At 56.8% G+C, this 107135-nt stretch overlaps 4 protein-coding genes across 4 annotated transcripts; 2 read left to right on the top strand and 2 right to left on the bottom strand.

Annotated features, from left to right (window-relative positions):
• Positions 1-17411: 17411 nt before the first annotated feature.
• On the bottom strand, positions 17412-25233 carry TMEM230 (transmembrane protein 230). The gene is made up of 4 exons (XM_054175357.1): positions 25146-25233; positions 22151-22278; positions 21028-21150; positions 17412-18405 (listed from the first exon to the last, which is right to left on the bottom strand). Exons 2-4 carry the CDS (start codon positions 22247-22249, stop codon positions 18265-18267), a joined length of 363 nt encoding a protein of 120 aa, XP_054031332.1. The 5' UTR covers positions 22250-22278; positions 25146-25233; the 3' UTR covers positions 17412-18264.
• Positions 25234-28488: 3255 nt separating this feature from the next.
• PCNA (proliferating cell nuclear antigen) lies at positions 28489-32959 on the bottom strand. The gene is made up of 6 exons (XM_009897804.2): positions 32686-32959; positions 32057-32154; positions 31115-31182; positions 30244-30438; positions 29159-29282; positions 28489-29044 (listed from the first exon to the last, which is right to left on the bottom strand). Exons 1-6 carry the CDS (start codon positions 32904-32906, stop codon positions 28962-28964), a joined length of 789 nt encoding a protein of 262 aa, XP_009896106.1. The 5' UTR covers positions 32907-32959; the 3' UTR covers positions 28489-28961.
• Positions 32960-34745: 1786 nt separating this feature from the next.
• On the top strand, positions 34746-63074 carry CDS2 (CDP-diacylglycerol synthase 2). The gene is made up of 13 exons (XM_054174984.1): positions 34746-34866; positions 51811-51953; positions 52821-52917; positions 53323-53420; positions 54690-54829; positions 55713-55771; positions 56927-57009; positions 57456-57543; positions 57918-57986; positions 58894-59046; positions 59963-60082; positions 60721-60824; positions 62666-63074. Exons 1-13 carry the CDS (start codon positions 34804-34806, stop codon positions 62793-62795), a joined length of 1347 nt encoding a protein of 448 aa, XP_054030959.1. The 5' UTR covers positions 34746-34803; the 3' UTR covers positions 62796-63074.
• Positions 63075-64615: 1541 nt separating this feature from the next.
• Positions 64616-100763, top strand: ARHGAP25 (Rho GTPase activating protein 25). The gene is made up of 11 exons (XM_054174898.1): positions 64616-64679; positions 78999-79198; positions 84068-84155; positions 85268-85387; positions 89148-89355; positions 93058-93190; positions 94522-94595; positions 95531-95652; positions 97066-97265; positions 98659-99206; positions 100361-100763. The coding sequence occupies exons 1-11, from the start codon at positions 64616-64618 to the stop codon at positions 100569-100571; spliced, it is 1968 nt and encodes a 655-aa protein (XP_054030873.1). The 3' UTR covers positions 100572-100763.
• Positions 100764-107135: the final 6372 nt, after the last annotated feature.

Here is a 107135-nt window from a genome sequence, read left to right as displayed (position 1 = left end):
TCTGGGGAGGAGGCAGGCACAGCCTCCCTGGGCAGCCTGTGCCAGGCTCTCCCCACCCTCAGTGTAAAGAGTTTCCTCCTCATCTCCAGTCTCAGTCTCCCCTCTCTCAGCTCAAAGCCATCACCCCTCAACCTGTCTCTCCCAGATCTTGAACAGAAGTCCCTCCCCAGCTCTCCTGGAGCCCCTTCAGTTACTGGAGGGTTGCTCTAAGTTTTTCTTGGAGCCTTTCCAGGCTGAACAGCCCCAACTCTCCCACCCTGTCCCCACACAGGAGGTTCTCCAGCCTTCTGATCATCTTCATGGGACATCCCCAACCTCCCTGGGCAACCTGTTCCAGTGTCTGCCCAGTCTCACTACAAAGAATTTCTTTGCCACCTCCACCACACATGCCTCCCTTTTCCTAAAATCTCCCTTTTCTGGAGATTTTGCACAGTTTACTGGCTGAGGATGGTGCAAATCTGACACAAAGCCCTCCCAGTGCATGGGGTTGGGTGTTTTGAGACATACCACAGACATCAGCCCCTTCAATACCCTGTAGCAAAGGTGGACACTGCTTTGCTCACGTCCCTCTCAGCAAAACCTGAGATTCCTAATTGGTTTTGATAACATTAATTCACTTTAATTTGGCTTCTGCTCTTCCCAGTACGTGCAGCTCTCAGACATGCCCAGATCCTTTATTTCATTTATTGCCATTATTTCCAGCACAACTCTGCATTCACTCGGGTTCCATTTGGCCATTTTGAAGCTCAGCTCGTGTTAGAGGTCAAGATACTCCTGTACCTTACCTACAAGAGCAGGAAAGAGTGGGCATTGACCCACTCACCTGATTACATGTTTAAATCATGCTTAAACAACTTTCTGACACAGGTCAAGAAGAAATCTGTTAATCACAGAATGCTAGAGGTTGGAAGTGACCTCCAGAGATCATAGAATCGTAGAATTGTTAGGGCTGGAAGGGGCCTCAGGGCTCAGCCAGTTCCAACCCCCCTGCCATGGGCAGGGACACCTCACACTACAGCAGGTTGCTCACAGCCACCTCCAGCCTGGCCTTCAAAACCTCCAGGGATGAGGCTTCCACCACCTCCCTGGGCAACCTGTGCCAGTCTCTCACCACCCTCCTGGGGAACAACTTCTTCCTCACATCCAATCTGAATCTCCCCGCTTCTAGTTTTGCTCCATCCCCCCCAGTCCTATCACTACCTGACACCCTAAAAAGTCCATCATCAAGTCCAAGCCCCCTGCAAAGCAGGACCACTTAGGGCAGGTCACACAGGAACACATCCAGGCAGGTTTTGAAGATCACTAGAGAAGGAGACTCCCCAACCTCTCTGGGCAGCCTGCTCCAGGCCTCCAGCACCCTCACATCAAAGAAGTTTTGTCTCATGTTGAGATGGAATTTCCTGTGGTTGAGTTTATGTCCATTGCTCCTCGTCCTATCACTGCCTCTATCCTCCTGACCCCCACCCCTCAGATATTGAGACACATCGATCAAATTCACTCTCAGCCTTCTCTTCTCCAGACTAAACAGCCCCAGGTCTCTCAGTCTTTCTCCACAGCAGAGATATTCCAGTCCCTTCACCATCCTCAGTGCCTCCTCTGGACTCTCTCCAGCAGATCCCTGCGTCTCTTGAACTGGGGAGCCCCAAACCGCACACAGTATTGCAGCTACTCATAAGAGAGATGCTCCAGCCCCTTAACCATCCTCACAGCAACTCAGAGGTTAGAGAGTACCCTGGGCAAATTCAAAACAGCTTCAGAAACCAGGGATGTTCATCTCAAAACATACTTTTCTGCCATTCCTCCTCAGAAACCTGGATCCTGCCAATGCCTCACAAAACCTTTTGCCACTCAGTGCCGGGCAGCCAGGGCCAAGCTGCTGCAGCCACCTCTGGTCATTTTTGCCTTTTCTCCTTGCAGCAAAACCATGCCACAAACATCAGGCTGCTAATTTACAGTAGGTGTCCTTGACATAATATTGACTGATGCTGAGCTTTCTCCCCCTCCAGCAGCCCCCTTCCTTATTTGATTAAGGTGCCTCATAGGTGTAAGTCGATAGGAAAGCCTTCGCTTCCCAGCCCCCTGACACTAATTGTTATCCATTGCATCATTTCACCCAGGCCTGCAATTCTTTGTTGATCTTTCAGGTCTTTGCCTCAATAGTTGCTGTGTGCACAGAGTTTGCTGCCAGGCATGTTTGCTGAGTATCTGTTCACCAGCTGTCTGCCCCTTCCATCCCACTGTCCCTGCTGCAAAGAGGGTTTCATCAGATCCCATTAAAACCCAGGGGCTTATTTTAAGACTGCAGACCCTAGGAGGCCTCTGGAGCATTTGTGCTTCTTATCCTCCTGCATCATTTTTTCCACACATTCACTGCCATACCCTCCTTGTTAAGCTCCTAAAAGGCTTTCAAATCAGCCATATGGAGGAACTATACAGGAGATGGAGAAGTCACAACACACCTCTGCTGCTGCTCTAGATGATGAATATTGATTCCTCAGCATTATTCAATAGCTGGCCTTATCCCAAACATATAGGCAGAGTTAGTGGAGCTTTTAAATGTTAATAGCCTTTGGTTGTTAGGGTAGGGGAGCATAGAGCTGTGATGCAAGGGGCACTTCAGTAATGCAAGATTGATTGGGACTGCAGCGTTTGGCTGTTGGCAGGAGCTCTGCAGGAGGATGGATTGGATGTGCTCAGTGATGCAGCCTCCCTACAGAGGACTTCCTGTGTTCAGGAAGCATTGGCAGAGACACAGATCTAGATTATGCATTTTTTTTTTAAGAGTTTTCTAACCTGCCCTCCCTGGGTGGAAGATGGCAGAGTGAAATGCAGGCAGTACAGCCAGAGCGAAGGTCAGATGTGTGCAACAGATTGGAATGGAACAGATGAAGAGATCTCAGGGTCATGGTAATCATAGCATCATAGAGTTGTCAGGGTTGGAAGGGACCTCAAGGCTCAGCCAGTTCCAACTCCCCTGCCATGGCCAGGGACACCTCACACTACAGCAGGTTGCTCACAGCCACCTCCAGCCTGGCCTTAAGAACCTCCAGGGGTGAGGCTTCCACCACCTCCCTGGGCAACCTGTGCCAGTCTCTCACCACCCTCATGGGGAACAACTTCTTCCTCACATCCAATCTGAATCTCCCCACTTCTAGTTTTTTTCCACACCCCACACCCCCCAGTCCTATGACTCCCTGACATCCTAAAAGTCCCTCCCTGGCTTTCTTGTAGCCCCCTTCAGATACTGGAAGGCCACAATTAGGTCTCTATTAGGTCTCTCTTCTCCAGACTAAACAACCCCAACTCTCTCAATCTGTCTTCACAATCCAAAAGACAAGTAGAGGAACAATGATGAAGGTGGATTTAGTGCTCCAAGAATTGAATTTAGTTGAAGAAGACAGAATTAACCAGGTTGGAAAAGACCTTCAAGATCATCAAGTCCAACCCATCACCCAACACCATCTGATCAACTAAACCATGGCACCATGTACCTAAATTTAGAATAGAATAGAATAGAATAGAATAGAATAGAATAGAATAGAATAGAATAGACCAGGTTGGAAGAGACCTTCAAGATCATCACATCCAACCTATCAACCAATCCAACCCACCTAAACAACTAACCCATGGCACCAAGCACCCCATCAAGTCTCCTCCTGAACACCTCCAGTGATGGTGACTCCACCACCTCCCCAGGCAGCCCAATCCAATGGCCAATCACTCTCTCTGTGTAGAACTTCTTCCTAACCTCCAGCCTAAACCTCCCCTGGCACAGCCTGAGACTGTGTCCTCTTGTTCTGGTGCTGGCTGCCTGGAAGAAGACACCAACCCCCAGCTGGCTACAACCTCCCTTCAGGGAGTTGGAGAGAGCAAGAAGGTCTCCCCTGAGCCTCCTCTTCTGCAGGCTAAGCAACCCCAGCTCCCTCAGCCTCTCCTCACAGGGCTGTGTTCCAAGCCCCTCACCAACTTCGTTGCCCTTCTCTGGACACGCTCCAGCAAGTCAACCTCCTTCCTAAACTGAGAAGCCCAGAACTGGACACAGGACTCAAGGTACAGCTAAACCTCCTGGAACCACAAACCCAAACCCAGAAAGGCATTTTTCAGGCCTTTGTTGCTTTTAAGTAGATAAATCACCTTCCAGTTAGCCTTCTGTGATGTAAACTGCCAGCAAATACCCCAGTGCTTGACTCACTTGGGGAGCCAGAGCCCATTTTGCTGCTGTCACAGTGCCCTTGCTGTAGCTGTAAAACTCATTTTCCTGGCATTATTGGCAGGCAGAATTCCTGTTATTAAAAGGTAGTGAAGAACCATGAGGTACCTCTAAAAAGAAAAATAATCAGTTGCTTTCATCCTGAATGATTCACAGAACCATTAAAAAAAGGGGGGAGAGGGGAAAAAGAGTTGGAAGAGTCAAGAGGCACAGGATGTGCATCTACATGTCCTTCAGAATGATGTCAGCAAATTAGCAGCCACTAATCATTTAGGGTGCAGGTCTTTGTGATTCTAAAGCAGACACATTCCCTTTGTTGTCTTCTTTTACTCTGCTGCATCTAACCTGGAAGATTTGAGCTCCTCAAAGCTCACTCAGGGACTTAGCAGACCAGGTAAGGTGTTGCTGCCTCTAGGCAGTCACAGTTTGTGCCAGTTTGTGCCAGCTTGGCCAGTGGATAATAGTTGTCCATCAGAAATAGTTAGCCTGGATTGCTCCTGTAAGTGCAGTGTAACTTCAGGTAACCTCATGGACTGAAACAAGGCCAAGTGCAAGACTCCTGCAGCTGGGTCGGGTCAATCCTGAGTGCAAATCCAGGCTGGGTGAGGAGTGGTTCCAGAACAGTCTTGACAAGGACTTGAGGGTGTCAATTGGTGACAAATGCCCAAGGAGCCAGCAATAGCTGAGGGGAGATTGAGACAGGAGATTAGGAGGAAATTGCTGACAGTGAGGGTGGGGAGGCACTGGAACTCTGCAGATGGTTGCAGATGTCCCCTCCCTGCAGGTGATCAAGGCTAGGCTGGATGAGGCCTTGAGCAGCCTGGGCTGGTGGGAGGTGTCCCTGTCCATGGCAGGGGGTTGGAAGAGGATGATCTTGAAGGTCTCTTCCAACCCAAACCAGTCCATGAATCTCTGACAATCAGCCCCCTGCCTGCACACTGGTGTGGAGATGCTGCAGTGGTTGAGGCTGGCAGGTATCACAAGCTCTGTTTGCTCAGGCACTCTCTAACCCTTACTGCTCCGATTAGATTCATGCTATGGTACTTACCCTGCACGCTGAAAGCAAGCACAGAGAGTGATCAGTACCAAGAACAGAGTGGGATTCCAGGACTGTAGCCTTAGCTAGAAGAAGTCAGAGTTCCTATAATTCGTGAAATGGGTTGGGTTGGAAGGGACCTTAAAGCTCATCCAGTTCCAACCCCCTGCCATGGGCAGGGACACCTCCCTCCAGCCCAGCTTGCTCAAGGCCTCATCCAACCTGGCCTTGAACACCTCCAGGGAGGGGACATCCACAGCCTTCCTACAGTGTCTCCCCACACTCACTGCAAAGAATTTCTTCCTCATCTCCAGTCTCAGTCTCCCCTCTCCCAGCTGTAAGCAATTGTTCCTCATCCTGGCACTCCCAGCCCTTGTCAAAGTCCCTCCCCAGCTCTCCTGCAGCCCCTTCAGGTACCGGAAGGCTGCTCTAAAGTCCTGCTGGAGCCTTCTCTTCTCCAGGCTCAACAGCCCCAACTCTCTCAGCCTGTCCCCACACAGGAGCTTCTGCAGCCCTCTGATCATCTTGGTGGCCTCCTCTGGAGCCTCTCCAGCAGCTCCAGGTCCTTCTTGTGCTGGGAGCCCCAGAACTGGAGGCAGTGTTGCAGGTGGGGTCTGAGCAGAGCAGAGCAGAGGGGCAGAATCCCCTCCCTGTGCTGCTGCTCTCCTTGCTCTGGATTCAGCTCCGCACACAGCTGCCTGCTGGGCTGCCAGGGACCAGTGCTGGCTCCTGGGGAGTTTGTCACCAACCAACACCCCCAAGGCCTTCTCCTTGAGACTGCTCTGGAGCCACTCCTCATCCATTTTGTGGTGAGGTTGTGCCCATGTGGAGCAGAAGTCTCTGTAAGGAGATACTCTTGTGGGACAGTCAAGCTGTAGCCTGGGCTGCATCTTCTGCAGCCAGAGAAGGCAAAGCTGTTGTGATAATCTGAGGTAACCTTCCTTAAGGCTGCTCCCCAGCCACGTAGGCTTTGTTTGGCTTGGTTCTTCGTGGCTCTGTGCAAATCAAATGGTAAGGGCAGGGCTGCAGAAGGTCAGGGCTTGGACATAATTGGCATCAGTTTAAAGGTCGAGATGTTTTTGGCTGGTACCTCTTCTGTTGACTCAAAATTTCCAGTTTAAACCAAAGTGTTGCCTCAACTGGGATGTGAATCATTGGTCTGAGGACAGGCTCTCCAAAAAGAGCCAAGCAAACCTTCACATCCAATTAGGAGAAGGGATGGTTGGTTTGGGTCTGGGATCCACAGCTCATTTCCAGTTCCCCATCTCCTCTTCTTGCTGTGGTATTTTTGGGGTTTGGGTTGCCTTTTCTTTCTTTAACCACATAAAAAGCCAAGGAAAGAACAGCCTGCCTGACATGAGATCAACAGCAGTTTGTTTGGAGCCCACAGCTGGAGTCCAGGAGTTCAGAAGAACCCAATGCATGGCCAGCAGTGATATCTTTCACCGGATTACCCCCAGATAAAAATGAACCCCCCCAGGTACTGCCTGGGAGGGGAGGGGAAGGGAAGCACCACAAGAAGGGGCAAAAATAGTTAACAGCTCACCAGCAGTGAGGTTTTTTTGCTGCTTCCTCTTCTTGAACATGGAGTAGCAACTGAAAGGGGAAGAGAATACAGAGCTGGGCAGCCCCTGGGTTCTACTTCTGCTCCATGGAGTAAAGAAAACGAGAGTGAGGTCACCCTCGGTAAGAGACACTGTCTACCACCACCTAGTGGAAACCACCACCTCAGGGGCCTTCACCTACACACATGGAGAGTTGATCTTGGGGACAGTTGTGACTGGATGGCTCTTTCCCCCCTCCCAACCTTATGTGGGAATGGAATTAGCAAAAAAAAAAAAAAAAAGTAATATTATTTCTAAGAACTATTTGTAAACCTGAATGGCAAGGCCAAGGGTAAGGCTCTTGCAGCTGGGTCAGGGCAATGCCAAACATAAATCCAGGCTGGGTGAGGAGTGTCTCCAGAGCAGCCTTCAGGAGAAGGCCTTGGGGGTGTCAGGTGGTGACAAAGTCCCCAGGAGCCAGCACTGGTCCCTGGCAGCCCAGAGCCAGCTGAGTGCTGAGCTGCAGCCAGAGCAGGGAGAGCAGCAGCACAGGGAGGGGATTCTGCCCCTCTGCTCTGCTCTGCTCAGAGCCCACCTGCAGCACTGCCTCCAGCTCTGGGGCCCCCAGCTCTGGGGCCCCCAGCACAAGAAGGACCTGGAGCTGCTGGGGAGGGTCCAGAGGAGATCACCAAGATGATCAGAGGGCTGGAGAACCTCCTGGGTGGGGACAGGCTGAGAGAGTTGGGGCTCTTCAGCCTGGAGAAGAGAAGGCTCCAGGGAGACCTTAGAGCAACCCTCTAGTACTTGAAGGGGCTCCAGGAGAGCTGGGGAGGGACTTTGGACAAGGGCTGGGAGTGCCAGGATGAGGAACAATGGCTTTGAGCTGGGAGAGGGGAGACAGAGACTGGAGATGAGGAAGAAATTGTTGAGAATGAGGGTGGGGAGACACTGAACAGTTTGCCCAGGGAGGCTGTGGCTGCCTCCTCCCTGGAGGTGTTGAAGGCCAGGCTGGATGAGGCCTTGAGCAGCCTGGGCTGGTGGGAGGTGACCCTGCCCATGGCATGAGGGTGGAACTGGATGAGCTTTGAGGTCCCTTCCAACCCAACCCATCCCATGGTTCTGTGACTTCCTGGTCTGTCATCTGAGCTCAGTCCTGGTTTGTCACTTGCAAAATGTAGGTAGGGAGACCCAGGAAGAATTTGATGATGTTTAATCAATGCAAAGTGCTCCTAATAGCAAGAAGAGCTTTTGGTCCAAGGATGTCAGACTCCTTTGGTCCAAGTACTCAAATTACTGAGGCTTCAGCCAGCGATCCAAGAGGCAGGGGCAGTGCTGTGCTTGCTGTATGCAGACAAATAGCAGAGGCTGCAAAGTTACAGCTGCCTCAGTTCACATCATAAATCAATAGGGGAGCAGGGGGAAGAAAATCTGCATAGCTGCAGAACTGTTGGATCCCTGCTGCTGGGATCAAGGTGCTTTCAGCTCTGGGAGCCCTTTGGAGAGAGGACACCTTCCTTCACATTTGCATATGCAAACCAGTTTGTAACTAGAGCCCAGATTCTGGCAGTCAGCACAGCACAGACGACCCAGAGCAGCCCTTGCTGTAGTAGGGCTGCTCAACCCACCGCGGCCACAGGGTGTTCAGCCAGACGTTGTCAGCGGAGAGAGGGAAGGAGGAGCACTGAAGAACACTCAGAGGAACATTAACTCGGCTGGACAGCCCGGGCCGGGCAGGGGCAGCTCATTTTCTTGATGCTATTCTGTCTGGTACCTCGGGGGCCGTCCCAAATACACGGGATTTAACTTGCTGAGTGAGGAGGAAGGCCTGGATTGAGCAGAGGAGGCAGGAGATGAGCTTCATCACCTCTCCCAGCTCATTCCCCAGCCTCTCTTCAAAAGCACAGCCCCTGAGCATAGCCAGGAGAGAGTCCTTGCACCGTGGGAAGAGTGGGAGCAGGAAGGTGGCAACTTTGTCATCCTCCTCCTTCTGTCTGCCAGCTTCTGCTTGCCACTGTTGCTGGAGTCATATCTGGGGTTGGACTCAATGATCTCTGGAGGTCCCTTCCAACCCCTAACATCCTGTGATCTGTGATCCTGCACCTGAGATGTGGCAGCAGCAGAGGTACTGCAGGAGCCTGTGGCTGACAGCTCCTGACAGTTTTGCTTTGCCAGAGCACATCACAGTGGAGCTCTGCTTGCAGCCAGCCATCAGATGAAGCCTGTGGCACTTGGAGAGGTGGTGCCCAAGAATGGATTTGCCACCTTGCATCAAGTTCCTGCCTGGCCATTGTTCAAGGCTGTGGCAATGAATGTCAGCTTCTGCTGACAGATGTGTCCAGGCTGGACCAGAGTGACTTGTTTCCACTTAATCTGCTTCCAAAAGAGCAAAATCATTTTAAAGTCACAGAGTCCTACAATGGCTCAGGTTGGAAGGAACCTCGGAGATCATCTCCTCCTCCAACCACCCCTGCCATGGGCAGGGACACCTCCCACTAGATCAGGCTGCTCAAGGTCTTGAACACCCCCAGGCAGAAGGCAGCCACAGCCTCCCTGGGCAGCCTGGGCCAGGCTCTCACCACCCTCACACTGAAGAGCTTCTTCCTCAGCTCCACTCTAACCCTGCTCTGCCTCAGCTTCAAACCATTCCCCCTTGGCCTGGCTCTAGACCCCCTCAGCAAAATTCTCTCTGCAGCCTTCCTGCAGGATCCCTTCAGGTCCTGGCAGGCAGCTCTGAGGTCCCCCTGGAGCCTTCTCCTCTCCAGGCTGAACATCCCCAGCTCCCTCAGCCTGTGCTCACAGCAGAGCTGTTCCAGCCCTTGGAGCATCTTCATGGCCTCCTCTGGCCTCACTCCAGCAGCTCCTTCCTCTGCTGGGGACACCAGAAGTGGATGGAGACATGAGAACTGGAACTAGAGAGGAATTCTGTAGCACAGACCAAACCAGGTGCTCCTAAGCCACTTCTACTGGGAGTCCAAGTGCAGGTCCTTCCCTCGCAGAGCACAGGCAGCAGCGGCCTTGGGGCTGCTTACTCACATCTCAGCAGAGAAGTGAGAGCAGAGAGAGAATCCCTCCAGTTTCCTTTTGCTTGGACCCTCTTGCAAGCCCATCTGAAAGAACATCCACAGTCTGCTCAGAGAGGAGGGCCTGGGGCTTTGTCATCACTTTGATCCCCATGACTCATTTCATCCCTCATGTGAGCACGCAGCAGCAGAGCCAGTGACAGAAGCAGTGACGTGTGGCATGGTGAGAGGGTGACTGCTGCGGAAGCAACCTCCTCTGGCAGGAGGCAGAAGGCAAAAGAGATGACCATGAGCCATGAGATAGAGATCACAACAGGCAGCACCAGGAGCTCTCTGCAGAGCTGCTGCTTCTCATCAGGGTGTCAGGACCGGCTGAGGGAGCTGGGGGTGTTCAGCCTGGAGAGGAGCAGGCTCCAGGGGGACCTCAGAGCTGCCTGCCAGGAGCTGAAGGGATCCTGCAGGAAGGCTGCAGAGAGACTTTTGCTGAGGGGGTCTAGAGCCAGGCCAAGGGGGAATGGTTTGAAGGTGAGGCAGAGCAGGGTTAGAGCGGAGCTGAGGAAGAAGTTCTTCAGTGTGAGGGTGGTGAGAGCCTGGCACAGGCTGCCCAGGGAGGCTGTGGCTGCCTCCTTCCTAGGGGTGTTCAAGGCCAGGCTGGATGAGTCCTTGAGCAGCTGAGTCTAGTTGAGAGATGTCCCTGCCTATTGTAAGGGGGTGGAGTAGATGATTTCTGAGGTCCCTTCCAACCTGAGCCATTCTGGGATTCCATGATTCTGCAACTGAAGAGTGCAGATCACTCTGGGCAGCTGCTGGGAGTCATCAGCATGCAGCTAGACAAAAAGAAGAACTCCTTGAGGCAGGAGAGAGAACTGAGCCCAAACCAGAGCTAAGTGGCCAACTCCAGAGCTGGAAACTGTCCGTGGCAATGGTTTTCAGTTCCCTCTTTCCCTGACAGCTGAGCTAACACTTGTCACAGGAGCACAAACCAGGCAATTATAGCAAGTGCAGATGCCAGAGGGCTGGCCAGGGTCACTATTTATAGATCCCTACCAACAGCTCACTCCCACCATGCTGCTGCACACAGGTTAAGGCAGGGCCATGCCTTGGAGGGCTCAGAGTCCAAAGACAAATGGAAAGAGAAAGGCCTAGCAACCCTTTTTATGATGAGAGCCAAGACTCACAGGTGAAAGGATAAAAAGGAAATCCACAGCAGCTCCTGGAACAATGAGCTCCAACTTCTCCTCCACAAATTGCCCTTTATTTCCTTAACTCCTTCCCTGCCTCTCTGCCACTCCTAATCAGTGCCAGGGACGCTGCAGTGCTCTTGCACTGTCTTGCCCCTGTTCAATCATTTCCTCTGCCCACAGCAGAGGTGGGAGAAGGGCTGAGTGTGTGCCCTCAGCTCCCTGCTGAGACCTGGGCCTGTGCCCCACTGCCAGGGTGGGAGGAGCAGGGCAGGACCCTGCTGAAGGGCTGATAAAGTGCTAGGGTGCAGCTGAGTGCCAGCCTGCAGCACCCAGGGCCCAGCCCGGCACGGATGCAAGGCACAGATAGGTTCCTTTGTTCCAGGGGCAGGAGGGAAACACAGGCTGCTGGGGAGCTGAACTCTGCCACATCACAGCAAAGAGAAACCTTCAGAAGTGCTTTTGTTGTATTTGAAGTTGGAGACCATCCACTGCTGGCCTAATTTTAGCCATACATTTGAGCTGGCCTCACCATCCTGCCTCAGGCAATGAAAGGCAGAGAGGATTCACCTGACCTGCAGTATGGAATACAGGCAAAGTAACAATCAGAGAGTCACAGAATCACCCAGGTTGGAAAAGACCTGAGAGATCATCAAGTCCAACCCATTACCTATTCCCTAACACCTCCTGACAGCTAAACCATGGCTCCAAGGGCCACATCCAAGCCTTGTTTGAACACCTCCAGGGACAGGGACTCCACCACCTCCCTGGGCAGCACATCCCAGTGGCCAATTCCTCTTGCTGGGAAGAAATTTCTCCTCACCTCCAACCTAAACTTCCCCTGGCACAGCTTGAGACTGTGTCCTCTTGTTCTGGTGCTGGCTGCCTGGGAGAAAAGACCAACCCCCACCTGGCTACAACCTCTTTTGTAGTTGTAGAGAGCAATAAGGTCTCCCCTGAGCCTTCTCTTCTCTAGGGTGAACACCCCCAGCCCCCTCAGCCTCTCCTCCCAGGGCTTGTAAGAGCCACCCAGACTCATGGAGAGAAGCAGTCATGCTCTGGCATAGAGGCAGAGGTTTGTTTCAGTTGGAAAAGCTCTCTGAGATCCTCCAGTCCAAGCAGCAACCCAGCACCACCATGGCCATTAAGCCATGTCCCCAAGTGCCATGTCCACAGGTTTATGGAACACCTCCAGGTGACTCCACCACCTCCCTGGGTAACCAATTCCATGAACTCTGTTGAGGGACAAGACAAATGAGCATGGGAGGAGCAGGCAGAGCTTTTCTGAGAGCACAGGATAAAAACAACTGCTAGAAAATTGTCTGGTGATGACAGTGAACATTTCTAGCTTTAAGGATCTGAGATCCTTCCCTTTTAGAGTAATCATAGAATCCTAGAATGGCTCAGGTGGGAAGGGACCTCAGAGATCATATCCTCCAACCTCCCTGCCATGGGCAGGGACACCTCACAGCTAGATTTGGTTCCTCAAGGCCTCATCCAACCTGGCCTTGAACACCTCCAGGCAGGAGGCAGCTACAGCCTCCCTGGGCAGCCTGGGCCAGGCTCTCACCACCCTCACACTGAGGAGCTTCTTCCTCAGCTCCACTCTAACCCTGCTCTGCCTCACCTTCAAACCATTCCCCCTTGGCCTGGTTCTAGACACCCTCAGCAAAAGTCTCTCTGCAGCCTTCCTGCAGGATCCCTTCAGCTCCTGGCAGGCAGCTCTGAGGGCCCCCTGGAGCCTTCTCCTCTCCAGGCTGAACACCCCCAGCTCCCTCAGCCTGTGCTCAGAGCAGAGCTGCTCCAGCCCTTGGAGCATCTTTGTGGCTTCCTCTGGACTTGCTCCAGCAGTTCCATATCCCCCTGATGATGGGGTGACAATCAGTAAGATTGTGTAAGAATAAGAACTAAGAACTAATGGTTTAAGAATAAGCAACAATCCCTGCTGGCATGAGTTCTCAGCTTCCTTTCAGGATTCTCTCTGGATCCACCTGACCTTTCCTTTGCTGAACTGTGTCCTTTGTTCAGGAGCTGATGCTCTTGCATGAGCAAACCCTGCCCTGGCAGCTGGGCCACCACAGTTAAACCCAGTGGCAACACAGCTTGACCAATGCCAGCCAGCTTGGGGATGGGGTGTGGGGGGAAAATGCTGCATCCTGACAGCTCAGCAGGAGGCAGAGGAATTATTTGCCCTGGTAACAGCACAGGGAGCAGCTCAGAGGCAGGGGCTGGGCTGTATTTGCAAACCTCTCATGTTCCATCAACTTCTCACAGCCCCTCCTTAAGGCTTGCAGCCTCCTGGCGCTGCCAGTTATGACCCCATTCATTTTCTGTCTTTCCTCCCCTTCAAGAAGCTGAGCAAAGACCCCAGCAGAGCTGCCTGGGGAGGGATTCCCATCGGCAGGGCCATGTGCACCAGGCCAAGGGAGGGTGAAAGCCTCTCCTGACAGGTTAGCAGCAGGATTTGCCAGCCACAGCTTAAAGGAATGGTTGCAGGCAGGGGAGAGCAGCAGGCAGATAATCCTCTACAGACTTAAGAGCAGCTCCCACTTCAGCCCAAGGAAGCATTTCAAAATCAAATGAATTAGAGGATGTTTTTTGCTCCTTTAACAGCCCAGGCTGAATCAGTGATTCCTCCACAGAACCTACACTTCCAGCACCCAAACTGCTGTCTCACAGGAGCAGGAAGAGTCCTCTCCAAGAAGATTCAGGACAGTTCTGTTCCTTTCTGTAGCTGCAGTAGAAGTGGAAAAGCTCTGGATGGATCTCATTGGGTTGGCTTCCTGGCAGAGACACAACCTGCAAGGGGCAGCCCTTTGGCTGCTCCAGGGATGGAGGTCAGCAGGATGGCTCAGCATCCAGCATCAGGGCAGTGCAGAGGAAGGAAATGTTTGCTTCCTGAGCTCTGTCTGTGCAGGCCAGGAAAGAGACCTCCTAAACACTGCCTTAGGGCTGACTCACAGAAGTTTCTTAACACCTTCCTAGACATGGGTGAGAGGACAGGAGGAAAGGCCTTGAGGGGTCAGTAAGGGCCTTGGTAGCAATCCAGGCTGGGGGTGATGAGATTGAGAGCAGCCCTGCAGAGGAGGACTTGGAGGTGCTGGTGGGGGAGAAGCTGATAGGAGCCAGCAATGGGCACTGGCAGCACAGGAGGCCAAGGATCAGCCTGGGCTGCATCCAAAGCAGCGTGGCCAGAGCTGGACAGAGAGGATCCTGCCCCTCTGCTCTGCTCTGGGGAGACCTCACCTGCAGGTTGTCCAGCTGTGGGACCCCAAACACAAGAGAGACCTGGAGCTGCTAGAGAGGGTCCAGAGACCACCAAGATGATCAGAGGCTGGAGAACCTCTGCTGTGGGGACAAGCTGGGAGAGTTGTGGCTGTTCAGCCTGGAGAAGGCTCCAGGGAGACCTCAGAGCTGCATTTTAATAGTTGAAGGTGTCCTAGAGGCAGGCTGGGGAGGGACTGTTCAGAAGGGCCTGTAGGGATAGGATGAGAGGCAAGGGTTTGGAACTGGAGCAGGGGAGGTTTAGCTTGGCCATCAGGAGGAAGTTCTGCACAGTGAGGCTGGGGAGACACTGGGACAGGCTGCCCAGGGAGGTGGTGGAGGCTCCATCTCTGCAGACATTCAAGATCAGATCTGATGTGTCCCTGGGCAGCCTGCTCCAGTTGAAGGTGTCCCTGCTGAGTGCAGGGGGGTTGGACAAGGTGCCCTTGGAGGGTCCCTTTCAACCTGATGCCTTCTGTGAATCTGTGAGAAGTACCTACCCAGCACAAAGCTCTGTCTGCCTGAGCCTGGAGGAGCAGAGAGTCAGCAAACTCATTTGGAGACAATCATTTCTAATCCACAATGGAGCTGTTTTTTCCCAAGGAGTTTTGTGTTTTCCCAGGAAGTTTTGTGTCCTCCTTGACCCTTGGCTCCACTTCAGAACAAAGCCAATTCTCCTAGGAGGGAGGAATCTGTCGTGGCCCTACTGAACTGTCTGGTCTATTTTAAGTTAAATCCAACATTCCTGAAAGCCTTCAGCTGCTGGTGAGAGGAGGAAGGAGAGAGGAAACCCTGTGGATGTGCCCAGGGAGCGCAGCACACAGCCTGGCAGCTGCCCCGAGCACCACGTCCTGGCTGGGCTGGATGCAGGGCTCCAGGAAAAGGCAAAGAGCATTCCACCAGGTAGAGAAGGCAGCAAATGCAGGCAGGAGTGCTGACCTCCCTGAGCTGGCAGAGGCAAACCAAAGCTCTCTGAGATGCAGCCTGGAGAAAAGAAGCCTCCAGGGAGACCTTAGAGCAGCCTTCCAATACCTGAAAAGGGCCTACAAGAAAGCCAGGAAGGGACTTTAGACAAGGGCTGGGAGTGACAGGGCGAGAGGGAATGGATTGAAGCTTGAGAAGGGCAGATTTAGACTGGAGATGAGGAAGAAATTCTTCCCAGTGAGGGTGAGGAGACACTGGCACAGGCTGCCCAGGGAGGCTGTGGGAGCCCAGAAGTGTCCAATTTTTCCACATTAAATGTGAGCCAATCCCTGCAGAGAGGTTTCCCTGTGGCCATCCCTGACACAGCCCTGCGAGCCCTGGGGCAGGGACTGTCACTTGTGCCCTCTGCTGCCTGAGGACTCTGCTTCTCTCTAGCCAAGAGCAAGCACTTTCTCCCCTTTGCTCCATGGCCTTCTCCTGCCCCCTTTATTTACCCTTCCCAGTCAGCTCAGGCTCCCCAGCCTTCTGCATCTCACCAGCCCCACTTGAAAGCATCTTCTGCCTCCCTCTTTTCCTTCTCCATCTAAACTTCCCTCCCCTTTCCCTCAAACCAAACAAATCCCTGTTCTTATCCCCTGATAGAGGCTGATTCATGGTTCTGCGTCAGCAGCCTCGCTCCTGGCCAGGCCCAGCTCTAATTGACACATCCCAGCCGCTGCCAAGGGCAGAACCTGACAGCATCTGGGGAGCAGAGCTGCTGTGGGGCCAGCAGGGACGTGAGGGCTGGGGTGACACAGCAGAGCAGGAGACAATGTGCATCACTGTCACCTTCAGAGATGGGAAGGGAGATCCTGAATTCACTCAGCTGCTGCTCAGAGTGCAGCACCAGGGCACTCACAAACCAATTAAGTCAAATGAGGGAAGAGAAGGAGGTTAAAAACAGATCTTGGCTCAGGCTTTGGGTTTGAGCAAGAACATTGGAGGAGGAAAAAAGGCAATTTTAGGAGTACTGGCAGAGCAAGGCCTGCATCCAGCACTGTGCTCACCTCAGCAGCTCCATGGACCTGCTCTGCACTCACAGCAGTGGCTGCAACAGCTGCAGGGCTGCATCCAAGCAGCAAGAGCAGCCCAGGACCCCACCTGCAGCACTGCCTCCAGTTCTGGGGCTCCCAGCACAAGAAGGACCTGGAGCTGCTGGAGAGGCTCCAGAGGAGGCCACCAAGATGATCAGAGGGCTGCAGAACCTCCCCTGTGGGGCCAGGCTGAGAGAGTTGGGGCTGTGCAGCCTGGAGAAGACTCCAGAGACACCTTAGAGCAGCCTAAAGGGGCTCCAGGAGACCTAGGAGTGCCAGGAAGAGGGGCAATGGCTTTGAGCTGAGAGAGGGGAGACTGAGAACGGATATGAGCAAGAAATTCTTTGCAGTGAGGGTGGGGAAACACTGGAGCATGTTGCCCAGGGAGGCTGTGGCTGCCTCCTCCCTGGAGGTGTTCAAGGCCAGGCTGGATGAGGCCTTGAACAGCCTGGGCTGGTGGGAGGTGTCCCTGCCCATGGCAGGGGGTTGGAACTGGATGAGCTTTAAGATCCCTTCCAAACCAAACCATTCCATGAGTCTGAAGGATCAGTAGCACAGCACCAGCCTGAGAGCCATAATCAGACAGACACTGCTCCTGTCAGCATCACACAACAGAAGGACTTTTGGAGCCTGAACCAGAGCCATCAGCAGGCTGAGGTCTCTGTACATTTAATAAAGACCTTGTCTGAGGTTCTAAAAGCAAATCCTGACCTGCCTCAGGGGCACCCAGGGCACTGGGGAGAGTAATCCCAGCTCCCCAGCCCTGCCCCAAAGCCAGCCAGGGGTCCTGAAGAGCAGATGGAGCTGTGCAAAGCTGCTGGCTCGGCAAAGCTTGATGCTGATTGGGGTCTACATCAGTGACTGGAAGCAGCAGGTTCAGCTAAAGCCTTCATCTGTGTGCCCTGAGGACTTTTTCAGTGCACACCAAGATCTGGGAGTGTGTGAAGGACAAAGCTCAGCTCTGTACATAGAATAGAGTGAAGTTTATTTGTATTAAATACAGCTGCTTGCATCACTGCTTATCACATCCTTGTTCTCCAGGACACTGAGTTCATTCCTGCTTCAGGAGAGGGACAGACCTTACTTCACATGAGGCAGAGGCACCAATCTGTCTTTCCTGGCTGAAGTCAGCTAGACAACAACAGCAACAACGGGATTTGTTCAGGACCAGCCACACAGAGAGCTCCTCTCTGCTGGGCTGGGGAGTTCTGCACAGGCAGGGACAAAAGGACAGCTGGAATTCAAGGGCCTCCACACTGGCCAAAGCCAAGAGATTTGGGATTTGGACACTCAAGTCCTGGTCCAGATTCCAATTTTTCTCCCTATTTCCACTTGGTTCCTTTACATCAAGAAGCCAAAATCCAACACCAGCCCTTTAGAAGCATCAGTAGATGTTGCCCAGAGTTAGTGGCATGGGAGGAGGCCTCCAGGGGCTGTTTGCTGAGGGAATGTCTTGGTCAGCCTGGCCTGAGGAGCTGTGCCAATGCACGAGGTGGAAATCTCATGCAAGTGCAGTTTTCCCCTTCCTCTTGCAGGCATCTGACTTGTGTTGGTCCAGAGAAGCAGAGGACAAGGAGCTCAGAAGCATTTGTGACATGGAGCAGAAGGAGAGCTGAGCTGTGGCATCGGTCTGCAAAGGTGAAGCCAACAATAACAACCACCTCACCGAGACCGAACCTCAGCTCCACAAACAGGTAGGGAAGAGGTCTCTGTGCTGCTTTGCTTCAGCTTATTGGGGGATAACTGCTTACAATTGTCTTGCCCAAGAAGAACTTCATACAAGCATTATGGAACCACAAGAGGAAAACCACAACCAACCCCCAACTCCTTCCCCGTCCACGCTGCCCTTTGCCCGGTGCCAGATTCAAGCCCCCAAGCGAAAAGCCTGCAACACCTCAAACCTGGTCCTGTGACTGAGAAACTTCACCTACAATGGTACAGGTCCCCTCTGGCCTAGGCAGGGTGACTAACAGCTCTTACCACCCAGCCAATTACACCACTAATGCCAGGGTTCAGTCATCAAAGTCGGGGATGTCGTCGTAGGAGTAGCCGCGGTAGCCCTTGGAGGCGTAGTAGGCAATGCGCAGGTGGTAGAAGCCTGGCAGGAACACCAGGATGCCAATGATGAGCACGGGGATGGCACGGTCTGAGCCCTGTGGAGGAGAGACAGGAGGCTGCAGTGAGAGACATGGCTCTGGGGAGCTCTCTCCTTGAAGCCCTGCCTCAGCTCTTCAGCATCGGTTGGAACAGGTTGCCCAGGGAGGTGGCCGAGGCTCTGTCCCTGGAGAGATTCAAGGTGAGGCTCAGCAGGCTCTGGGCAGCCTGATCTGGTGGAGATGTCTGGAAGAGCTTTGGAGGTCCCTTCCAACCCACTCTGTGATTCTATGGTGAGACACTGACACTAGGGGAAAGCATCTGGGAGTGCTGGTTGACAGCAGCTTTGGGCTCCAGTTCTGGGCTCCCCAGGTCAAGAGAGACAGAGACCTGCTGGAGAGAGTCCAACAGAGAGCCACGAGGGTGCTTAGGGGGCTTGAGCATCTCCCCTGTGGAGAGAGACTGAGAGCCCTGGGGCTGTTTGGTCTGCAGAAGAGAAGGCTGAGAGGGATCTGATCAATGTCTACCAATATCTAAGGGGTATCTACCAATATCAAGTGGAGGGGGGCAATCTCTTTCGGATGGTGCACAGGAATAATAGGACAAGGACCAATGGATACAAACTTGAACAGAGAAGGTTGCAGTTCAGCCTGAGGAGAAACTTCTTTGGTGTGAGGGTGACAGAGCCCTGGAGCAGGCTGCCCAGAGAGGTTGTGGAGTCCCCTTCTCTAGAGAGACTTTCACCTGGACGCATTCCTGTGCAGACTCCCCTGGGTGCTGCTGCTCTGGCAGGGGGGTTGGACTGGATGATGTCTGGAGGTCCCTTCCAACCTCTAATGTTCTGTGATGCTGTGATGAGCCTGCAGTGTGCTCAGGTGGCCATGAAGGCCAATAGCAGCCTGGCCTGGATCAAGAACACTGTGAGCAGCAGGAGCAGGGCAGTGATGGCACCCCTGGACTCAGCACTGGTGAGGCCACAGTTTGAGTGCTGGAGCCAGTTCTGGGCACCACAGGATAGGAAAGACATGGAGGGGCTGGAGGGTGTCCAAAGAAGAGCAAAGAGGCTAGGGAGAGGTTTGGAGGGTGTCAAACAAGGAACAGCTGAGGGTGCTGGGGCTGTCTAGAGAAGAGGAGGCTGAAGGAAGACCTCACTGCTCTCTACAGCTACATGGAAGAAGGCTGGAGTGAGGTGGGGTCAGTGACAGGACAAGAGGAAATGAGCTGAGCTGTGCCAGGGGAGGTTTAGGTTGGGCATGAGGAAAAATTTCTTTACTGAGCAAGTGGTGAGGAGTTGAAACAGGCTGCCCAGGGAGGTGGTGGAGTCCCCATCCCTGGAGGTGTTTGACAAGCTGCACTGTGGTGCTTCAGGGTATGGTTCAGTGGTCATGGGATGTGGGTTACAGATGGAGTCAATGTCTTAAAAGCTGCTTTCCAACCTTCAGCATTCTGTGACTCTGTGAATAGATTGCCCAGGGATGCCTCCTCCCAACCCATTCTGTGAATCCATGAATCCCTAAGAGCCAGCTGACAACACACAGGAATTCATCTGGGATCAGAAATGTCTCCAGGCTGAGCTTTAAGTCCTCTCCCCAGCACCTCCTCGTGGCTACAGGAAACCCTCAACAGAACTTCTCCTTTGGACAGGAGAGGCTGCTCCTTACACTCAGCACAGAATAACACTGGCAGCCCCAGGCTGGGCACTGCCTGCTTGGCTGGGGGAGCTCCTCTGCCTGTGCCCAGGCTGCTCCCACAGAGCCAACCTGCTGCTGCTTCCACCATGGTGAGTAGCAGCTGCCAACCAGAAACCAGCTCCATATGGCACAAGGGAAAAGGGGAAGTGTGCCATGGAGGAGCACCAAGTGAACCACAAACATCAGAGCTGCTGCCAGTGGAGCAGAAACAGAGATAAGTGCTGCTGTGTCCTAGGTAGCACTCTGGCATCTCCTGCAGGTGATACCTGCAGCAGAGAGGGCTCCAGGGGGACCTCAGAGCTGCTTGCCAGCAGCTGAAGGGATCCTCCAGGAAGTCTGCAGAGAGACTGTTCCTGAGGGGGTCAAGAGCCAGGCCAAGGGGGAATGGTTTGAAGCTGAGGCAGAGCAGGATCAGACTGGAGCTGAGGAAGAAGTTCTTCCATGTGAGGGTTGTGAGACTCTGGCACATGCTACCCAGGGAGGCTGTGGCTGTCTCTTGCCTGGGGGTGTTCAAGGCCAGGCTGGATGAGGCCTTGAGCAGCCAAACTGAGTTGAGAGATGTTCCTGCCCACGGCAGGGGTTGGAGGTTGGAGATGATCTCTGAGGTCACTTCCAACCTGAGCCACACTCTGATCACCACCAGAAGAGTGATGATCCCAGCATGAACTTTTTCCAGGACAGCAAGCTGACCTCTGCAGGGACACTGCATCAAATGAAACCATACCCCAGGGAGGACAGAGACACTCAGCCCTCCCTGGCAGGTCTCCAAGCCTGCCACGAACCTGCCCCAGACTCTCTAATTGCAGACATCAGAGAGCTCTGCTGGCAGAGGAAGAGCTGCCAGCAGCAGCAGTGAGCAGGAGGGGGTCACAATTTTCCCACAGGCCCTTGGCTCTCAGTTTGTCCCCTGAACCTGGCAGCTGTCAGCAGGCTTTGAGGAATGGGTGAGGAATGCAGAGCCCTTAGCAGAAGTGGAGTCAGAGCACTTACACCTTTGCTAATGTATCCTGCCAGGAGCAGGGCGCCGATGATGATGAGGAAGGTCCCGATCATGAAGAGCACAATAGCCAGGGCAATGGCCTTGTAGGGGATCTTTGGAGGGCTCTTCTTGAACTGCATGGGAAAAACAACCCCAAATGTTAGACAGCTAAACTCTGGGCACTTCTCTTCCCACCATGGCACAGGCACAATCCCACGGCTAGCAGAGAGGAAAAGGCACAAAGTCAGGCAGCCCTACAGGGCTCTGCAAGGGCTCTTCTGAAGGGGAGGCTCCAGGGAGAGCTCAGAGCAGCCTTCCACTACCTGAAGGGGCTCCAGGGAGAGCTGGAGAAGGACTTTTGACAAGGGCTGAGAGTGTCAGGACAAGGGGCAATGCTTTGAGCTGGGAGAGGGCAGACTGAGAGTGGAGATGAGGAAGAAGTTCTTTACACTGAGAGTGGGGAGAGACTGGAACAGGTTGCCAAGGGAGGCTGGGGCTGCCTCCTCCCTGGAGGTGTTCAAGGCCAGGCTGGGTGAGGCCTTGTGCAGCCTGGGCTGGTGGGAAGTGTCCCTGCCCATGGCAAGGGGTTGGAACTGGATGAGCTTTAAGGTCCCTCCCAACCTATTCTGTGAGGGATGCTGCCCATGGAGGCCTCACTGAGCCAAGGCTCACACCCAGCACCTCCAGGTCTGCTCTGAGTTTCACCTCCCTCCAAAGGCATGCACCTGACCACAGGAAAGGAGCAACCTGCTTCCAGTTCAGCTCTCTGGGGCTCTCTGGAGGAGAGAGGCTGAAGTGGTGGCTGGCAGCTAGGTCTGCACCTCTGAGCTGGGGCTGCCCTGCTGGAGAGGAACAACAAAGCAGGGAAGCTGTAGCAGCCTTTCCTGGCAGTGCCCAGTCAGAGCAGCAGCACAAAGGTTTCCCTGCCCACGACTTCTATTGTTAGGAACAAGTTCTGCACCATGAAGCTACTGGAACAGGCTGCCCAGGGAGGTGGTTGAGGCTCTGTCCCTGAAGAGATACAAGGTGAGGCTCAACAGGGCTCTGGGCAACCTGATGTAGTGGAGGATGTCCCTGCTGACTGCAGGGGGGCTGGACTGGGTGAGCTTTAGAGCAGCCCATTCTGTGCTTTACCTGCAGGTCAATGTAGCCATCATCAGTGCTGGAGAGCTTGGAGTACTTGACTTTGCTGCTGGGAATCCCAGCAGAGAGGTTGGTACGGGACGGCATCATGCCAGGGAAGCCTGGGCAGCAGCTCGGACCTGGCAGGCAGAGAGAGCAGCAAGAACCCCACAGCAAACTGGGTCAGAGGGACATGGAGCAAGCTGGAAAGAAACCAAAGCTTTCCCACCACCACCTGTACAGCTTTGTTTCTTCATCAGTGAGATCTTTTCACCCAAAGCTCTGTATTTTAGCCTCAGGCACTGCAGGGGTGAGGAGTTTGAGCCCAGAAACAACTGCAGTGTGGACATGGCTGCCAGAGAGTCTGCTGGGGATCACAGAGTCACAGACTGCAGCAGGTTGGAAGGGACCCTCCAAGGGCATCTTGTCCACCTCCCTGCACTCAGCAGGGACACCTCCAGCTGGCTCAGCTGCCCAGGGACACATCCAGACTGATCTTGAGTGTCTGCAGGGATGGAGCCTCAACCACCTCCCTGGGCAGCCTGTCCCAGTGTCTCACCACCCCTCCAGTATTTCACCAACCTGGGCTGGTGGGAGGTGTCCCTGCCCATGGCAGGGGTTGTGGAATGAGATAATCTTTGAGGTCCCTTCCAACCTAAACCATTTTATGAATCTAAGAAGGGTTTGGGTTGGAAGGGACACTAAAGATCATCCAGTTCCACCCCCCTGCCACGGGCAGGGACACCTCCCACTAGCCCAGGCTGCTCCAGGCCTCCTCTAACCTGGATTTCAACACTTCCAGGCTTGGAGCCTCCACAGCTCCTCTGGGAGATGCCTGAGCTGCAGCTATGTCTGAAGGTGGCCTCTGACAAACAACCCCAGAGCAGGAAAGGAACAAAGAGGCTGTTCAGCCCTCAGGGGGTTTTGCAAGAGATCCATCTGACAAAAATCCCTCCTGGGGCAGTAGGCTGGGAGGGAGCCCTCAGAGCCAGCCAGCTCCAGCTATGACTCAGCAGGGGCTGGAGGGATTAGGGATGAGGTAAGCCGAAGAGCAGCACATGGGGCACTGCTGTCTGGTTGTGAGGGAGGCAGCTCCAGGCCACAGCTTTATTTAGTTACAGCAGAACCTTGCCCTGCAGCTGCCCCCAAGACAGGAAGCCCAACCCAGAGGTTTGGCTGCCAGCAGTGACAGTCCTGGGCACAGGGGCAGAGCCAGCTCGGAGCTGCACCTTGGAGCTCAGCTCCTTAGGGAAGTGGAGTGGTTTAGTCTTCAGAGGAGGCTGCTAAGGGAAGATCTCATCACCTTCTCCAACAGGAGGTTGGAGCCAGGTGGGGGTTGGTCTCTTACAAGGGACAGGACAAGAGGGAATAGCCTCAAGTTGCCCCAGGGGAGGTTCAGATTGGACATGAGGAACAATTTCTTCCCTGAAGGGGTTCTCAGACACCGTCCCAAGCTGCCCAGGGAGGTGATGGAGCCACCTGGCAGCTAAGGTGACAGCTCCTCAACACTCAGTCTCCAGCAGAACTGAACTCCTTTGCTGTCTCCTGCCAGTTGCTGGCATACTCTCCTGCCATCAGAGTTGTTCCTCCCACAGGAAATTTAACTTCTTTAATAAAAGCTCCAAAGTCCCTCTGATTTTATGCCCTGAACATTCTGTTTCTGTAGCAAAAAACAAGTACAGACAAAACACTTCTGTGGCTTGAAATGCCACCTAGCTACAGGGGGTCACACCTCCCCCTGCCTCTGCTCTGCTCAGACCTCACCTCCAATCCTGCCTCCAGCTCTGGGGTCCCTAGGAGGACACAGAGCTGCTGGAGTGAGGCCAGAGGAGGCCACAAAGATGCTCCAAGGGCTGGAGCAGCTCTGCTGTGAGCACAGGCTGAGGGAGCTGGGGCTGTGCAGCCTGCAGAGGAGAAGGCTCCAGGGGGACCTCAGAGCTGCCTGCCAGGAGCTGAAGGGATCCTGCAGGAAGGCTGCAGAGAGACTTTTGCTGAGGGGGTCTAGAGCCAGGCCAAGGGGGAATGGTTTGAAGCTGAGGCAGAGCAGGGTCAGAGTGGAGATGAGGAAGAAGCTCTTTAATGTGAGGGTGGTGAGAGCCTGGCCCAGGCTGCCCAGGGAGGCTGTGGCTGCCTCCTGCCTGGGGGTGTTCAAGGTCAGGTTGGATGAGTCCTTGAGCAGCTGAGTCTGGTTGAGAGGTGTCCCTGGGAACGGCAGGGAGGTTGGAGTTGATGTCTGAGGTCCCTTCCAGCCTGAGCCATTCTATGATCCTCACCCTTCTTGGCTCAAAATCCACCAAGAGCCCTCTCCAAGCCTCCAGCACACCCGGGGGTGGATGTGCAGGAGGGGAAGACGCCAAAAAGCAGATCTGGGAGCTGCCTGGTTTATGACTGCCTCATTCCCCTCTCACCTACCCCAGGCTCACACCGACTGTCCCAGGCCGTCCCTGCTGCCTCCCTGGGAATCCCTTCCAGTCCCCACTCCAACCGCTCTGCCCTTCCCGTGAGCAACCAGGGAGCAGCTGGGAAGGACAAAGCTAAACCAAACCACTCGGGGCTCGGCTTCAAGGCTCGGCGCCCACCAGGCTTCACTCCCTCTGCTCTGCAGCAGCTCAGGAGCTCCGTGCTGAGCTCCAAGAGGCAAACACGAGCTGAATCTCTCTGATAGTTTCCAAAGGGAGGCACTCAGGGGAGGCTCTGAGCGCAGCCAGGACCTGCCCTGCCCTGCCCGGGGCAGGGGCACCGCGGGAGCGCTCAGCAAACGCCAGCGTGGCTCTCACCCCCGAAACCACAGCGGTATCCTTGTCTACCCCCCCAGCCAGAACCAGGGGAGGAAGGCAGCCGTCCCTTCCCCCGCGCTGGGGAGCTCAACCCTCCGGCACCAGCCGCCCCGCTCCCGCCCCAGCGCTTCCTCTGCCGACGCGCCTGGGAAAGCTCCCCCCGCGGCCTGCTGGCTGCAGACCCCCCTGACACGGCTTCCAGCCAGCCACAGCCCCCCCCGCAGGGTTACCTCCCGCTAGGTGCTGCCGGACAGAGCCATCCCTCGGCCGCCGCTTCCCTTCCGCGCTGCGGCCGCAGGAAGTTGATGGCTCCCAGCGCTTCCCTTCCAGGTTACGGCAGCGGCGCTGGCGCGGCGCCGGCTCGGCCCTGCTCGGCTCGGCTCGGCCCTGCTCGGCTCGGCGGGGCTCGGCTCGGCTCGGCCCTGCTCGGCTCGGCCCTGCTCGGCTCGGCGGGGCTCGGCTCGGCCCTGCTCGGCTCGGCGGGGCTCGGCTCGGCCCTGCTCGCCCTGCTCGGCTCGGCCCTGCTCGGCTCGGCGGGGCTCGGCTCGGCTCGGCCCTGCTCGCCCTGCTCGGCTCGGCCCTGCTCGGCTCGGCCCTGCTCGGCTCGGCTCGGCGGGGCTCGGCTCGGCTCGGCTCGGCTCGGCCCTGCTCGGCTCGGCGGGGCTCGGCTCGGCCCGGCTCGGCTCGGCTCGGCTCGGCTCGGCCCTGCTCGGCTCGGCTCGCCCTGCTCGGCTCGGCTGGGCCCTGCTCGCCCTGCTCGGCTCGGCTCGGCCCGGCTCGGCTCGGCTCGGCCCTGCTCGCCCCGGCTCGCCCTGCTCGGCTCGGCTCGCCCTGCTCGGCTCGGCTGGGCCCTGCTCGCCCTGCTCGGCTCGGCTCGGCCCGGCTCGGCTCGGCTCGGCCCTGCTCGCCCCGGCTCGCCCTGCTCGGCTCGGCTCGGCCCGGCTCGCCCTGCTCGGCTCGGCTCGGCTCGGCCCTGCTCGCCCCGGCTCGCCCTGCTCGGCCCTGCTCGCCCTGCTCGGCTCGGCTCGGCCCGGCTCGCCCTGCTCGGCTCGGCTCGGCTCGCCCTGCTCGGCTCGGCTCGGCTCGGCCCTGCTCGGCCCTGCTCGGCTCGGCTCGGCCCTGCTCGGCTCGGCTTGGCCCTTGCGGGGCTCCTGCCAGCCCCCAGCCTCACAGCTGGAGTTGGTGGCCTTGGGCAGGCTGGCACAGACCATGTCCCGCTCAGCCAGACCCACCGGAGGTGGTCTAGCCCTTGATGGAGCAGCACATCGCTGCCCTGCGGACCTCACCTTCCAGTTCTGGGCTCTCCGGTTTAAGAAGGACATTGACAGACTTGAAGGTGTCCAGAGAAGGGCAACAAAGCTGGGGAGGGGTCTGGAGCACAGCCCTGTGAGGAGAGGCTGAGGGAGCTGGGGTTGCTTAGCCTGGAGGGAGGCTCAGGGGAGACCTCATTGCTCTCTACAAGTACCTGAAGGGAGGCTGTAGCCAGGTGGGGGTTGATCTCTTCTCCCAGGCAGCCAGCACCAGAACAAGAGGACACAGTCTCAAGCTGTGCCAGGGGAGGTTTAGGCTGGAGGAGAGAGTTCTTCCCAGAGAGAGTTGCTGGCCACTGGGATGTGCTGCCCAGGGAGGTGGTGGAGTCCCCAGCCCTGGAGGTGTTCAAAAAAGGATTAGATGTGGCACTTGGAGCCATGGTTTAGTTGTCAGGAGGTGTTAGGTTGGACCTGATGATCTCTGAGGTATTTTCCAGCCTGATTGGTTCTGTGAGGTTGGGGAAGATGAGGACAGGAACTGCCAGCCACGGCACAGCCCTCCCTGGGGACCCAAGGATGTGACAAGGACAGCCAGGACCTTACTCCTAGCACGGTGTTAACCCTTGAGGTGAAACAGCTGGGCAGCTGCAGCCCTATCTGCTCCCAACAAGGGACTTTCCATGGCTGCTTGTCCTGCACCTTAATAACGGCACTCTGGGTCTAGAGCCTGGACAGCCCCCAAACTCCTTGAGCTGCAAAGAAGTCTCCCTTCTTCCTGCCCCCTTGCTCCTTTCTTTCCTCCTTGGGAGGGAAATTAAAATAGATGTACTCCAAAAGCTGCTTCTCTCCCAGAAGGAGACAGAGAGCATTTGCTGAGCCTCCCCAGCTGCTCCTTCTGCCTTTTTCAAGGTTTTTCTTGTTTGGGGGCTTTGCTTGGTTGGAGTTTGGGGTTTTCCCTCTTTGTGTGTGGGCTTTTGTTTGGTTATTTGGTTGGTTGGGGGGGGGGGTTGGCTTTGTTTTGGTTTTGTTTCTCTGCAACCCCTCCAGGAATGGGGACTCCACTACTGCCTTGGGCAGCCTGGACCAGGCCTTGAGAACCCTTTTGGGGAAGAAATTGTTCCTCACATCCAACCTAAACCTCCTCTGGGACACCTTGAGGCTGTTTCCTCTTATCACAGGAACACAGAATGGCCTAGGTTGGAAGGGACCTCAGAGCTCATCTACTCCCACACTGGTTCCTTGGGAGAGGACACCAACCCCCACCTGACTCCAGCCTCCTTTCAGGGAGTTGCAGAGCCAGGTGGTCTCCTCTTAGCCTTCTTTTCTCCAGGCCAAACACCCCCAGGGTCCTTCAGCTGCTCCCCAGCCCTGTTCTCCAGACCCTTCACCACATCTGTTAACCTTCTTTGGAGACAAGCCCAATACAGGAGCTGAAGACCATGCAGGGATCCTCCTGCACAGCAGCTGTCCAGATGATCTCTAATGAAGCAGCACTGCTAGCATCGAAGGAACCGGGGCAGGGGCGCAAAGGAAGCCTCTGCACAGCTCTGAGCAGAGACCAGTGTCTGTCCCATGGCAGCCAGCTCATTGTGACACTGCAGAACTGGTTTCCTAACCAGCACTGCCACCTTCTGAACCTCTTCTGCTGCACCACTTGGGCTCCCCAGGCGTTTCAGGGCAGTTGGTGCATCCCTGGGCAGCTCACAGCCTGCTAAAACAGATCAGCAAAGGCCACAGCTCTTGAGAGCCTGCAAGTTCTGCTTACCTGAGAGCCCTGAGCAACCAAACTGAACTGGTTGGGGTTTGTTCAGACTCCTGGAATGACAGACCAGGAAATCAGAGACCCATAGGATGGGTTGGAAGGGACCTCAAAGCTCATCCAGTTCTAACCCCCTGCCATGGGCAGGGACACCTCCCACCAGCCCAGGTTGCTCAAGGCCTCATCCAGCCTGGCCTTGAACACCTCCAAGCAGGAGGCTTCCACAGCTTCCCTGTTCCAGTCTCTCCCCACCCTCACTGCAAAGAATTTCCTCATCTCCAGCCTCAGTCTCCCCTCTGCCAGCTCAAAGCCATTGTCCCTCATCCTGGCACTCCCAGCCCTTGTCAAAAGTCTGTCCCCAGCTCCCCTGAAGCCCCTTGGCAGGCTGCTTGGAGGTCTCCCTGGAGCCTTCTCCAGGCTGAACAGCCCCACCTCTCCCAGCCTGTCCCCACAGGGAAGCTTCTCCAGCCCTCTGATGATCTTCTTGGCCTCCTCTGGACCAGCTCCAGGCCCCTCCTGTGTTGGGGGCCCCAGAGCAGGACACATCCAGCCACACTGCACCAGAATAAAACCCAAACTGCATTGTTTTTTTATTTCCACTTTCCAAGTCTCAGTCAGAATTCTCAGCCTCAGGAACAGAGAGATGGAGTCAGGTGATACAGACTGGCAGCAGAACTGAACAGCAGCCCCTAGACAGCTACAGGTGAACCTCACCTCGAGGTTAATGTTGCATTCCCTTCTCTAAGGCAGGTTGAAAGGAGTTAAGATATTCCACCTCCAGACAGCATCTAAGAGAGGATAACTACCAAAAAAACCCCAACCCAAACAAAACAACCCCAAGCCACAAGAGAATTTCCTGTTTCCAGTGGCAGCAGTACAGGGAAAGAGTGAGGGGCAAAGTATTTACAAAGCTATCTACAGAGCAGGCCTAGCAGTGCTGGGAGGATGCTGCTGCAAGGCACTGGACTTGCTGCCACCATCACTTCCTTCTCCAACAGGAGCTGACCAGACCTCCCCCTCAGTCCTCCTCCAGTTCATTAAGAGCCTTCTTGTTGGTCTTCAATCTTTGGAGCCAGGTAGTACTTCAAGTGTCCCATGTCAGCAATCTTGTACTCCACCACTGGAAAGAGAGGAAACAGAGCATTGGGAGGGGTCTGCAGAGGAGGTGCTCAGCCAAGAGTGTTTGTAAGGCAGCTCCAAGGTGCCAGGTTCTTCCAGAGCTGCTTCTACTCACCCAGAGGGACATCTGCAGACATGCTGAGTGTTACTGTGGGTGACAGGGGGGTGGCTTTGGTGAAGAAGTTCAGGTACCTCAGAGCAAAGGTCAGCTGGACTGGCTCATTCATCTCTATTGTGACCTGAAAACCAGCAGCCAGGTCAAAGAGCAGCCAAGGCTGAAAGCTCCTTCCAACAGCTGAGTCATCCCCAGCACAGGCAGCCAGGGACACTCCTCACTGTTCTGCTGAGCACTGCCTGCAGGCCCCAGGGGCAAGGGCCTAAAGCTGGCAGTGATTTGTTGATCCTGGTCCACACACCAGAGAAACCCACAGTTCAATCCTACAACTGTTTTGGCTGGAAAGGCCCTTTCAGATGCAGTCCAACCATTCCCTAACTCTTCCAAGCCTGGGGGTAACCCATGGCCCTCAGCACCACATCTCTGGCTTTGAAACACCTCCAGGAGTGGGCATTCAACCACCTCTCCAGGCAGCCTCTTCTCCAGGCTCAACACCCCCAGCTGCTCCTCCCCAGCACTGTTCCCCAGGCCCTTCCCCATCTTTTCTGACCTTCTCTAGACCTGCCTCAGCCCTCAATGTCCTCCTTGGACTGAGGAGCCCAAAACTCAGCCCAGGATTTGAGGTGTGGCCTCACCAGTGCCCAGGACAGGAAGACAGTCCCTGCCCTGGTCCTGCTGGCCACACCATTGCTGATACAAGCCAGGATGCTGGAGGCCTTCTTGGCCACCTGGGCACACTGCTGGTGTCAACCAACCTCCAGGTTCTTTTCCCCCAGGCAGTTTCCAGCCACTCTGCCCCCAGGCTGAAGCCTTCCTGGGGTGGTTGTGAGCCAAGGGCAGAACCCAGGACTTGGCCTTTTTGAACCTCATCCCACTGGCCTTGGCCCCTCCATGCAGCCTGCCCAGGTCCCTCTGCAGAGTCTCTGACCCTCCAGCAGTCCAACACTGCCACCCAATTCAGTGCCATCTGCCAGCTGACTGAGGCTGCCTCCCTCCCCTCGTCCACATCTCCCAGTTCTAGCCTCCAGCAGGTCGGAGAAACAAACCCCTGCAAACACCCCAGAGCCTGTGGGCATTTCACTTACAGCTTCCTCCTCTTTGTCCACATTGCTGGTCTGTGAGAGCTTGATGTTGCCATTGCCCAGCTCCCCATTGGCCGAGAACTTGACCCCATCCTTGGCACAGGAGATGACGACGGCGTCCCCGATGTGGCTGAGGTCGCGGCAGATGCGAGCGAACTCCGCCGAGGGCATCTTCACCACACAGCTGTACTCCTGCTCCTGCCAGGGAGGGGACACCACTGAGCCTCTGCCAACAGGCCTCCTGCACTCACTACACCTCTCTTGCTCTGGCCCTTACAACCACAGAATGGTCCAAAGCTCCTCCAGTCCAACCCCCTGCACTCAGCAGGGACATCCGCCACTAGATCAGGTTGCTCAGGGCCCTGTGGAGCCTCACCTTGAATGTCTCCAGGGATGGGGCCTCAACCAGTTCCAGTACAGATCTGGGCAACCTGTTCCAGTACTCCAGTGGTGCAGAACATGGTCCTAACATCCAACCTAAATCTGCTCTGCTCTAGCTTGAAGCCATTGCCTCTCACCCTATCCCTGCAGGCCTTTGCAAACAGTCTCTCTCCATCCTTCTTGTAGCCTCCCCCAGGTACTGGAAGGTTTCCCTGGAGCCTTCTCTTCTCCAGGCTGAAGACCCCCCAGCTCCTTCAGCCTGTTCTGTAGCAGAGGTGTCCCAACCCCCTGGTCATTTCTGTGGCACTCATCTGGACCCACTCCAGCAGGGCCCTGCCCTTCCTGTATTGAGGGCTCCAGAGCTGATCACAGCACTGCAGGGAAGGTCTCACCAAGGAAAGCTCTGCTACATGTGCAAACTGTAAGTCTGTTGTGAACAAGAGGAAACAGCCACTTAGAGAGAGCATCATCAGTCCTCTGAGCCACTACTTACTGGAATTCCAAGCTGCTCCACATCAAGATCCATCAGCTTCATTTCATAATCAGAAACCTTTTCCTGATCTGAAGAAATAAACCAAGGGTTTCAAAGATGTCATTACTCTGAATTGAAGGGTTTCTTCTCCCCCAGTTAACACAAGCCTTTGGAGCTCCCTTCTAACCCAAACCACTCTATGATCCTATGACAGTAAAATCCATGTTGAGAGTCATAAGCCTCTGTAGGCTTTTGTAGGCTGTAAGAGCACATCAACCCCCCTCAAGAGCATCCAGCCGTGGTCTAAAGAAAGTATTGGTGGAGTTGGCTAAGGTGATACAGAATCCCAGACTGGTTTGGGTTCAAGAGACCTTCAAAGCTCATCCAGTCCACCCCCCCTGCAGTCAGCAGGGACATCCCCAAGCAGAGCAGGTTACTCACAGCCCCAGCCAACCTGACCTGCAATGGTGCCAGGGATGAGGCAGCTCTCACCTCTCTGGGCAGCCTGGGCCAGGCTCTCCCCACCCTTAGTGTGGAACATTTCTCCCTGCTCTCCAGTCTGAACCTCCCTCTTTCCAGTTTCAAACCATCATCCCTTGTCCTGTCACAACAGGCCCTGCTCAAAAGTCCATCCCTAGCTTTCTGATGATCCCCTTTAAGTAGTGAAAGGCCACCAGAAGGTCTCCCCAGAGCCTTCTCTGGGCTGAACAACCCCAAGTCCCTCAGCCTGGCCTCACAGCAGAGGGGTTACAGCCCTTGGATCATTTTTGTGGCCTGCTGTGGACTCACTCCAACAGGTCCATGTCCTCTTGTGCTCCAGACTGTTTCAGGAGTTCAGGCACCCCCTCCCTTTCCTGAAGCCTTTGGAGTCATTTCCTTCTCCCACAGCAACGGGAGAAGTGGTTTGTGAGATCTACCTAAAACCATCAGGGCTGGAAACTGGTTCCCAAAGCTGACACTCACTTGGTGCTTCAAACACTAGAGCCAACGTATCTGCATTGTCTTCGGCTCGCAGAGTGATGATGTCCTCGTTTCCAGCACACTTCAGGATTTTGGACATGCTGGCGGGAAAAGGGCAGGTTAGCCTCAGGGCGACAAGCGCCGGAGCAGGCGCCCATGCCTGCGACAGCGTGCCAAGAGGGCTGGCGGGCGGCAGCAGCGTCCTCAGCCGCAGCTCCCGGACTCGTTTCGCCGTCACATCGCCGCCCCGAGGCGGCAGGACGAGGGCTGGGGCCAGGCCCCGCCATGGCGCGCGGCGCTCGGCGCCCCCCGCGCTCCCTTTCCCGCCACGGCCAGTCGCGCGCGCGGCGCCGGCAGTGACGTCACGCCGCCGCCGTACCCCGCGCGCGCCGCGAAAAACGGCGCGAGAGCGCTAAGGAAAATGGGGGGAGGGCCCAGAAAGGCTGCGAACGGCCCCCGATGCTTCCCGAGCACGGGGAGGGCAAAGGCGGACGCTCGCCCCACATCTTCCCCTCACGAAAACCGCATCCCCAGGGCCCGGAGGGGCCCGCTCGCCTCAGCACTTCAGGCCCGGGCCCGCTAATCCAGCCCCGTCCCAGCGCTCGGAGGGGTCGCGCCGCTGCCGGCCTCACCTGGAGAGGTTGACGCCCATGGCGATGTTGCGGTCGCAGCGGTATGTGTCGAAGCCCTCGGAGCGCAGAGTGAGCTGCACAAGAGAGACGTGCGAGGAGTCCATGCTCTGCAGGCTGATGCCACCCGAGCCCAGGTCCCAGCAGGCCTCGGTGATGAGGTCCTTAAGGGCCTCCAACACCCGCTTGAGCACCGAGCCCTGCACCAGCCGCGCCTCGAACATCCTGGCAGCAGCAGCGACCCACACACAGCAACGCGAGGAAGAGAACCAGCCACCAACAGCCGGGGCCCGCCAAACCACCCTACTTATAGCCTCCTCTGCCCCGCCCACCGCCGCGCCACAGCCAATCGCCAGCGGCCCTCCTCTCTCTCCGCGAAACATATCCATGACAGACGCACCCCATGCTCCTGCCAATCACAGCGGAGCTCTTGCGCTTAGTCCCGCCTCTTCGCTCGGCGGGAGCAAATCACCATGCAGGTTACACCCCCGCTGTGGCGCGGTTCCGTGTCACGGCGATGGCCGGCGGGGCCCAGACCGGATGAGGGGCAGTGGGTACTGCGATGGGCCCGGGCATGGCAGGTCTCTGCTATCCTACCCCCATCGGCACCGCACGGCCCCTTCGTAGGTTCAGCTCGGCGCGTCTGTCACAGGATTCCAGCATGACGGGGGTTGGAAATGCCCTCCGGGGATCATCCAGTCCAACCCCCCTGCTCCAGCAGGGCACCCACAGCAGCTTGCTCAGGATCACAATGGCCAGAAGGGGCTGGAAGCTCTCCACACAAGGAGACTCCACAACCTCTCTGGGCAGCCTGCTCCAGGCCTCCAGCATCCTCACAACAAACAACTTTCTTCTCATGGTCAAATAAAACCTCCTGGGTGCCAGTTTGTGTCCCTTGCCCCTTGTCCTGTCCCTGGGCATCACTCAGCAGAGTCTGGCCCCAGCCTCTTGCTCCCCACAGCTCCTTTAGCTCTTGCTGAGCATTGCTCAGCTCCCCTCTGGGGCTGCTCTTCTGCAGGCTCTCAGCCCCAGGGCTCTCAGCCTTTGCTCTTCACAGAGCATCTTCCCAGCCTGCCCTGGACTCTCTCCAGCAGTTCCCTGTCCCTCTTGAACTGAGGAGCCCAGAACTGGACCCAGGACTTCCGCTGAGGCCTCACTAGGGCAGAGTTGAGGGGGAGGAAAACCTCCCTTGACCTGCTGACCACTCTGGTTCATGCCCCCCCAGGGACACCACCAGGACCTCTTGGCCACCAGGGCACATTGCTGGCTCCTGGGTAACTTGTCCCCCAACACTCCCAGCTCCTCGGTGCTGCTTCCCAGCAAGTAACCCCTCCTTTGTCCTGCTGCAGGAGGTTGTTCCTCTCCAGGGCCAGGACCCTGCCCTTGCCTTGGTTGTACTTCACGAGGTTCCTCTCTCCCAGCTCTTCATCCTGGCCAGGGTCTCACTTAATGGCATCACAGCCTGAGGGGGGTGTGTGTGCCAGCCACTCCTCCCAGTTTGGTCCCATCAGCATAGTGCCTGAGGGTTCCCTGCAACCCTTCACTCAGGTCATTAACGAAGGTTTTGAACAACAGGGAACTCAGTCTTAACCTCTGTGGAACAGCACGAGTTACAAGCCCCCAGACAGACTTTATTTGCCTGATCACAAGCGCCTGAGCTGTGCCCTCTGGCCAGTTCTCCATCCCGCTCACTCATCCCACGCCCCCTTGCTGAGCGAGTTCCCTGTGAGCACGTCACGGGTGACAACATCTCAGCTCATGACGTCTCTGACACCAGCTCCCGAGAGGAACTCCAGGCCTGAGCGAAAACCACCGACAACCTCCTCTCTGCAACCAACTCGTCACGGTTCTCCCAGCGCCCCCAGACCTTCCCCCGCGCTCGGGCCTTTGCGCCCCCCGCACCCAGCTGCGCACCGGCGCCCACCCCTCATGGCGCGGCCGGGCGCACATCCGGGTACACCTGGGCGGGACCAGCGGCGCGCTAACCCCGCCCCCGCGCCCGTTCCGCGCCGCCGATTGGACAGCGGCCTCCCTTTGCCCTCTGCCGCCCCCTAGTGGCGGCGTTGGGGTGTAGCGCAGAAGCGGCGGCGCGGCCGGAACGGCGGCGGGCACGGGGCCGGCATGAGCGAGCTGCGGCAGCGGCTCGGCCGGGAGCCCGGCGGGGCGCGGGAGCCCGAGGAGAAGGTGAGGAGCGGGCCGGGGGGCGGAGAGGGCCGGCCGCCGAGCGGGGCGGCGGGGATCGGCGGCGGCGTGCCGGGCCTGCGGCGGGGGCTGGCTGCGCGGCCTGCTGACCGCGGGGGGACCGCCGCCTCATCCTCCCCCCGGGGCTGCGACCCCCGGGCTGCCCCGTACCGTGCGCGTCTGCCCGTGCTCTCGCAGCGCCTGCGGGGGTTGTCGCTTGGTTTCTATCCACAGCCTCCCGACAGCCCCCAACCGGCCGTGAAGGAGCAGGTCGCGGCGCCGGGGGCAGTTCCTGTCGGTGGCTGCACGGCCGGTCCCGGATGCCGGCTTGCGGGAGCGCGGAGATGCGGGAGCAAAGCGCTTCTGGGGGGTACCCCAGGTGGGGTTGCAGAACCTGTAGAGAAGAGTTTGGGGTCGCTGAAGCCATCCTTTAGTTGCTGCCCCTCCCTGCGGCGGGGCCCGGGGCGGTCACTGGGAGTTAAATGAGGTTGAACGGTTCCGTTAAAGAGCCGTGAGGATAACACTTGCCTCTGCTCTCCTGTGACATCTCCTTATGTCCAAACCGTGTCCCGACTGCATGCTCCGAGCTGGGCAGTTGTGTTGTCACTCTTGTCATCTTCATTCCTGCACTTCCCAAAGAGGGAAGGACCGAAGGGAAGGAGCACACCAAGGAAAACTTTATGCATAATATTTGCAGGGCTGCAGATGGGGGGAAAAAACCTGGAGGGAGAAGTGGTGCCTCCCCGAGTTGGTGTTTAATGCTCATATCTGGGGACTGACCCCCAAGTCACTGCCCTTGGTAGCATCGTTGTGGGCATCTCTCAAGTAACAAGTGATAGAAGGAGAGGAAGTGGCCTGAAATTGTGCCGGGGGAGGTTTGGGTTGGAGATGAGGAAAAGTTTCTTTGCTGCAGGAGTGGTCAGGGATTGGAAGAGGCTGCCCAGGGAGATGGTGGAGTCCCCATCCCTGGAGGTGTTCCAGAAGCCTGTGGCCATGGTGATGGTCTGAGAGTGGGACTTAATCTTAGAGGTGTTTTCCAGCCTTAATGATTCTGAGGCTTCAATTGCATGACCACTGTGACGTTTCCTCTGTTAGTGCATGAGGAAGGGTTTGGAGAAGGGTGAAGTCATCAGGCAGAGTGTCCTTTGCCATTTAAATGGCACAACCCCTGCTGCTTTGGATGGCAGTGTAACACCTGCTCAGAGCTGTGCAGCCAGGTTGGAGGAAGCCTTATTGTGCTGCTGTGATTAGAGAGGGATCTGGGACAGAAAGTGCTGACAGTGCTGGGAATGACAGAGTCTTTCAGGCTGGAAAACACCTCTGAGATCATCCACTCTGATCATTACCATGAGAATACAAATCCCAGCCTGGGCTGCATCAAAAGCAGTGCAGGCAGCAGGACAAGGGAGGGGATCCTACCCTCTGCTCTGCTCTGGGGAGACCTCACCTGCAGTGTGGTGTCCAGCTATGGGGCCCCCAGCAAAAAAAGAACCTGGAACTGCTGGAAAGGGTCCAGAGGAGGCCACAAAGATGATCAGGTGCTGGAGAGCCTCTGCTGTGAAACAGGCTGGGAGAGTTGTGGCTGTTGAGCCTGGAGAAGAGAAGGCTCCAGGGAGACCTTAGAGCGGCCTTCCAGTACCTGAAGGAGCTCCAGGAGAGCTGGGGAGGGACTTTGATCAAAGGCCTAAAGGAGAATGCAGAAGAGCTGGGGAGGGATATTAGGGCTGTGTCAAGTTATGGGGCCCCCAACACAAGAAGAGCAATTGACCTGCTGGAGAGGATCCAGGAGGCCACCAAGGACTGGAGCACCTTCCCTACAGGGACAGGCTGGGCGAGTTGTGGCTGTTGAGCCTGGAGAAGAGAAGGCTCCAGGGAGACCTTAGAGCTGCATTTCAATATCTGCAGAGAACCTACAGACAGGCTGGGGAGAGACTGTTCAGAAGGGCCTGTGGGGGTGGGATGAGAGGCAATGGTTTGAAACTGCAGCAGGGCAGAGTTAGGTTGCACATCAGGAGGAAGTTCTGCACAGGGAGGCTGGGGAGACACTGGGACAGGCTGCCCAGGGAGGGGGTGGAGGCTCCATCCCTGCAGGCATTCAAGCTCAGCCTTGCTGTGTCCCTAGGCAGCCTGCTCCAGTTGGAGGTGTCCCTGCTGAGTGCAGGGGGGTTGGACAAGGTGCCCTTGGAGGGTCCTTTCCAGCCCAGTTGAATTCCCCACAGCTGCCAAGGCTTGCCTTGATGCAGGTGTGAAGTTTGTGCCCATGGAGCTGTTTCCCATCCCGTGATAAGAGGGCTCCCGTTCTCTCGTGGGGGTGCAAAGGGCAAAGCTCTTATCCTCTGCATAACCTTTGTCTCAGTTGGAATTTACTTTGCAGCAGAAAAACCTTCAGGGACTTTGCTATTCCAGAACTTCTGTGGGAGTTGGAAGATGTCCCTCAGCAGCCTAGAAGGACCCAGTGCTGCTTCACCAGGGAGCAAACACACTCCCTGGGCCAAGCTGTGATCTTGCTTTAGCTGCTTGTGATGCATTCCTAAAGAAGGTCAGAGGGCCTCTATTTTGAGTGCAATCCTGTTACCTCCAGGTGCTTTTTTGCACAGATTGAGCCTGCTGAAGGCCTCCTCTAATACTACCTTTGAGTCAATGACTTGAAGTGGCTTTACTAGGGAGAGGGAAGGGTTATGGAAGGTTTGTGGTGTGCTGGAAGAGCCTAAAGCTGCTCAAATGAATTGCAAGAGCCCCCACCAAACAACCCAAAAGATGTTTCCAAGCAGTGGAGAACAGCTCCTCTGAGGTGCTGTATGGCTCTGAGAAACAGAAAGCAGTGATGGGAGGCAGAGAGTTTCCCCAAAGTGCTCCAATCAAGCCTGGGAGGAGGTTACCTGGTAACAGGAATCTGCCATTAGCAAATCCCAGCAGCGTCCTGCCTGCCCTGGCAGCACTTCTCAGCAGCAGATGATTCTTTCCTCCCTTGAGAGCCAGACATTGTGTTTTCAGTGCTTGGGAAATGCCTGGCAGAGGCTGGGAAATGACAGCAGGATGAAGCCAAGGCAGCAGGACTTCTGCAGGGCCTGGTTAGCGGTGGTGGTAGCCTGCTGGGGGTGTTGGCTGCAGGCATCAGGGTCAAGATGGGAGAGTCCCATTTCTGCTTCGTCATTCAGGCAGCTTGGCCAAAAAAGGGACCTGGCAATGCTTTCTGTGGGCTCCAGAACCCCTGGTGTCATGGAACCATAGAATTGTGAGGGTTGGAAAAACCCTCTGAGATCATCCAGTCCAGCCAGCAACCCAACCCCACCATGGCCCCAAGTGCCATGGCCACAGGGTTCTGGAACACCTGCAGGGCTGGGGACTCCACCACCATCCTGGGCAGCCTCTTCCAGTGCCTGACCATTCTTTCCTCATCCCCAACCTAACCCTCCCCTGGCACAACTTCAGGATATTTCTTCTCCTTCCATCACCCAAGACTAGAGAGCAGAGCCCAACCCCCACCTTCCTCCAGTCTCCTTTCAGGCCAGAAGGTCTCCTCTCAGCCTCCTCTTCTAGAGCCTCACAACCCCAGCTGCCAGTCTTCTGCAGAGAGCTCTCAGCATGTTGCAAGGGAAGAGCTGAAGTGAGATGTAAACATCAAGGCTGGTTTGGAGATTAGACCTGGGAAGGTTTTGTCCCCACTTGGCTGTTTGGATAATGGACAGCAAGAGGCTGCTTACACTTTGTGGTCCTCCAACCCTTGCACAACATCACAGCTTTGATCTTCTTCTCCCTGCTGGCACAGGACAGAGCTCAGAGCTGCAACTGGGCTGCCCCAGCTGAGCCTGGAGTGCCAGGATGTTTGGAAACTGATTTGTGTTTAAACTGTTGTGCAACACAGCCAGGTCTCAGAGGGGACAAGGCAACATCTGGTGACCATGAGCAGTGAACTCCCTCTGATTTGCCCAGGGAGGAGACAGGGAAACTTGCCCTGGTGCTGCTTGGTGTCCATTTTGGTAGCCCAAAGGGCTTAGGTGCTGGTCAGTGGAGCACTGAGAGCTGGGCCCAGGCCAACCTCAGGAAGTTCAACAAGGCCATGTGTAAAGTTCCTGCAGCTGGATCAGGACAATTCCAAGCACAAATCCAGGCTGGGTGAGGAGTGGCTCCAGAGCAGCCTTGAGGAGAAGGCCTTCGGGATGTCAAGTGGTGACAAAGTCCCCAGGAGCCAGCACTGGTCCCTGGCAGCCCAGAGCCAGCTGAGTGCTGAGCTGCAGCCAGAGCAGGGAGAGCAGCAGCACAGGGAGGGGATTCTGCCCCTCTGCTCTGCTCTGCTCAGCCCCCACCTGCAGCACTGCCTCCAGCTCTGGGCCCCCAGCACAAGAAGGACCTGGAGCTGCTGGGGAGGGTCCAGAAGAAGCCATGAAGTTGATTAGAGGCTGGAGAAGCTCCTATGTGGGGACAGGCTGGGAGAGTTGGGGCTGTTCAGCCTGGAGAAGGCTCCAGGGAGACCTCAGAGCAGCCTTCCAGTACCTGCAGGGGCTCCAGGAGAGCTGGGGAGGGACTCTGGACAAGGGCTGGGAGTGCCAGGGCAAGGGACAATGGCTTTGAGCTGGGAGAGGGGAGACTGAGACTGGAGGTGAGGAAGGAATTATTGAGAGTGAGGGTGGGGAGACACTGAACAGTTTGCCCAGGGAGGCTGTGGCTGCCTCCTCCCTGGAGGTGTTGAAGGCCAGGCTGGATGAGGCCTTGAGCAGCCTGGGCTGGTGGAGGTGTCCCTGCCCCTGGCAGGGGTTTGGAACTGGATGATCTTTGAGATCACTTCCAACCCAAACCATTCTGTGAGTCAGTGAATAATGAGGTTCTTGTCAGCCCAACCCCCAACAAACCTCTGCACTGATCCTCTCCCCAGCTACAGTGAAGGGAGGCAGAAGGTACAAAGCCTCTTCCAGACCCACCCCAAAGGCTTATTTTTGTAATAGCTCTTAATGTTGTCTTGGGCTTGACACCAAGCAGCACTTTGCTTGGCTTCTGCTGCAGCAGAGCCTCCTTCCTGCTGAAGAGATGGCAGCAGCCTGAGGTCTGCTAGCTGAGTGCACTGCAGCTGTGCTCCTCACCCCAAGCAGGACGTGGAGGGCTGGAGCAGGGCCAGAGAAGGGCACCAAAGCTGGGGAAGGGTCTGGAGAAACAGGGCTGAGGGAAGTGAGTTTGTTCATTGTGGAGAAGAGGAGGCTGAGGAGAGACCTTCTGGCTCTCTACAGCTGCCTGAAAGGAGGTTGGAGGCAGGTGGGGGTTGGGCTCTGCTCCCTAGTCTCAGGTGATAGAAGGAGAGGAAATGGCCTGGAATTGTGCCAGGGGAGGCTGATGTTGGAGATGAGGAAAAATGTCTTTGCTGCAAGAGAGGTCAGGGATTGTCCCAGGCTGCCCAGGGAGGTGGTGGAGTCCCCATGCCTGGAGGTGTTCCAGAACCCTGTGGCCATGGTGGTGCTGGCTTGATGCTGGGCTGGGAGATCTCAGAAGGCTTTTCCCAACAGAACAAGTCTCTGATTCTGTAACTCTACATCAAAATCTGCCAGCTTGGTAAATGCCACCATAGCAGGGTGCCAGTCAGACCCAGCACTGAGGCCTGTCTCCAAAGCATCTCCATCCCATGGCTCAGAGTGGGAGGTAAGGTCCTTTTATTAGCAGTAGGAAGCTCTGGGGGAATGCCAGAGCCAGCAGCCTATTTTTGTGCTCTTTTGTATACAATAGCTTCTGGGAAGGGCTTGGAGCCTGATGCCTTTCCCTTCTTGCTTTGCTGGAATAAACAGAGCCCAGAGTGAGAGCTGTGCTGGGGGCCAGAGGATTAGGTGGGTGCTGGGTGAGTCACAGGGGTGCTGGACTTGGCCTGAATCAGATTTGCTGACACTGAGATCAGGCTCTGATCTCAAACTGTTGTGCTGCTAACTGCTCAGCTCTGCTGAGCCCAGCTGGCTGCTGGCATTGCCTGCTGGTTGACATCTTTGTCAGTGCTGTGGGCAGTGGCATTGAGGCACCCTCAGCAGGTCTGCTGCTGACACCAAGCTGTGTGGTGCTCAGGACTCACTTGAGGGCTGGGATCCACCCAGAAGGGCCTTGGCAGGTTTGAGAAGTGAGCCAGAGCCAGCTGCATGAGGTTCAACAAGGCACAGTGCAAGGTCCTGCAGCTGCCTCAGGCTAACCCCAGGCACAGCTCCAGGCTGGATACAGAGTGTGTTGAGAGCAGCCCTGCAGAAAGAGCCTTGGGGGTGCAGGGTGCTGAGCAGCTCCCCAGGAGCCAGCAGTGCCCTCCTGCAGCCCAAAGGCAGCTGGGTGCTGGGCTGCAGCCAGAGCAGGGTGGGCAGCAGGGCAGCAGAGGGGATTCTGCCCCTAGGCTCTGCTCTGCTCACACCTCACCTCCAATCCTGCCTCCAGCTCTGGGGTCCCCAGCAGGAGAAGGACACAGAGCTGCTGGAGGGAGGCCAAAGAAGGCCACAAAGATGCTCCAAGGGCTGGAGCAGCTCTGCTGGGAGCACAGGCTGAGGGAGCTGGGGCTGTGCAGCCTGCAGAGGAGAAGGCTCCAGGGGGACCTCAGAGCTGCCTGCCAGGAGCTGAAGGGATCCTGCAGGAAGGCTGCAGAGAGACTTTTGCTGAGGGGGTCTAGAGCCAGGCCAAGGGGGAATGGTTTGAAGGTGAGGCAGAGCAGGGTTAGAGTGGAGCTGAGGAAGAAGCTCTTCAGTGTGAGGGTGGTGAGAGCCTGGCCCAGGCTGCCCAGGGAGGCTGTGGCTGCCTCCTGCCTGGGGGTGTTGAAGGCCAGGCTGGATGAGGCCTTGAGCAGCTGAGTCTGGCTGAGAGCTGTCCCTGGGAATGGCAGGGGGGTTGGAGTGGATGATCTCTGAGGTCCCTTCCAGCCTGAGCCATGCTGGCAGTCTTTGCTTTCAGGCACTCTGCAGGCATTGCTGCTTTCTGTGAGCTCCTCTGCTAATGGTCTCCATTTTTAGGCATGTCCTCATTTCTGTGCCTGCCTGCAACTGAAATATGGGTGTTTTGGGGAGAGGGAAGAGAGTCCCATGTCATCCTCAGTGAAACCTGAGCTTAGCTGGGGAGTCTCCACTAGGCACCAGCTTGATGGGATAGTGTGACAGTGGGGCATGAGAAGCTTGAACTCAATTATCCTGCAGGTAACTTCACAGCCCAAGAAGCTGAAGCATTCCCCTTGAGTCCAGCAGCATGGGCCATGAGCTACTCTGTGCTTCTTTGGCACCTTGGGACAAATGAGGAGCAGCTGAAGGAGTTGGGGTCCTTCAGCCTGGAGAAGAGGAGGCTGAGGAGAGACCTTCTGGCTTTCCACAACTCCTTGCAAGGAGGTTGGAGCCAGGTGGGGGTTGGTCTGTTCTCCCTGGTAACAAGTGACAGGAGAAGAGGAGCTGGCCTTGGGTTGCACCAGGGGAAGGTTTAGGTTGGACATTAGGAGAAAGTTCTCCGCTGAAATGGTTCTCAAGGGCTGGAACTGTCTGCCCAGGCAGGTGGTTGAATCCCCATCCCTGGAGGGGGTTTAAAAGATTAGAGAGATGTGGTGCTGAGGGCTGTGGTTTGGCCCCAGCCTTGGCAGAGGTAGGGAGAGGTTGGAGTGGATGATCTCAGAGGCCTTTTCCAGCCAAATGATTCTGTGAGCTCAAGCCTGGACACTTGTTTGCTTCTTCTTTCTAGTGTTCATGGTCTCCAAACTTCTCTCTCTTCTTCCACCCTTCAGAGCTTGTAAACCTCTGTCATAAGATCCTATAACTAAGGGGTAACAAGAGGGTTTCTTGCCTTGATGTCACCTTGTGGAGTCTGCCAAGGTGGCTTTGGCCATGGCACAGCAGCTGGTGGAGCTGTGCAGGTAAAGCAGTGAAGAATCACAGACAGCATCAGGTTGGAGGGGGCCCTCAAAGGTCACCTTGTCCAGCCCCACTGTGGTCAGCAGGGACTCCTCCAACTAGAGCAGGTTGCTCAGGGCCATATCAGGTTTGGCTTTGAATGTCTCCAGGGATGGAGCCTCAACCACCTCCCTGGGCAGCCTCTCCCAGCCTCTCCCCACCCTCACTGCCAACAATTTCTTCCTCATCTCCACTCTGTCTGCCTTCCTCAAGCTTCAATCCATTACCTCTTGTCCTATCACTCCCAGCCCTTGTCCAAAGTCCCTCCCCAGCATTCCTGTACTCCAGGTACTGAAAGGCTGCTCTAGGCTCTCCCTGGAGCCTTCCTCTTCTCCACGTTGAACAGCCCCAACTCTCTCAGCTGCTCCCCACAGGGGAGGTTCTGTGGCCTCTGATCATCTTCATGACCTCCTCTGGACCTCCCCAGCAGCTCCAGGTCCTTCCTGTGCTGGGGGCCCAGAGCTGGAGGCAGAGCTGCAGGTGGGGGCTGAGCAGAGCAGAGCAGAGGGGCAGAATCCCCTCCCTGTGCTGCTGCTCTCCCTGCTCTGGCTGCAGCTCAGCACTCAGCTGGCTCTGGGCTGCCAGGGACCAGTGCTGGCTCCTGGGGACTTTGTCACCACCTGACACCCCCAAGGCCTTCTCCTCAAGGCTGCTCTGGAGCCACTCCTCACCCAGCCTGGATTTGTGCTTGGAATTGTCCTGACCCAGCTGCAGGAACCTTGGCCTTGGCCTTGTTGATCTTCCTGGAGCTGGCTTGGGCATAGCTCTGCAGCCAGCCCGAGTCCCCCTGGATGGGTCCCTTCCCTCCAGGGGCTCTCAGGTTTGTTGCCTGAAGCAGCAGCTCTGGTTTTCTCTCCAGCACTGTGTTGGCTTTACCTGGCAGAGCTTTTTGCTGAGATCCAGCAGCAAGGCTGAACAAACCAGCCCCTTGCTTCAGGAGAGGTGCACAGATCGTGGCAATGCCTTCCACTAATTGAATCTCCCAGCCTCGAGTTCTTTCCCCCTGGCTCTCCATTGGGCAGAACATTTCTGACAGGGAGGGAGCTGCCTTGTTTCCATGACAACTGAGATCATGTCACTGATACTGGGGCAAAAAAAATGACACCCCAAGCCTGAGAGCTCACAGCTTCCTCTGTGAGACAGAGCTGTGAGCAGCCACCTCTCACCACATGGCTGCAGGGGTGAAGGGGGCTGAAGGAAGCTGAGGCACATCCTTTCTCCCTCTGCCTTGCTTTGAAGTGGCAACAGACTTGGTCACAAATGATCTTTGGATCTACTGATTTCACAGCTACAGCAAGGAGGTGTCTTGCCCCCAGCACAAGGACCTGGAACTGCTGGAGCAGGTCCAGAGGAGGCCACCAGGATGATCAGAGGGCTGTGGGGACAGGCTGGGAGAGTTGGGGCTGTTCAGCCTGGAGAAGGCTCCGGGGAGACCTTAGGGGCAACCTTCCAGTGCCTGAAGGAGGATGCAGAAGAGCTGGGGAGGGATTTTGACAAGGGCTGGGAGTGCCAGGGCAGAGGGACAATGGCTTTGAGATGGGAGAAGGGAGACTGAGACTGGAGATGAGGAAGAAATTCTTGACAGTGAGGGTGGGGAGAGCCTGGCACAGGTTGCCCAGGGAGGCTGTGGCTGCCTCCTCCCTGGAGGTGTTGAAGGCCAGGCTGGGTGAGGCCTTGAGCAGCCTGGGCTGGAGGGAGGTGTCCCTGCCCATGGCAGGGTGTTTGAAACTGGATGAGCTTTGAGGTGCCTTCCAAGCAGCTCTAAGGTCTCCCTGGGGCCTTCCCTTCTCCAGGCTGAGCAGCCCCAACTCTCCCAGGCTGTCTCTGTAGCAGAGTTGTGTAGAAGTGAACAGTTGGGGCTAAAATGTTCGTTGCTGTCTTGATTTCATTCCTGCTCTCCTCATCCCCTTGATCCTTTTAGAAGCCTTCAGTGTGGAGAGGATGGTGTGAAGCTGGCCTTGCCATGGTGCTGCCCAGGCAGATCTGAGTCCTTCAGTTTGGTATTTCAGTGTTGGTAGCCAGGCTGGAAAAACTCCAGCCCCTGCTGGTGCTTTGGTAGCCTTAATGCTGTCCCTGGGAAAGCAGCAGGAAAACAAAGGCAGATTCCAAGGGAAGTGGAGGGGCAGTTTGCTGTGCTCTAATTAAGGCTTTTAATTGTTTCCCAGCTCTGCATCATCCACACAGATTTCTAACATCCTGGCACAGCTTTGCTCTGCCTGGGAGGAGAGAGAGGCAGAGGGGGGAAACAAACAATTGGTGAGGGAGAGGTGTGCGGAGAGGACATGGAAGCAGTGCAGCTGGAGACAGCTCTGCTCAGCAGCACCTAGGGGGAGTGGGGGGATGAAGGGCACCAGAATCAGCACCAGAACAAGAGGACACAGTCTCAAGCTGTGCCAAGGGAGGTTTGGCTGGATGTTAGGAAGAAATTCTTCACAGAGAGAGTGATTGGCCTTTGGGATGTGCTGCCCAGGGGGGTGGTGGAGTCACCATCAGTGGAAGTGTTTAAGAAGAGCCTGGATGAGGCCCTTGGTGCCATGGTTTAGTTGATCAGATGGTGTTGGGTGCTAGGTTGGACTCGATGATTTTAAAGGTCTTTTCCAGCCTGGTTAATTCTTTTCCTATTCCATTCTACTCCACAGCATGGGGCTCTGGTTTCATTTGGGGAGCATCTTGTTCAGGGGGACCCTGGGGGGACTTGATGGTCTGGGAACATCAGAGGAGGTTGTGGTGAGGTCAGTGTTGACAGATCCATCAGATGGGTTGGGCTGGAAGGGACCTTAAAGCTCGGCTGGCTCCAACCCCCTGCCAGGGACCCCAGGGACCAGCTGCTCCAACCACTCCAGGTGCTGGTGGAGTTGAAAGGAGCTGACCCAGCAGCCTGCCAGGCTGACTCTGAAACTGCCCCATGGAGGGGTCTGCGCTGCCTCCCTTGGAGGTGATTCCAGTGTCCATCTGTCCTCATGGGCAACTGCTGCTTCCTGGGGGAGTGCAGAGCTGGCGACAGAGGCCATCCATGAGCCCCAGAGCCCCTGCAGCACTGTTTGTGCTGGCACTGGGGGTGCTGCTTGCAGCCTGTGGCTTAGCACAGCCCAGGCCTGCAGTCCTGGCAGGCTCAGCAGAGCCCAGCCCGTGGCAGCCAGGAGCTCTCTGCAGCGGCAGCGACTCAGTAATGAGCTTCAGTTTGCACCACTGATAGCCCTCAGTGAGCATCACTCCCTGGGCTCCCTGCCGCCTGTGCCCCCAGTGCCGCCAGTGCCGCCCTGCCCCCTGTGCCGCCAGTGCCGCCCTGCCCCCAGTGCCACCTATGCCCCCAGTGCCGCCAGTGCCGCCCTGCCCCCCGTGCCGCCTTGCCCCCAGTGCCCCCCGTGCCGCCTGTGCCCCCCAGTGCCGCCCTGCCCCCCGTGCCGCCTGTGCCCCCCGTGCCGCCTGTGCCCCCCGTGCCGCCTGTGCCCCCCGTGCCGCCCTGCCCCCAGTGCCGCCAGTGCCGCCCTGCCCCCAGTGCCCCCCGTGCCGCCTGTGCCCCCAGTGCCGCCCTGCCCCCAGTGCCCCCTGTGCCCCCAGTGCCGCCAGTGCCGCCCTGCCCCCAGTGCCCCCTGTGCCGCCTGTGCCCCCAGTGCCGCCAGTGCCGCCCTACCCCCAGTGCCCCCCGTGCCGCCCTGCTCCCAGTGCCGCCCTGCCCGCCTGTGCCCCCAGTGCCACCCTGCCCCCAGTGCCGCTCTGCTCCCCACTCCGCTGCTGCAGTGGAAATGTTGCTCTCTGGTGTTCATCCTGCGGGGCCGGGACCCGGACCCGCTGTCGGCAGGCCCTGCGGGACCGGGACCCGCTGTCGGCAGGCCCTGCGGGACCGGGACCCGCTGTCGGCAGGCCCTGCGGGGCCGGGACCCGCTGTCGGCAGGCCCTGCGGGGCCGGGACCCGCTGTCGGCAGGCCCTGCGGGACCGGGACCCGCTGTCGGCAGGCCCTGCGGGGCCGGGACCCGGACCCGCTGTCGGCAGGCCCTGCGGGACCCGGACCCGCTGTCGGCAGGCCCTGCGGGGCCGGGACCTGGACCCGCTGTCGGCAGGCCCTGCGGGGCCGGGACCCGGACCCGCTGTCGGCAGGCCCTGCGGCGCCGGGACCCGGACCCGCTGTCGGCAGGCCCTGCGGGGCCGGGACCCGCTGTCGGCAGGCCCTGCGGGGCCGGGACCCGGACCCGCTGTCGGCAGGCCCTGCGGGGCCGGGACCTGTCTGGCTCTGCTCTGCAGTGGGGAGGCGCCAGGAGGCTGTTCCCAAGGCAATGCCACAGCTGGATTAAGTAGCCCGGCTCAGGGTGCATCACGCTCAGGCTTACCCAAGTTCTTTAGCACCCCACTCAGCTGCTTAAACTGGTGATTTGTAGGCTGCTGGTGCAGTTTGCATGCAAGGTATAAAAATAGTGTCAGCTACTGAGTCCTCTCCACAGCCTATATCTGGCATAATGTCCTGTGTCATCCCCACACTGTTGCAAACATCAGGGAGAAGAGGATCATAGAATCTCAGAAGGGTTTGGATTGGAAGGGACCTCCAAAGCTCATCCAGTCCAACCCCCTGCAGTCAGCAGGGACATCACTAGATCAGGCTGCTCAGAGCCCTGTTCAGCCTCACCTTGAGTATCTCCAGGGCTGGGGCCTCAACCACCTCCCTGGGCAGCCTGTGGCAGTGTTCCAGCAGCCTCCTGGTGCAGAACCTGTCTGTAGTTTGAAGCCATTGCCCCTGGTCCTGTCCCTGCAGGCCCCTGCAAACAGTCTCTCTCCACCCTTCTTGTTGCCCACTTCAGGTACTGGCAGGCTGCTCTAAGGTCTCCCCAGAGCCTTCTCTTCTCCAGGCTGAACACCTCCAGCTCCCTCAGCCTGTCCTGTAGCAGAGCTGCTCCAGCCCCATGATCATTTTTGTGGCCCTCCTCTGGGCCCTCTCCATCAGCTCCATGTCCTTCCTCTATTGAGAGCTCCAGAGCTGCCTCAGTTACTCCAGGTGAGGTCTCAGCAGAGCAGAGTGGCAGAATCCCCTCTCTGGCTCTGCTGGCAGTGCTGCTTTGGATGCAGCCCAGGCTGTGGTTTGCCTTCTGTGCTGCCGTCTCACACTGCCTGCTCCTGGCCAGCTTCTCCCCTCCCAGAACCCCCAAGTCCTTTACCCCAGGGCTGTTTTCTCTCCCCTCCTCCCCCAGCCTGCATTGAGAGTGAGGATTGTTCAGCCCAGGTGCAGGACCTGCTCTTGCTCGTGTTGAGCCTCATGAGGTTCACCTTGGGTCACCTCTCCTGCCTGTCCAGGTGCCTCTGGATGCCCTCCTGTCCCCCTGGTGTATGGACAGCACCACTCAGCTTGGTGCCATCTGCACACTGCTGCTGGTGCCTGGGTCCCTCTGCCTGTAGCATTGATAAAGGTGTTACACAGCACAGGTCCCAGGGCAGACCCCAGAGGGACACCACTGCCACTGCTCTCCAAGAGCTGGCCCCTGGTGCTGCTCAGCTGTATCCAGAGGCAGGAGGTTAAGATGTTCCCCATCCCTGGCTTGCAAGTAGGAATTTCTTCCAACAGGGAAAATGTTTTCTTCTGCCTCCCATCAGGCTTCCACTGAGCAAGCAGGAAAGGTGGCAGGAACCAGCCCTGGGGTTGATGTGGGACCCTGTCAGGGTGGAGGGAGACTGTTTACAAGGTGTGGTGGTTTTAGGCTGTGCCTTTAACTTCTAACTGAGTTGGTCTGGCAAAGTTAGTGCTGGGAGAGAAACTTCAACCCACCACACAAGGGCCTGCAGGGACAGGACCAGGGGCAATGGCTTCAAACTGCAGACAGGTTCTGCACCAGGAGGAACAGGTTGCCCAGGGAGGTGGTTGAGGCCCCAGCCCTGGAGATATTCAAGGCAAGGCTCAACAAGGCTCTGGGCAGCCTGATCCAGTGGAGGATGTCCCTGCTGACTGCAGGGAGTTGGTCTGGATGAGCTTTGGAGGTCCCTTCCCCTGACAGTGTGCCTTTATCCTGACAGACCTTGCTTGCCTTTGTGGTGCTCTCTGGAAGCACCATGGCAGTGTCTGCAGGAGCTGTGGGCATTGCTTGCCTGCTGCACAGCCTCTGCTGCTCCCAGTGCTGAGGGGGAAGTGAGCAGCAGTGGGCTGGATGCACTGTGGGCCTGATCCAGTGAGGCTTTGCTCCTGCTCTTGGAGACCTTTGTAGCATGAGCTGAGGTTTGGGGTTGCACTGGATTCAGTGGATCATAGAATGGGTTGGGTTGGAAGAGACCTCAAACATCATCCAGTGCCAACCCCCCTGCCATGGGCAGGGACACCTCCCACCAGCACAGCTTGCTCAAGGCCTCATCCAGCCTGGCCCTGAACACCTCCAGGGAGAGGACAGCCACAGCCTCCCTGGGCAACCTGTGCCAGTCTCTCCTCACCCTCACTCTCAACAATTTCTTCCTCATCTCCACTCTGTCTCCCCTCTCCCAGCTCAAAGCCAGTGTTCCTCATCCTGCCACTCCAAGCCCTTATCCAAAGTCCCTCCCCAGCTCTCCTGGAGCCCTTCAGGTACTGGAAGTTGTGTTTCACTGTCAGTTCCCCAACCCTCTGTGGGTGTTGAGTTTTCCTTTCCTCTTCCTTCCCAGCTGCTGGGGATGGAAAGAAGGGAGCAAGTGAGGAGGAGGAGGAGGTGCTGCAGGGTGTGAGGCTGCTGCTTCCCTTGTCCCAGGAAGTCCTCTCTGCCAGCTCCAGGCTATTTTGAGCTGCCTCCACCTGATGGTGCCTGGCTGTCCTGGTTTGTTTTAAGAACCTGGCCTGCAGCCACTGACAGATCACAGCCAGGGCAGTAATTATCTCTTCCTGCCTTAACCTAAGAGCTGCTCAGGTCTTACAGTGGACTCCAAACCCCTCTCCATCTGCTTGCAGCAAACCAGCCCCAGCAGATGCTTGTCTTGGTGGGGGTCCCCCTCTCTGAGCACTTCCTGGGAGGCCAAAGGGATGAAGCCACTTTGTTTGCAAAGCTCCCAGCCCTCTTGGCTCCCTCCTTGCTTCTCCTGCACACACAATCTCTTTCCCAGGAGTTTGAAAGAAGCCCAGGGGCAGAAAGTGAGGGCAGGGGCTCTGCCATGCCTGCTGCAGGAGTGCTCCCCAGGGAGCAGCCTTCTGCTGCCTTGCTGCAAGGACTGAGGAGCAGGATGCAGTTCTGCTGCTGAGCTGAGGGAGGGGCAAGGGGATACAAACTGCAACCCAGGAGGTTCCTCCTGAAGGTGAGGAGAAACTCCTCATCCCTGGAGGTGGTAACACCTCCTCTGCTCTGCCCTGGTGAGGCTGCAGCTGAAATACAGGACCCAGTTCTGGGCTCCAGCTGCAGAGGGACAGGGAAGTGCTGGAGAGAGTCCAGGGCAGGCTGGGAAGCTGCTGAGGGGCCTGGAGCAGCTCTGGGAGCAGCAAAGGCTGAGAGCCCTGGGGCTGAGAGCCTGCAGAAGAGCAGCCCCAGAGGGCAGCTGAGCAATGCTCAGCAAGAGCTGAAGGAGCTGTAGGGGGCAAGAGGCTGGGGCCAGACTCTGCTGAGTGGTGCCCAGGGACAGCACAAGGGGCAAGGGGCACAAAGTGGCACCCAGGAGGTTCCACCTGAAGAGAAGGAGAAAGTAGTTTGTTGTGAGGGTGCTGGAGGCCTGGAGCAGGCTGCCCAGAGAGGTTGTGGAGTCTCCTGGTGTGGAGAGCTTCCAACCCCCCCTGGGCACTGTGCTGCTGGGCAAGCTGCTGGGGGTGCCCTGCTGGAGCAGGGGGGTGGACTGGGTGAGCTCCAGAGCTCCCTTCCAACCATGCTGGGATTCTGGGATTCTGTGAAGTGTGAATTTTTCCTCTGTTCAGGAGCTGGCCCAGAGGAACACTGAACTGGGGAGAAGGTGTGGGGGTGCCAGGAGCTCATCTGTAGTCCTTTTTCTGGCCTTCAGCCCCCCCCTGCCTTGCCTGTATTTGTTTACCCCTGAGCACAGGACTCTGCTCAGTGCTGGAGCAGCCCAAGGGGTGGACTCTGCTCTGAGCCCAGTGCTGGAGCAGTCCCAGGGGTGGGGAGGGTATTTCTTCCCAGAACATCAGCCTTGTCCTGTGGCCAAGGAGGATGGCTGGGCCTGAGTGATAAGCTCTGCTCTTCCTCTCCAGCTTGTCTGAGGAGATGGTTGTGGTGCCCAACAGTGAGGTCAGCACTTGAGAAGCCTGTCTGGAAGCCTTGAGCTCGTCCACTTTCTTCCTGTCTAATTTGGGCAGTGCTGCATACTTGGAGCCCTGCCTGGGGACTGGAGAGCTTGTGAAAATTCCTGCTAACAAGCCTGTGGCCCTGCAGCACTCACTTGGTGCACTTGGAGACACTCAGTAATCAACTGTGAGGCCTCCCTAGCAGACCCTTCGCTGTGGCTCCAGAGTAAAACCCTTCCTGTGGGTCACCTCAACCACTTCAGGTTGTTTGTCATGGGAATAAGCCTCTGTACCTCCCAGAATGGACAGGAATGGACCTGTTGGAATGGATTCAGAGGAGGCCCTGAAGATGATCAGAGGGCTGCAGAACCTCCCCTGTGGGGACAGGCTGAGGGAGTTGGGGTTGTTCAGCCTGGAGAAGAGAAGGCTTCAGGGAGACCTTAGAGCAGCCTTCCAGTACCTGAAGGGGGCTCCAGGAGAGCTGGGGAAGGACTTGTTACCAAGACATGGAGTGACAGGAGCAGGGGTGATGGCTTCAGACTGGAAGAAGTTGCACTGAGCTTGGACATGAAGAAGAAACTCTTCCCCATGAGGGCAGTGAGGCACTGGGGCAGGCTGCTCAGAGAAGTTGTGGAGGCTCCAAGCCTGGAGGGGTTGGAGGCCAGGTTGGATGGGGCCTGGAGCAGCCTGGGCTGGTGGGAGGTGTCCCTGCCCATGGCAGGGGGTTGGAACTGGATGATCTCTAAGGTCCCTTCCACCCCAACCCATTTGATGATTCCCTTGTGAATGCTTTCTTTTCCTCTTTCTCTCCTGCAGAAGCAGGCTGGTGGCAGGAGGGGACTGGTCTGAGCTCCTTCAGGGTGCCAGTGCTGTGCCTTCTAAAGATCTTTGTCCTCAACTTGCAGGAGTCAGAGTCTGAGAACAAGCTGGATGGAGAGACAGCCTCAGACAGTGAAAGCAAGTCTGAGTTTGGAGGCTCAGCCCCAGTGCCAACATCGGATGACACTCCAGAGGTCCTCAACAGAGCTCTCTCCAACCTGTCCTCAAGGTAGCACCCACTGGGCATCATGTCCCTCTGCTGCCAGGCCTCTGCATCCCCCCTGTGCTTCTCCTGGCCCAGCACTGGGTGCTGGGAGCCCAGTGAGCAGCTCTTGGAAGCTGTCCCTCGCCGGGGTGCAAGCAGAAGGTGGTCCTGAGGCCACAGGCAGCAGCAGCTGAGGGTGGAGGTGGTGAGGAGAGCAGTGCAGTGCTCAGGGCTGCTGTGTGTGGCAGAGGAGCACTGCAGGAGGGCTGCCTCACAGCTGAAGAGAGGCCTTGGATAGGGTTGCAGCCACTTGTGTTTAGCTCTGGGAGCAGCCCCTCTGGCAGCAGCCCTCAGCTGTGGTTTTGAAGCCCTGCTTTGACTTCTGCAGAAGTGCAGGAGGACAGCACAGTGCTGTGGCCAGGATTTAGGATGTTCTCTCCAGCCCAGGGGAGGAAGGAGCAGTGCTGGCTGCTGTGAGGGTGGGGGAGGCTCAGGGCAGGCTCTGTACAACACAGCAGGGCCCTTGTCTCCTCTGGCAAAGAGGAGGGGTAGTGGTCCCCATTCTGTGTGGAGCTGCCATGCAGCTTGTCCACGAGGTGGGCAGCCTGTGGCAGAGCAGGAACAGACACTCTGCTGTCCCATTTCAGTGCCCTTGGAGGTGCTCTGCCCTGCCAGTAGTGAGGTTCACAGCACAGCAGAGGCTGAGCTGAGCCAGAGCTTGGCAGCTCTTGCAAGCAGACCTTCATCAGTGGAGCAAGGTCTCTCTGCAGCTCTGGAAGGAACCTTGGGGTCTGCAGAGCTCAGCTTCCTTCCTGTGATGCTGAGGCAGCAGAAGTGCTGTCCTGCTGCCTTGCTTTGTTTGGACTTTCTCTGCATTTTTTTTCCTCCTAGATGGAAGAACTGGTGGGTGAGAGGCATCCTCACACTGGCCATGATCACCTTCTTCTTCATCATCATCTACTTGGGACCCATGGTCTTAATGACAATAGTAAGTGAGGTGCCCCAATGTTCAGAGTGGGAGAAGGGAAGGAAGGCTCCTGGGAGTGTTGCTGGAGTGGGCAGCTCGGAGCCTCACGGTTCAGAGGTTCTTCCTCAGCTTGCTGGATCTCTGTGTCCATGGAGGAACCCTGGAAGGAGTCTGTGACCACCAGCCCTGCTGGTCAGCCTCTGGCTGTAATTGGAACTGAGACAAGAGGTTGTTGGAAACCTCCTGCAGGGAAAGGGGAAGGAAAACCAACATGGTGAGCTCCCCACGTTGGAGCAGGAGCCTCCTGCCAGGCTGAGGGTGACTGCTGAAGTATCTTTTGCTCTGCACATGCATGTTGTGTGTCTCCCTGGGGAGAGAGAGGATGCACCAGGCTGTGTTAGAGCTGCTGGGTGTGTGTCTGTGCAGGTCATGTGTGTCCAGATCAAATGCTTCCACGAGATCATCACCATTGGCTATAACGTGTACCACTCCTACGACCTGCCCTGGTTCAGGACACTCAGCTGGTGAGTAAGGAGCTCCTGCCTCTGCCCAGGCCTCTGTGCCCCAGGCATGCTGCTTCTCACTGCACACAGGGACCAAGGGCATCATCTGGCTGCCTCCAGACCACACAGCCTGGGATTGCTCTGCGCTGTTCAGCCTGGAGAAGAGAAGGCTCCAGGGAGACCTTAGAGCAGCCTTCCAGTAGCTGAAGGAGCTCCAGGGATGCTGAGGAGGACTTTTGACAAGGGCTGGGAGTGCCAGGATGAGGAACAATGGCTTTGAGCTGGGAGAGGGGAGATGGAGACTGGAGATGAGGGAGAAATTCTTGAGAGTGGTGGCAGGGGAGAGCTTGGCATAGGTTGCCCAGGGAGGCTGTGGCTGCCTCCTTCCTGGAGGTGTTCAAGGCCAGGCCAAGCAAGCTGGGCTGGTGGGAGGTGTCCCTGTCCATGGCAGGGGTTTGGCACTGGATGACCTCCAAGTGAAGCCATTCTATCATTCTGTGACTGTGTGTAGATGAAAAGCCCTCCCAGTTCTTGAGAGGTCAGTATCTTGGAATCACAGAATTGTTCTGGTTAGAAGAGTCCTCCAAGGTCACCACCATGGCCCCAAGTGCCATGGCCACAGGGTTCTGGAACACCTCCAGGCATGGGGACTCCACCACCTCCCTGGGCAGCCTGAGCCAATCCCTGACCACTCTTGCAGCAAAGAAATCTTTCCTCATCTCCAACCTCAGCCTCCCCTGGCACAATTCCAGGCCATTTCCTTTCCTTCTATCACCAGAGACTAGGGAGAAGAGCCCAATCCCCACCTGGGTCCAGCCTCCTTTCAGGGAGCTGTAGAGAGCCAGAGGTCTCCCCTCAGCCTCCTCTTCTCCAGGCTGAACACCCCCAGCTCCCTCAGCTGCTCCTCCCCAGCCCTGCTCTCCAGACCCTCCCCCACCTTCCTTGCCCTTCTCTGGCCCTGCTCCAGCCCTCAAAGTCCTCCTGGCAGTGAGGAGCCCAACCCTGAGCCCAGCCCTCAAGCTGTGGCCTCCCCAGTGCCCAGCCCAGGGGCACCATCCTGCCCTGCTCCTGCTGCCCACACCACTGCTGCTCCAGGCCAGGCTGCTGCTGCCCTTCTTGGTTTCCATGAAGTTGTCATTTCTCAGCTGGGGGCAGTAAAGTTCTGTCACTTGCAGAGAGCCTCCTGCTGTGTGGCAGAGCAGTGTTGGCTCCTCAGGGGTCAGTCACTTGCTGTGACTCTCCAGAAGCCTTTTCAGGGTTCCTGCTAATGAGCATCTGCCTTCTCCACAGGTACTTCCTGCTCTGTGCCAACTACTTCTTCTATGGAGAGACTGTGACAGATTATTTCTTCACCCTGGTGCAGAGGGAGGAGCCCCTGAGGATCCTCAGCAAATATCACCGCTTCATTTCCTTCGCCCTCTACTTGACAGGTAGAGACCACCCTGGGCACTCTTGGCTGGGCTGGTGGGAAGGGATCTCCTTCAGCTGCTCTTCTCCTGAGCCTTGTGGCCAAAGCACTATCCATAGAGGATTCCCTCTGCAACCTGGCTGCATGGTTTGGGCAGTGCTGGTAAATCTCTTGGGTGAGGCCCTCCCATAATCTGTATGGGGCAGCCAGGGTTGGTGGTTCACCTCCAATCCTGCCTCCAGCTCTGGGGTCCCCAGCAGAAGGAGGACACAGAGCTGCTGGAGGGAGGCCAGAGGAGGCCACAAAGATGCTCCAAGGGCTGGAGCAGCTCTGCTGTGAGCACAGGCTGAGGGAGCTGGGGCTGTGCAGCCTGCAGAGGAGAAGGCTCCAGGGGGACCTCAGAGCTGCCTGCCAGGACCTGAAGGGATCCTGCAGGAAGGCTGCAGAGAGACTTTTGCTGAGGGTGCCTAGAGCCAGGCCAAGGGGGAATGGTTTGAAGGTGAGGCAGAGCAGAGTTAGAGTGGAGCTGAGGAAGAAGTTCTTCAGTGTGAGGGTGGTGAGAGCCTGGCCCAGGCTGCCCAGGGAGGCTGTGGCTGCCTCCTGCCTGGGGGTGTTGAAGGCCAGGCTGGATGAGGCCTTGAGCAGCTGTGTCTGGCTGAGAGCTGTCCCTGCCCATGGCAGGGGGGTTGGAGTGGATGACCTCTGAGGTCCCTTCCAACCTGAGCCATGCTGGGATTCCCCTCTCCAAGTGTTCCCTGGAGGCAGTGGTGTTTTGTGGCTCCACAGGCAGTGTTTTCTCAATCTGCTTTGCTGCTTTACTCAGGTGAAGTCCTGGGGAGCTCTGCAGCATTTCCCACTGCTGCAGATCCATTTCCAGCATTCCCTTCTCCTCTCTCTCTCTCCAGGTTTCTGCATGTTTGTCCTGAGCCTGGTGAAGAAGCACTATCGCCTCCAGTTCTACATGGTAGGTGCAATGCAAGGCCTGGCTGCTCCCAGCTGGAGGCAGAAGGAATAATGAAGGCTGCTTGGAAATGTTGTGCAGAGGGCAAAGTGTCAGGGGCAGCTTCTCTGCTGGCTTTGTGCTCATGCTGCCTGGCAGCAAAGTGCCTGTGGGCAGAGTGGGCTCTTAGCGAGCTGGCTCTGCCTGACCCTCCCTGCAGGCAGGGATCATCTTCTCTCTGCTTTGTGGAAGCTCTTCAGAAACCTTCTGCAAGCTGAGAGGAGGGCACCAAGCTCTCCTCAGCCCTTGTTCTGAGGGCAGATCACCAGCAGGGTTAATTGGCTCTGTCCCCTGTTCCCAGGTGTCAGTAAGACCCTGCTTTCCAGCAGGCAGCACACAGAGCCTGGCTAGCTCTCAGTCTTCTCCTCCTCTGCCAGAGTCAGAAGGCTGAGGGGGGTGGATGAAAATCTTTACAGTGAGGGTGGGGAGACACTGGAACAGGCTGCCCAGGGAGGTTGTTGGTGCCTCCTGCCTGGGGGCGTTCAAGGCCAGGCTGGGTGAGGCCCTGAGCAAGCTGGGCTGGTGGGAGGTGTCCCTGCACATGGCAGGGGGTTGGAACTGGCTGAGCTTTGAGGTCCCTTCCAACCCAACCCAGACAGTGACTGCTGCAGATGTGTGGGATAGGGATGGGCTGAAAACAGTTGAAGCCACATTGACATTGGAACCCAGGAGGTTCTACCTTGACATAAGGAGAAACTTGTGCTGGAGGCCTGGAGCAGGCTGCCCAGAGAGGTGGTGGAGTCTCCTGTGGAGAGCTTCCAACCCCTCCTGGATGAGTTCCTGTGTGAGCTGCCCCAGGTGACCCTGCTTTGGCAGGGGGGGTGGACTCAGAGCTCTCCAGAGGTCCCTTCCAACCACTTACATTCAATGATTTCTCTGATTTCTAAGTCTCCCCAGTGGAGGTCACCTCTGGGCTTGAGCAGAACAAGCCCAAAAATGACTGCTGCTGACTGCTCCCTGCCCTTCCTCTCTCCCTCTTTGTAATGAGGGAGTGCCCTACTGCAGGAGCCTTCCAGGGGCTGGGGGGGAGCTTCTGCTTGCTGCCAGAGCTGCCTGTGGGCAGGGTGGGCTGCCTGCTGCCTGTGGGCAGGGTGGGCTTCATGCTGTCTTCTCTTGCAGTTCGGCTGGACCCACGTGACGCTGCTGATTGTGGTCACCCAGTCACACCTCATCATTCACAACCTCTTTGAAGGGATGATCTGGTGAGTTGCTGTGGTGGGTTACAGAAGAGCAGCCCCAGAGGGGAGCTGAGCAATGCTCAGCAAGAGCTAAAGGAGCTGGGGGGAGGCAAGAAGCTGGGGCCAGACTGCCGAGTGGTGCCCAGGGACAGCACAAGGGGCAGGGGGCACAAAGTGGCACCCAGGAGGTTCCACCTGAAGAGGAGGAGAAAGTTGTTTGTTGTGAGGGTGCTGGAGGCCTGGAGGCCTGGAGCAGGCTGCCCAGAGAGGTTGTGGAGTCTCCTGGTGTGGAGAGCTTCCAATCCCCCCTGGGCATTGTGCTGCTGGGCAAGCTGCTGGGGGTGCCCTGCTGGAGCGGGGGGGGTTGGACTGGGTGAGCTCCAGAGCTCCCTTCCCATCCACACCCTGCTGGGAATCTTCTGTTGTCTGATCCTGGCACTCTGCAAAGGTTTGGTTCTTCTCCCATCTAGGTTCATTGTGCCAATCTCCTGTGTCATCTGCAATGACATCATGGCCTACATGTTTGGGTTCTTCTTCGGCCGCACGCCGCTCATCAAGGTGGGTGGCTCAAGCACCACCCAGTTTGGCTCCTTTGGGTCTCAGTCCTGTGTTCCCTCATCTCCACTTCTGTGGGTTGTGGTGGGGCTGAAGCAAACCTCCACACTCAGCTTGGTGCCTCCCAGTCTGGGAGGCTGTGAAGCCCAGCAAAGCATTTCACACAGCTGTCAGTGTCTGGGGGGTGGCCTCCATGATCTCCAGAGGTCCCTTCCCACCCCTGACATCCTCTGATCCTGTGTCAGCTTCTGACCCTGCTCTCCTTTGTTGGTCACTGGCACCAGTCTGTGTTTGCCTCAGCAGCTCCCAGGTGGGGAAGGGCAATGTGGGTGTGTGGAGAGGCCTGGTTGGTGATGACCTTCTCTCTCCTCTGGCAGCTGTCCCCAAAGAAGACCTGGGAGGGTTTCATTGGAGGATTCTTTGCCACTGTTCTGTTTGGATTGCTGGTGAGTGACAGCAGAGTGCTGCTGCTTTCCTTGGGCTTTGCCCTTCCTAGGGTAACAGCTTTGGGTCTAAAAAGTGCACTCAAGCTTCCAGCTTTCCCAGCTCTTGTCAGAGACTTCACACCTTCCATGGCTGTGTTCTGTGTACAGCTGTGCAGGTGGAGCAGAGATCTGGAGGAGGTTTTGTGTCCTCAGCCACTGTTCATTACAACAATCACCCTTGAAATGCTCTTCCTGCTGCTGCTGCTGGGTGAATGCTGTGCACCACTGCAAGGGCTGTGTGCAGAAATGGCCTCAAGCTGCACCAGGAGAGGTTTAGGTTGGACATTAGCAGAAACTTCTTGACTGGAAGGGTTCTTGAAGACTGGTCCAGACTGCCCAGGGAGGTGGTTGAATCCCCATCCCTGGAGGGGTTTCAGAGCCACAGAGCTGTGGTGCTGAGGGACAGGGTTTAGCCCCAGCCTCGGTAAAGTCTGAGAAAGGTTGGACTCAATGACTGTGATCGTTTGAGGCTGTGCCTTTAAGGAAGGGGCACACTGGCTAAACCCACCACAATGACCTTAAAGGTCTTTTCCCCCCAAATGATTCTGTGATTCTAGTTCCCTCTTGGAACACTCTCATGTTTCTGGGGTGATCTCTGTGGCTGGTTGTTTCCATCCTCCCAGTCCCAGCCTGTCCCTGTGGGGCTCAGCTGCCTGCCTGCAGAGCAGAGCCACTGAGCGAAGCAAAATGCTTCCTCTGCCTTTAGCCCATTACTGCTTCTCAGGAGAGTAATCTTCTTAATGAGGCTTGGGAGGGTGGCTCCTCTCTCCTTGAGTGGCCTTTTCCCTTCAGGCTGGCTCTGCTGTACTGCTCAGGATAGGTTGACTCTGCTTCCCCCTGCTGCCTCTCCTCTGCTCTCTCCTTGCAGCTGTCCTATGTCATGTCTGGGTACCGCTGCTTCACCTGCCCGGTGGAGTTCAACAACGACACCAACAGCTTCACCGTGGACTGTGAGCCCTCTGAGCTCTTCCAGCTGCAGGAGTACAACATCCCCCTGGTGCTGCAGTCCGTGGTGGGCTGGGTAGGCCTCTTCCCTCTCTATTGGACCTTATTTGTTGGGATGGGAATGCTAAGGACAGAGCTCAGGGCTTTATTTCGATGGCTTTTGAAGGAACATGCTGAGGGGTGATGGTGCAGCTGTAGAGAGGAGGAATCTGGTGGTGCTCCGTGGTGGTTGAAGGCCCAAAGGAGTTGTCCCCAAGACTGGTGGGATATTAACTGACTTGAAGGCCTGTGGCAACCTGGGCTCCATCCAAAGCAGCATGGCCAGCAGGTGGAGAGAGGGCATCCTGCCCCTCTGCTCTGCTCTGGGGAGACTCCACCTGCAGGGCTGTGTCCAGCTATGGGACCCCCAACACCAGAGAGACCCTGAGCTGATGGAGAGGGTCCAGAGGAGGTCACAAAGATGATCAGAGGGCAGGAGAACTGCTGCTATGGGGACAGGCTGGGGGAATTGGGACAAAGAAAGGCTCCAGGGAGACCTTGGAGCTGCATTTCAGTATCTGCAGGGGAGCTACAGGCAGGCTGGGGAGGGACTGTTCAGAAGGGCCTGTGGGGGTAGGCTGAGAGGCAGTGGTTTGAAACTGGAGCAGGGCAGAGTTAGGTTGGACATCAGGAGGAAGTTCTGCACCATGAGGGTAGTGAGCCATTGGGACAGGCTGCCCAGGGAGGTGGTTGAGTCCCCATCCCTGCAGACAGTCAAAGTCAGCCTTGCTGTGTCCCTGGGCAGCCTGCTCCAGCTGGAGCTGCCCCTGCTGCCTGCAGGGGGTTGGACGAGATGCCCTCGGAGGGTCCCTTCCAACCTGCTGCATTCTGTGAATGAGTGAATCTGTAAAAACCTCCTGAGCTGAAGCCTGGAGAGCAGAGAGAGAGGGGCAGGCAGTGGACATTGCTGTTCTCCTTGCAACTCCTTCCCTGCCCTGTGTTCCCCCCTGCAGAAGACCGTCCGGATGTATCCCTTCCAGATCCACAGCATCGCCCTCTCCACTTTTGCCTCCCTCATTGGGCCCTTTGGAGGCTTCTTTGCCAGTGGCTTTAAAAGGGCCTTCAAAATCAAGGTGAGGATGGGGAAGGTCATTTCACTCTTTGGAAATGTGGCAGTTCAAGGCTGGTGCCTAGAAAATGTTATTTTTAGGGGGGGGTGGTGTGGGTAATCTCAACCCACCACAAGAAAGCAGAGAGCGAGTGGTTGGTGGCACCTCAGCACTCCCTGTGCTCCAAGGAGTGGCAGGGAAGGGAGGGCAGCTGTGTTTGCTCACAGATCAAGTGCTGGAGCAGGTCCTGGTGGCTTTGATTGAATGGGAGGAGAGACCTTGAAGTGTCAGCTGTGACTTTCTAAGCCCTGCTTTGGGGCAGAACTTGAGGCAGAGGAAGAAAGGCCCAGTCAGGAAGTTTTGCAATCTGGGGCTTCCCCTGGGGTCTTGCAGGCTGGCATCAGTTGAGATGCCTTGGAAGGCAAGGCAGGGCTGCAGGAGACAAACATTAGCCTGCCCCAACCCTTGGGTGACAGATCTGAGCTAAGCCTCCATGGCCCTCAGGCGCTGGTAGCCTGCCTGGAGGAGAAACCAGGTAGAGACTCAGAGTCTTCTTAGCCTTGACTTTTGCCTCCTGGGAAGGATTAGAGCAGGGCTGTGGGGTGCAGGAGCAGGCAGAGGGGTTTGGAACCGCTCACTGCAGCCCCTGCTGCTGTGCACAGGACTTTGCCAACACCATCCCGGGGCACGGGGGCATCATGGATCGCTTCGACTGCCAGTACCTGATGGCCACCTTCGTCAACGTCTACATCGCGAGCTTCATCAGGTACTGCCGGCCCGGGGGCGCAGCCTGGGACGGGGCACAGCCTGGGACGGGGCACAGCTGGGTCAGCCCCTCAGAGGGGCATCTGGGAATAGAAACCAGAGGGGAGCTGGAGGCTGGAAGAATCAGAGAACTGGTTGGGTTGCCACAGCTTCCTAAGCTCAGGCAGCCCAGCGGCAGCCCAGCCCCACCACGGCCACCAGACCCCGGCCCCAGGGTTCTGGAACACCTCCAGGGATGGGGACTCCACCACCTCCCTGGGCAGCCTCTTCCAATCCCTACTCTTGCAGCAAAGCAATGTTTCCTCTTCTCCAGCCTGACCCTCCCCTGGCACAATTTCAGGCCTTTTCCTCTCCTTCTGTCACCTGAAGTGAGGGAGCAGAGCCCAACCCCCACCTGGCTCCAGCCTCCTGTCAGGGAGTTGTAGAGAGCCACAAGGTCTCCCCACAGCCTTCTCTCATCCATGCTCAACACCCCCCAGTTCCCTCAGCTGCTCCTCCCCAGCCCTGTTCCCCCAGACCCTCCCCCAGCTTCCTTGCCCTTCTCTGGCCCTGCTCCAGCCCTCAATGTCCTTCTGGGAGTGAGGAGCCCAACCCTGACCCCAGGATTCCAGGGGTGCCCTCAGCAGTGCCTGGGGGTAGGATCTTTGAGCAGGGTCATGCAGAGCTGGAAACACAGCCTCCCTCCTTTCCCAGTCCTCAATTATTCCAGTCCCTCTGAAACTCCCTCATGTCCCTTCTGCATCCCTGTGAATCCTGAGCAGGGTTCTCAGTGTCCAACCCACAGAAAAATCTTTCTTTGTAGCATTGCCAAGGGTCCTGCAGCCAGGCATGGGCAGGGAAGCCTGAGGGATGTACTGAAGGAGCTGAGGAGCTGCCTTGGTGTGGCTGCTTGGACTTCCTAGGCAGAGCATCTGCTGCTGAAGGAAGATGCACAACCCTCTGGACACAGAGGGGGCTGGAGGGTTGGTTTGGTTGTTGTTGCCAGTTGAGCATCCTGTGCCTTTGAATCCATTCCCTCAGCTCAAATGGAGTTAAGCTCCCTGGGCAGAGCTGGGGAACTGGCTGCTGCTTGGATGAAGCTGGGTTCCCAGTGATGGAGGTTTAGCAGCCTGACTCATGGATAACCACAGAGCCCTAGGATGGGTTGGGTTAAAGGGACCTCAAAGCTCAGCCAGTTCCAACCCCCTGCCATGGGCAGGGACACCTCCCACCAGCCCAGCTTGCTCAAGGCCTCATCCAGCCTGGCCTTGAACTCCTCCAGGGAGGAGACATCCACAGCCTCCCTGGGCAACCTGTGCCAGTGTCTCCCCACCCTCACTGCAAAGAATTTCTTCCTCATCTGCAGTCTAAATCTGCCCTCCTTGAGCTTCAACCCATTGTCCCTCATGCTGTCACTACAATCCCTTGTCAAAAATCCCTTCCCAGGAATCTTCCCCTCTAGCAAGCAGCACCCTGCAGTGCTGTTACCTTTTCATCTGTTCCTCATAGTCATTTTTCTGTGCCTCCATTTCTTTTCCTAGCTTCCAGAGAGGGGACAGCCACAGCCTCCCTGGGCAGCCTGTTCCACTGTCTCCCCTCTCTTACTCTGTAGAATGTCTTCCTCATCTGCAGTCTCCATCTCCCCTCTCCCAGCCCTAAGCCATTGTCCCTCGTCCTGGCACTCCCAGCCCTTATCCAAAGTCCCTCCCCAGCCCTCCTGGAGCCCCTTCAGGCACTGGAAGGCTGCTCTGAGCTCCCCTTGGACCCTCCTCTTCCCCAGGCTGAGCAGCCCCAACTCTCCCAGCCTTTCCCTGTAGCCAGACTTCTCCAGCACCTCTGACTGTGACGATTTTTGTCTTCCAGGGGTCCTAACCCAAGCAAACTGATCCAGCAGTTCTTAACCTTGAGGCCAGACCAGCAGCTGCACATCTTCAACACGCTCAAAGCACACCTGGTGGACAAGGGGGTGCTGGGCAGCCTGGAGGACGCATAGGCAGCTGGCTGAGGGATCAGGACTGAAAGCAGGCAAGCCTCCTGGAGGAACTTCCTGGCTTGCCTGATTTAAGACAATAACAAGGCCTCATTTCACTGTAACTTTTCTTCCTCTCTTGGTAAATGTTTGCATTTGTGTTGGGTTTTTTTCAACTATTTATAGAGCTTTGGTTCAAAGGAGCGAATCTGGGCTGGGTAGCTGGCAAGGAGGTGAGGTTTGGAAGGGCTGTTGGCTGAAGGAGGAGGTTGAAAGTGTCCTCCTGGTCTGTTCTGAACCTTGGTGGGGGGAGGGGGGAGGGCAGGTGGGCAGAGCTGGAGGTTCCCTCTCAGTGTCTGGGTGCACAGGGCACCGCCGCTGCCCTGCGTGGGGAGCTGCACGGCTGCCCTGGCCCTGGTGCCAGGCTGTGTGCACCATGGCAGCTCTGGGGACCATCATTTCCTCCCCTGGTAGATCTGACTGTGATGCTCCTTCCCCCAGGCAGCCACTCTGATGCCTGTGTGCAGCCTCCTTGCAGAGGCTCCGTGGGGTGGAGGAGGATCTTGTCCCGGTCCAGCCAGGCACCTGCGTCTCTGGGCCCTTGCTGGCTCTTGCAGTGCTTCTCCCGTTCCCTCCCCACCCCCCACCCCCTCCCAGCTGATCTTTTGGCAGATAAGAGCTGGATAATGAAATAACTAAACCAGAAATAGGCTGGGGACAAGGAGTGAAGGAGCTGGTGAGAATGTGGGAGGTTCAAAACCGACTCAAGTGGAGAGGTTTTAAAGAGCATGGAAGTTTCCTTGGGTAATTCCTGCCAAGCAAGAACCACCCTTGGAATAATTGGGTTCATTTTCTTCCTCCCCCCCCAACCCCAACCCCCAAATAACCATTAAGAAACCATCAAATAACCTTTGAGAAACACTGAACCACACTTGTTCATTTCTCCAGGGCTGGAAACCCCACACTGGGCTGTTTGAATGGATTTAGGGGGGGGAGGGGGAGGGAGCAGTTTCCAACGTTGGTTTCTTTGGCTGAAGGTTGCTGGGTGGGGGCTCCAGCCCCTCCCTTCCCCTCCCCTCCCCCCAGCTGGGTATTTTGTGGGTTTTCTTTTCTTTCAGGGATCATGTTTGTCACCTTGTTTGTTACTTGAGTTGTAGATGTCAGTGCTGCTGAGTTTGTCATGGTCTGTGTTGCATTTCACTCTGGGTTCTTGCACCTGCAGGCTCCTGTCCTGCTCTGCTTCCTGAATCTTGGTCATGATTAGTTTGTACTTAGAGAGCTGCAACTTCCCCCTCAGTCCTTTCCTTTGTCCTACTTTTGTATTATTTAAGAAGGAGAGCCCTCAAGATTGTAAAAGCTTTTCCCTTTTCCTTTTTGGTGATCAGATAGTGCAGAAGCTTCCCAAACACAAAGGTGACTCTGATTTTGCTTCCTTCCATAGTTTGTGCATGAGAGATTGAGAGAGAGAGAGAGAGAGAGAGAAACTTCATCTTGTTTTAACCTGGGGAACAAGTGACAGGGAAAGGCAACACAGAATGACAGAAGTGCTTTGCTGTTTTCAGCCACTTGCTGGCACTAACCTTGCACACAGACATGCTGCAAGCTAAGCATTGATGGAGAATAAACCACCTAAAAGCCATGCTCCAGGTTCTGCCCCTGCCACTGCTTCGTTCACCCCCAGCCAGCTGCAGTGCACCTCTGTAAATACCTTGGCAGCCCCCAGCCTCTCTCCTCCACAGCTGCAGCACTCCCTGCAGGGAGCTCTGCATCATCTTCCCCCTCCCCCCCCCCCAAACAGGACCCACAGAAGCAGAGGTTGTGGAGAGGAAGGCTCCCTTTGCACCATGTGTTTGCAGCTGGTGAAGTGGCTGGCAGCTGGCAGGAGCTGGGAGGCCACAACAGAGCCAGGTGAGGATTGCAGTTGGTTCGTGCCCCTGGTGTAGGCAGAGGCTTTCCTGGGCTAGCTGTGGAGACTGCTGCCCTCCAGTTTGCATTGAGCAGGGATTTATTTTCTGATGACTTAGAAGGTATTGGTCCCAGCCCCCTCATCTGAAAGCTGAAGGGGAGAGTTAAGCTGCTTTCTGTCGTGCCTGGAGAGTATTCAGTCTGCGTTGCATGGCAGTTCAGGTGGGCAAAGTGAGGGCTCCTGGCAAGGCACAGCCAGGCTGGGAACAGGTGTGGAAGTGCCAGGGGTTTGGGTAGTCCCTGAAGAGTAGTTTGCCCTGGGGGGTCAGACCAGCTTGGTGCTCTGCTGGATCCTCTCTGCCAACATCTGCCCAAGTCCCTCGCAGTGCATCGCTGGGTCCCGAGGCAGTCAGCAGGAGCAGCTGCAGCACTGATGAGCTTCAGTCAAGTGTTCTGCTCTGTGTAGCGAGACATTTCTCATCTGGGGGTCTTTAGCCTCCTGCTCCTCTTGGTTTAAGCCTTTTGCGCCTCTCGAGTTGTAGTTAGCATGGCACAGAACCCAGCTCGAAGCTTTGCCGCAAGCTGTGGGAGGTGCCCTGGGGCCGTTCGGAAGGTGTAGTGCTGGATGTGGACACTAGGGGGCGGCAGCAGCGTTTCCTGGCTGCCTGGGGCTGGGAGGGAAGCAGCAGGAGCAGTAACAGCAGCAGAGTCTCCTTGCTCCCCAGGGCTGGGAAAGCAGCAGCAGTACAGCAGCAGCAGTGTTTTGGGGCTGCCTGGGGCTGGGAGAGCAGCAACAGCAACAGCAGCAGCATTTTGTGGCTGCCTAGGGCTGGGAGAGCAGCAGCATTAGGAGCAGCAGCAGTGTTTTGTGGCTGCCTGGGGCTGGGAGAGCAGCAGCAGTGGCAGCAGCAGCGTTTTGTGGCTGCCTGGGGCTGGGAGAGCAGCAGCAGCAGCAGCAGCAGCGTTTTGTGGCTGCCTGGGGCTGGGAGAGCAGCAACAGCAGCAGCAGCAGCGTTTTGTGGCTGCCTGGGGCTGGGAGAGCAGCAGCAGCAGCAGCAGCAGCGTTTTGTGGCTGCCTGGGGCTGGGAGAGCAGCAGCAGCAGCAGCAGCAGCGTTTTGTGGCTGCCTGGGGCTGGGAGAGCAGCAGCAGCAGCAGCAGCAGCGTTTTGTGGCTGCTTGGGGCTGGGAGAGCAGCAACAGCAGCAGCAGCAGCGTTTTGTGGCTGCCTGGGGCTGGGAGAGCAGCAACAGCAGCAGCGTTTTGTGGCTGCCTAGGGCTGGGAGAGCAGCAACAGCAGCAGCAGCAGTGTTTTGTGGCTGCCTAGGGCTGGGAGAGCAGCAGCAGTGGCTGCAGCACCGCCTGTGGGTGGAGGCTTTCCTGAGCAGCTCGCAGCTGTAGGCTTCCTTTCCTCCCAGCAGTGCTGTCAAGGGGTAGACTTCTAAGCCACTTTTGATCCTGAAGGCTAAAGCTACGTGGAGAGGGTTTAGCATCCTGCAAACTGAACGGGAACAGAGCTTCCAGCTGAGAGAGAGGGGAGGGAGGGAGGGTCGGGTCGTGAAGGTTGTTTGTGAGCTGGAGAGCTGAAGCTGGTGAGGAAGGCTGCTGAGCACTGTGGCGTTTCCTCCCTTGGGCTGTGGGTGGCAACCCCACTTCTGCTGTGCTGGGCAGCTGAGTGGCAGTGTCTGCTGTCTGGGAGCATTTGATGGCTTGGCTCCATCAGCCCAGCCTCTGAGTGGCTTCTCTTTGCTGTAGATATTTCAAGTTAGACTTGGAAAGTTAAGAGGAACTGAAAAGCTGACGTCAGTGGCTTTGGCTGTCCTTAAGGGAGCCTTCTGTGATGCCCAGGGGCACAGAGCAGGACACACTGCACCTCCTTTCGTTGCTTGAAGCCTTGCAGAGCCTTGGTCGTGCTACAGCTCTCACATTCAGCAAGAACTGAGGTTTGGTGGGGGGCTGGCAGAGTCAGGGAGGCTGAGCTGCCCCCAGGGATGCCAAGGTAAGGCCATGAGGAGATGCTTCCAGCTGCAGGGCTGGAGCTCAGCATTGCACAGTGCTTGCAGTGGGCTCCATGACTGGAGATGTTCCTCCAGCTTTTGCCCAGCAAGAGGGAAATAACTGAGCCTGATCAGAGCAGCAGGGGTGAGGAGCTGTCAGCTGCTGTGTGCTTGGCCTGGGAGGAAGGGAGGAGCAGCGTTTGGCCAGCACGGAGCCTGCCAGGCTGCTGTGGGCTCCAGCTCTTCAGGAGTGATCTCTGCTCTTCCAGGTGCAGCAGGCAGGGAGGGAGGTGAGTGTGTGTCATGAGCAAGAGGGTGGCATGTGGCTGGAAAGCTGCTTCTGCCTCGGGGAGGCTGCCCTGCTGAGGTGACACTAAAGCTTGATGGCCTCTGTGTGCTGGGGGATGATGCTTTGGGTCACAGTCTGGGCAGGCATGGCTGGGCTGGGGCTGTGTGGGTGAACACTTGGCATGGGCTGAGAGGGATTTGCATCTCCAGGTCTGGTTGTAGCCCAGATCAGGTTGCAGATCACTGCAGTGCTCAGTGAGACATCACAGCCTGGGCTGTGCAGAGGGAAGATGTCCTGTGCTGACCAGCTCCTGCCGTGGAGATACTCCTCAGGGAATGGGGCAGCCATTCACCCTGTGGCTCCTGAAGTGGAAATCCTGCAGCATCAGCTGATGCTTGGCAGCAGGCTGTGAGGTGCTGGTAGCTTCCATTCCAAGGGTCTCCTGTTTCTGATGTGTGCAGCAGGTTCCCCCAAGCATGGCTGCAGAGAGAGTCCTGGCATCACTCCCTTCCCCTGCCTCCTCTGACCACCTCTGCATGGCAGGAGGAGGGGGAAGCTGTGTGGAAAGCATCCCCACAGCCCATCCAGAGCCTGCTGGGGGCAGGTGTTTGTCACAAAAAGCATCAGGGGAGAGCTCCTGTGGTTCCTGCCTTCTGTAGCACCCTGGGGCTGCAGTTTCAGCTGCTCCTCTTCTCCAGCCCCGATGTGTTCCTACCATCTGCTTCTTTCTCTGTGCATTCTTCTGTTGATTACTGTTTTAGCTGCACACAGGTAGAGCTGCCTTCCTTTGACTGAATGTCTGACTGTGATATATTGTATATTTTAAAGTATCTACCCTATTTATATACTACATGTTACTGTTAAATAAAGATAAGTTCCATTAGCCCTGGTGGGGTTTCATTCAGTGCTGCTGGCAGGAGGGGGAGATGCTGGGAGCCTCCTTCCCCTGCTCTGTGGAGCACATCAGGTTGGTTTAAACCCTGATCAGGATGGTGGGAAGGGGTGGGAAGGGACTTCTGGAGATCATCCAGGCCAACCCCCTCCCCCCTCCCCTGCCCCAGCAGGATCACCCAGGGCAGCTCACACAGGAAGACATCCTGATGGGGTTGGAAAGTCTCCAGAGAAGGAGACTCCACAACCTCTCTGGGCAGCCTGCTCCAGGCCTCCAGCACCCTCACACCAAACAAGTTGCTCCTCATGTTGAGGTGGAACCTCCTGGGTTGCAGTTTGTGTCCATTTCCCCTGTCCTGTCCCAGGACACCACCGACAGGAGCCTGGCCTCTGCTTCTTGCCTCCTGCTCTTCAGATATTTGTAACCATTGCTCAGCTCCCCTCTGGGGCTGCTCTTCTCCAGGCTCTCAGCCTGCTCACACAGATGTTCCAGGCCCTTTAGCATCCTCATAGCCTCTGCTGGGCTCTCTCCAGCAGTTCCCTGTCTCTGTTGAACTGGACACAGTACTGCAGATGTGGCCTCACCAGGGCATTGCTCACCCCACAGTTCACTTTCCTCGGGGATCTTCCTCAAAGCAGGGCTGGTGGTGGCAAAGAGGTTCATGGAGGCTGCAGATGCACACAGGCACTTCACAGAATCCCTGAAACCCAGCATGGTTGGGGTTGGGAAGGGAGCTCTGGAGCTCACCCAGTCCAAGCCCCTCTCCAGCAGGGCTCCCACAGCAGCTTGCCCAGGAGCACAATACCCAGGGGGGGTTGGAAGCTCTCCACACCAGGAGACTCCACAACCTCTCTGGGCAGCCTGCTCTAAGCCTCCAGCATCCTCACAACAAACAACTTTCTCCTCCTCTTTAGGTAGCACCTCCTGGGTGCCAGTTTGTGCTCCTTGCCCCTTGTCCTTGGCTGGAAGCTCTCCAGAGGAGGAGACTGTGCCCGAGGGACGCGGGCAGCCGCTGCGGCCAGGTCGTAGCCTCCCGCCTGGCCCAGAGCTGAGGGCAGTGGGGGCTCCACTGCAGCTTAAAGATTTCCTTGGAAATGTGAGAAACTGTTGGAATTCCACATGGCAGCAACGATTGCCTCTTTTCAGCTGTGCCTCCTGCCTTGCCTGGGGTTAGGGCAGCAGGCTCCATCTGTTCACTCAGCAAAACAAACTGTTTTTAGCTCTTGTCTGATTCTGGCCGGTTTGGACTTATCAGCCCGGCTAAAGCAACCCTTCAGCAGCCCTCTGCTTGCTTCCTGTCCCACTCTGGGGGCATTTTCAGACAAGTCACTCCTCCACCAGCAATAAAGGACTCTGTGTTCTCTGGAGCAGCCTCCAAGAGCTCCAACTCTCACCTGGTGACACAGTGACCTTGGGGCAGACGCCAGCTGGGCAGCTCCTCGCCAAGCCAGCACCGTGCGGTGCTCAGCGCTCCTGGGAAGCAGCAGGGCCAGGGAAATGTGTGGGTTGGAAAAGCTCTCTGATATCATCCAGGCCAACCAGCAACCCAACACCATCATGGCCCCAGGTTGAACAGAAGCCCAGAATCAACCAGGTTGGAAAAGACCTCAGAGATCATCAAGTCCAGCCTGTGACCTAATACCCAACACCTCCTGACAGCTAAACCATGGCTCCAAGGGCCACATCCAAGCCTTTCTTGGACACCTCCAGGGATGCTGACCCCACCACCACCTCCCAGGGCAGCCTGTTCCAAAGCCTTTCTTCAATACATTTTGCCTCTTCTCCAACCCATCCCTCCCCTGGCACAATTTCAGGCCATTTCTTCTCATCCTATTGCTTGATCCTTGGGAGAAGAGCCCAACCCCCACCTGCCTGCAGCCTCCTTTCAGGCAGTTGTAGAGCCAGAAGGTCTCCCCCCAGGCTCCTTGTCTTCAGATGCTGTTACTGAGAGGTCTTGAAAGGGCTGTGAGAGTTGGGGCTGTTCAGGCTGGAGAAGAGAAGGCTCCAGGGAGACCTCAGAGCAGCCTTCCAGTACCTGCAGGGGCTCCAGGAGAGCTGGGGAGGGACTTTGGACAAGGTCTGGGAGCGCCAGGATGAGGGACCATGGCTTTGAGCTGGGAGAGGGGAGACTGAGACTGGAGATGAGGAAGAAATTCTTTGCAGTGAGGGTGGGGAGACACTGGCACAGGCTGCCCAGGGAGGCTGTGGATGTCCCCTGCCTGGAGGTGATCAAGGCCAGGCTGGATGAGGCCTTGAGCAAGCTGGGTTGGTGGGAGCTGTCCCTGCTCATGGCAGGGGGTTGGAACTGGCTGAGCTTTGAGGTCCCCTCCAATCCAACCCATTCTATGATTTCAGCCCAGCTGTCCTGCCCAGGGTGCTTGCCAAAGCTTTCTGGGGCCATGGAGTCAGCTGAGGATGTGCCTCTGGGCACAGGAGCTGGAGTCTGTGCAGGCTGCCTGGATACAGCACTGCCAGGCTGGACACTGGTGGCTCATTGGGGTTAATGACAGCTGAGAAATTAATTTGTCACCTCAAGCAGTGACTGGAGCCAGCTCAGAGGGCCCCAGCTCACAAATTCCACCATCCTGAGCCCAGAGAATGTGACAGGGTGGAAAGCAGAGCTATGGCCACAGGGCAGCCCAGCACCTACCCACCAATGAACAAGAGCAACCCCAGTGCCCTGCTCCAGACCCACACTGCCTGAATCAGAGAATCCCAGGATCCCAGCATGGAGTGGGTGGGAAGGGAGCTCTGGAGCTCACCCAGTCCAAGCCCCCTGCTCCAGCAGGGCACCCACAGCAGCTTGCCCAGCAGCACAATGCCCAGAGGGGGTTGGAAGCTCTCCACACAAGGAGACTCCACAACCTCTCTGGGCAGCCTGCTCCAGGCCTCCAGCACCCTCACACCAAACAACTTTCTCCTCCTCTTCACATGGAACCTCCTGGGTGCCAGTTTGTGCTCAGTGCCCCTTGGCCTGCCCCTGGGCACCACTCAGCAGAGCCTGGCCCCAGCCTCTTGCCCCCCACAGCTCCTTTAGCTCTTGCTGAGCATTGCTCAGCTGCCCTCTGGGGCTGCTCTTCTGCAGGCTCTCAGCCCCAGGGCTCTCAGCCTTTGCTGCTCCCAGAGCTGCTCCAGGCCCCTCAGCAGCTTCCCAGCCTGCCCTGGACCCTCTCCAGCACTTCTGTGTCTCCCTTTCCTCCAAGAGCAGCTTCACTCCGTCCCCATTTTCTTGCTGTTCCAAGGTGGGTGTAGAAACCTCCCATCAGCTGTGGGCACCATTCAGCAGCTGCAGTAGCAAAGTGCAGGTGACCCTGCTGGCCCCCCTGGCCCATGCAGGGGCAGCCCCCCGCAGCCTCTGCCCACAGCCAGCAGGGCTCTGCTGCTCGGCAGAACGCTTCCCGGAACCGAGTGCTGGGCTGTGGCCCTCCGTGAGTGACTTCCTAGCACCCAAGGGCCCCAAGGGCAGGCTCCCACTTCCTCAAATGCAGGGAGCGGTGCGCGGGGAGCAGCCCTGCCCCTGCTGCAGGCTGGGGCCAGGCTGCTGCGGCTGCTCGTCCCCCCCAGGGGGTAGCCGGAGGGGGGCAAAGCAGGCAGCATCACCTGGCTGCGCTGGGGGAAGCACGGGGAGAGCTTTGCAGCAAAGCAGGGCAGGAAAGTACTTTTATGGGGTTGTTCACAGCTGCTCTCAGAGGAGGAGGAGGAGGAGGAGGAAGTAGGTTGGCAAACCAGCCCTGCCCGAGCCGCCGCTCTTCGCCGGGGGGATCGCGCCCCGGGCGGGGGAGCCCCGCGGGACCGCCGGAGCTTGGTGACAGCTCAGCTCCTGAGCAAGGCCTGCTTGAAACGCAGACACCAAAGCCCTTCCCGAACCAAAATGTCCCTCAAGCTGCCCCGGAGCTGGGATTTCAACCTGAGAATGGATGCTGCAAAAATAGGTACCGTGACCTCCCCCTGCCAGCTGCGGGCCAGCCCTGCTCTGCTGAGCCCTGCTCTGCTGAGCCCTGCTCTGCTGAGCCCTGCTCTGCTGAGCCCTGCTCTGCTGAGCCCTGCTCTGCTGAGCCCTGCTCTGCTGAGCCCTGCTCTGCTGAGCCCTGCTCTGCTGAGCCCTGCTCTGCTGAGCCCTGCTCTGCTGAGCCCTGCCCTGCTTTCAGCTACAGCCCAGCCCCAAACCTGCTCCTGGCCTCGGTGGGGGCGCCCCAGGTTCTGCTTTCAGCTGTCAGATGGTTTGCAAATGATTTGCAAGAGAGGTTCGTGAGGCTGCCGGGGGCAGGGGGGAGACGCCGTGGGAGCAGCAGGGGCTGGGCTGCGGCTCTGTGGCTGAGCAGCAGCTGTCTCAGTGGGGTGGGGAATGGGGGGGACCTGGCAGCCTGGGGCTGCTGCTCAGCCTGAATCCAGCTCGGGGGGGATTTAAAGCCCAAGAGCTCGTTCTGCTGGTGCCAGCCTTGCAGGCGGTGAAGTGCAGGCCAAGAGGTGGCTGGAGCAGAGCAGTGCAGGCTGCAGGAAGCAATCTTGCTCTTGCTCAGGTCCCTTTGCCCACCCCAGCGTCACTGCCTTCCTCTCAGCACTGCTAGAGAGCCTCCTGACACCCATGCTGGGCTCTGTGCTGTGGGAACAGCTTTGCTGTTTGGTTTCCTGACTTAGCTCCTGCCTCTGCCCAGCTCTGCACGGCTCTCCTCTGCCATGGGATCCATCTCCAGCAGGGAAACCACTCGAGAGCAGCCCTGGGAAGGAGTCAGGGATCACTGCAGAGGGGCCAAGAGGCCATGGCAGAGCCCATGCCTGCCTTTGGGTCAAGCAACCAGGAGGGGCTTTGGGGGGGAGGATGCTGTGGTCCAGGAAGGGGTGCAGGAGCCTGGCCTTGTGCAGGCACTGAGGTTAAAAGCCCTCCCTGGTCCTGGCACTGCTGCCAGCACAGGGTCAAGGCACCACAGGGTCAAGGCACCACTGGCAGCTTGATTTGTCCCTGCAGCAGAGATTTGGCCAAGCTGCTCTCTGTAGAGCTCCTCCTCCCTGCACCTTACGTCAGCCTGAAGCTTGTCCTGGCTGAGTTCCTCTCAAAGGCAGCTTGGACTCTCCTCTGAAGCTGCTTGCACTGGGGGGTGGCCAAACCATTCCCTCCACACAGGGCCCCAGATGAAGCACTGCTGGTCTGTGGTGGCCACTGCTGGGGCTGGGCCCTGCAATGCACAGCCATGTGCAGGATGAGACCTCAGGTGGTCCAGAAGCTTGCAGGGAGGCAGAGATCGCTGTGCCATCCCCTGCACTCAGCAGCTTGCAGGGCAGCAGTGGAGAGATCCACACAGAGTTGGTGCAGAAGCCTCCTGGGGTTCTCCACTGCTCATTCTTGGGGGGAATTCACCTGTGTTTTTGGTAAACTCCACTGGAGGGTGAGGGAAAAAGATGCCCAGGGGACATTGAGCCTCCTGGGAAGCAGAGAGGACAGAATCACTGAATGCATTGGCTTGGAAGAGAGCCTTGAAGGTCAACTTGTCCAAAGCCCTTGCAGTCAGCAGGGACTCCTCCAGCTCTTGCAGGCTGCTCAGGGCCACAGCAAGTTTGACCTTGAACCTCTCCAGGGATGGGGCCTCAGCCACCTCCCTGGGCAGGCTGTTCCAGGACACAAGCTTGAACCTGTGCTGGTGCCAGGAGCTGCTTTTTGCCTTCTTGTGCTGGCACTCTGGGAGCTCTCTGCAGCCTGCAGGCTCTGGGGGCCCTGAGATGTGGGTGCAGAGAGCTCAGGGTGGGGACACAGCTTGGGGCATTGGATCTCCTCAAGCTTCAGGGTCCCTGGCAGCAGGGACCGACTGCTGCTGCTGCCTTCAGGGGTGCAGCAGGGATGTGACTTGTGGAAAAAGGTTGGAAATTACTCACCACCTCCCTCACTGCCTGCTCCTGGCTTCAGGGCACTTCCTCCTCCTTGTTCCCAGCTCTGGCTGTGGCACAGGCAGCTTGTGTGGGCTCCAGGACAGTGCATAGGCTCCAGGAGAGTCCATGGGCTCCAGGACAGAGTGTGAGCTCCAGGACAGAGTGTGAGCTCCAGGACAGTCCATGGGCTACAGGACAGTGCATAGGCTTGGGCTGGAAGGGACCTTGAAGATCATAGAATAGGATGGGTTAGAGGGGACCTCAAACATCATCCAATTCCAACCCCTGCCATGAGCAGGGACAGCTCCCACCAGCCCAGCTTGCTCAAGGCCTCATCCAGCCTGGCCTTGAATGCCTCCAGGGAGGAGACATCCACAGCCTCCCTGGGCAACCTGTGCCAGAGTCTCCCCACCCTCACTGCAAAGAATTTCTTCCTCATCTCTAGTCTCAGTCTCCCCTCTCCCAGCTCAAAGCCATTGTCCCTCATCCTGGCACTCCCAGCCCTTGTCCAGAGTCCCTCCCCAGCTCTCCTGGAGCCCCTTCAGGTACTGGAAGGCTGCTCTGAGGTCTCCATGGAGCCTTATCTTCTCCAGGCTGAACAGCCCCAACTCTCCCAGCCTGCTCCCACATAGGAGCTTCTCCAGCTTCTGATCATCTTCATGGCTTCTTCTGGAGCCTCTCCAGCAGCTCCAGGTCCTTCTTGTGCTGGGGGCCCCAGAGCTGGAGGCAGTGCTGCAGGTGGGCTCTGAGCAGAGCAGAGCAGAGGGGCAGAATCCCCTCCCTGTGCTGCTGCTCTCCCTGCTCTGGCTGCAGCTCAGCACTCAGCTGGCTCTGGGCTGCAGTGGGATGCCAGGCAGGGCTCTTGCTCTAAGATGAAGATTTGGAGCAGGAGCCTGTGTTGATGGTGGCTACCAGAGTGAGACCTAATGCAACCCCCCCTGCAAGTCACTCTGTCAGGGCTCCTCTTTTGGGGGAGCAGGCAGCAGGACACAGGCAGCCTGCTGTGGTCCCCCAGGGCTGGAGGAAGAGTGAGGAGGAAACACTGAGCTTCAGAGGTGGGCACTGCAGGGCATGCTTCAGAGGGCACCACATTTGCTCGTGGTGGCTCTCTCCTGCCCTGTGAGAGTAGTAAGGAAGAGCAGGCTGAGTGTGGCAGGGATGTGTTGGTGAAGGAGATGGCTGCAAGTGCCTGGAGCACCCTGGGGAGAGTCAAAGGACAAAGCTTCTCCCCTGCCTCACCTTAATCTTTCAGCTGGCCACTGCAGGAGAGCTGGACCTGCCCCAGGCCACTGCAGGCAGAGGCTTGGGAAAGTGGTAAGGGAGGAACCACAGCCTTGGTAGCTTTGGTTTTGTGAATGTAGAGAACTTTCCACAGGGCAAAAATAGCTCAGCTGCCTGCAAAGCCGAAGTCCCCACACAGCTCCCTCCCCACACAGCTCCCTCCTCACACAGCTCCCTCCCCACACAGCTCCCTCCCCACACAGCTCCCTCCCCACACAGCTCCCTCCCCACACAGCTCCCTCCTCACACAGCTCCCTCCCCACACAGCTCCCTCCTCACACAGCTGCCTCCCCACACAGCTGCCTCCTCACACAGCTGCCTCCCCACACAGCTCCCTCCTCACACAGCTCCCTCCCCACACAGCTGCCTCCCCACACAGCTGCCTCCCCACACCCCCCCACAAGCCCTGCCGCGGTGAGGGTGGCTGAGGAGTGCTGATGAGCTGGGTGAGGACCCTGCAGACAGGACACTTGTGCAGCACAGAGCATGGGGGAAGGGCTCTAGGTTGGTTGGCAGTCACTGACCGTGAGCCAGCAGTGCCCAAGAAAGCCAATGGCAGCCTGGCTTGGCTCAGAAGCAGGGTGGGCAGCAGGGACAGGGGGTGACCATCCCCCTGTGCTCAGCCCTGGGGAGGCCACACCTGGAGTGCTGTGCTCAGCTCTGGGCACTCACTGCAGGAAGGACACTGAGGGGCTGGAGCCTGTCCAGAGAAGGGCAATGAGGCTGGAGAAGGGCCTGGAGCCCCTGGGCTGTGAGGAGGGGCTGAGGGCGCTGGGGGTGTTCAGGCTGGAGAAGAGGAGGCTGAGGGAGACCTCCTTGCTCTCTACAGCTCCCTGAAGGGAGGTTGCAGTGAGCAGGGGACAGCCTCTGCTCCTTGGTGGCAAGGGACAGGACCAGAGGAAATGATTCCAAGCTGCACCAGGGGAGGTTCAAGGCTAGATCTCAGGAAATATTTCTGCCCTGGAAGGATTCTCAGACACTGGAATGCTCTGCCCAGGGCAGTGCTGGAGTCACCATCCCTGGGGGTGGTCAAGCAGTGTGGAGCTGATGCTTAGGGACATGGTTTGGTGATGACCCTGCAGTGCTAGGTGGAGGATGGGACTGGATGAGCTTGGAGGTCTCTTCCAACCAGAACTATTCTGTGATTCTGTGTGGCCTTGGATGAGTCCAAAGTGCAGGGAGAGCTGTCACATGCAGAGGCAAGACCCCATCCCTAGAGGTGCTTAAAAGCCTTGCAGGTGTGGTGCTTGGGGATATGGCTTAGAGGTGGACTTGGCAGAGCAGGGTTAATGTTAGGACTCAATGATTGTGGAGTCCTAGAATGGCTTGAGTTGGAAGGGACCTCAAGGCTCAGCCAGTTCCAACCCCCTGCCACGGGCAGGGACAGCTCACACCAGCCCAGGCTGCTCAAAGCCTCATCCAGGGATGAAGCATCCACCACCTCCCTGGGCACCCCGTTCCAGTGTCTCACCACCCCCCTAGCAGAGACCTTCTTCCTTATGTCTGACTGAAAATAGTTCTTAGAGGACTTTTCTAACCTGCATGATTCTGTGACTCTGTAACCCAGCAAAAGTCAGGAAGGCAGCTGGGAGGTGGCCATGGGAGTGCTGCCTTCTGCAGAACAGAGCAACTCTGGAGCCACTCCTCTGGGGGTTTGCTCTTTGGCCACGGGCTGTGATCTCTCCAGGGCAAAGCCTCCATGCTAGGCAGGCAGCACCCTGCACTCAGCAGCCTCTAAACTCCTGGTGGCTGCTCCATCCCTGCAGGTTGTTCCCCAAAGATCCTCCCCCCTCAGGAACTGGCAGCAGCCACCAGACATGAAGGAATAAGACAAGGGGCAATGGATGTAAGCTGCAGCACAGGAGGTTCCACCTCAGCACAAGGGGAGACTTCTGCACTGGGAGGCTCCCAGAGCCCTGGAGCAGGCTGCCCAGAGGGGTTGTGGAGCCTCCTTCTGTGGAGCCTTTGCAGCCCTGTCTGGATGTGTTCCTGTGTGCCCTGGGCTGGGTTCTCTGCTCCTGCTCTGGCAGGGGGGTTGGACTCGATGATCTCTTTGGGTCCCTTCCAACCCCTGACACCCTGGGATCCTATGATCCTGTGGAGGGGAGCAGTGCTGCTGGGGAGCACATTGCTGAGGATCACTGACGGTGCTGAGAGCTGAGGAATGCTTTGGCAAAGGGCAAAGCAGCTGCCCAGAGCTTGAGGTGCACTTTGGAAACCCCATTTTGGTTTTCCCAGCAGGGTAATCCCCAGTGACAGCATCTTGCAGGGCAGCTGGCTGGTGAATCCCTCTGGAAAGTCCTTGCTTGCAGCCTCAGCAAGAGGGCTTCCCACAGCTGGGCACCCTGAGGTACCAGCAGCATCCTCACTCTGCTCTGCAGGCTGCTTTTGGATTCCCAGTCCTTTTGGGGAGACTGGGAAGGGATTTGCAGTCCTGTGACAGGTTTGTAGTGGAGAGGTGAGCTCAGGCTGCCCTGCCCGAGCCTGGCTCCAGGCTCCCAAGCCTCTGTGAGCTGATGAAAGGCAACAGAGAAGGGCAACAAAGCTGGGGAGGGGTTTGGAGCACAAACCCTATGGGGAGAGGCTGAGGGAGCTGGGGTTGCTTAGCCTGGAGAAGAGGAGGCTCAGGGGAGACCTTACTGCTGTCCACAACTACCTGAAGGGAGGTTGGAGCCAGGTGGGGGTTGGTCTCTTCTCCCAGGCAGCCAGCACCAGAACAAGAGGACACAGTCTCCAGCTGTGCCAGGGGAGGTTTAGATTGGATGTTAGGAAGAAGTTCTTCCCAGAAAGAGAGATTGGCCATGGGAATGTGCTGCCCAGGGAGGTGCTGGAGTCACCATCCCTGGAAGTGAGCCTGGGTGAAGCCCTTGGTGCATGGTCTGGTTGATTGGATGGTGTTGGGTGATAGGTTGGACTGGATGATCTCTGAGGTCTTTTCCAGCCTGGTTAATTCTGCATTCTGTCAGAGGCAGACTGCAGCAGGGTCTCTGTTCCAGGGGAGCTGCAGCAGCCCTGACCTCTGAAGCAGCTGCTCCATGCTGCCAGCTGCTCCATGCTGAGTGCAAAATGACCTCTGGGCTCCTGGTCCTGGGGGGTGTCTGTGCAAGGGGAACCTCCAGTGAGATCACATAAAACCACAGAACTGCTGAGGATGGAAGAGGCCTTTGAGATCACCCAGTCCCAGCACTGCTGCTGAGCCACTGCCACAGGCCAGTGGCACCACTGGGACTCATCTGGACGATGAGAGGAGGCTGTGGTGGGGGTTGGGCTCTTCTCCCGAGGAAAAAGCAACAGGGCAAGAGGAAATGGCCTCAGGTTGCACCAGGGGAGGGTTAGGTTGGGGGTGAGGGAAAATTGCATTGCTGCAAGAGTGGTCAGGGACTGGACCAGGCTGCCCAGGGAGGTAGTGGAGATGTTCAAGAACCCTGTGGCCATGGCACCTGGGCCCATGGTTTGGTGGCCACGGAGGGGTTGGGTTGCTGGTTGGGCTGGATGGCCCCAGAGAGCTTTGACAACCCAAACAATCCTGTGACCCTACGATGCAAAGGGGGGGGCAGGGGACACTGCACTGCCCAGCTGCTCAGCCCACACTGGCTCTGTTCCTTGCCCCTTGGAGACTTTCCAGCCCCATTGTGTGAGAACCGCTGCGCCAGAGAACGCCCTCCCGGCGCAGCCCTCCGGTTCCCAACCCTCCGAGGCAGGCTGGGTCACTGCTATCTCTGCAGGCTGCTTGTGTGTGTGTGTGGGGGGGGGGGGTGTGTGAAAAGAAAACGCAGCCTGCCATCAAAAACAAACCACACCAACCCCACCAGAGTGAGGATTTTCTTCTCACTTGCAAGACAATGACTCCCACGCAGGAAAAAGGAAGCAGAGAGCGACAGATACTGCACGGCCACTTCCGAGCCGAGCCCAGCGCCGCAGCGGGGCAGGCAGCTGTGCAGCCCAGCTCAGCCCTCGGGGAGCAGGCTCTCAGCCTGCCCTCTGCCCCTCTCTTTGCCGGGCAGCTCGCTCCAGGAGCGTGATGAGCGGCGAGGCGGCGGCGGGCGGCGGGCGGGCGGCGTCCCCGGCGCCGCTGGAGCGGCCGCTGAAGCTGGGCTGGCTGAAGAAGCAGCGCTCCATCGTCAAGAACTGGCAGCAGAGGTACTTCGTGCTGAAGGGACAGCAGCTCTACTACTACAAGGACGAGGATGAGGGCAAACCGCAGGTAGGATGAGGCCCCTGGGCTGGGCTGGTCCTCAGCCTCCTCTTCTCGCAGCCTTTGTTGGTTGGGGTGGGTCTGGAGCGGGGGTATCAAAGCTCTCTGCCTCTGGGGGTTGGTGTCTTCCCCACTCATAGAATCATAGAATCAGTCAGGTTGGAAAAGACCTCAAAGATCATCAAGTCCAACCTGTCACCCAACACCTCATGGCTAACTAAACCGTGGCATCCAGTCCCCTCTTGAACACCCCCAGGGATGGGGACTCCACCACCTCCCTGGGCAGCACATCCCAATGGCCAACAACTCTCTCTGGGAAGAACTTTCTCCTCACCTCCAGCCTAAACCTCCCCTGGCACAGCTTGAGACTGTGTCCTCTTGTTCTGGTGCTGGGTGCCTGTCTGGGAGAAGAGACCAACCCCCACCTGGCTCCAACCTCCCTTCAGGTGTTGTAGAGAGCAATAAGGTCTCCCTGCTGGAAGGGGACAAGAGGAAGTGGCCTCAAGTTGCCCCAGGAAAAGTTTAGGTTGGCCATGAGGAACAATTTCTTCCCCAAAGGGTTGGCCCAGGCTGCCCAGGGCAGAGGTGGAGTCCCCATCCCTGGAGGGGTTTCAAAGCCCTGGAGATGTGGTGCTGAGGGCCATGGGTTGGTGGTGCCCTGGCAGTGCTGGGTTAAGGGTTAGGCTTAGTGCTCTTAAAGGACTCTTCCAGCCAAAACCATTCTGTGACTGTGATTCTATCAGATGTCCTGCTCAGGAGCTACATCTGTGAGCTTACACTGAGTGCCTGCAAGCCCTGCTTGGGCACTTGGTCTCTCTGTGCCCAAGCAACTTGGCACTAGAAAGGAACCAACTGCTTACCAGCTGGAAAGCTGCTCTCATCCTGCCCAGGAACAGAAGGAGGGTGTGCAGAAAAGTAGCTGGGTGCAGCACCATTGCTGTGCTGGCAGGGACAGCATTGGTGCACAAGAGGATGGGAGCCCTGAGAGAGTTTCCAGCCATGGCCTTGCTGGGAAAGGCTCTTCCAGGATGCTTTTAGCAAAAAGCAAGCAGGGCCTTCAGCACAGCCTGGCTGGGAGGATCTGCTCAAGACAGACCTCACCGCAGGGCTGTGGGCTGGGCAGATGACAGCGAAGGGCAGCTGCTTCCTTAGGGCTTCTTGAGGGCAGCTGCAGCGACAAGGAAAGGAAATCTCTCTCCTCGTGGCTTCTGGGTCTGCATCTCAGCCCAGCTTCAGCCTTTACAGCAGGCTCAGTGGTGCAGATGCAGTTGGTGTCCATCAGCTGCCACCCTGCTCCACCCCCACGCAGCCAGAGGAACCCTGCTCTGCTCTGCTGCCTTTTCCTCTGGGGGGGCAAGGCTGCAGGTCTGCTTTGTGAGCCCTCCAGGACGGCACAAGGTGCACCCAGCCCTTGGCACAGCACGGGACTGGCATCACCTGGGCACGACTTAAACCCCTGCAGCCCTCCAGCAGCATCTTCAGCCCCTCCAGGATGCAACAGTCCTCTGCATGAATCATTTCTCAGGGGCTCCATCGTAGTGCCCTTGCCAGGAAGGATCCAGGTTGTTTTTCTGGACAACTTGTTCAGTTTTCCAACCATTTTTTCTCCACACTAGAACTTCCTTATTTATTTAGTTAGTTATTTAAAAGTACCTTTTCCTTCTCTCCTGACCTTTCAGGGAAATGTCCGCTGCTGGAGCAGCCATTCCCTGGGCTGTGGCTGGCACAACTAACCTTGAGATAGGAAATGCTCATAAGGGGAAGGGGATCAGTAGATCCTTGGAAGGGGATCAGCAGATCCTTGGAAGGGGATCAGCAGGGGATCAGCCCCAAGTTCTATGGCACACCCCCAATTGCTGTGGCACAGCCTCAATTCCTATGGCACAGCCTTAACTTCTGTGGCACAGCCTCAATTCCTATGGCACAGCCTTAACTTCTGTGGCACAGCCTCAATTCCTATGGCACAGCCTTAACTTCTGTGGCACAGCCTCAATTCCTATGGCACAGCCTTAACTTCTGTGGCACAGCCTCAATTCCTATGGCACAGCCTCAACTTCTGTGGCACAGCCTCAATTCCTATGGCACAGCCTTAACTTCTGTGGCACAGCCTCAACTTCTGTGGCACAGCCTCAATTCCTATGGCACAGCCCCGAGTTCTATTGCACACCCCCAATTGCTGTGGCACAGCCCTAACTTCTGTGACACAGCCTCAACTTCTGTGGCACAGCCTCAACTTCTGTGGCACAGCTCCAGCTTCTGTGGCACAGCCTCAATTCCTACGATACAGCCCCAAGTTCTATTGCACACCCCCAATTTCTGTGGCACAGCCTCAATCTCTGTGGCACAGCCTCAATTTCTGTGGCACAGCCCCAAGTTCTGTGGCACACCCCCAATTTCCGTGGCACAGCCTCAACTTCTGTGGCACAGCCTCAATCTCTGTGGCACAGCCTCAATCTCTGTGGCACAGCCTTAACTTCTGTGGCACAGCCCCAAGTTCTGTGGCACACCCCCATTTTCTGTGGCACAGCCTCAATGTCTGTGGCACAGCCTCAGTTCCTGTGGCACTGCCCTAACTTCTGTGGCACAGCCTCCATTTCCGTGGCTCAGCCCCAATTTCTGTTGCAGCCTCCCAATTTCTATTGCACACCCCCCCCCCCCCCCCAGCCTCTGTGGCACAGCCCCCATTTTTGTTCCATTTCCTAATTTCCTGCCCCCAGAGGCCCCTGGTGCTGACTCACCACCTCCTGCTCAGTCCCCACCCTGCCTCCGGCAGGGACCCGGCTGCCCACGTCCCCCTCAGCAGCTGGGGGAAAGGAAGGTCCAAGGGCTGCTTCCTGCTTTGCTTTTCTAATGTCCCTTCCCTTTTCTTCTGTTTCTCTGCTCCTCTCCTGCCAACTTTGGGTTTGGCTGCTGGGTGTGAGGGATGCTGTGCTCAGGGAACAGTTTCCCTGCCAAGTCCATTCTCCTCTGTACTTTCTTCTTCCACTCCCAATAGGAGGTCCAAAAAACCCCAGCCTCCCCCCCCCCCCCCCCCCCCCCAAAACATGAGAAGAGAGGAAAAAGAAGGAAAGAGCAAAGCAACCAGAATCACCTCCCCAGAAAATGTGGCCTCTAAGAAGTGTCCTTTATGGTCTGAAGAGGCATTTTTAGCACACCAGTGTTGATATAGCTACAGGCCACCAGCTCCTACAAGCTCTTTGAAAGGACTTTGCTCCTGGTGGTGGTGGTGGCCTGGCAGAGATGGGCAAGGGTGATCCTGGGGGGCATCCAGAGAAGTGTGGCCAGCAGGGCCAGGGAGGTTCTTCTCCCCATCTGCTCTGCTCTGCTGAGAGCACAGCTGCAATCCTGTGTCCAGTTCTGGACTCCCCAGGTCAAGAGAGACAGAGACCTGCTGGAGAGAGTCCAACAGAGAGCCATGAGGGTGCTTAGGGGACTTGAGCATCTCCCCTGTGAAGACAGAGGGCCCTGGGGCTGTTTGGTCTGCAGAAGAGAAGGCTGAGAGGGATCTGATCAATGTCTATCAATATCTGAGGGGTGGGTGTTGAGTGGAGGAGGCCAAGCTCTTTGGGGTGGTGCACAGGAATAAGACCAATGGATAAAACTTGAACAGAGCAGGTTTCAGCTCAACATGAGGAGAAACTTCTTCGGTGTGAGGGTGACAGAGCCCTGGAGCAGGCTGCCCAGAGAGGTTGTGGAGTTCTCCTTCTCTGGAGACTTTCAAAAGCCACCTGGATGCATTCCTGTGCAGACTCCCCTGGGTGATGCTGCTCTGGCAGGGGGGTTGGACTGGATGATGTCTGGAGGTCCCTTCCAACCTCTGATGTTCTGTGATGCTGTGGCATTCCTCTTCCCTGAACACCTGTTGTGTTTCTGTCTGCATTTATAAACAGCATTCACATTTGCCCTCCAGTTCTGTGCAGTGGTTTTTCTTTTCCTCCCTTGGGGGTGTAATACCTTTCTGTCCTTTTGCCCTGGGCAGCTTGTGGCTCAAACCAAGGACACTTCCAATCTCTAACATTCTGTGATGATGGCATTCAGCAAGTCCAAGTGCCAGGTGCTGCACTTTGCACAACAACCCCAGGCAGTGCTACAGGTTGGGGACAGAGTGGCTGAGAGCAGCCAGGCAGAGGGACCTGGGGTAGTGGTTGAAGCAGTGTGCCCAGGCAGCCAAGAAGGCCAATGGCATCCTGGCCTGCATCAGGAACAGTGTGGCCAGCAGGAGCAGGGAAGTCCTTGTGCCCTGTGCTCAGCACTGGTCAGTCCACACCTGGAGTCCTGTGTCCAGTTCTGGGCTCCTCAGTTTAAGAAGGACATTGAGAGACTTGAAGGTGTCCAGAGAAGGGCAATGAGGCTGGGGAGGGGTCTGGAGCACAAGGCTGGGGAGGGCTCTGGGGCACAGGGCTGGGGAGGGCTCTGGGGCACAGCCCTGTGAGGAGAGGCTGAGGGAGCTGGGGTTGCTTAGCCTGGACAAGAGGAGGCTCAGGGGAGACCTTGCTCTCTACAACTCTCTGAAGGGAGGTTGTGGCCAGGTGGGGGTTGGTCTCTTCTCCCAAGCACCCAGCACCAGAACAAGAGGATACAGTCTGAAGCTGTGCCAGGGGTAGGTTTAGGCTGGAGGTGAGGAGAGAGTTCTTCCCAGAGAGAGTTGCTGGCCACTGGGATGTGCTGCCCAGGGAGGTGGTGGAGTCCCCAGCCCTGGAGGTGTTCAAGAGGGGATTGGATGTGGCACTTGGAACCGTGGTTTAGTTGCCAGGAGGTGTTGGGTGACAGGTTGGACTTGATGATCCCTGAGGTCTTTTCCATCCTGATTGATTCTATGATTCTGTGATTCTACCATTCTGTGATTCTGTGTGCAGCTCCTGCTCTGCTTTGTCCTAGGGCTGCCTGTCTCTGCAGGGAAGCACCATCAAGGAGGTGGCCAGCAGCCCCGAGGAAGGAGGGAAATTCATCTTTGAGATTATCCCAGGTGAGAGTTCTTCACTCCTCCTTGTTGGATGCTTTTGGGGCTGGACTCTTCTCCTCCAGCCATTTGGGCAAGATGCTTTGGTGGTCCTTGTGCTCCCACTTCTTTTCAAGGCCTCCACAGCACCTGCAAATTAATGTCCTGCTTTCAGTGTTCACATGGCAGGGCTGGAGGAGCTCCATGTCCCACCTTGAGAAGCTTTGCCAAGGTGCAACACTAAGCAGTTTCTGCTTCTTTCTTGCAGAGTGAAATGTGTGAGTGCTGCTTTATGTCACAGCCAGCCAGGCTTGGGGGTGTTTGGAGCCAAAGGCATTTAGCAAAGCAACTGACATGGGTTAGAGTGAGGCAGATTGCTCCTTTGCTCCAAAGAGAGGGGCAAAAGAAAAGCAAACTGTTCACACAAAGGATTGAGAAGGCTGTTCACAACTACATACAACAGTACCAAGCATATCAAATACACCTGGGCTTAACATAGAAGCTCATTGAGCCCAAGCTTTACACAAACCTCCCTTTAAACCAGGCTAACAAGCCCAAGCTTTTATGCCCCCCTCCTTGCCAAGCCTCTCCACCCTCCACATCACACCATTGTGAGGCAGCTAAATTTGGCTTGGCAGCTCCAGGCTCCGGTTAGGCTGCTCCAAGCCCCAGTTAGGCTGCTCCAGGCTCCAGTTAGGCTGCTCCAGGCTCCAGTTAGGCTGCTCCAAGCCCCAGGTAGGCTGCCCCAGGCTCCAGGTAGGCTGCTCCAAGCCCCAGGTAGGCTGCTCCAAGCCCCAGGTAGGCTGCTTCAGGCTTAATTAGTAGCATTAGTTAAGCCAAGGCTTAACTCCAGCCCTCAACTCCTCTGCAAGGAGGTAACAGCCTGCATGTCCTCCTGGGAGCAGGAAGGGAGGGGAAAAAAGGGAAGAAAATGGATTCTGCAGTTTTATAGGGATGCAGGACTTGTGGGCATGAAATACACTTCCAGTCCACCTCCTGGACACTCTGGACCTTCTGGGGGTCTGTAACTTCATGGTTCTTAAAGGCAGCCAGCCTCAAAGTGCCACAGAAAACAAGAAGAATGTGTCTTTTCTCCTCCAGCCCTCTCCATCAGTGACACCTGAATGGTTTGTTTGCAGGAGCCTCTGGAGATCACACCTGGGCAGGGCAGGACAGCTGCGTGCTCATGGCTAACTCCCAGGCAGAGATGGAGGAGTGGGTTAAATCCATCCGAAGAGTGCTGGGCTCATCCTCAGGAGGTAAAGGGGAGCAGGGGCAGCCCTCAGAGGGGGGATTTCCCACCACCTCCTGGTCTGCTGGGCTTTTGTGTGAGGATTTCAAAGCTGGGCTCACCAAGCCTTTGGAAGCAGCAGGCAGAGCTGTCAGGTGGCTGCTCCGGGGCGGGTTTGGGCTGGGTGTTAGGAAGAAGTTCTTCCCAGCAAGAGAGATTGGCCACTGGGATGTGCTGCCCAGGGAGGTGATGGAGTCACCATCACTGGAGGTGTTTAGGAAGAGACTGGATGAGGCACTTAGTGCCATGGGTTAGTTGATTAGATGGTGCTGGGGGATAGGTTGGACTTGATCTCGGAGGTCTCTTCCAACCTGGTTGATTCTGTATTCTGTGGCTGTAGCTTCTGGCATCTTGGAAACCCTCTCCTAGCCCAGGCCTCCAAGGTGCTGGGTCTGCTGTGCACATGAGCAGAGTGTGGTGGTTTGGCTCCCCAGAGCCACTCTATCTCTCCCCCAACACAGCAGAATTAAGGAACTGGCAGCCAAGCAGGGAGGAAGCTTTCTGGGCTGCTTTCAACATATTTTGGGAACTTCCTCAGTGACTTCTTGACCCCAGAAAACTGTTCTTGAAAACAACTCCTCTTCAGGGATCAAGCACTGAAAAACCCTGGCTTTCACCTGCCACTTTCCAGCCTTTGCTTTTCTTCCAGCTTTTCTTCCTCAGCCTGGCCCTCCTGCCCCCTTTTTCTTGGTGGGCTGCCTTGGCCAGGCAATTGCCCTCCTCAAGCAGGACCCTTGCTTCCAGCCCCCTCAGGCATGGATTTGTGCCATCAGAAAACAGTGGTCATAGAATGGCTGAGGTTGGAAGTGACCTTAGAGATTATCTTCTGCAGCCCCCCTGCCAAGGGCAGGGACAGCTCTCAACTAGACTCAGCTGCTCAGGGCCTCATCCAGCCTGGCCTTCAACACCCCCAGGCAGGAGGCAGCCACAGCCTCCCTGGGCAGCCTGTGCCAGACTCTCACCACCCTCACACTGAAGAACAGTTTCTTCAGCTCCACTCTAACCCTGCCCTGCCTCAGCTTCAAACCATTCCCCCTTGGCCTGGCTCTAGACCCCCTCAGCAAAAGTCTCTCTGCAGCCTTCCTGCAGGATCCCTTCAGCTATTGCTCAGGGAAGTATAAAACATGAATGGATCTGAAAGGAGCTCACAGTAAATTTGCCACCACAGGTGAAGCCTGCAAAGGATTCCAGCTGCTTTTCCTGTAGGGATGAACCCTGTCAGATCCACCCATGAGTAAGGCTGGGAGTCTCTTCAGCTCTCTTCCAAAGGAGCTGGGTGGTTCTCCTGAGCCTCTCCTCCCTCACCTGGTTTTAAAAGACTCGAAGATCATAGGGTCCAACCACAACCCAGCCTGTCCCTGCACACAGCTGTTGGACCACGGCCCTCAGCACCTCATCCAAACAGCTTTTAAACGCCTCCAGGCACGGTGACTCCACCACCTCCCTGGGCAGCCTGGGCCGGTGCCTGATGAACCTTTGGGTGAAGAAATGGTTCCTAATATCCAACCTAAACCTCCCCTGGTGCAACTTGAGGCCATTTCATTTCATCCTGTCACTTGTTACCTGGGAGAAGAGACCAACCCCACTTCATGGCATCCTCCTTTCAGGCAGCTGTAGAGAGCCAGAAGGTCTCTGTTCAGCCTCCTTTTCTCCAGGCTGAACAACCTCAGATCCCTCAGGCCACATGTGGAATCTTAGGTCCACTCCTGGGCTCCCCACTTTCAGAGACTGGGAAGTGCTGGAGAGAGTCCAGGGCAGGCTGGGAAGATGCTGAGGGGCCTGGAGCAGCTCTGGGAGGAGCAAAGGCTGAGAGCCCTGGGGCTGAGAGCCTGCAGAAGAGCAGCCCCAGAGAGGAGCTGAGCAATGCTCAGCAAGAGCTAAAGGAGCTGTGGGGGGCAAGAGGCTGGGGACAGACTCTGCTGAGTGGTGCCCAGGGGCAAGGGACACAAACTGGAACCCAGGAGGCTCTACCTGAGGATGAGGAGAAAATTCTCTTCTCCCTGTTACCAGGTGATAGAAGGAGAGGAAATGGCCTGACAATGTGCCAGGGGAAGGTTAGGTTGGAGGAAAAATCTCTTTGCTGCAAGAGTGGTCAGGGATTGGCACAGGCTGCCCAGGGAGGCATCCCTGGAGGTGCTCAAGAAACCTGTGGCCATGGCACCTGGGGCCAGGGTTTGGTGGCCATGGTGTAGTGGCCATGGTGATCTCAGAGGTCTTTTCCAGCTGAAACAGTTCTGTGATTCCATGATTCTAAATCTGGTAGCCTTCAGCAAGCAATTCCTGATCAGCTCCCAAAGCCTCAGAGAGGGGGAGGAAGATCTCTTTATTTTTCCTGTGCACAGTGGCAGTTCACAGCCCCTGTTTGGAATTCTGAGTCATAAATGCAAAAGCCCTGGGACCAGGCAGGTGCTGACAGGCCCTGTGGCTCCAGAGCAGCGTTGAGTTGTAGTTTCCTGGTCTGGAAGATGCAAAGGAATTATTCCAGCCTTCAGAGCAGGACCTGAACACATCCACAGGCACTGCTGAGACCAAAGTATGCTAGAGGACCGTAGGACTCTTTGCCATTAGTATCCCAGAGCCACCTGGGATTTGTCTGCTGTCACCATGCCCCAGGCTCTGAGGAGGAAGTGCTGGGATGCAGGCTGCTGCCTCCCCACCTTTGAGCTCTTCTGCTGCTGTGAGTTCAGGAGGACAAAGCCCTTGCTCCGGAGGAGAGGTAGCAGCACTGCTGCGGGCTGGGGGTGTCTGCAGGGGGGCAGGCGAGGGGAGGGGGCAGACAAGCAACTAAATCAGTGAAGCTTCCAGCTCCAAACCTCTGCAAGGCTGCTTCCTTTATCTCCTGGTGGTCTCCTGTGCTTTCCATAGCCTTCAGTTTTGTGTGATGGGCTTGCTTTCTCCTGAGCCCACCCTCTCTGGAGCTCACCTTCTCCTGAGCTCACCCTCTCTGGAGCTCACCCTCTCTGGAGCTCACCCTCTCTGGAGCTCACCTTCTCTGGAGCTCACCTTCTCTGGAGCTCACCTTCTCCTGAGCTCACCCTCTCTGGAGCTCACCCTCTCTGGAGCTCACCTTCTCCTGAGCTCACCTTCTCTGGAGCTCACCTTCTCTGGAGCTCACCTTCTCTGGAGCTCACCTTCTCCTGAGCTCACCTTCTTAAATATTTGCTTGTTATCATTTATGGGATGGGAGGTGTCTCAGGAAATCTACTGGTTCAGCTGAGGGAGCTGGGGCTGTGCAGCCTGGAGAAGACTCCAGGGGGACCTCAGAGCTGAAGGGATCCTGCAGGAGGGCTGCAGAGAGACTTTTCCTGACGGGTCTAGAGCCAGGCCAAGGGAGGATGGGTTGAAGCTGAGGGAGAGCAGGGTCAGACTGGAGCTGAGGAGGAAATTCTTCAGTGTGAGGGTGGTGAGAGCCTGGCACAGGCTGCCCAGGGAGGCTGTGGCTGCCTCCTGCCTGGGGGTGTTGAAGGCCAGGCTGGATGAGGCCTTGGGCAGCTGAGTCTGGCTGAGAGCTGTCCCTGCCCATGGCAGGAGGGTTGGAGGAGATGACCTCTGAGGTCCAACCTGAGCCACTCTGTGACTCTATGGCGTTGTTCCTTCCCCTGGGTTGCAGGCTCCTTGTGTCTCCTGTGCTGCCAGGCACTGCTTTCGCCCCTGGTGCCCCTGGGCAGCGCAGCTGCCTCCAACGAGGCTTCGCTTGGGCTGCCCTGACCTCTCTGTCCTCTCCCCAGCGGTGTTCGGGCAGCACTTGGCAGAGACCATGGCCTACGAGCAGAAGTTCGGGCGGCAGCTGGTGCCCATCCTGGTGCAGAAGTGCGCAGAGTTCATCCTGCAGCAGGGGCTGGCCGAGGAGGGCATCTTCCGCCTGCCCGGGCAGGACACGCTGGTGCGGCAGCTGCGGGAGGCCTTCGACGCCGGGGAGAGACCTTCCTTCCGCCGGTAACGCTGCACAGCCCGCCTGGGGAGCTCAGCACCCTGCCCCTCGGGAGCTCAGCATCCTGCCCCGGGGCGCTCAGCACCCTGCCCCAGGGCGCTCAGCACCCTGCCCCGGGGCGCTCCGCACCCTGCCCCGGGGCGCTCCGCACCCTGCCCCCGGGGAGCTCCGCACCCTGCCCTCGGGGCGCTCCGCACCCTGCCCTCGGGGAGCTCCGCACCCTGCCCTGGGGAGCTCCGCACCCCGCCCTCGGGGCGCTCCGCACCCTGCCCCTGGGGAGCTCAGCATCCTGACCCGGGGCGCTCCGCACCCTGCCCCTGGGGCGCTCCGCACCCTGCCCCCGGGGAGCTCAGCACCCTGCCCCCGGGGCGCTCAGCATCCTGACCCGGGGCGCTCCGCACCCTGCCCCCGGGGCGCTCCGCACCCTGCCCCCGGGGAGCTCCGCACCCTGCCCCCGGGGAGCTCAGCACCCTGCCCCCGGGGAGCTCAGCACCCCGCCCCGGGGAGCTCCGCACCCTGCCCCCGGGGCGCACCGCACCCTGCCCCCGGGGCGCTCCGCACCCTGCCCCCGGGGCGCTCCGCACCCTGCCCCGGGGCGCTCCGCACCCTGCTTGGCCTAGGTGGGATGGGACCTCAAAGATTCCCCCAGTGCCAGCCCCCTGCCCTGGGCAGGGACAGCTCTCAGCCAGGCTCAGCTGCTCAAGCTGGGCTTGAACACCCCCAGGCAGGAGGCAGCCACAGCCTCCCTGGGCAGCCTGGGCCAGGCTCTCACCACCCTCACACTGAAGAACTTCTTCCTCAGCTCCACTCTAACCCTGCTCTCCCTCACCTTCAAACCATTCCCCCTTGGCCTGGCTCTAGACCCCCTCAGCAAAAGTCTCTCTGCAGCCTTCCTGCAGGATCCCTTCAGGTCCTGACAGGCAGCTCTGAGGTCTCCTTGGAGCCTTCTCCTCTCCAGGCTGAACACCCCCAGCTCCCTCAGCCTGTGCTCACAGCAGAGCTGCTCCAGCCCTTGTCATAGCAAAGTGAAGCCTTGATCCTCCTCCAAATCATTGAGTCACAGAATCATTTTGCTTGGAAAAGCCTTTTAAGCTCATCCAGCCCAATCATGGCCCTCAGCACCATGTCTCTGTGGCTCTGAAACACCTCCAGGGCTGGGGATTCAACCACCTCCTTGAGCAGATTGTTCCAGTCTTTGAAGAGCTTTTAGTGGAGAAGTTTCTCCTAATGTCCAACCTAAACCTCCCCCTGGTTCAACCTGAGGCCACATCCTCTTGTCCTGTCACTTGATTCTAGGGAGAAGACACCAACCCCCCACCCTACCTCTCCAGTCTAAGTAGTGATAATGGTTTGACTTCATGACCTAGAAGGTCTTTTCTGACCATAGTGACTCTGTGAACCTCCTTGCAGCATGAGGTGAGGTCACTCAGCCCTGAAAATGACAAAGTCTTTGTGGGATCCAACCTCTCTGGTAAGGATGAGGAAGGAAATTGGCAGTTTGAGAGCCAGTGTGGGGCAGAGCAGCCTCTCTAACTCCCTTGAGAGCCCAGCAGAGCCCCGTGGGAAATGTGGACACTACAGAAGGGTTTGCCAAGGAGAGAGGTTTCAGCAGGCAGCCCAGGTGGAGGCAAGAGCAGGATCAGAGGGCACTGAGGTGAGATTCATGGAAATAAAGGGAAGCTCCCCAGCTCTCCTGGAGCCTTCTGGCACTGGAAGGCTGCTCTGAGGTCTTCCTGGAGCCTTCTCTTTTCCAGGCTCACTTCCAGGGATGAGGTGCCCACAACTTCTCTGGGCAACCCATTCCAGTGCCTCCCCACCCTCACAGCAAAGGACTTCTTCTTAAGATCCAATCTGTATCTACCCTGCTCCAGTTTCAAGCCATCAGCCCTCACCCTGTCACTCCATGCCTTTGATCAAAGTCCCTCCCCAGCTCTCCTGGAGCCCCTGCAGGGACTGAAAGATTGCTCTGAGGTCTCCCTGGAGCCTTCTCTTCTCCAGCCTGAATAGCCCCAACTCTCCCAGCCTGTCCCCACAGGGGAGGTTCTGCAGCCTCTGATCATCTCTGTGGCCTCCTCTGGACCCTCTCCAGCAGCTCCAGGTCCTTCTTGTGCTGGGGGCCCAGAGCTGGAGGCAGAGCTGCAGGTGGGGTCTGAGCAGAGCAGAGCAGAGGGGCAGAATCCCCTCCCTGTGCTGCTGCTCTCCCTGCTCTGGCTGCAGCTCAGCACTCAGCTGGCTCTGGGCTGCCAGGGACCAGTGCTGGCTCCTGGAGAGTTTGTCACCAACTGACACCCCCAAGGCCTTCTCCTTGAGACTGCTCTTGACTATTGGTAGGCCCTACAGAAACACAGCTCTGATAAAATTCCTCTGTGGTTTTGTGCACGTGTTGAGAAACCCCCAACCAAACCAACCCCCCCTACAACCAACCCCAAAATAGATGACCTCTGTGGCTTCTGCTCAAAGTTTAGAACAGTTCAGCAACTTCAAGGTAGGTCAAATCAGAGGCTTAGGGTCTTGACAGTGTCCTTTTGACAGAATGTAAACTCCATGGTGTGCAAAGCTGCAAACATCTGTCCCAGCAGAGCAGCTTCAGGACTTGCTGTTGATCTGCACAGCCCCAGGCAGCTTCTCCAGCTCCTGCCTGGGGACTGGTGCCAAACACGTGAGCCCCCGGCAGGAGCTGCATGCAGAGCCTCAGGAGTCAAACACAGCCTGGGAAAGCTCAGCCTGGGTGTGAACATGGAGGTCCTGCCAACCTATCCCCACCAGGCACTGATTTTACATGCCTTACCTTGGGGTGCCCTGCAGATCCCCCCCAGCTTGCTTTGTCCTCCCTGTTTCTATCTCTCTGTCTCCTGCATCGGTACACAGAGCGCAAATACAACTCATGCTCCCCAGGAGCAGGGCTTTACAGAATCCCAGCATGGAGTGGGTGGGAAGGGACCTCTGGGGATCATCCACTCCAAGACCCCTGCTCCAGCAGGGCACCCCCAGCAGCTTGCCCAGCAGCACAATGCCCAGGGAGGGTTGGAAGCTCTCCACACAAGGAGACTCCACAACCTCTCTGGGCAGCCTGCTCCAGGCCTCCAGCACCCTCACACCAAACAACTTTCTCCTCCTCTCCAGATTGCACCTCCTGGGTGCCAGTTTGTGCTCAGTGCCCCTTGGCCTGTCCCTGGGCACCACTCAGCAGAGTCTGGCCCCAGCCTCTTGCCCCCCACAGCTCCTTTAGCTCTTGCTGAGCATTGCTCAGCTGCCCTCTGGGGCTGTTCTTCTGCAGGCTCTCAGCCCCAGGGCTCTCAGCCTTTGCTGCTGCCAGAGCTGCTCCAGGCCCCTCAGCAGCTTCCCAGCCTGCCCTGGACTCTCTCCAGCAGTTCTCTGTCCCTCTGCAACTGGGGAGCCCAGAGCTAGACCCAGGACTGCAGCTGTGGCCTCTCTAGGACAGAGCAGAGTGGGAGGAGAAACCTCCCTGGCTCTGCTGTCCACACTCTTCTTCATGCCCCCCAGGATACCACTGAGGCCTTCTTGTCAACCAGGGCACATTGCTGGCTCCTGGGCACCTCTTATCCCCCAGCACTCCCAGCAGGTCCCCTCTCCCCTGTCCTGCTGCAGGAGGTTGGTGATCCCTAGATGCAGCACCCTGTCCTGGCTGCCCTTCAGACAGCTGTTTGCTCACAGCTGAGTCACCTGCTGCTCTCTGCACCTTGCAGGGACACAGATGTGCACACTGTGGCCTCTCTGTTCAAGCTCTACCTGCGGGAGCTGCCCGAGCCCGTGGTGCCCTGGCTGCAGTATGAGGACTTCCTGCGCTGCGGGCAGGCGCTGGACACCGATCTGAGACAGGTAGAGATGAGCTCCTTCCTCTCCTTCTGGCCCTCAAGGCAGCTGTGCTTCAGAGCCAGGCTGTGTGAGCTGGAGGTGCTGGGTGCCTGTGGAGCTGTGCATTGGGAGCTCTGCAATCTGTGAGCCTCAAGGCAGGAGGTAAATCACAACCAAGCAAAAGCAAGCAAGCAAGCAACAAGGTCTCATAGCCAGGGGGGTTTCCCAGCTGGACAACATGGATTGGTCCATTTCCAAGCTTAAATTCCTGGAGCAGGTCATAGAGTCATAGAATGGCTTGAGTTGGAAGGGATCTTGAAGATCATCCAGTTCCAACCCCCTGCCATGGGCAGGGACACCTCCCACCAGCCCAGCTTGCTCAAGGCCTCATCCAGCCTGGCTTTGAACACCTCCAGGCAGGAGGCAGCCACAGCCTCCCTGGGCAGCCTGTGCCAGTGTCTCCCCACCCTCACCCTCAAGCATTTCTTCCTCCTCTCAGAGGGACAGAGGTGCTGGGCAAAGGGCCACCTCTTGTTGAGCACTGCCCATAAACTTCTCCTTGTTTTGTCTGCTGGAGAAATGTCATTTCCAGGGTGAGCAAAGGCCAAGAGTTGAGATCATATATGGGTGGATGGATGAAAGGGTGGATGGATGGATGGATGAAAGGGTGGATGGATGGGGGGATGGATGGGAGGGTGGATGGATGGGTGGGTGGATGGGTGGGTGGATGGATGGATGAAAGGGTGGATGGATGGGTGGATGGGTGGGTGGATGGTTGGATGAAGGAGTGGAAGGGTGGATGGATGGATGGATGAAAGGGTGGGTGGATGGGTGGGTGGATGGATGGATGGATGGATGGATGAAAGGGTGGATGGATGGGGGGATGGATGGGAGGGTGGATGGATGGATGGGTGGATGGGTGGGTGGATGGGTGGGTGGATGGATGGATGAAAGGGTGGATGGATGGGTGGATGGGTGGGTGGATGGTTGGATGAAGGAGTGGAAGGGTGGATGGATGGATGGATGAAAGGGTGGGTGGATGGGTGGGTGGATGGATGGATGGATGGATGGGTGAAAGGACAGATGGGTGGATGGTGGAGTGAATGCATGAATGGGTGGATAAATGGGTGGATGGATGGATTGATTGATGGATGGATGGATGAATGAATGAATGGGTGGGTGGATGGATGGATGAATGGGTGGATGGATGGATGGATGGATGGATGAATGAATGGGTGGGTGGGTGGATGGGTGAATGGATGAATGGATGGATGGATGGAGTGGCCAAGGGCTGTTCTTGAGTCCCTACATGTATTTGTGAGCTGTTATGGAGCTATTTCTTTACCTCCCTTTAGGGCCATCAGGAGCTCCTCAAGCAACTCTCTCTCCTTCCCAGAGACAATTACAACCTCCTCAGCTATATCTGCAGGTCAGTCCTCTGCACAAGATATAAACAGCTCAGATTTGGGGTTGGGGAGGAAAAATATCATTCCAAAGGCTGATGCTGACTCCTCCAGAGAGAGGTCTCTGGACACTGTGTTTTAGTTCCCCTCAAGGCACCAGATCCTGAATTTTATAAAGGGAGCATTTCAGACTCCAGGATAAACATCTTGACAATGTCTGGGCATAAAAACCAAGCCTAAAACCTATGATCAAATCCCTGGGGATTAAAATCCTGTGCAGTTTTCCTGGACAAATCCTTGTGCAGCAAACCTGGCAGGTTTAGAACAGAGGAAACCAGAATGGCTTTGGCTGGAAAAGACCTTTAAGATGTGCAGACTCACAGAGTCATGGAATGGCTTGGTTGGAAGGGATCTTGAAGATCATCCAGTTCCAGCTCCCTGCTGTGGGCAGGGACACCTCCCAGCAGCCCAGGATGCTAAAGGCCTCACCCAACCTGGCCCTGAACACCTTCAGGGAGGAGGCAGCCACAGCCTCCCTGGGCAACCTGTGCCAGTGTCTCCCCACCCTCCCTTGAAAGAATTTCCTCCTCATCCCCAGTCTCAGTCTCCTTTCTTCCAGCTCAAAGCCATTCCCCTCATCCTGTCACTCCCATCCCTTGTCAGAAGCCTCTGAGCCCAGTCATTATCCAACTCTCCAAGCCTGGTGCTTTTCCTGTGGTGAGGATTTTCCCCTTCCTTTTTTACTGTATTTTAGGTGAGCAGCTGGGCACAGGGTGGCTTTGCCACTGATGCCAAACAGAGCCAGCTCCAGCTCACAGTTACAAGGCAATGGCATGTTCCTACCCTCAGGACCTGGAGGAAGGGCTGGAAGGATTAGTCAGGGTTTTCTGCCAGAGGCTGTGTAAGGCTTTGTTCTGTTTTCCCTCTCTGACTTGAAATATTTGCCCTTGGACTCTGGCAGGTTCCTACACGAAATTCAGCTGAACTCCAGCATCAACAAGATGAGTGTGGATAACCTGGCAACAGTGATTGGAGTGAACCTCATCAGACCCCAGATAGAGGATCCTGCACTTATTATGAGAGGTAAAAGGGAGGCCTGGACTAACTGGCATAGGAGCACTTGATACACTGAAATACTCAGCTTCATTCAAGGGCTTGAAATTAAACCCCACGAAACTAAGCCTGGCATGGGCACAGGAAGGGCAGCAGAGCACAGCCATGTGTTATTGGGTTATAAATGTGTTGAGGGTGGCCAAAAAAAACCCAAAACAAGCCCTGTGTGCTCCCTCCACAGATTTCAAACCATTCAGGAATTAGGTGAAGTCATCTCTCTTTGCTTGGACCAGGGAGGGTGTCCAATTCTTCTCAGGGAACCAAAGGAGGCTGAAGGAAATGGCTGATTAGTTGAGCCAGGCTGTGACCCCCTGGGCAAGGTCAGAGCAGAACTACAGGCTGGGGTCAGAGTGGCTGGAGAGCAGCCAGGCAGAGAGGGACCTGGGGGTAGTGGTTGACAGCAGCTGAACACGAGCCAGCAGTGTGCCCAGGCAGCCAAAAAGGCCAAGGGCATCCTGGCCTGGGTCAGGAACAGTGTGCCAGCAGGAGCAGGGAGGTCATCCTGCCCTGTGCTCAGCACTGGTTAGGCCACATCTTGAGTCCTGTGTCCAGTTCTGGGCTCCTCAGTTCAAGAAGGACATTGAGAGACATTGAAGGTGTCCAGAGAAGGGCAACAAAGCTGGGGAGGGGTCTGGAGCACAGCCCTGTGAGGAGAGGCTGAGGGAGCTGGGGTTGCTTAGCCTGGAGAAGAGGAGGCTCACGGGAGACCTTCTTGCTCTCTCCAACTCCCTGACGGGAGGTTGGAGCCAGGTGGGGGTTGGGCTCTTCTCCCAGGCAGCCAGCACCAGAACAAGAGGACACAGTCTCAAGCTGTGCCAGGGGAGGTTTGGGCTGGGTGTTAGGAAGAAATTCTTCCCAGCAAGAGAGATTGGCCACTGGGATGTGCTGCCCAGGGACGTGGTGGAGTCCCCATCCCTGGAGGTGTTTAAGAAGAGCCTGGATGAGGCACTTGGTGCCATGGTTTAGTTGATGAGATGGTGTTGGGTGATAGTTTGGACTGGATGATCTTGAAGGTCTTTTCTGTTCTAACAGAGGACATCTTGGAAGGCCAAAGACTGCTCTGTTCTACAGACAGTGCAAGCCAAAGGGCCCTGCCCTTGATCCTATAGTAACTGATGCCTGCAGCTTGCTTGCCAAGCCAGACACACAATTTGTGGCTTGCTGCACCTGAGCACTCTCCTGTCTTGGCTGCTGCTCCTGCTCTTCTGGGGTGATGTAGAAATCCTTCCCTTTACTTGGTTTCTGATCCTGCTCCTTGCCTTCCCCCTCCTTTCTGTGTGCATCTCCATGGTAGGCAGCAGAAAGAGCAAGCAGAGGACGCAGGTGTGGGTGGAAGGAAGTTTGCCTTGGGTTTGCTGCTGACAGGTCTCTGATTTCTTCCAGGCACGCCACAGGTCCAGAAAGTGATGACTGTGATGATAAGTGACCATGCAGAACTCTTTCCCCCATCCAAAGATGTGCCCCTCTCCCCTCCTGCCCCCCAGAGTGACAAGAAAGCTCCAATCCCGCGCAGCTCCGTGGGCTGGGAGGCTGCAGAGGACCCTGCGCTGCCCAGGGCAGAGAGCTTGATCCAGAGGCAAATGGTGAGGAGAGGTCATGGAATCACAGATTGCTTTAAGTAGGAAGGGACCTTTCAAGCCCATCCAGTCCAAGTCCCTGCAGCCAGCAGGGATATCCCCAAGCAGAGCAGGTTGCTCAGAGCCCCAGCCAACCTGACCTGCAGTGGTGCCAGGGATGGGGCAGCTCCAAGCTCTGTGGGCAGCCTGGGCCAGGCTCTCCCCACCCTCAGTGTCAAACATTTCTCCCAGTCTGAATCTCCCTCTTTGGGTTCAAGCCATCACCCCTTGTCCTTGTCACAACACCCTCAGATAGATAATTAAGCAATCATTTAATCAATGTGTGACTAATGCTGATGGGACCTGGCAGGTCAGTGAGCACAAGGAGCAGTTGCTATTAATAGGGTAAAGAGCTGCAACTGCCAGCCCTGGAATATCTGCATCAGGAGAAGGATGGAGATAAACTTTCCACTTCCCTCTGAAAAATCTCCTTGGGGAGAATGAAAATTCCTGAAGTTTTTTAGCTGAAAGGCAGAAGAGAGGAAAGCTTTCTCAGTTCATGCTGGTGAGGTGAAAACACTGAGGATTGAATGTTTCCCTCAGAAAGAGAAATGTGTGTTGGCAGCCCCCAAAAGCCAACCATGTCCTGGGCTGCCTCCCAGCAACATGGGCTGCAGGGCAAGGGAGGGGATTCTGCCCCTCTGCTCTGCTCTGCTCAGACCCTAACTGCAGCACTGCCTCCAGTTCTGGGGCCTCCAGCACAAGAAGGACCTGGAGCTGCTGGAGAGGGTCCAGAGGAGGCCACAGAGATGATCAGAGGCTGCAGAACCTCCCCTGTGGGGACAGGCTGGGAGAGTTGGGGCTATTCAGGCTGGAGAAGAGAAGCATCCAGGGAGACCTCAGAGCAATCTTTCAGTCCCTGCAGGGGCTCCAGGAGAGCTGGGGAGGGACTTTGATCAAAGGCATGGAGTGACAGGGTGAGGGCTGATGGCTTGAAACTGGAGCAGGGTAGATACAGATTAGATCTTAGGAAGAAGTCCTTTACTGTGAGGGTGGGGAGGCACTGGAATAGGTTGCCCAGAGAAGTTGTGGGCACCTCATCCCTGGAAGTGTTTAAGCTCAGGCTGGATGAGGCTTTGAGCAACCTGGGCTGGTGGAAGGTGTCCCTGCCCATGGCAGGGGCTTGGAACTGGATGATCTTGGAGGTCCTTGCCCAAACTCAGCCATTCTATGAGTCTGTGGCCTCTGCAAAAAGTTCTTCCCAATGGCAAACACAGCAGAAGCCAAAATGTCTTATGGGGAATGGGAGGCCTCAGCTGTGGGCAGGTTGGGACCTGCTGGGGGTTGGTGCTGCTGTCACAGCTGCCTCTGCTCACCCAGCAGCACAGGGCTGTGCTAATGCCAGGGCTTTACTTTACAGAGAGGTGACCCAAGGAGTGCCCCTGGGCCAGCCCCCAGTGAAGAGAACAGCTCCAGAGATCCACTGGCACCGTGGAAAACGCAGCCAAGGAAAAGAACTCAGACCTTACCTAACAGGAAAACCTTCCTGGCAGCTGCTTCCCCGGGGGAGAAAGGCAGCAGTGACCAAAGTGACAGCTGGAAAAGCTGCCCTGGGAGCAGCCTGGGCTCTGTGTTCCCTGAGGGACACAAGAGAACGTTGTCTCATGATCTTTTTAAGCTGCTGGACCTTCACAGGACTTCGACCTATGATAATGTTCCTGCCCCGCAGGCAGAGAGGGGGGAGGGCAGCGGCTCCAGCCCCTCCAGCCCTGTCTCTGACAAAGAATTCCTCCCCTGCCCCAGCCCCAGCCCCAGCCATCAGCCAAAGGAAATGGCCAGTCCCACCAGCAGCCCCACCGAGGTCTCCAAGCCCGACCAGGAGAGCAGGGAGTTCCTGCAGAGCATGATCCTGAAGCTGGAAAGAGAGATGGAGGCACAGAAAAATGACTATGAGGAACAGATGAAAAGGTAACAGCACTGCAGGGTGCTGCTTGCTGGAGGGGAAGATTCCTGGGAAGGGATTTTTGACAAGGGATTGTAGTGACAGCATGAGGGACAATGGGTTGAAGCTCAAGGAGGGCAGATTTAGACTGCAGATGAGGAAGAAGTTCTTGAGAGTGAGGGTGGGGAGACACTGGCACAGGTTGCCCAGGGAGGCTGTGGATGTCCCCTCCCTGGAGGAGTTCAAGGCCAGGCTGGATGAGGCCTTGAGCAAGCTGGGCTGGTGGGAGGTGTCCCTGCCCATGGCAGGGGGTTGGAACTGGATGATCTTTAAGGTCTCTTCCAGTATGGATCTGCTGGAGGATTGGAAGGCCAGGTTAGATCAATGGGTCAAGGCCAATGGGTTGAGGTTCAACAAGACCAAGGGCTGGGTCCTGCTTTTGGCTCACAACATACCCAGGAAAGCTCCAGGCTGGGGGCAAAGTGTCTGGAAACTGCCTGGTGGAAAGGGACCTGGGGGTGCTGGGTGCCAGCAGCTGGAGATGAGCCAGGGGGTGCCCAGGTGGCCACCAGCAGCCTGGCCTGGAGCAGCAATGGTGTGGGCAGCAGGAGCAGGGAAGTGATCATGTACTTGGCATTGGTGATGCAACACCTGGAATCCTGGATTCAGTTTTGGCTTCTTCACCCCAAGGAGGACACTGAGGAGCTGGAGCAGGTCCAGAGAAGGGCAACAGAGCTGGGGAAGGGTCTGGAGAAGAGGGCTGGGGAGGAGCAGGTGAGGGAGCTGGGGAAAAGGAGTCTAAGGGGAGACCTCATTGCTCTCTGCAGCTCCCTGAAAGGAGGTTGCAGAGAGGTGAGGGTTGGTCTCTTCCCCCCAGTCTCAGGTGATAGGACCAGAGGAAATTGTGCCTGGAGAGGGTTAGGTTGGATGTAGGGAACAGTTTCTTTGCTGCAAGAGTGGTCAGGGATTGGCACAGGCTGCCCAGGGAGGTGGTGGAGTCCCCATCCCTGGAGGTGTTCTGGAAACCTGTGGCCACTGCAGGTCAGGGCACCGGGACCCCACCTCTGGCTTGTATCGTTGCTTAAAGACACAGAGGATGCATTTGGCTCTGTGAAAGCCCAGCACTGACTCCCTGGCACTCTTCTGATCCAATCCTTTCATCTTCTGCTTCTCTTTGCAGTCTTGAGAAGGAAAACTATGAAGTTTGGGCCAAAGTGGTGAGACTGAACCAGGACATAGAGAGGGAGAAGAAGAAGTCCGAGGAGCTGGAGGCGAAGCTGCTGACCACGGAGCGCTCGCGGGAGGACCTGGAGAGGAAGAACAAACTGCTTGAGGAGGAGATTAAAAGCCTCTCCCAATCCCCCAGCCAAACTGATGCCAAACCCAACTAAGGGAAGGCAGCCAGCTGTGCACAGCCATGAAATGCAGCTGCCTGGCTCCACAGGGATTGCCAAGCAGGGTCAGAGCCAGGGACTTGTGTCCTGCGGCCTTCTGCTGCTGACTGCAGGCTGGTTCTGGTTCGAAGGAAGGAGGCCAGAAGTTAGAGGCTTGGTTTGTGCTCTGGGACTGGAAAATTCACAGCTGTTCTTTGGCTCTTTTTTTGGTATTTTGGGGTTGGTTTTTTTGTTTGTTTGGTTGTTTTTCATCTCCTCTTTCAGCTGCTCAAACCACCTGTGGAACAGGCCAGCCCTTGCTGCTGCTCACTCAGGGCACCTTGCACACAGGAGGTCAGGTTAAGGACGTCTTAGGCCTTGACAAAACCCCTTCTGCCAGCCTGCTGGGGACACCCACACTGCCTCTGAGTGGACCAGAAAGTCCTGCATGTGGGGAGACAGAAAAGCCCCAAGGGCTGGGCTGGCACAGCTGTGTGCCTGGCTGCTGGGTGGCAGATGCTGAGATGTTCACATTGGCACACAGGTGGCTGCTGCTCTTAGGGAGCAAGGGAAGGAGCCAGCTACAGCATTGCTGGCTGTGCTGTGCCACACTCATGGGCAGCAAGGCTCCAGGTACAAATTCACACTCTCACAACCCCCTCTTCAGTGAAGTGGCTGCTCAGCCATTTTAATTCACTGCTCCTCACAGCCCTGTGCAGATAAACCCAGCACAGCTGCTGGCAAGGCTTTGGAGACCCCCTTCAGACAGCCCTACGTGGAGCTCTCTGTGCAGAGGGAGTCCATCAGCAGCTCTGCCCAGCACAGAAAATGAGGCTTCAGCATTTCCCCTGATGGGCATTTTGCAAAGACCACCAGATTTGGACCTCTTTTACTGCCTCTGCTTTTGATTTCCATCATTTCCTCACACAGGGCAGGACTTCCCCAGCTCTCCTGGTAGACACCTGCCTTTGCCCCCCAACAGTGATGCTGGGGCTCTCTCTGTCACTTGCTGCCATCAGTGTAAAGACCACCTGGGCCTGAAGGTCTCCTGGTGTCAGTGTGGACATCTGTAAGCTCAACAGCTTGTTCTCCCCCTGCCTGCCACTGTCACCCCTCCAGGGGGGCCACAATGCTGCTGAAGCTTTTGGAGCAGGAAAGGAACCACCAGGACCCTGCAGAAAACCTTCCACTCATTTATGCTGAGAAGGGGGGAACAAAACCACAGAGCCTCAACCCAGCCTGGAACCTTCATGGGGCTGGGAAAGGGAAGCCACAGAGATCTGCAGGAGGTTTCAAGCAAGGTGCCTAGGACCAGATGAGTGCCTCTGTGCCAAGCACAGTGAAGTTAACACAACAGTGGATTGCTGCTGCTGGAGATTTGGCTTTGGTGATGCAGAAGTTCAGCACAAGACAGGCTGCAGAGCAGAAAAATGAACTGGTGGGAGAAGGGCAGGGAGGAAACTGTGAAAAGGGAAGATGGGAGCAGCAGAAGGCAATAAAAGTCACTATTGAGCATGAAGCACTTGCTGATATCAACCTTGCAGGGGAGGGGGGGACTTCTCTAGCCCTAAAACTGAGCCCAGACTCCTGAGTCTCAAACTTGGGTTCAGTTTGGGGTGTAGAGCTCACCTTTGCTCAGCTGTGGATGCCAAAAGGGGAAAGGTTTGTGAAAGCTGAGCTGCACTTAAGAATCTGGCCCAGAAATGGCTGCTTTGAGCTGCAGAGATTCTGCTGCCACCCAACGAGATCTGGGCAGGCTGAGAGCTGAGTGAAGGTGAGGCTCATGAAGGCCAACAAGGACAAGTGTAGAGTCCTGCACCTAGGGAGAAACAGCCCCAGGCACCAGTACAGCCCAGGGCTTGTCCTGCTGGGAAGCAGCTCCATGGAGAAAGACCTTGGAGTGCTGGTGGGCAGCAAGTTCTGCATGGAACAGCAAAGTGCCCTTGTGGCCAATGGCAGCCTGGGGTGCAGCAAGGAAAGCGTGGCCAGCAGGGCTGGGGAGGTTCTCCTGCCCCTCTCCTCTGCCCTGCTGAGACCACACCTGGAGTACTGTGTCCAGTTTTGGGCTCCCCAGGTCAAGGGAGACAGAGACCTGCTGGAGAGGGTGCAAAGAAGAGCTATGAGGATGATGAAGGGACTTGAACATCTCTGCTATGAAGAAGGACTGAGAGCCCTGGGGCTGTTTGGTCTGGAGAAGGCTGAGAGGGGATCTGATCAATGCCTATCAATATCTGAGGGGTGGGTGTCAAGCCTGTCCTCATAGAGGAGGTTCTCCAGCCCTCTGATCTTCTTGGTGGCCTCCTCTGGACCCTTTCTATCAGTTCCATGTCTCTCATGTTGGGGGCTTCAGAACTGGAGGCAGTGCTGCAGGTGTGGTCTCAGCAGAGCAGAGCAGAGCAGAGGGGCAGAATCCTCTCCCTTCTAATTATTTGCTGTGATTTCAGAGCACCTTGACAGAGCTGTTTCAGCCTTTACCTTCCCAGGGCACTCATTACTGATCTGGGCACGTGGCTCAGGAGCCCTTTAGGGAGAAACTTCTCCAGATGGGTCTGGGAGAAAGGCTGGGAACATCTGGGCTGGAAATGCCACAAGCTCCTTTCTGGGAAGATGCAAAGTGTGAAGAGGCAAATAACTCCCTCTGAGCCCCCAGCAGAGTGCAGTGACGTGGGGAGGCCTTGGCTGGGGCTCAGCAGTGCCTGTGATGAGGACAAGTGCACGTCACTGCAGCGTGAACTCTGCATTCCTCCCCTTCCCCTGCAGATAGGCACAGCAGCCTCCACCAGAGCACAGCTGCTGCTCACCAGAGTCATGCCTCTGAAGATATTCCACCCAGGAACACTGGGAGTGTTTACAGTGCCTGTGGTTAAAAGATAGACTTTGCAACAGAGGTCAGGTGGGCTGGAAATTCCACAGGGAATGACAGTGGGCACCAGTGGGGAGTGCTCCTGGGTGCTGTGGCACAGGGAGGGGTTTCCTGAGCTTGTTCCAGGCACAAGGGCACATGGCACATGGGCTCTGCCCATCCAGACCTCTGCAAATGGAGTCAGGAGATTGTTTAGGCTGGAAAAGGCCTTTAAGGAGCCCCAGGTCCAACCCTTGACCCAGCACTGCCAGGGCACCACCAAACCATGGCCCTCAGCACCACAGCTCCACAGCTTTGAAACCCCTCCAGAGATGGAAACTTCACCACTGCCCTGGGCAGCCTGGGCCAGCCCTTCATAACCCTTTGGGAGAAGAAATTGTTCCTCATGTCCAACACAAACACCCCTTGGGGCACCCCTGTTAGCCCTCACAGTTCACAGCCAGAGGACACAAGAGCATAGTATCAGTCAGGACTGGAAGGGACCACAAGGATCATCTAATTGCAACCCCCCTGCCATGGGCAGGGACACCCCACACTAGATCAGGCTGGCCAGAGCCTCATCCAGCCTGGGCTTAAACACCTCCAGGGCTGTGGCCTCAACCACCTCCCTGCACAACCCATCCCAGGGCTTCACCACTCTCATGGGGAAGAACTTCCTGCTCACCTCCAGCCTGAATCTCCCCACCTCCAGCTTCATCCCCTTGGTGGTGAAGGGAGTGCAAGAGGAATCCCACAGCATACTGAGGATTGTCCCCAAGTTTCCTCCAAATTAGAGCAATTAAACCCAAATGCATCTTGAAGTGTTAAACCAAGGCACTCTGGGCTGACAAGAGGACACCTCTTGGGACAGGATCTCATCCTGCTCTCACTCTCTGCCACTCTTTGCATTAGAGGAGAGAAATGAATTGGTTTGTTCTTCTTAGTTGTTTCTTGCATCCATCAGGAATTCATTTCACTGCATCCAAGCATTTGGTAGGTGTGAGAGGCAAGAAGTTCTGGAGCCCCTACTACAGGAAGGATCTGGAGGTGCTGGAAGGTGTCCAGGGAAGGGCCACGAGGGAGGTGTTCAAGAGGGGATTGGATGTGGCACTTGAAGCCAGGGTTCAGTTAGTCAGGATGTGTTGGGTGACAGGTTGGACTTGATGATCTCTGAGGTCTTTTCCAACCTTCTTGATTCTATGATGAGCAGAGGGCTGGAGCTGCTCTGCTATGAGCACAGACTGAGAGAGTTGGGGTTGTGCAGGCTGGAGAAGAGAAGGCTCTGAGGAGACCTAACTGTGGCCTTCCAGGATCTGTAGGGGGCTACAGGAAAGCTGGGGAGGGACTTTTGAGGGTGTCAGGGAGGGATAGGACCTGGGGGAGGTGGAGCAAAACTAGAAGTGGGGAGATTGAGATTGGCTGTGAGGAAGAAGTTGTTCCCCATGAGGGTGGTGAGAGCCTGGCACAGGTTGCCCAGGGAGGTGGTGGAAGCCTCATCCCTGGAGGTGTTTGCAGCCAGGCTGGAGGTGGCTGTGAGCAGCCTGCTGTGGTGTGAGGTGTCCCTGCCCCTGGCAGGGGGGGTTGGAAGTGGCTGAGCCTTGAGATCCCTTCCAGCCCTGACAGTTCTGTGATCCTAAGAAAGCGAAATGATCCCTCCCATGTTCTTCTCTTTGCATCCCAAGCCAGTCACACTTCTGCTGCCTTACCCCCTCCTCCTTTATCAAAGTTGCATTTTTTGGCACGATAGGAACGTTCCTTTTTTAGCTTGGCTACTGCAGGAACCAGCAAGTTGCTGTGGGAGGCGAGGTGGACGTGCAGGAAGAGCTCCCAGCCCCTCTTTGGGAGGGCTCCACAGCAGCCAGAGAAGCAGCAGGGACATCTTGTCCTCCCCAGGAATGCAGCTACTCCCCAGATGCAATCCAGCTTTCCTCTACGTGAGAGCTGGGAGATACCCCCAAAACAGGCTCCTCTGAAGAAGCAAAGGCTGCCAAAGGGAGGATTTGTGTCCCCAAGGTGGGGAGAAACAAGAGGCTCCAGGCTTCCAGCCTCCCGGGAAGAGCTCAGCGTCTGCTTTCCTTGGGGTTTTCTGCCACCTTGCTGCAGCACAGGGATGCTGCCAAGCCAGACCGTCGGCCTGGCCTGGAGGGAAAAGAAGCTGGTTAGAAAGGAGCATCCTGAACAAATGAGGGCCAGCACAGGGGCAGGAGGAAGCAGGCAGGGTAGCAGGGGCAGGAGGAAGCAGGCAGGGTAGCAGGGACAGGAGGAAGCAGGCAGGGTAGCAGGGGCAGGAGGAAGCAGGCAGGGTAGCAGGGACAGGAGGAAGCAGGCAGGGTAGCAGGGGCAGGAGGAAGCAGGCAGGGTAGCAGGGACAGGAGGAAGCAGGCAGGGAAGCAGGGACAGGAGGAAGCAGGCAGGGTAGCAGGGACAGGAGGAAGCAGGCAGGGTAGAAGGGACAGGAGGAAGCAGGCAGGGTAGCAGGGGCAGGAGGAAGCAGGCAGGGTAGAAGGGACAGGAGGAAGCAGGCAGGGTAGCAGGGGCAGGAGGAAGCAGGCAGGGTAGCAGGGGCAGGAGGAAGCAGGCAGGGTAGCAGGGACAGGAGGAAGCAGGCAGGGTAGCAGGGACAGGAGGAAGCAGGCAGGGTAGAAGGGACAGGAGGAAGCAGGCAGGGTAGCAGGGGCAGGAGGAAGCAGGCAGGGTAGCAGGGGCAGGAGGAAGCAGGCAGGGTAGCAGGGGCAGGAGGAAGCAGGCAGGGTAGCAGGGACAGGAGCTGTCTGGGGAAGCAGTGCTGTGGAGAAGATCCTCATCTATTGCAGCACAGAGTCACAGAATGGTTTGGATTGGAAGGGACCTCCAAAGCTCATCCAGTCCAACCCCTCTGCACTCAGCAGGGACATCCTCCACTAGATCAGGTTGCTCAGAGCCCTGTGGAGCCTCACCTTGAATATCTCCAGGGCTGAGGACCCAGCCACCTCCCTGGGCAACCTGTTGCAGTGTTCCAGCAGCTTCATGGTGCAGAACTTCTTCCTCACATCCAATCTAAATCTTCTCTGCTCTAGTGTGAAGCCATTGCCCCTGGTCCTGGCACTGCAGGCCTTTGGGAACAGTCCCAATGCAGCCTTCCTGGAGCCCCCTTCAGGTACTGGAAGGTTGTTATTAGGTCTCCCGTCTCTTCTCCAGGCTGAACACCCCCAGCTCCCTCAGCCTGTCCTGGAGCAGGAGTGCTCCAAACCCCTGATCATTTTTGTGGCCTTCCTCTGGACCAGCTCCATCAGGTCCAGGCTCCAGACCTGGAAGCAGCGCTCCAGGTGAGGTCTGAGCAGAGCAGAGCCAAGGGGCAGAGTCCCCACGCTCGCCCTGCTGGCCAGGCTGCCGTGGCTGCAGCCCAGGCTGCCACTGGCTGCAAGTTGAGGAATTCTGAGTCACTCAAGCAGATAACTGCCCTGAGTGGTTCCCTGGTGAGTGCTGCACGTGGGGGCCACCTCTGAGAGCTTCCCCCATGGATAATTCATCCATCCAACAGCTCCCCACCAAGACCAGCTCACCCTCCCAGCTGCTTCCCTTCACAGGGGGATCTCAGCAGGTAACTCCCATGCACAGAAGTGCTCAGCAGTTAACTGGGGACTTGATGCCTGGAAGAGGAAAGCTTAGAACTTCAGCTGAATGCAGCAGGCAGGTGAGAGGAAGAGGTCCTTGGGGTGGGGTTTTCATCACGGTAAGGCTGTGGGGCTGAGCCCAGCCCT

Source organism: Dryobates pubescens, chromosome 31 (assembly GCF_014839835.1).
Source record: "Dryobates pubescens isolate bDryPub1 chromosome 31, bDryPub1.pri, whole genome shotgun sequence".
NCBI lineage: Eukaryota > Metazoa > Chordata > Aves > Piciformes > Picidae > Dryobates > Dryobates pubescens.
This window is presented reverse-complemented; position numbering and strand designations above follow the sequence as displayed.

What these genes read in the sequence shown, in the direction of transcription:
- TMEM230 (XM_054175357.1), bottom strand. Translation starts at nt 22,249, where the DNA reads ATGATGCCGTCCCGTACCAACCTCTCTGCTGGGATTCCCAGCAGCAAA. An exon ending in ATGGCTACATTGACCTGCAG is followed by an intron (nt 21,151 to 22,150) that starts GTAAAGCACAGA and finishes TTTCCCATGCAG; the next exon opens with TTCAAGAAGAGCCCTCCAAA. An exon ending in CAGGATACATTAGCAAAGGT is followed by an intron (nt 18,406 to 21,027) that starts GTAAGTGCTCTG and finishes TCTCCTCCACAG; the next exon opens with GGCTCAGACCGTGCCATCCC.
- PCNA (XM_009897804.2), bottom strand. Translation starts at nt 32,906, where the DNA reads ATGTTCGAGGCGCGGCTGGTGCAGGGCTCGGTGCTCAAGCGGGTGTTG. An exon ending in TGGAGCAGCTTGGAATTCCA is followed by an intron (nt 30,439 to 31,114) that starts GTAAGTAGTGGC and finishes CCTCCCTGGCAG; the next exon opens with GAGCAGGAGTACAGCTGTGT. An exon ending in GTCTGCAGATGTCCCTCTGG is followed by an intron (nt 29,045 to 29,158) that starts GTGAGTAGAAGC and finishes CTCTCTTTCCAG; the next exon opens with TGGTGGAGTACAAGATTGCT.
- CDS2 (XM_054174984.1), top strand. Translation starts at nt 34,804, where the DNA reads ATGAGCGAGCTGCGGCAGCGGCTCGGCCGGGAGCCCGGCGGGGCGCGG. An exon ending in GCCGCACGCCGCTCATCAAG is followed by an intron (nt 57,544 to 57,917) that starts GTGGGTGGCTCA and finishes CTCCTCTGGCAG; the next exon opens with CTGTCCCCAAAGAAGACCTG. An exon ending in TGCAGTCCGTGGTGGGCTGG is followed by an intron (nt 59,047 to 59,962) that starts GTAGGCCTCTTC and finishes TCCCCCCTGCAG; the next exon opens with AAGACCGTCCGGATGTATCC.
- ARHGAP25 (XM_054174898.1), top strand. Translation starts at nt 64,616, where the DNA reads ATGTGTTTGCAGCTGGTGAAGTGGCTGGCAGCTGGCAGGAGCTGGGAG. An exon ending in AGGATGAGGGCAAACCGCAG is followed by an intron (nt 79,199 to 84,067) that starts GTAGGATGAGGC and finishes GCTTTGTCCTAG; the next exon opens with GGCTGCCTGTCTCTGCAGGG. An exon ending in GAGAGACCTTCCTTCCGCCG is followed by an intron (nt 89,356 to 93,057) that starts GTAACGCTGCAC and finishes TGCACCTTGCAG; the next exon opens with GGACACAGATGTGCACACTG.